The sequence below is a fragment of the Cydia strobilella genome, chromosome 19 (genome assembly GCF_947568885.1).
Source record: "Cydia strobilella chromosome 19, ilCydStro3.1, whole genome shotgun sequence".
Classification (NCBI taxonomy): Eukaryota; Metazoa; Arthropoda; class Insecta; order Lepidoptera; family Tortricidae; genus Cydia; species Cydia strobilella.
In genome coordinates, this window is record NC_086059.1 from 3968291 (window position 1) to 4081111 (window position 112821).

The 112821-nt window shown below is 38.2% G+C and overlaps 5 protein-coding genes across 6 annotated transcripts; 3 read left to right on the forward strand and 2 right to left on the reverse strand.

Moving 5' to 3' along the window:
• Positions 1 to 14417: 14417 nt before the first annotated feature.
• LOC134750288 (uncharacterized) lies at positions 14418 to 24241 on the forward strand. Its single transcript, XM_063685449.1, has 3 exons — positions 14418 to 14612; positions 18355 to 18599; positions 19207 to 24241. The coding sequence occupies exons 1-3, from the start codon at positions 14565 to 14567 to the stop codon at positions 24239 to 24241; spliced, it is 5328 nt and encodes a 1775-aa protein (XP_063541519.1). The 5' UTR covers positions 14418 to 14564.
• A 2161-nt stretch (positions 24242 to 26402) lies between these two features.
• LOC134749981 (lysosomal acid glucosylceramidase-like) lies at positions 26403 to 40778 on the forward strand. Its single transcript, XM_063685017.1, has 12 exons — positions 26403 to 26496; positions 30338 to 30465; positions 31848 to 31902; positions 32119 to 32260; positions 32605 to 32761; positions 33606 to 33766; positions 34662 to 34785; positions 35213 to 35329; positions 36232 to 36379; positions 38137 to 38216; positions 39313 to 39602; positions 40202 to 40778. Exons 1-12 carry the CDS (start codon positions 26433 to 26435, stop codon positions 40311 to 40313), a joined length of 1578 nt encoding a protein of 525 aa, XP_063541087.1. The 5' UTR covers positions 26403 to 26432; the 3' UTR covers positions 40314 to 40778.
• An 8293-nt stretch (positions 40779 to 49071) lies between these two features.
• On the forward strand, positions 49072 to 58445 carry LOC134750169 (apolipoprotein D-like). The gene is made up of 6 exons (XM_063685290.1): positions 49072 to 49340; positions 53095 to 53249; positions 53862 to 53929; positions 54544 to 54695; positions 55437 to 55614; positions 57221 to 58445. The coding sequence occupies exons 1-6, from the start codon at positions 49224 to 49226 to the stop codon at positions 57358 to 57360; spliced, it is 810 nt and encodes a 269-aa protein (XP_063541360.1). The 5' UTR covers positions 49072 to 49223; the 3' UTR covers positions 57361 to 58445.
• An 803-nt stretch (positions 58446 to 59248) lies between these two features.
• On the reverse strand, positions 59249 to 77051 carry LOC134750168 (asparagine--tRNA ligase, cytoplasmic). Its single transcript, XM_063685289.1, has 10 exons — positions 76871 to 77051; positions 76445 to 76792; positions 75560 to 75780; positions 73278 to 73396; positions 71610 to 71783; positions 70420 to 70548; positions 69406 to 69550; positions 65479 to 65583; positions 63364 to 63574; positions 59249 to 61612 (listed from the first exon to the last, which is right to left on the reverse strand). The coding sequence occupies exons 1-10, from the start codon at positions 76902 to 76904 to the stop codon at positions 61428 to 61430; spliced, it is 1671 nt and encodes a 556-aa protein (XP_063541359.1). The 5' UTR covers positions 76905 to 77051; the 3' UTR covers positions 59249 to 61427.
• A 5564-nt stretch (positions 77052 to 82615) lies between these two features.
• LOC134749887 (fatty acid synthase-like) lies at positions 82616 to 108341 on the reverse strand. Of its 2 annotated transcripts, none has more exons than XM_063684888.1 (40): positions 108308 to 108341; positions 106194 to 106342; positions 105799 to 105991; positions 105289 to 105409; positions 105007 to 105210; positions 104807 to 104923; positions 104536 to 104714; positions 104035 to 104177; positions 103733 to 103936; positions 103463 to 103649; positions 103115 to 103277; positions 102846 to 103015; positions 102614 to 102765; positions 102087 to 102270; positions 101782 to 101930; positions 101205 to 101389; positions 100998 to 101117; positions 100700 to 100809; positions 100228 to 100418; positions 98806 to 98963; positions 98281 to 98538; positions 98060 to 98180; positions 97700 to 97945; positions 97181 to 97606; positions 96895 to 97044; positions 96554 to 96672; positions 95894 to 96044; positions 94996 to 95167; positions 93947 to 94059; positions 92829 to 92993; positions 90583 to 90758; positions 89439 to 89582; positions 88998 to 89216; positions 87651 to 87750; positions 87289 to 87421; positions 86429 to 86591; positions 85798 to 85945; positions 84060 to 84242; positions 83748 to 83850; positions 82616 to 83291 (listed from the first exon to the last, which is right to left on the reverse strand). In XM_063684888.1, the coding sequence occupies exons 2-40, from the start codon at positions 106335 to 106337 to the stop codon at positions 82699 to 82701; spliced, it is 6957 nt and encodes a 2318-aa protein (XP_063540958.1). In that variant the 5' UTR covers positions 106338 to 106342; positions 108308 to 108341; the 3' UTR covers positions 82616 to 82698. The 2 variants fall into 2 exon arrangements, with proteins under 2 accessions (XP_063540958.1, XP_063540957.1); XM_063684887.1 differs by having other exon boundaries at positions 101782 to 101942.
• Between the last annotated feature and the right edge of the window lie 4480 nt (positions 108342 to 112821).

Here is a 112821-nt window from a genome sequence, read left to right on the forward strand (position 1 = left end):
TAATTTTCACATCTTATGGCTTCGGGCAAACTATTAGTCACATTTCGCAAGAAAGAACAGGAAGGACCATGCGCGCCAAGTGTAAATTTTGATCGAATTTTGTAGATTTTTTAGGGTTCCGTACCCAAAGGGTAAAAACGGAACCCTATTACTAAGACTTCGGTGTCTGTCTGTCTGTCTGTCCGTCTGTCACCAGGCTGTATCTTATGAACCGTGATAGCTGGACAGTTAAAAATTTCACAGATGATGTATTTGTGGTATTTTCTATAAAAAGGGACCTTATTGTCGATGGCGATTACGCCATTAATATAAACGATGCTCCGATATAAATACAATGCCGCGCGACGCTGTGCGGCGTAAGCGCCATCGTAAGGTCCCTTTTTATAGAAAATGCCCCATTTCTGTTGCCGCTATAACAATAAATACTAAAAACAGAATAAAATAAATATTAAATTTTTTTCTTCTTTCTTTTGTTTATAGTGTAGTGTCACATAATAAATAACCGAGTAAAGTTAGATTAAAAGTCCTAGTTAGAGGTTACAAATGGGAATTAATTGTATCGAGCGAAGTGTCATAATTCGTGTATCGGAAGCTTATAAATCAAGAACTACATACATTTTTTCCACGTCTACGAATATCAACGTCTCTTAGAAAAATATGATCATAATATAAGGAGATCTTTCGCCTTCTGGCGGCTCCGTGATGTTTTTTTTTTTTTTTTGGCAACTCGGTGGCAAACAAGCGTACAGCCCGCTTGATTATAAGCAGGCATCGTAAACTGCGAGCGAAATCCATTGAAGTACTAGGGTTGTTACTTGTCAAGTCAAGTCAAAGTACGTCATTTAAATGGATTTCGCTCGCAGTTTACGGTGCCTGATTATAAGCTATACTAGACCTGTACCAATAACTTCTGAGGTTATAAGAATATTAATGTTGCTTATTTTTTATATATAGTTTCCAGACCATATACTAAACCTAAAAATAATATTTTGTGTCATCCTAGGTATTTGCTTAGGTAGAAATTTAGGTATTTCTTTTTTCAATCAGCATTCTGTAAAAAAAATATTCGAGACGAAATTCTTTGTTTCCCTGTAAAGGCAAAGTGGCTTCCGACGTACACACGCATTTTGTGTCATTTTCATCCACGGCTATAATGGCATTTAATAAATACCTAATATTGATCCTAAAACGCCTAAAAAAATATTAGAGTCGATAAGTGAAGTGTTGTACTTTACAGAACATTGTTATATGTTATTCAAACAAATCTGTGTCAAATTCATCCACCGCTTTTATTTAAAAAAATTTTTTTTCTAATTAACACCCTGTATCTGCCACAAAAAAAAATTCATATTATTAAGTTTACGTCTACAATATTATAATACCACATTGAGACATCATTCATAATTTGGGTCATTTTGATCCACGGTTTTTTTACTATCTGGCAAAATAAAACTCAATTGAGCAAGAAGGGCGTGCGCGGGGAAGGGTACCTACGCGGGTGGGGTGCTCATTATACTTGCCGCAATATCAGCTGGCGACTGAGATCTTAAGAGCCAACAGGAGGTGAGCCCGTTTTCAATTTTGAGATTTCAAGTTGAATATCGTCGTCGCGCTGACGGGGGCGGTACCGCGTAGCTAGGGACTATCCCAGTGTGTGTGGTGCACGCACACAGACGCGCACGCATTTTGCGCTCCTCGCCGGCCTCCGTTCGCGCGGCGCGTCGCGACACTCGCGGCCCGCTACGCCATAGCTATGCATACCACATACCACGCTATACCCAGTTCTTTTCTTACAGATTTATTCTTCGATTATAGCTCGTTCGCTCGCTACCACCACTAAGCGTTTGCTTATTCCCTGTTGTTGTGATTAACTCCTTGATTTTAAGTAACTGAATTCAATATCCTTCTACGACCTGCAATCTAATTAACATTTCGAGGTACAGAAGAGTAAAAAAACATAACAGTTTTATTAATTGTCCGTGTTTTATTTATGAGTCAGATTTTTATAAAAATAGGTATGTTTGAAGAGCTAATTCTGGTCGGAATAAATATGAAACCCCAATTTGGGACAAAAGTCTAGTCTACAAAACTTTCAAGGTGGTGAAAAATATAGCGTAAGCTGTTCGCATAAAAAACCGCAAATCGATGTACAGGTTACCCGTTTGGTACACGTATACTAGAGGTCAAAACAAAATTTCCGACCCGCAGTTCCTAAAAAAATTCCCTTAGGAGGGGAGTGCTGAAACCTTTTTTTTTGTATATATATTTTTTAAACCTATCGGTTTCTTCTCTTATCTATCATACGAAAGGGCTTTTTGAAGCGATTCTGAAAATATACCACATCATTACATTTTAGCCATTTTTAGGGTTCCGTACCTCAAAAGGAAAAAACGGAACCCTTATAGGATCACTTGTGCGTCTGTCTGTCTGTCTGTCCGTCTGTCACAGCCTATTTTCTCCGAAACTACTGGACCAATTAAGTTGAAATTTGGTATACATATGTAAGTTTGTGACCCAAAGACGGACATGTAACGTAAATAAATGAATTTTAAACATGGGGGCCATTTTTGGGGGGTAAATGAGAAAATTAAAAATAAAGTATTTCAAACTATATCGTGTTATATATCAAATGACCGAGCTCATTGTGAGAATCTCTAATACATTTTTTTTATAATTTTAGGATAAACAATTTAGAAGTTATTCAAGAAAATAGGCAAAAAATTACCATTCCCCCCCCCGTTATCTCCGAAACTACTGGGACAAAAATTTTGAGAAAAATACACAAAATAGATCTTTACCTAAAGATTACAGGAAAATCTATTAGAAATTGCAGTCAAGCGTGAGTCGGACTTAATTACTCAGCTTTTAATCCGACCCCTACGGGTTTTTTAAAGACTCGCACTTGGCCGGTTTTTCTTAAATTGAAACAAAAAGAATTTTTAAAACATACCAAGTTTGGGCTCCTCCAGATACGATATGGCTGATTTTTTTTTGTACAATATACCACAAATGATACGTGATATCCTCATATCGAACCCCAAAAAAGCAATTTTGAAAATAATTTTATTTATGTAGTTTTTTTTTTTCAATACAAAGTGACACAGTTCTACTTCAATACCTATTTTACGAGACTACGAGACTTATGGAACTGTACTGCAGATACGGTACATATTAATCATACAATGATACGTAATATCCATATAACCAACGGTAAATACCTCTTTAACTTGACCCCAAACTTGGTATGTTTTGAAAATTCTATTTGTTTTAATTTACAAAAAAAAATGCTAAAATATAATGATGATACTTTTAGAATCGCCTCAAACAGCCCTTTAGTATGATACCACACACGATAGGTTTTAGAAAAAAAAAGTTTTTTTCCATACAAAAAAAAATGTTTCAGCACACCCCTCCTAAGGGATTTTTGTTAGGAACTGCGGGTCAAAAATTTTGTTTTGACCTCTTAGTATGCGTGTGCCAAACGGCTAACCTGTACATCGATTTGCGGTTTTTCATTGAAATTGGGCTTGCACGGCTGCCACTAATAGAGATACTAATTCCTAAAAATACGTATGATATGATACCTCATTGGATTCGGAATGATGTCTAAAAAAATGTATTCGAAGCGTTTATTCCCACATAAAAAAAGTTCAAAAGCTATTAACAAAAAACGGCCAAGTGCGAGTCGGACTCGCGCCTCGCGCACTAAGGGTTTCGTACCATTACGCAAAAAACGGCAAAAAAACGTTTGTTGTTTGGGAGCGCCATTTAAATATTTATTTTATTTTAATGTTTGGTTCATGTATTCAGATTTGTGTATGAAAATGTGAAACTATTATTTCTAAAATAAATTATTCGTCCCTAATTTACACAAAATGTATACCAAATTTGATCTCATAGCAACAGATAGGTAGAAAAAGAGGCAAACTGGACCGCAGAAGCCGACTTTTCCCCTCCCTTTTTGGGGGGTAGCCAGGACTTAATCTCGTAGCTAGTGCGTCAGCTCAGCTTTATATGAACCAAGGAATAATAAATAGTGTTAAACGATATCTTCTGAGGCCAAAGTGCATACTCACTTTACTTACTTCTCCTACTAAGAGGCAAATCGCGACTTTGTTATGATTTATCGATCTTATCACATCACTAGATTATCGACATTCAATGTCGACTATTGCCCATCAATTTTCTGTCTGTGTACGTATTTAGAAACGTGACCCCGCCCCTAAAATTAGTGCGATAAGGACAACTGCAGCTTAGGCGAAAAATCCTGCGTAAAAATCTCAAAAATCGAGGTTTTGTACTCGACTGTTTCCTCCTCCAAAACTCAACCAATCGTAACCAAATTTGGAAATCCAAATGATTATGAAATTGTCTGTGTCGGACTGTTTTGATTTTTTGGCTAATTGATATCAGTTTTGAATACCACGCCTCTCATTGCGGCATAGTCAGTGAGGCCATTTTTGGCCATGTTTGAAGGGCTCTAGCGCCTTAAAAAACAAAAATATCAAAAAAAGCAAAACACACCGACACAGATATTGACAATATTAATCTGTGTTGAAAAAATCATTGCTCTAGCTTCAAAAACCACGGAGGAAACAGTCGAGTACGTTTGTATGGAGAAATGACCACTCCTGTTGGCTCTTAATACTATCTCCTTTACCCTTGTTAAGACCAACCAAGAGTGAAAGAGATGGCATTATGAGCTGTCTCGCCACTTAGTTTTGCGATACAGTGTATTTATTTCATTCGGAGGCATAATTACATTGTCTTATCAATCTTACCGTAGTAGGTATATAAATATAATTAAAAATAAACTGTAGGCTGCACTCCTCATACTGACCAACATTTGTGACGTTCCTAATCAAAAGGTACCAATTTCTCTGACAGGTTATTTGTATAAAGATATAATCAAATTTCGTCTTTATGGTAAACGACAAAGTGGTACCTACCTTTTGATTGAGAATGTCAAATCAGCGACTTAAAAAATACTTTTGTTTCGATTTTTAGTAGACTTTTTAAGTTTATTTTAAGACGCAATTTATTGCGATTTTTGTTATGTTTAAGCGTGGCAAGCAACATTAATTACAATGATGATGATGTTCATTAAATACAATATTTTTTCATACTATACTGAACTGTCACCCTATACATGAGAATGAACAGCGCCCTCTTGACAATGATCATATATTACTGGTCAGGCTTTAATATGTGTCATAATTTAGTAGTCCCCTTTGTGGATTCTAAGTTTCCGAGTTACAGCAGTTTAGTGAAAGCGTTTTTTTTTTAAATATAAATTAAGGGTTGAATAAAGAGGAAAGAAAATTTGATTATTTTTGCGCTACGACGTACGGTTTAGTAGATACAGCCCTATAAAGTTTTTTTTTATTGTTTTTTTTTCTTTTTTTCTTTTTTACATTGTGTTTTTTGTATATTACTTTGGGGTTTTATAAAGGGGAACGAAAATTTAATTATTTTTGCCCTACGACGCATGGTTTAGGAGATCAAGCCCTATAAAAAAAAATCTCTTTTTTTTGCGTTTTTTGTGTATAAATTAATGGTTATATAAAGGGGACCGAAAAGTTGATTATTTTTGCGCTACGACGCACGGTTTAGGAGATACAGCCCTATATAGATTTTTTTCTTTTTCTTTTTTAGGTTTTTAAATCTTAATTAAGGGCTTCTTAAGGGGAACGAAAATTTGATTATTTTTGCGCTACGATGCACGGTTTAGGAGATACAGCCCTATAAAGTTTTTTTGTTATTATTTTTTTCTTTTTTTTCTTGTGTTTTTGTATATTATTTTGGGGCTTCATAAAGGGGAACGAAAATTTTATTATTTTTGCGCTACGACGCATGGTTTAGGAGATACAGCCCTATAAAGATTTTTTTTTAAAATTTTGCGTTTTTTTTAATATAAATTATGGGTTGCATAAAGGGGAACGAAAATTTTATTGTTTTTGCGGTACCACGCACGGTTTAGGAGATACAGCTCTATAAAGTTTTTTTTCCTGGTTTTTTTTTGTTTTTTTTTTAAGTATTAATTACGGGTTTCTTAAAAGGGTTTTTTTAATTATTTTTGCGCTACGACGCATGGTTTAAGAGATACAGCCCTATAATGTTTTTTTTTTTAAATTTTGCGTTTTTTTAAAATATAAATTATGGGTTGCATAAAGGGGAACGAAAATTTTATTTTTTTTGCGCTACAAGGCATGGTTTAGGAGATACAGCCCTATAGATTTTTTTTTAAATTTTGCGTGTTTTTAAATATAAATTATGGGTTGCATAAAGGGGAACGAAAATTTTATTGTTTTTGCGGTACCACGCACGGTTTAGGAGATACAGCTCTATAAAGTTTTTTTTCCTGGTTTTTTTTTTGTTTTTTTTTTAAAGTATTAATTACGGGTTTCTTAAAGGGTTTTTTTAAATTATTTTTGCGCTACGACGCATGGTTTAAGAGATACAGCCCTATAATGTTTTTTTTTTTTAAATTTTGCGTTTTTTTTTAATATAAATTATGGGTTGCATAGAGGGGAACAAAAATTTTATTATTTTTGCGCTACGACGCATGGTTTAGGAGATACAGCCCTATAAAGATTTTTTTTTTTAAATTTTGCGTTTTTTTTTAATATAAATTATGGGTTGCATAAAGGAGAACGAAAATTTTATTGTTTTTGCGGTACCACGCACGGTTTAGGAGATACAGCTCTATAAAGTTTTTTTCCTGGTTTTTTTTGTTTTTTTTTTAAGTATTAATTACGGGTTTCTTAAAGGGTTTTTTTTTTATTATTTTTGCGCTACGATGCACGGTTTAGGAGATGCAACCCTATAAAGATTTTTTTTGTTGTTTTTTTTTTCATTGTGTTTTTTGTATATTATTTTGGGGTTCCGTAAAGGGGAACGAAAATTTTGTTATTTTTGCGCTACCACGCACGGTTTAGGAGATATAGCTCTATAAAGATTTTTTCCTGTTTTTTTTTTGTTTTTTTTTTAAGTATTCATTAAGGGTTTCTTAAAGGGGAACGAAAAATTGATTATTTTTGCGCTACGATGCACGATTTAGGAGATGCAGCCCTATAAAGATTTTTTTTTTGTTTTTTTTTTTCATTGTGTTTTTTGTATATTAGTTTGGGGTTCCACAAAGGGGAACGAAAATGTGATTATTTTTGCGCTACGACTTTTAGGAGATACAGCCCTATAAAGTTTTTTTTGTTTTTTTTTTTTTTTTCATTGTGTTTTTTGTATATTACTTTGGGGTTCCGTAAAGGGGAACGAAAATTTTATTATTTTTGCGCTACGACGCACGGTTTAGGAGATACAGCCCTAAAATGATTTTTTCCCTCTTTTTCTTTTTTGCGTTTTTCAATCTTAATTAGGGGTTTCTTAAAGGGGTTTTTTTAATTATTTTTGCGCTACGACGCATGGTTTAAGAGATACAGCCCTATAATGTTTTTTTTTTAAATTTTGCGTTTTTTTTTAATATAAATTATGGGTTGCATAAAGGGGAACAAAAATTTTATTATTTTTGCGCTACGACGCATGGTTTAGGATACAGCCCTATAAAGATTTTTTTTTTAAATTTTGCGTTTTTTTTTAAATATAAATTATGGGTTGCATAAAGGAGAACGAAAATTTTATTGTTTTTGCGGTACCACGCACGGTTTAGGAGATACAGCTCTATAAAGTTTTTTTTCCTGGTTTTTTTTTGTTTTTTTTTTAAGTATTAATTACGGGTTTCTTAAAGGGTTTTTTTTTATTATTTTTGCGCTACGATGCACGGTTTAGGAGATGCAACCCTATAAAGATTTTTTTTGTTGTTTTTTTTTTTTTTTCATTGTGTTTTTTGTATATTATTTTGGGGTTCCGTAAAGGGGAACGAAAATTTTGTTATTTTTGCGCTACCACGCACGGCTTAGGAGATATAGCTCTATAAAGATTTTTTCCTGTTTTTTTTTTTATTTTTTTTTTTAAGTATTACTTAAGGGTTTCTTAAAGGGGAACGAAAAATTGATTATTTTTGCGCTACGATGCACGATTTAGGAGATGCAGCCCTATAAAGATTTTTTTTTTTTTTTCATTGTGTTTTTTGTAGTGATGTACCGACTATTGATTTGGCCGACTAGCCGACTAGCCGACTATTTGGCGCTCGGATGGCCGATTAGTCGGCCGACTAGTCGGCTAGTCGGCCAAATTCATAAATCATTATTTCTCTTTAAAGTTTACATTCAGATGGTCACTGCAGCAGCTTTGTCTAAGTTAGGATGCATTTGTAAAACAATTTTCTAGCTCCTTTCGTCGTTTTAGCTTTTTGCGCGTAATTTAATGCATTTTATTTCACATTTTAAGCAATTAAATTACAATTTAACCAAGGAAATGCATATGCTACAAGATATTACGGCATTTAATATTTTAATAAAAATGCATAAAGTTTGTATTTGAAGGAAAAATACAAAATTTATGCATGAATAAGCCAATTGCCATTTGAGCATTTTGAGCAAAATAGACTTTTCTTAAGAGACTCGCGTTTTGTGAGGTTGTTCTAGTAATTTAATTGAAGACGCCTCAAATAATAAAAATTACATAGGCACTGTAATAAAACGTTTGTAGTTGTCATTGAATGACAATATTCCATGCTATTGAATGACAATATTCGTATGCACCCTTAACAGGTATAAAGTATAATTAATTTAATTGAATAAAATGGAAATTTTATCAAATGTATTTGCTGTTTAATTAGTTTATGACCTGTTTTTCTGTAACTAATAAAAGGCCGACTAATCGGCCATTTTGGCCGACTAGTCGCCGACTAATCGCCGACTACAAATGTGGCCGGATAGTCGGCTTTCCCGACTAGTCGGCGACTAGTCGGTACATCCCTAGTTTTTTGTATATTAGTTTGGGGTTCCACAAAGGGGAACGAAAATGTGATTATTTTTGCGCTACGTCTTTTAGGAGATACAGCCCTATAAAGTTTTTTTTGTTTTTTTTTTTTTTTTCATTGTGTTTTTTGTATATTACTTTGGGGTTCCGTAAAGGGGAACGAAAATTTTATTATTTTTGCGCTACGACTAGTGATGGGTCGTTACCAGTAACTTACTCAAAAGTGGGAATATTCCCGGTAATGCTACCAGTAACATTGAGTAACTTTGAAAAAATTATTAGAATTGTATATGCTTTTTTCGTGTTAAATACTTAAGAAAATAATAATGCTATTATTTACAGTCATAAAACAGTCAAGGAATCTCTGAGAGAGTAAATTCCCAATGTTACCGGTAACATTCCCAATATTACCAGGTATTTTTCCAAAGTTACTGGGAACATTACTATCTGGAAATAATGATTAAAATAATGCCTAACTGTATAAAGTAAAAGAAAATATGTGTATAAATCAGTTTAATTATTAGAATAAACCAATCAACATCTAAATATATAAAAGAAGAAACTGACTGACTGATTGTCTGACTGCCTGACTGACATATCAACACACAACCCAAACCCCTGGTTCTAGAGATTCTAAATTTGGCACGTAGGTTTCTTATAAGGTCTAGGGGTGCACTAAGAAATGTTTTTTTCAAAATTCACCCCCCAAGGGGGTTAAATGGGGGTTCAAAGTTTGTATGGGGAAACAAGATTAGTTAGACTATTATATTCGAATCACAGAAGTATTCCTAACGATAAATGAATAAACACGTGTTACAGGTTTTTTTGCAAATTCCCCCCTAATAGGGGGAAATGTGGTGACAAAGTCTGAACTGCACCCTGTACATTAGACAAAACGACATAGATTCTTAAATCACGCGGGCGAAGCCGCGGGCAAAAGCTAGTTTTGTATAACGTTTCAAGTGGCAAACGTCATTTTTGAGTTGTTGGAATTTCGATTTTATATTAATTAATCAAATTTGAAATTAGAGTAGTTGTAGTAGACTAAGGGATAATAAATAATGATCACAGTTTCATATAAAATACTAGCTTTCGCCCGCGATTTCGTCTGCGTAGAATTAGTAATTTGGGTAGCTTATTTTTAAACAATCAGCTAGATTTATTGTTTCCCCATACAAACTTCCACCCCTTTTTACTACCTAAATTTTACCCGCTGAACATTCAGCTTGTGGTAGCCCCCTGGTGGGAGATCAGTGACCCATGGGAAGTCACCTCCAGGTGTTCTACGTCTTGGAAAATTCAACCTGATTACAGCAAACAGTATCTACTGCACGTTAAGCGTGTGGTAGCTCTGGTCAGATGCCTGCTTCATCTGGCAGACCTCCAGGTAATCCAGGTCTTGGAGAACTTAACCTGCCTACAGCATACTCTACCAACTTCAGATTAAAGGAGTTTTACCCTCATCAGGTACATCCAGCAGCACTCCAGGTGTTCCAAGTCTTGAGCTATCTCCATCATACACTACCAACGACACGTTGAGCGAGTGTTACCCCTGACCTTTTGTACCCAGCAGCACTCCAGGTGTTCCAGGTCTTGAGCTTTCCTCAATACACTACCAGCGGTACGTTGAGCGAGTGTTACCCCTGATCCGTTGCACCCAGCAGCACTCCAGGTGTTCCAGGTCTCGAGCTTTCCTCATCATATACAACCAGCGTCACGTTGAGCGAGTGTTACCCCTAACCCTTTGCTCCCAGTAGCACTCCACATTGTCTTGAGCTTTATCCATCGTATACTACCAGCAGCACGTTGAGCGATGGTTACCCCTGACCCGTTGCACCCAGGAGCACTGCAGGTGTTCCAGGTCTTGAGCTGCCTCCATCATACATTACCAGCGGCACTTTGAGTGAGTGTTAGAAGAGTGGAGAAGAGAACAGGATGACTTCGGGAATAAAAACTACTCTACACTACACCCTCCCCAAGAATTAAGACTTCTCCATATCAAATTTCATCTAAATCGGTTTTATTGGTTTCCATACAAATTTCCACTCCCCTTTTCACCCCCTTTAGGGTTGATTTCTAGGGTAAAACCTATCCTATGTCCCTCACGCAAAATAGGCGCAATAGTAAGACGTCCAGTTGCGGAAACCAAGCCCGCGAATATCTATCCTATGTCCTTCCCCAGGACTCAAATTATCTCCATACCAAACTTCATTTAAATCGGTTCAGCGGTTATTGATTCCCCATACAAATGTCAACTCCCCTTTCCATCCCCTTAAGGGGTGAGTTCTGGGATAAAAAAGTATCCTATGTCCTTCCCCGGTACTCACTATCTGTATACCAAATTTATAAAATTGATCCCATAGCTCTTATGTCAGCGAATTAAGAACTGTGGGACATATTTTTGAGTATGTTGTACTAAAAAAATAAGTTTTGAACCTTATTTTATCTCATATAAGTCATCACTGTCGTCAGTTTCGTATGTTACCGGCATTTGGGAATGTTACTGGTAACATTGGTAACTTACTAGTAACATTCCCAAATGGAAACTTACTGGTAGCGGGAATGTTACCGCTGCCCATCACTAGCTACGACGCACGGTTTAGGAGATACAGCCCTAAAATGATTTTTTCCCTCTTTTTCTTTTTTGCGTTTTTCAATCTTAATTAGGGGTTTCTTAAAGGGGTTTTTTTTATTTTTTTTTGCGCTACGATGCACGGTGTAGGAGATACAGCCCTATAAAGTTTTTTATTTTTTTTCTTTTTTTTCATTGTGTTTTTAGTATATTACTTTGGGGCTTCATAAAGGGGAACGAAAATTTTATTATTTTTGCGCTACGACGCATGGTTTAAGAGATACAGCCCTATAATGATTTTTTTTGCGTTTTTTTTTTAAATATAAATTATGGGTTGCATAAAGGGGAACGAAACTTGTATTATTTTTGCGCCACCACGCACGGTTTAGGAGATATTATATCTATATATATAGCTATAATAGCTCTATAAAGTTTTTTTCCTGGTTTTTTTTTTAAGTTTCAATTAAGGGTTTCTTAAGGGGAACGAAAATTTGATTATTTTTGTGCTACGATGCACGGTTTAGGAGATGCAGCCCTATAAAGATTTTTTTGTTGTTTTTTTTTCATTGTGTTTTTTGTATATTACTTTGGGGTTCCGTATAGGGGAACGAGTTTTGTTATTTTTGCGCTACCACGCACGGTTTAGGAGATATAGCTCTATAAAGATTTTTCCTGTTTTTTTTTTAGTATTAATTAAGGGTTTCTTAAAGGGGAACGAAAAATTGATTATTTTTGCGCTACGATGCACGTTTTAGGAGATGTAGCCCTATAAAGATTTTTTTTTGTTTTTTTTTTTCATTGTGTTTTTTGTATATTAGTTTGGGGTTCCATAAAGGGGAACGAAAATTTGATTATTTTTGCGCTACGATGGTTTAGGAGATACAGCCCTATAAAGTTTTTTTTTTGTTTTTTTTGTTGCATTGTTTTTAAATATAAATTAATGGTTACATAAACGGGACCGAAACGTTTATTTTTGCGCTACGACGCACGGTTTAGGAGATACAGCCCTATAAAGATTTTTTCCTCTTTTTTTCTTTTTTGCGTTTTTAAATCTTAATTAGGGGCTTCTTAAAGGGGAGCGAAAATTTTATTATTTTTGCGCTACGACGCATGGTTTAGGAGATACAGTCCTATATTTTTTTTTACAATGCATGTGCTCGAAAAGTGCGTTTCCTACGGAGCCATATCGTGCGGAAAGTACTGCTTTTCCGCACTAGTGCTTTTTGTTTTCAATTTTTTTTTACAGTACATATGGTGCTACTTTCTCGCACTAGTGCGGAAAAGAGCACTTACCGTGCATATGTCGAAAGTTTAAAGGGCCATATGTACTGTAAAACGTACGATACACGTGCGAATAGGTAATTCGCAACTCGTGTCGATTTAAAACACTCCTTATAATAATTAAACTTATTTGCCATGATATGTTTTTTTATTTACTCGCACAATGCATAGTAAAACATTGTATGATACACGTGCGTAAAGATGATTTCCGCACTTGTTGCATAAATAGCAATTTTTTTTATCAAAGAATGAAAGAAAGTCACGGTATTAATAACCAAATTTTACTTTAGTGGTACCTTTTCCCTATCACTGTCACAAATGTATGTGGCGTTCACGTAAACGCGATATTTTTAAGATTTCCCTGCGCAATGTTGCCAGCTCGCTCGCAAATCAAACATGTACTTACAGTTCTTTTGCATAATGGTGACATTGTACAATATCTATAAGTTTTAAATAGGTAAAAAGATAATTCGACGCATTCTTTGCTTGCTTGTTGCTTGTTGTTGTGTTGTTTGCGTAACTTCTTTGAATAAGTTGCGTTAATTTGGCGCACAGGCGAAGTAAACATGCGTTGCGTACGGCAAGGTCACGCCGCGGCCCCACCCTGCACGGCCTCCGTTGCCCATTCAGACCGCCCGCTAGCTTCGTTCGAACGCAAATAATATTTTTGTAATATTTGTTTAAGCAGTGGATGCAAGTGACACAAATTCATACATCTTATTTATCCCGCATTTCAAATTAATAAGATGTAAACTCTAATATCTTTAATATTCTTTTGTAACGGTGACAGCCTGTTACATAAAAAATCATCAAATATCTTATGAAGCTATGCCTTAATAAGACACAAAATCATTTAATGGACCTATTTAAACGATGAAGTTCGACCTAAGTATTTTTTTTTAACTCTAATTTTTTTTTGTGTCATTTAGAATATTATGACATAGTATCAGATTGCAGTGGACGTAATTGACACAAACTATGTTTTCACACTAAAAACACTATCCTAAATGCAACACAGTTACATGTTTTCTCTCGAATATTTTTTTCTCCAAAATAATTCAAAATAAAAAATAATTACCACAAAATAACAAATTACTAGAAAAGCAAATTATATATATGACACAAAACAAAATGTAAGATTTACATCTTAACAAAGTATTCATAAGCGAAAACAGAATTGACTTTAATATTTTTATAACCTAGGGGTCAAAATATAGCCAGCGGTACAGGTCTATACTATAACAGAAGCCAGAAGCGTAGCTTATTGGACTTTGTGCAACTGGACTCTTTAAGATTTAAGAAGCCATATTTTCCTTAAAAACTTACGTGTTATGACAAGCACATTTTATTTGTATAGCTGCTATATGAACTTAATAGCTCAATAACAAAGAAATAACTCGTCAAGTCGTCATATACCGTAAAGGAGCCCACTGACTAACAGTCCGCCGGACGATATCGGCCTGTCAGTTAGAACAAAAATTTGACAGTTCCGAACAACTGACAGGCCGATATCGTCCGGCGGACTGATAGTCAGTGGGCCCCTTAAAACTTAGTCATGATCATGACATAGGCTATATAATCTTTGACCCGGTCACAGTAAAAGACGAGTGGCAAGGCACTGGTAACCCAGATAAATAGACACACTAATCATCTTTGACGAATCAGCAATTTTGTCACGTCCACCCTATCGGTCACACATACCGTGCCCTGCGCTGCGTATCATTATCTCTATAGGCTATCTCTACAGATTACATGAGATAATTAACCGAATATTATAAAGCAAAGGTGAGATGACAAAGTTTCATTTGGGTCTCCATGTGACCGCGGTGGAAAAATGTGGTGGAGGGCAGTTTTGGTTTTTAGTTTGGCGATATTAGACAATGTGAGTATTCTTTTGTTATTATTTGGCCAGGGACGATCCATCAATCGTACTTACATATTAGTGCGAGCGAGATGTATAGAAAGTAAATTAATGGTCAGTGTCAGTGTTGACACTGTCAGTGACTCGTGGTATGGTAGCAAGGGCCTGACACTCTTTGATAGAGAAAGATAGTCTTATTGCGATTCCTATAAGAGGAAAGAGAAAATAGTGCCATGCTTTGTCCTTATCACCGACCCGGTGGCATCATAGATAGGTGGCGATGGCGAAATACCGATATTTAAAGGAGTGAAAGAGAAAACAGTCCTATGCTGCCCAAATTTTATATGAATATTCTTTCTCTTACCTCCGGTCGCTCGGTGGCGCGTTGTAACTACTTAAATGGTATATACTATGTCTATGTATGGTAGGTATCAGGTTAAGGCGTTTTTGAATTTTGGAAAAAGTCTATTTTGACGGACGGGAATCTACGGAACCCTCTTGACCGATTTTTTTTAGGATTTTGTATCGCACTAGCAACTATAAGTACTTTTATAAGTACCTACTTACTAGACATACCTAACATTTATGTAAACACAAACATTTTGCTTACGTCTCTTTATCGATTTTTTATCGAATGTATATATTACATATAACTTACATATAGATCTACAATTAATAAAATTTATTAGCATATTTCTATGTAAATAACACGTACCTACATGAATTGCGTATAAACGGCACCATTCATGGAACATTTAAAAAAAATTTGGAATATTATTTATTTTTCACCGACACCTGCAAATTTTTTTGAATTTCCTATTCGTCCTTTGGCATTAATGTTAAAAACAAAATTCGTCCTTTATGTTTTTCATGTATTTAATTATAGATAGGTACTGCAATTGTGACACTGAGATACGCAGACGATACGACGATAGTGGCATCAAGCGAAGAGGAGATGGCAACTCTTCTGAAGAAAATTCAGGTTGAGAGTGCTAGGCTTGGTCTTAAGATTAACCATTCCAAAACGAAAGTAATGGTGATAGACCGAGCCAATCTACTTACCATCACCGATGCACTCAGGAAATATGAGAAAGTGAGTGAGTTTGTGTATCTCGGGTCGCTGATAACCTGTGACGGTGGCTGCGCTGGCGAAATACGCCGTAGATCCTGGGGGGTGTCACTGCGCAGTTTAGGTATATTTGGCCGGCGCACCGCCCGGGCAGGTGGATGGCAGTGGGCTGCCGTTCGGCTCGAACGATAGTCGTGTCACGTGGCGCTCGCGCAAAATTGAAAATACGCAATGGCTTCGAAACCTAAATCGCGATCTAATCTGTATCAAAAATAATGTTCTGTTTACGGATGTCTGAATAAACGGAAGAACAAGGAAGCAGAATTTTTATTTTTTAAAAATTCCGGATTATATTGACCGACATATTTTCAAAGGAATAAGTACTTCTGTGGCATACCTACTTCCGTGAGAATCAGACATACTATCTCCGGCTAAAAATTTTATGTTTACGGAATCAACGTTTGTAATTTCTACATATTTATCTTAAAAATAATAAATCAGTAGGTATAGGTACAAAAACTTGTCAAGTGACAACCCCGTGCCGACACTCGCAGCTCGGTCATAAAACTGCGGCGCGCAAAGAAGATTCACGGTTCGTGCGCGGTTATAAGTTTCAATTTTGCTTGCAGGCGGCGAGTGTAGGTATAATTTTATACCTAAATCTGGCTTTTGTGAAGGAGTGAATTTTCTGTACGGTAGTACTATTAGTTATTCTGTGGTAGATCTGGTATGGCCAAAAGTGCTATGGCGAACCTCGACAAGATCTGGAGGAACAGAAGCAACCAAGGTGCGCTTGACTCGATCTCTGGTATTCTCGATTTTCGTATACGGTGCCGAGACATGGAGTTTGAAAAGTCGCGACAGGGAAAAAATCGATGCTTTTGAGATGTGGTGTTGGCGAAGACTCTTACGCATACCCTGGACGGCTATGAGAACCAATAAGTCCATCCTAGAGGAGCTGAAAATCACCACACGGCTCTCTACAATATGTCAAGAACTCAGCTTTTTTGGACATATCATGCGGTAAGCATGACCTAGAAAGGCAGATTATCTTGGGTCAAATGGATGGCAAGCGCGGGCGAAGAAAAGCACCCACGAGATGGACTGATGGTGTGAAGGGAGTGGTTGGCGGCAACATGCAGCGCGTGACCCATATGGCTTATGACCGCACACTATGGAGACGGAGCATACATGGTCGCGATCCTCAGCAATGAGGGACCGAGGAAGAAGAAGAAGATTAATTTACTAGACTTATATTGACCGGGATATAGACCGTGATTACCTTCACGGTAATCACGGTCACGGTGATTATCAAGGTAATCACGGTCTATATCCCGGTCAATATAAGTCTAGTGAAACTAACCGTGAATCATTCAAAACTCTAAGATTAATTTAGTCCGAAAATCAAAACTAAGCATGTAATAATCGAATAATAGGTAGTATTAAGCAAACGCGGATCGGACCGCGCGATCTCGCCAACTATTACATAAACCCTAGAGGTTTACAATAGTGGCATGCTGGCTAAAGTTGTATTAATATTTAAAGTGAATAAATAAATAAAAAAAAAAAGTAATTAATTAATTTGCTTGTTTTGCGCCGACTCCAAATAACTTAGGTATACTTAGGACATTAGTTTAAAAACGTAGTTATAAAAAAGGTTTATTATTTTTTGCTTTTCAGTTTTTTCGGCGGTTAATTTTTTTTGTTATTTTTTTTTATTTTACAATTGTTCGTGGCTATAATCTACGCACCCCTATTTTCCCACCCTTGGGGTAGGTTTTTTTTCCAAATTTATATGGGACCAACTTTGAGGTGTACCCTAGGTATACCCTATCCAATAAAAAAAATAATTATCAAAATCGGACTACTCTGTAAAAAGTTATGCGTGGTCATTCATACATTACAATCTGGGAGTGAATAATCAATAATTTCCTTTTTTTTTCATTTATTTATTAACACATATATTTTCTAAAAATTATGACAGCAAACAAAGCCCCCTAAGGCTTAACTGCCGCTGTAAAATTTTCTTAATACCCTTAGGGTGCGATTTTTTTTCCAATTTTTTTCCAACGTGCTGGTGTATTTGGGATATTTCCATAGCGTCATGTCTTACGGCATTTTATTATGGGGCAAAGCCGCTGACATTAATAACATTTTAGTTTTACAGAAACGTGGTGTTCGTTATACATGTATATAATTTAGGAACACGAGTGTCTCTTAAAGATAAATTTAAAGAAACAATATTCTCACTGTTACTTTCCAAAATATTTACGAAAATATAATGTATGTAAGAAAAAAATATCGACATGTATAAATTGAATATTGACATACCTACACAATTTTAACACTAGAAATAAATAAAAAATTGGCGATTCCGAAATTCCGTTTAAATAAATAATATGTCATTTGTCATCTAATTTAACGAAATTGTCAACGAATAAATTCAAGTCAATTGAGAAACGACACAGCTTTTACAAAAAGCTTATTATACTGTTAAGGAATTCGTAGAAGATAAGGATGCATTTATGTTAAAATAAAATACATATACATAAATTTTATAAGTTGACATGTAAAAGGGTTTTAAGCCTATTTACAGAATAAACATTTTGATTTAGGCCAATGAAAAGAAACCTTTGCTCAGCATTGTACACAGGCTCCAAAAAGCAATTAATAACACCACTTTTTCTCCACCAGATATCAGCACAAGATGACAACAACGCTACTGAAACACAGACTAAGATGTGTTGCCCGTGTCCTCCCGGCGTCATTGGCATCCCTATGGACGCCGCGGCGTCTACTCTTGCTCCCGGCGCCGTGGCCGTGGCGCGCGGCGTGGATGGCGTGGACGACTGTCCGTGCCGCGCTCGCGACGCCGACTCCGAGGGCGCCGCATCGCTCTTCTTTCCTCACGCGGTCCGTGCTTTTGGGAATGTCATGAGGTGAGTCACGAGCACGAGATAGGTACTCAGTTGCAATAGTTGTTTGTGCAACAAGAGAGGAAAGTCCCGAGAAAGCGAAAGATTCTATGTTAGAAACTTGAGCGTAGCGAGGGACTCAAAAACACGAAATGTAAAATAACTTTGCTCTCGTGTTGTACATATAATTTTTCACTAGTGCCTACGCCAATTCTTGGGATTAGTTGCCAAGCGGACCCCAGGCTCCCATGAGCCGTGGCAAAATGCCGGGACAACGCGAGAAAGATGATGAATACAGAGAAAAAAAAAACAATTTGTAATAGAAGTAAAAAAACAATTTGTCCAGGGAATTTTTGACTTTGCGCCTCAAGCGGTCCGTTCTTTTTTAAATGTCATAAGGTAATTAACCCATCCACATATATCGCAGCTTAGTTGCCTAAATATCTGTAATAATGACGCTGACGAATATTGAAAAAGTAAATTAATTTTTAACAAGCAGAAACGTCTGCGATCGATGCTATTAAGCTTAGAATAAATTTAAAAGTGGAACCCAAGGCAGTAATTTTTCCACTTTTAAAAATAAATTGAAAAAGTAGATTTTTGCTAGCGCTTAAACCATCCTTTTTTCCAGGTCAAACCCTAAAGAGGAATCAAAACCGCTTCTGCATCCGGAAGTCGGTCTCGCCTCATCAGTTCTGGAGACTCTTCGCGAGGCCACCGACGAAGAGTACAGAGACGCCCTCGAAAGAGATGCTGCCAGAGCAACCGTCGACGTGGCGTCGCTAACCGACCTCATCGATGGTGCACCAGAGGAAGCCAGAAACGTAGTCACAGTAATAGTAAGTCCCAGAGGCATGGATGACAGTGATGCCATACCTGAAGCATCTCACGTACAAGAAACTAGATGTATACATTCTCTCTTAGGTAATCCTGGGAATTCTCTCAGTTATAGGACTCCAAGTAAAGGTTTGGAGGACATACTTAATCTACCTTTGCCAAGTGGTATGCTTCACCGACAACGTGACAGTGGTTTAGCTGCGAGTAATGTGCATGAAAGTGTCGTTAAAGCAGACGATAATCTAAATACACTTTTGCCTGAGCTTAAGTTTAAAGCAAAACCTAATTTGCTCAGTTTAGACCCTAAAACAATAAATGAGAATATTAACAATATAATAAGTGGTGCGAACTTAGGCATTAAGCCAGGAAGTATTAGTTTAAATCGTAATGAGATGGATAATTCAAATGCCAGGACAGACTCGGTGAATGACCAAATCAGTAGTGAAGTTGTTGGAGAGAATAATGATATACTCACGGAGAATAACTTCAACCGTCAGTCGGATGGTCAAAATGATTTAGATTGCAACACATCTCCTTCCATTAACCAAGAAACGATAGCTGAGAAGAGCGCAAAAAATACAGGTCCGTTACAGTCTCTTTTATTTGGTCGGGATAATAATGAGAAACCTGGGTTATCGTTTCCACTAAAAAATCTGCTTAAACTGAGGGACGTGGAATTGGTTCCTTTGGATGTACTGAACAATAAACCAAAAACAAAAAATACTATACCTAGCTTAAAATTACATCCACTGCAAAAAACAGAGGCAAGAGAGCCTGTAAACCTACCAAAAAAACCGTCTAAAATCGCAAATGTCTTAAACAAATTAAATAAAGCCAAGACTGCCAATATACAAGTTATACCAAAAAGAAAACCGGTAACTACGGACATTTTAGACGCTGTTCCAAGTCCATCCGACGATAACTGCGTCAGATTGAAACCTGGAACTGATAACTCTGTAGGAGTAGATATGGAGCAGTTGGAGGATTCACTGCTAGATTCTAGTACTGAAACAGATGACACTGGCAATGAACAGGCCAATGACTTAATAGCTAAGAGTACAGATATTTTAAATAGTAATAGCGCTGAAGATGTACAGATAAAAAGCAGTGAAATCTTTCAAGATGAAGAAGTTGATGATTCGGAAGATTTTCAAATTATAGATGATACACAAACGCCAGTACAAGAAAGCGAGAGTTATATACAAATAATCTCTCAAGAAGATATTAGCGATATTCCTCCTGGTTCCGTTGACTTAAGCGAAATAAACGAAGCAGAAGATAGAAGTAATTCTGAGCCAGTAGCACTTCATCCACTTAAAACACTGGAGGGAATTAGAAGAAATGTGGTAGACAAATTGGAAGCCCTGCAAAAAAGTAACATAAATGCACTGGATAGCATAAAACACAACGTTGAAGAGATATCTCCTCAAGGAGACTCCATGGAAGCACGAAACCAAGATACAAGGTCTGAGGAAAACATTGACCAAATATCTAGCGTAGGATCAACATTAATATCTCCTACATCTTTTAATCCTATCGAAGAAGGATTACAGGATAAAAGTGCATCAGTAGAAGCAGTCAGTTTTCAAGATCTTCAAAATATATCTGATTCTATTTTAATGGCCAGTGAAAATCATGAACAGAGAGCACAAGAGCAAAACGAAGAATTCCTGGAATCTAAGGAAGTCGACACCATATCAGAAGAAGCGAATGAAAGTGACATTGATAACATCCTTGGTATGGATGGAAAAGAAACCGAGAATGACCTTAATCAGAATATTGATGACAGCAATAGAACAGACAAAACATTATGCCCAAGCGATCTACTTAAAACATCCAAACAAGCTAAAGTTGAAGATAGTAATTCTGTAAATAATGTAAATACTGAAAACGACTTAGAAACTTTGGCAAGTGACCCAATAATGGATATACTTCGACCAATTCCGTTAACAAGCGGACCAATTATCAATATACTACGGCCAAATTCTAAATCCCTAGTAGAACATCTTAACAACTTCAGGACGAAATTGCGTCAAAGTATTGTGCAACCAGCGCCTTTGATAAACGACCTCAACATATTTAGTACCCCCAGCTTCAATCTTCCAGATTTGTCTGGTTTAAATACTAATATTCCTACTTTAGATGACATTAGAACTCGGGTCTCCGAAATTCTAGACGGTTTGGCTAGAACGGCGAACGACGACGATGGTTCTTCTGAATTAGAAGATTTTGCTTCAGACGTGAATCCTGTACAATCTGCCAGTCCGAGTTCTTCTGATCCTGTTTCTATTTTCTCACCTTTGAAGCCATTGGAGGACATCAATTTAGATATCATCCAGTTAAAACCCCTTCCATCATTACTAGGATCTAGTCCACATACACCAGACCTGCCAGGGCTGAATTTGAATAGATATAAAGCTAAACTAGCAGTTCCCAAGTCATTAGATTTGAAACCATTAAATTTAGCTTCAACCTTAGGTAATAATGGTGGTCTTGTTGGCACTACACTGACTATAGGGCCACAGAAAAAAGCAAAGACGGGTACACCTAAAGTGAAATCTAACAAAAGCGCTCAATTTGTATCATCTCGTGGTGCATTAAATAGTAATCCGACCTTAGCTGACATAACTTCAACTATGCATAAGAATGCATTGAATTTATTGAATATTCCCAAAAGCCCAACTTTACAAGCAAGTAATACGGTGGGTAACTTAGCTGAGAGAATAAAATCTCACGCGGAAGACACTGTAAAAAGTATTCATGAAACACTCAACCCTTCTGCTTTAGCTGAAGTACACAATAATGTATTGAAGAATGCTAACAATTTGTTAACTGCGGGCGGAAACAACTTACAAAACACTCTACAGAGTCCTTCACAAATCGATTCTGTTGTAGACAACCTTAGATCACAAACGCAAAACACGATCCAACATCTACACAACACATTGAAGTCTCCCAGAGTCGCTAGTGATGTTCTAAAAAATTCAAATAGTATTTTAAAATCACCGAAGAGTTCCTTGGATGCTGCAGTCGATAATACTTGTACTACTTTAAATACTTTTAATAACATCAAGCAAACATTAGACACTTCTAGACTGGCTGACCTAAGTGATTCAATCCACAAAGGTACAAAAAATATTTTAAAGTATTCTGCTGCTATAACTCCCGCAGGAAATTTATTAGGGAGTACTATGCAAGCCGTTCCTACTATAGACGAAGTAGCAGGTAATCTTAGATCTCATACTCAAAGTACATTGAGAAACATTCAACAAACTTTAAATACACCGACTCTATCTGATATTAGCACATCTATTAAGAAAAGTGCGCAGAAAGTGTTGAATTCTCCAATAACGAACAGCAGCCCACAAATCCTTAAAAATACCTTACAGCCAAGTACTTCATTAGATACAGTCGTTGATAATCTACGATCTCAAACTCAAAATACTATGAAAAATATTCAAAATTCTTTAAACGCCCCAACTCTCTCTGATATAAGTGCAACAGTACAGAAGCATGCACAAAATATGTTAAATTCACCAGTAGCTTCTACCGGGCGAGACGCTTTCAAACAAGTATTACAAGCCAGCAGCCCAATTAACTTAATACCACATGCAGACCAGGTTGCAAAAGATTTCCAGAAAACATTATTAAAAGCGGCCCTTTTAAATAGTCCCATAAACGACTTACCCCCACTTCCCCACCCAAATGACGTAATTCAATCTTTAACCGATCGTCACGCTGATATCAATGACAAGTTATATGCTTTACATACGGATTTAAATGATCGGCTCGAATCAATTCACAACGAGATCAAAGATCCTGCGAGACTGCGATCAATTTTGTCCCCTCCTGGAAATAGGAATTTTGAATTATTTGCTATACCGTTACCTATGAGTTACAGGAGTATGAGCGTACCGAAGAAAGCAATACCAATATTACAAGCTAAGCAACCGGTACTTGCTTCACAAAGGAAACAACCTAAAATAGCTTCTACCGTAACAAAGCCTAGAACTAGAATAGAAATCGCAAAGCCAAATTCTATGCGAGGTTCAAAAGGCAGAGAAAACAGCCCCACTAAATCCTTTAGAATGTCTTCGGCAGCGAGCTCGCCGACCCCAACCCGTATCGAACGCCCGACTCTGTCACTAACCTCTAAGAAGCCAATCAAAGGCTTGCAAGATCTAAAAAAGCCGCTGTTGCCAAAATTAAAACCTCTAACAAAAAGTAAAGTTACGATCACTTTCGGTTCTACGACACAACGTCCAAGTCCTGTTGGTAAATCCAAGGGATTTCCGACGACTGCAAAACCTAAAGTGTCCGCCAATAATCGTTTCAAGCCGTCACTTGTACGCCAGCCTACACCATGGCATGGGAAGGGAGAAGCGAGAACTGCTCCGAAGCGATTAGGCGAACCCTTGACATCTCCGAGCAAAACCGCTCCAACCCTCCGACCTCTTTCAAAAGGAAAATCAGCAGAACCAATTAGTAAACCAATCAAAACAGGAACGTCGCGTTTGTCACCTGTATCAAAACTTAAATCCCAGACTACACCAAAACCAATTTTGAAAACAACTCCACGGACACTAGGTCGAGCAAGTGCTCCCAGTCGGCCTAAAAGTCCGTTGCTGACAAAATTAACGGATGCATTAAAGAGTAAAGGTAAACCTCTCGACAAGCTGAGCCAGACTCCACGAGCGAGAACTGAAGAAATGGCACCATCCGCCTCTAAACGTTTTGAAAAGGTTGTAGCTTTGGAAGAACCCATGAAAGAAAATGTTTCGTACAAATGTAAGATGATGTGCGTAAAAGTTGATTTAAACGAGGAGTAGGGAAAAGTGTTTTTGAAATGAGCAACAAATATTGTACCGTCCAATGTCATCGTTGTACGTCAATTGTACAAATACTGTCGTCAACGTCATTTATTCTATTTTAGGCTGATACGCTAAATAATGTTGTACCTACTTAAAGTCAGACCAAGCTAACTCTGCAGCGACTTTGATAGCACATATACTGTGCATGTGTTATTTTAAACGTCAAACCTAAGAAATTATGACGTATAAAATAACACTTGCACAGTCTGTGCTACCAAAATCGCTGCAGAGTTATTTTGGCCTGACTACATAATTTGGTATGTAAAACTTTTGTATTGAAATCTGTAAGTGTAAGAGATCGGAAATTGTGTAAGTTATATAAAAAAAGGAAATTAATTTATTAATTCATGTGAGAATGTGATGTGTAAATAGAAATTTAGATTATAGTGGCAATTATTTTTATACGTTATTGTAATAAAATATAATTTATTATTCAATGTGTATTATTTCCGAGTCCAGTCAACATTACGAGTACCTCTTATAATTTCATGCTGCTATCTGTTATTTAACTTTGATAGAGCTCTAGAGAGAGAGAAACTAGTATTTAGATAGAGCTCTGCTGTGAGCTGTAGACTTAGGGAATTCCCCCAAGACTTGGGCAATTACTTTGCCGTTTTCCAAAAACTGCATCGACAAAGAATTCCAATATTTATCGAGCCTACGAGAGCCGTTTGAGATAGAAAACGCCTGATACAGAATTGAATGACGTTTTCGTTGATAGAAAAAGTCAATAGTAACTTATATTTGGTCAAACCAAATTATCAGTAAATAAGAACAAAAAAAACTATACTCATCCTTTTCTTTTAGGTGCTAGTACTAGTGTATGATAAAGATAGTATGATTATCTCTGTCTATGTTTGAAATGAGACAATCCTTTGACAAACTAAAAATACTATTGTCACGCATGAATCTAGTATAACTGGATCAGGCATGAGGGGTTGGGGGAAATGACCGAACAGGATAGTCTTATGTATCTTTCAGTAGGAGTAGCAGAGAAAGCGCTGTTATTGTTTGTCCTTGCCTGTTGTAAATTAACTATGGTTTATGGTGGGCTACAAATGTACTCGACCAATCATATTGTACCGTTGCGTATGTTCTGTCCCTCACGGGCGCAAGCGTATAGCTCCTCTATGTAATGCTTAGATATTAGAAATTCCCGAGGAAAATACTCGTACAAATGTCGGCTAAGAGTCCCCGGCAAGCTCGGCCGAATTTCACCTTCCCATACAAACGGAGTTTCGTTTCGTTCGTTCATTTTAAAACTACGAGTTGGATTGTAATGAAACTTTGCACATAGCTACAATGACATGAGGTATATATCTAACTAACCTAGGTCTGTTATTAGTTTATATAGCTCTAGTATATAAAACAAACAAAATAGAGCAAAAACAAGTTCTGTATGAAAAAATTAAATTCGCTGTATTTTTTTAACTATTGTATCTGAACCTACGTGAACTAATTTCAGACCTAGATATACCTTATTCTATTGTAAGTACAAAGTTTCAGAGCAATCTAGCCAGTCGTTTTAAAATGAGAGCCTAACTACGCTTGTATGGAGAACCGAACTTGCCGGGGACTCTTAAGACGAAAGTGGAGGACCCACGCGAAATTGCCTTTTCATACAAACGTAGTCCTCATTTTCCTCTCTGGATATTAACATTGTTGAAAATAATTTGATACAATTTGTTGTATATCAACCACAGCTATGCCACTACGTTTGATTTTTTTAAATTTTTAATTATTATAAGTTAGAAGCATTTAAAAATTTGTATGAATACTTTTTCGCTCCTAATTTTTACAATAATCAAAGAATCGAAAAAAGTCAGACATACCGCATAACATACATCCGGTTAATATACATCAAATTATGTAAAACTATTTTCCAAATTTGCCGGTAATGCGATAGGGCCGATAGGTAGGTTCTCATATTTTACAATTATGTACGTACATACGTAAAACTAAACTAACTAAACATAGCAAACATTACAGTACTTACCGATAATTTATCGACAGTTTTCGCAAAACTACGACAGTCAATGGTTACACAGCTGTTCCAAGTAGATAAGTAATTTACGCCCTACGGACTACGGAACACCACGGAACCCACTACCCAGTTCGTTACCGGCAGTCGGGCTGGAGAGACGTTAAAATGGCGCCCGCTAAGATCGCCGTGACAATCTTCACACTGATTACTTTGGGAATCGTCGCTGCTGGTAAGAACCGTTTATGTTTAAAAAATTGAGTATTTTTAGGGTTCCGTGCGGAAAAGGTAGGAACCCTTATGGTGCGATTCTGTCAGTCCGTCTGTCTGCCACATAGCTGAATATCTCGAGAACCAAAGACCCGACTCCGTATAAGATGAATAGTCTAAGGAAAAACCGACCAAGTTCGAGTCGGACTCGTGTTCCAAGGGTTCATTACACAATTTAAACAATGTATTTTTTATGTGAAACTTGAGTAAAATGTCTTTAAAAAACCCGTAGGGGTCGGATCAAAAACTAAGTAATTAAGTCCGACTCACGCTTGACTGCACATTTCTTATAGGGTTTCCTGTGATCTAGGTGATAGGTATAGATCTATTTTGTGTATTTTTTCAAAATTTTAGATTCAGTAGTTTTGGAGATAACGGGGGGGGGGGGGATGGTAATTTTTTGCCAGTTTTCTTGTATAACTTCTAAACTGTTTATCCTAATAATGAGCATAATGAGCTCTTTCATTTGATATGTAACACGATATAGTTTATTATTATTTTATTTTTTTATTTTCTCATTTACCCCCCAAAAGTGGCCCCCGTGTTTAAAATTCATTTATTTACGTTACATGTCCGTCTTTGGGTCACAAACTTACATATGTATACCAAATTTAAACTTACAGGCAAACAGACAGACAGACAGACGCACGAGTGATCCTATAAGTTTCGTTTTTTCCTTTTGAGGTACGGAACCCTAAAAATCGTGCCTCGGAAATCAAGTGAATATAAACTTTGATTCTCGCACAGATGGCGCTACCACCAATACCAACCTTTGGCCTATACTCGATGGCGTTGACGGTTTTGTTTGTTATTTTTCCCCTCACTAGCTCGGAAAGCCGTCTTTTATCCTTTAAAACAAGCGGGGAAAAACGCATTTTATCCACTAGTGGGGAAAGTAATTTGACCTTGAATGGAGCGTGTTTAAGTAGCTTGACAGATAACAAAACGTAAAACGCTCATAAAAATGGTTCGTTCGATATTAATTATCATTAAATAAATGGTTTGAGAATCTAATAAAAAATACCAAATTTAGCTTTATTTAATAATTTTAAGTCATAAACCTTAAAATTCCATAAGAAACGTTAGATTTTTTATAATGATGTTAAATATAATTCTGAACGCACAAGTTGAGTCGATGCAATTTCAAAACGCATCGTTGACATTTCATACGTCAGGTCAGAACAGAAATGTCAACATTGTCATTTGTCAACAAATTTTTTACTTAAAAACAATTCTCACCGACTCACGCAAAAATCAGAATTTCCAGTGTTTTCTGTTATAATATCGTACAAAATAAGTGATTCCAGTGATGAAGATGATCTAACGCCTGTGGATGTTGCACTTTCCTCGCTATAGTGAGAGGAAAAGTTTTGTGTTACACACGGGTGCAAATGTATTTTACTTCTCGTGTGTTGAAACACTTGCTACGCTCAGGATTCTATTTTAGAACCACTCGCTTCGCTCGTGGTTCAACTATAGAATCCTTTCGCGTGCTCGTGTTTCAATTCCACACTCGCGGGTAAAATACAACTTTGCACCCTTGTATAACAAATAACTATAACAATTTTAAGACATACCTATCAGTGAAAGAACATGGGTCAAAATCATATAAAAATAATAAATACAAATAAAAAACAACAACAATACACTATACAATACACTACACAATACAATACAATACATTTTTGTATATTTTTAGTTATAATCGTGTGTCTATAGATGGCAGTTAATTTACTGTGACTACAAAATTTACTATGAGAGTACCCCTCTATCCTATATATTCTCTTTGCGCGAACTAATACTTACGCTCTCGAATTGAAATTTGGAAAAGTTATGAACAAGACTTTTAAAAACGCGAAAGGTACGGTGCCATTTGTTTTTTTTTTCATTTCATGCCATTGACGTTTCAGACCCATCCTTTTTTAACCAAAATAACTTGAATCCCAATAGGGCAAAAAAGCTTAGCTTAGTCTTCGAGGCTTAGAATATAATTACCAAAAAATCTATTGTATTTTCTTTGCAGATTTAATCGAGATTCGTAGAAAATTGTTTCTAATTTGTATTGTTACAACCCTTTAATTGCTTTTTGACATGTGTCGCCCTACCCTTCGAGTTTGAAAAATACTATAACCTAGACGCATTGAAAGTGTGTTTTTGTTAATGAGGCTTCAAAACTGAAGCGAAATAACTCAAAAAAACACATAAACTTCGTTAGATTTTTTCTCGATTTTTAAATTAGGTACTTAAGAGCAAGGAGCTTTTAAAAAATGGTATGGCATTTGCTTTTCTCTCCTAACTTTTATAATAAAATAAATAAATATTATAGGACATTCTTACACAAACTGACTAAGCTCAAGAAGGCTTGTGTTTTGAATAGGTACTTAGACAACGATATATATAATTATAATATACAAATACTTAAATACATAGAAAATACCCTTGACTCTGGAACAAATATCTGTGCTTATCACACAAATAAATGCCCTTACCGAGATTCGAACCCAGGACCATCGGCTTCACAGGCTGGGTGACTATCCACTAGGCCAGACCGGTCGTCAAAATCGAAAAAATCCAAAAATCGAAAAAGAAATCAAACTAATGGGCACAAACTAATATACTTACATAAAATTGTATAAACATATTTTCCATAATGTCAATATCCATAGAGTGAAATGGGGACGGTTTTTTGGAGAAGCATTCATCCTCCTTTCCTCATATGTCATAACATGGTTTCAACTTTTTGGTCCGGAATGTAGGAGTGAAAAAAGTTCAGATGATATTTAACTTAACTATACGAGCACATTATGGATGATAACAGTATCAGTCGTAGGTACATAATATTGTACCTACCTAAACCTAATTCATACATTGTATGTTATATAGTGAGTCACCGCCTTGTAATCAGTAACCAGTTGAGTATGGTTGATATACTTGATATTAGGTTTATTATTTGTTATTATACTTCTATATAATTCGGGGTGCTGAGGGTGTAGGGAGGGTTCCGTACCCAAAGGGTAAAAACGGGACCCTATTAATAAGACTCCGCTGTCCGTCTGTCTATCACCAGGCTGTCTCATGAACCGTGATAGCTCGATAGTTGAAATTTTCACAGATGTATAACAGAATAAAATAAATATTTAAGTGGGGCTCCCATACAACAAACGTGATTTTTTTACCGTTTTTTGCGTAATGGTACGGAATCCTTCGTGCGCGATTTTTTACTTATTAAGGCGGTTCCCTGAGCCAGAAAGCGAAAAATCTCCTTATATGATCATGTTTTTCTAAGAGGCATTGATATTCGTAGACGTGGAAAACATATATGTAGTTCTTGACTATATTATCTTTAATATAGCTTCCGATACACGAATTATGACACTTAGCTCGATACAATTAATTCCCAAAGTAACCTCTAACTCGGACTTTTAATCCAACTTTACTCAGTTATTTATTATGTGATACTATAAACAAAAAAAGAAGAAAAAACAATATTAACTTAAATAGTAATTTCATAGCTTTCGAATTTCGATATTGTAGGGTAATTGATTTTAAAATAAATAAAAATCGATAAAATTTTATCAAAATGGACACTTGGCGCGCGTGCTCTTTCCCGTTCTTTCTTGCGAAATGTGACAGAGACAGCGGCAAACCGATGGAACGGCCTTAATGTTTTAAAATATATTATTATTGATATTCTGTAATTATGTGCGTGCGATAGATATAGGAAATGACAGGTGAATGTAGAAAATTCTTCGTGGTTAGCGTCCTTACTTTAGCTAAGTACCTATGACGATATGTGTTCACAGACAAACCATGTGCACCGCGCCAGATAGAGAAAAGGTCCGTGGTGTGCGTGTGCAACACGACCTACTGCGACGAGATCACACGCGAAGAGCCCGCGACCGGCAAATATGTCGCCTACACTTCCTCCGAGGTACTTTCGGATGACTCACGCTAGACCGGGCCGGAGCTTACGGCGCTTCGTTTTCTATGGAAAGCACCACGTGATCACCGATCAGCCGGCATAGAAAATGACATGTCGGACGCCTCGGCCAGGGCCCGGCCCGGTCTAGCGTGAGTCATCGTTTATTGTATAACTATCTACCGCGGTCTAGACGCACGCGATCGGCGGCGATGACAGAGAGACAGACAGACGGACAGACAGACAGACGGACAGCGGAGTCTTAGTAATGGGGTCCCGTTTTTACCCTTTGGGTACAGAACCTACAGAATGTATAGTACGAAATTAGGTACTATAGTTTTCAATACACTGAAAACTCTTTACCACGTTGGGACCATCACAAACATTGCATTGTCATCCGATTTACATACCTATGTGTAAATTAGTTTTTGACAAAAATTTCATTTTTGGTACAAGCTTTTATCGCTGACTGTACTTTTCTTTCCATGGGCAACTAATACTCATCGAGACAATTCTAAAAACCCCAAACACAATTAGGTTGCGTTGTTTTATCACAGAATACCTATGGCCAACGCCTGTCTCCAGCATCAGACCAGCTCGATGGTACCATAATATTGCATTGTCACCCGATTTACATATGTAAGCAAATTTTCAGCTTCATCGGAAACCGGGAAGTGGGTCAAATTTAACTTGCATGATTTGACCCTTACAAACATGTTACATACATATTACATACATACTTACATAGGTACATTGCAAGTTAAATAAAAGCTTGTAAAAATTTCAGGCCGTTATCCAGTGGCGTAGAGTGAACTAATTAGCCGTGGGCGAAATCGCATGTGCGAGGTCCTATTCTTTTACTGTGCCCGAAGGCCTCGCGCGAGGCCGTGGACGACCACGAATTAATAAACTTGGACGACGGCCCACTTTAGACGACCGGTTTGGCCTAGTGGGGTGACCCTGCCTGTGAATCCGATAGTCCTGGGTTCGAATCCCGGTAAGGGCATTTATATTTGTTCTTGAGTCATGGGTGTTTTCTATGTATTTAAGTATTTATATATTATATATATATCGTTGTCTGAGTACCCATAACACAAGCCTCCTTGGGCTTTCCGTGGGACTTAGTCAATCTGTGTAAGAATGTCGTATAATATTTATTTATTTATTTAGTATTAATTAACTTCGCCCACACGCCTAACTACGCCACTGCCGTTTTCGAACTCCTTGTAACGTTGTTTTGGATAAAGCTGGGTCAACTTCATAGTTTTTTTTTCGAGTTGTTTATTATGTGACGCCATTTCAGCTAGTGTAAAAATATTGATATACAATGTATCTGTATATCAGGTCAAATATATTATTTATAATGTAATGTTGTATATGATGTTGCGTTTCAGGCTGGATCACGTTTCAAGAAACATGAAGGAGAGTTTAATTCATACTACAAATGGAGTAAGTGTATTGATTTGTCAAATGAATTAAAGGGGGGCGGATAGTCTATGTCACGGCGAGATACTCTCGCCGTTTCGCGCCAACCATGTTAGCACAGACTTTGCAGCAATAAAAGTGACACTGTAAATATAATTTTTTTTTTAAATTTCGCTTGCCAAGTCCGTGTAGAGCTAATGTGGAATGACTCAATTGAGTTAGTAAAAAGGTGCTTTTCAGATGTAGCAGCTTCGCATACTCTAGTGATAGATTCATCAAAGAAGAGTCAGACCATCGAGGGGTTCGGAGGCGCGGTTACGGACGCGGCCGGCTTACACTGGTCTAACTTCTCGTCTGCGCGTTTACAAAACTATTTGATCAAGTAAGTGTCATTTTTAACAAGGAGACTTTAACTCACAAATGTGCCCTCCGGCCGCGATGGCAACTGAGTTTGGTAACCAGTTGCCGCCCAAGTAAATGACTCGACGACCCAGAACCGACGTGTCTGGCGAACAAGGATGCGACATCAGCAATAATTATAATTTTCAACTGTATAGGTAACTCTCTTCACTATAAGAGTGCTCACGTCCTAGGTCCTTGCTGGGTAAATGCCCAGAGACATTTCCTCGTACAGTTTATCCTTATGGAAGTTATGGATAACCAATACACACAACCTCTTTTTAACTACTCTTATTAACTGATTCATTCAATGTATGTTGCACCCAGTTCATATTTCGGCAAGAATGGCCTCGAATACAACATGCTGCGCGTACCCATCGGCGGCAGCGACTTCTCGACGCACTTCTACGCGTACAACGAGCTGCCGTTGAACGACGGACAGCTCACCAACTACACGCTCGCGCCGGAGGACCTCAATTATAAGGTCAATTACCACTTAAATATATCCTTTACTCATCATCATGTTCCTCGAGTGGTCCCGCCTTTTTGCCACAGCTCATGGAAGCCTCGGTTCCTTAACTAATTATTAACCTTTTGGACGCCAATGACCGATATATACGCACCGTTGGTTCAACGCCAAAGACCGATTAATCGGTCATAGACCACAGAGCAACATAGACCTACATGCATATGCATAAAGTTCAATTTCAGTTTTGACGATTCGCTGACGTGGCGTCTGGTTGACTGCATTTGTGTTTGACACGGCGTCGAAAAGGTTTGATAACCTAAGTCGCCTGCGATCCCATAACCATTCGACTCAATTGTTCGGGCGCTAAGCGGGCCCTGGAGCTGAGCGCTCACAGCTGCTCCAAGAAATTACTAAAGGCAAAGTTTTGAGCAAGAAGGAGATAACTTCATCAGCGTTAAGGAGAGACAACGTAGTTCGTGATCTATCGTAACTTAGGCTTTGTAAATTGGTTACCTACTCAGCAAAATATCTATACGAAAACCAGTTCCATGTGGTTAAAAAGTGATTTACGAAAGGACTTTCAGATAGCACAATGTTTTTCATCTATGAATCATGTTATGACCCCCTGAGAGGTACCAGTACACCGGTCTATATGGGGATCGCGGAGCTCAAAGCCTTAATAACAAAAAACAGAACTGGTTACAGTGGTGACAAACAGCAGGGCAGAAGGGGACACAAATAAATTTATCAAACCTCCTTCATCGCGTCACGAAAAAGATTAAACAACACAGAATTTACATAACCAAATCTTATAAGTGCTCCAGAAATGTTTTATACCTAATTGTCAATTTCAATGCAGATCCCGATGATCCAGCACATCAAGGAAGTAGCAACAGCGGACATACACATCGTGGCCACCGTGTGGTCGCCGCCGAAATGGATGAAGACCAACAAGAAGCCCTCGGGCCCCGGTGTTATCAAGAAAGAATTTATGCAAACTTACGCCGATTACATCGCCAAGTAAGATCTAGGCCCATTATTATAGACTTAAGATGCCTGTAACCTGTTTTATAAAACGCAAGCGTCGACCAGTGTCGCTCAAAGAGCCTACTGGCCTTATACCTAACTTTAAGAGGCCGTAGTCGATTTTGGAGCAAACATTTTAAATTGATAGATTTAGTTGTTGAAATTATACACGTTTTGTTACGTAATATCTAAATAACAAGTATTGGTTTCTATTAGCACGTTTTCTCATAATGAGGTCGCGAGCGTGCGTCACCAGTAATATATGAAGAGAAGGGGCAGTTTTTAAAAATTCATCAAAAAATTATGGTGGTATATTATACAAATTGATGTATAAGAATAGTTTCAGCAAATGTTGTAGATTGTTTAAGTATCAAAATTACGCTGAAATTAAGTCGGTTTTGCAGAGAAATTGTCACTTGTTTTGAAGTGAATTTCTGGAGAAAATTGAATTCGTTTAACTTTCATTTCCTCGAACTCTAAGTCATATAACAAAAATGTTATCTGATAAAGGTCAAGTACAGAATATGCATAATACAAATTTACCATTTTTAGCAGTCCACTTTACGAAATTTATAAATAAGAGCGACAAAATCTGTGCTTTACGCGCGTTTGCCTAAACGTCCTTCAGAAAAAAAATCATTACTAATTTAGTGAGTCCGTTTTCAAAAAAAATATCTGATAAAAGGCAAGATAAGAAGACGTGCTAATAGAAACCAGTACTTGTTATTTCAATTTGGTAACAAAAGGTGTACAATTTCATCGACTAAATCTATCAATTTTACATTTTTTCGACTAAAATCGACACCGGCCTCTTAACCATTGTATGAACTAATTTCAGTAATAAGTACGAGTATACGAGTAGGTATAATATACAGGTATCTTATTTCAGATTCATACGTGAATATAAGAAGCACGATATCGACGTTTGGGCAGTCACCACTACCAATGAGCCTCAGAACGCGTTTTTACCATTCACGAGATTCCAAGATTTGGGTTGGACACCTGGAAAAATGGTAAATCCTTTCGGTTTGTTATTAAATCCGTACCTACTATAGTCATCTGCATTTACCTAATATTAGTTGTTCTAATGTTGAATATTTCTTATTCTTATTCTTATTCTTAATGTCAGTGTGTCGTAGAGTAAATCAATGCGGCCAAATCCATTTGCAGGAAATTCCGAACACGAGCGCCTTTTTTCAATCGATCTTACACTAATATTGTCTTCGGTTACCGCAATAGTAATTCAGAAAATAAAACTATTCAAACGGATTATGTTAAAGTAGGTGGTGGCTCTACAGTCGACGGTTAATAATACGCTGGTGTATAGGAACGGAATTTCCCTAGATGGAAATGGAAATGACCGGTTGGACTTTACCTAAATTGTGTCGGATAAGTACTGAACATTATTGGTTTTTGTTAAATATTGATTATATTGACTAGGGCCAGTGGATCATCAACAACCTGGGGCCTACGATAAAGAACTCCTCTGATATTAACCACGTGAAGATTATAACAGTAGATGATCAGAGGGTCACTATTCCAATATGGTTTAATGTGGTAAGTACAGGGCGACCAAATAACAGGTATACACTTTAGTATTGTAATTTTATTCTATGAAATACAATAAAAAAATTAAGTATTCCTTGTTAAATATAATATTTAGGGCCGGCAGTTAAACATGGAAAATAATGTCAGACAAATGTCCACCTCTAGCAGCATGGCAGATATGAACCCTTTTCATCGCTTTTTTCATCACATATTCACACATTTCCTGCGTTATCTCAGTGACTGTGTCTCGAATATTATGTTTTAATTGCTGAAGGTTCATTGGCCTGTTTGCATGTCCAGTCGCGACAATGTATTGTTTAGAAACTGGTAAGATGAGCTCCTGAAATGTCTTTCGATATATAGGAATAGGACAATATATTTTTAGGAAATATTAGTACACCGAAGTTTTTGAAAAATAAATCCATATTTAAACGAAATGCTGCTATCTCACTGGGCTTGTTCGTACTTCTAGATAATTAATGTAGAGGTAAAAATGGTTTACCGAGAGAGAGATGACGGTAATCTCCGCTTGGACCTTGAAGGATTTCCTCCATTTATTATTGTGTGTTTCCTTGTAAATTTATTTTGAGGTTGTGCAATAAAGAGGATTATTATTGTATTCTATTTTGTATATGTAATATGTATACTCAGTGCCGGCCCGAGTCCTTGATCAGGGTAGAGCAAAATCGGGTTTTGGCGCCCTTCGTTGAAGCTTTTTACCCAAAAGCAAAACAAACCGTATTTTGGGCCCGCGTCACACTCGCGTCTTTTAAAACTTATGTTTTTTCTCATTTGCCATTTCGGCGCCCCCCTTGCCATCCGGCGCCTAGAGCGGCCGCTCCACTCGCTCTACCCTAGATCCGGCCCTGTGTATACTATAGGTATATCCTTAAAATAAATATTGCCCACAGATGGTAGATAAGTATCCAGAAGTATTGAACTGGATCGACGGTATAGGTGTGCACTGGTATACCGACGAGTTCACACCTGCTTTTATACTCAAGGAAACCGTTAAGAATCACCCAGATAAGTTCATCATTGCCACTGAAGCTTGCGAAGGTAATGATTTATTATTAAAAAAAAAAAAGATTTAAAATGCACACAAGGAATGCTACAATATTAAATTACAAATAAAATTCATATTATTATATATTATATTCATTCATAACTAAATTCAAAAGTCACACGAATCGCTTACTCGAAATTAGCCCTCATTATGCTCTTGTGATTCTTAAATTTTGTCTTTTTGTCCCTAAATTTACATATGTGCTCCGCTGCTGTCCTTTTTGGAAACATCAAAATTTATTGTCGCCTTTAGATGATTTGATCAAAATTAGTTTAGAGACTATTCTAAACATTCAGCTAAGTGAGCCTTCCTGGTCTCAAGCGTCCCTCCCTATTCGGTTTGGAGGTTTAGGAATTCGCAAAATTTCCAGTGTGGCTTCCCCAGCCTTTTTGGCGTCCACTCATAGCACGTCTGGTCTCATAGGAAATATTTTAAGGGCTTTGCCCACAAACTGTGAGATTGCGGGCTTTGAGGACGCCAAAAATGCTTTTAAAATTGCTTGCCCGGGAAAACAATTTCCAGACAACCCAAATTCACAAAGGAGTTGGGATAATGTTTACTGTGATTTAACTTACAATATTCTCCTAAACAACTGTACAGGTCCAGACCGCGCGAGGCTTTTGGCGGTCGGAGCCCGGGAAGCGGGTTACTGGCTACATGCCCATCCTTCGCCTAATACTGGTACTTTCTTGGATCCGGCCTCCCTTAGACTGGCGACTGGTTTGCGACTCGGGGTTTCGGTGTGTACGCCACACATATGCTCTTGTGGCACGGACGTGGACCGACTGGGACACCATGGATTACCTTGTCAAAAAAGTGCCGGCCGTTTTTCAAGACATGCGTCGCTTAATGACATAATCCGTCGGTCTCTTGCCACCATCAATGTACCCGCTCTTCTTGAGCCGACTGGCATTATCAGAGATGATGGCAAGAGGCCCGATGGGATGTCCTTGGTTCCTTGGAGCTTGGGACGGATGTTGGTGTGGGATGCTACCTGCGTAGACACACTGGCACCGTCCCACCTCCAACGGACTAATGTAAAAGCGGGCGGAGCGGCGGAAAGCGCCGAAATTTTAAAACGTAATAAATATAAGAGCCTCGGTAGAGAGTATCATTTCGTTCCATTTGGAGTTGAAACTCTAGGTCCATGGGGTCCCAGCGCGCATAAGTTGTTTGCAGAAATCGCGAAGCGTCTGGTTGACGTAACTGGTGACCGAAGAGCTGGCGGCTTTCTCGCACAACGTATCAGCATTGCGATACAGCGGGGAAATGCCGCCAGCATCCTTGGTACAATGCCTCAAGGGCCTATTTTAGATTTAAGCTAGTTATTAATTTCGTTTACGTAGTACCACTGTATATATCTTGTATGTAAATAAATGTATTTTCCAAAAAAATTCATACAAATATATTTATCAGTACGGTTTTTACTCACTATTATTTTTAGTCGCTTTTGGCGACATGAATATTTTGAAATATGTCTCACGATAGTTTAAGTGCGATCATACAAATATTACAAATTATAGTTAGTAATAACAAATTATCGTCATTTTTAAATGAATATAATATAACATTCATAATTTTTAAACTAACACGGGACGGGACTTAAACAAGCAAGAAGCAAGAAGATGTTGATACAAGTACAATTCCTCGCGAGTCTGCCTGTGACCACGAACGTAACGTCACGATCGAAATTCATCAATGAATAATAAAAACCACACACAAACTATTTAATTTTACATATTGATTACAGGCTCTATGCCTTGGGAGTTGGAAAAAGTATCGCTCGGCGACTGGTCACGTGCCCAGGCCTACATCCATGACATCTTGGAAGTAAGTCACTTTACTACATTATGATTATGATGATATGGGAGTTCCTTTCTGAATTGAAAGTTCAAAAGTAACATGAGTAGGCTAATGTATACAAAGGTCCCCGTTTTCCTACCTGGATATTGACATTATAGAAAATATTTTTTGAGCTTACTGTGGGACTTAATCAGTCTGTGTAAGAAGGTCCTATAATTTTTATTTTTACACAATTTATTGTACATTAACCACAGCCAACCCTTCGTTTGACTTTTTTCGAAAAAATCTAACAGAGGGGCATAGCTATCGTTAATATACATTCCTCCTTCCTTCCTCCTCCTGCTTGATTCCTCCTTCTTGCTTCGTTAGCCTCCTGGCTTAAGGTGCAGTAGGTTCAGCCAGTAGAGTCGACAAAGAGTAGAGTCCGGAGTAGGACCTGGAGCGGTATTCGACATGCGTTAAGTGACGTTTCGTGTTGAACTTCAGTTGAATGGAAGAAATCGTGTGTTGTCGAATAGGTAAATTTGACATTAGCAATCCACAGTTAGGTGACAACGAAACCAAACCGAACCACGCAGAGTTCAGAGCCATTTTAAACCGTATAGTAGTAAGAAAACAAAGTTGATTTTTGTTGCATAATTTTTTCAATGAATGAGTTTTGGTGTACAACCAAATGATACTTTCCACAGTTGATGAACAAATGATTCATTCCACTGTTGAACTGATGTTGAAGCCGAAACTGACAGTTGTGCATCTCGAATAGGGCCCCTGAACTCACTACACCTTAAGAGCCCTGACGATGTATTGCCGTTTCTGCCGGTGTTTGGCTTTATGAAGAGTTATCGCCATAATGTGTAAAGCCCGACCAGAAATATATGATCATTGTCAAGAGGGCGCTGTTTATTCTCATGTATGTGGTGACAGTTCAGTTAAGTATGAAAAATTTGGTTCCTATGAAATTCCGCAACATGGCGCGTGATCATATATTCCTGGTCAGGCTTTACATATGTAGCTTGGTGTACAGGGTCCTGCGGATTCGGTCGACTATCTCGTTCTGGGACCACCGTGACTGTGACTGGATTAAAATACATTATGTTAGTATAAAGGAAACATTTTACTACAGGACCTCAACTACAACCTCGTCGGCTGGATCGACTGGAACCTGTGCCTAAACAGACAAGGGGGACCCAACTGGGTCAAGAACTTCGTGGACTCCCCCATCATCGTGTTCCCCGAGAACAACGAGTTCGTGAAGCAGCCCATGTTCTACGCCATGGGGCACTTCTCCAAGTGGATCCCGAGGGGTTCCGTCAGGCTGGACGTGGAGGAACACAAGGGTCTGTTGGAGAAGTCGGTTGATCACGTCGCGTTCTTGACTCCGAGGAATACTGTTGTTGTCGTTCTTTATAATACGTAAGTTTTTTGAAATACGATCTGGAGATAGACAATATCATCCGTCCTCGGCGGACTTTCTCTGATCATGAAAGGCCAGGTCAAGAGCACCTTAAACCGGCGAGCGTGTATGAAGAATGTTATGAAAGTGAAGGAAGCGAAAGAGGTATGTCAGGATCGTAACGAGTGGAAATCCGTGGTCTCTGCCTTCCCTCCGGGAAATAGGCGTGATTATATGTATGTATGTGTAATCTTGAGATACGCGTAACTGGTTATATTCGGTTCGAGCTATAGTTATTTTAAAGTTGTTAGAGACTTGGCCCGTTTTGAAATACATAATTTTAACCTGTGTCTTCTTTAGAGACGTTGTACTTGTACAGTCGAAGGCAAAAATATCGATTCAGACAAATGGCTCAAAAATATGTGAACACGACTTTATTGTCTAAGGTGTAAGAGCGTACACATATTTTTGAAAATAGGAATTATATTTATGCCCTTAGGAGAAACTCAATTAAAAATTCTACTCTTATTTTTGGATTTTTTATCACGAAAGAAATATATTTACCTAGTCAGACTGATATAAGTTTTCTTTTTACAATTCTGTTGTTTTTTATGCGCAGGGGCAAAGCACGCAACGTCAGCGTGCAGTTAGGAGAAGAACACACCGTTCTCGCTCTGGAGAAGGCTTCTGTCACCACACTAGAGTTCCCGGCTCCTTCTACCTCATCGTAGGACTCCGTAGCGGAAACGTGAAATTTTCACCACACCAATGGGAGAAAAATATTAATTATACAACATCACAGATAAAATCCAAGTGAACGTTATTTAATATTTATCACTCAAACACTTAAAAGCCAATTCCATTAGAAAACAACACAAAAATTGCATCTAATTACTTTGGCACTCTTGTGAACAAAATGAAATGTTAAATTTACTCTTTAATTTGGTTCAGTTTCGTTAGTAATTTTTAGTCGTATAAATAAGTACATAAAATATAGTAATAATATAATATGTTAGTACTTAGCAGTCGTCCTATGTCACCGCCTCAATTCGGGCAGGCTGAAAACCAGCGCTGAAACCGCGCAGTAAAGGCGGGGCTTCCAGCACATTAGCTGAGACTGTCCTATTGTCACGTAGATATGTAATTTGAACTTTATTATACATAAATTGTCTAGATTAAGTATAGCATAAGTGTGTAAAAATAATTTGAAAAAAAAAACCCTTGTTGTGGCAATAAATAATTTATCTATCTATCTATCTATGAAACTATCTCATCAGTTTTTGAAGAATAAAGAGAACCTTTACGTGTGTGGTGAAAATTTATTTTCCCCTCACTAGCTCGGAAGGCCGTCTTATATCCTTTAAAACAAGCGGGGAAAAACGCATTTTATCCACTAGTGGGGACAGTAATTTGACCTTGGATGGAGCTTGTTTGAGTAACTTGACAGATAACAAAACGTAAAACGCTCATAATAATGGTTCGTTCGATATTAAATGTCATTAAATAAATGGTTTGAGAATCTAATAAAAAAGACCAAATTTAGCTTTAATTAATAATTTTAAGTCATAAACCTTAAATTTCCATAAGAAACGTTAGATTTTTTATTTATATAAATATAATTCTGAACGCACAAGTTGAGTCGATGCAATTTCAAAACGCATCGTTGACATTTCATACGTCAGAACAGAAATGTCAACATTGTCAACAATTTTTTTATTTAAAAACATTTCTCACCGACTCACGTAAAAATCAGAATTTCCAGTGTTTTCTGTTATAATATCGTAAAAAAATAAGTAATTCCAGTGATGAAGATGATCTAACGCCTGTGAATGTTGCACTTTCCTCGCTATAGTGAGGGGAAAAGTTTTGTGTTACACACGGGTGCAAATGTATTTTACTTCTCGTGTGTTGAAACACTCGCTACGCTCAGGATTCTATTTTAGAATTTTCAAACTCCTTTCGCTAGCTCGTGTTTTAATTCCACACTCGCGGGTAAAATACAACTTTGCACCCTTGTATAAAAAATAACTATTTCACCTCACCAATTGGAAAAAGGGCTTTTTCTTCCCTGCTAGGAGGGATCAAAGTAACACTTTTCTGTTCTAGGACACTATTTTTACATTATTTTTTTAGCTTAAATAATATTTTTTTACATTATAACTACCTCAAAGGTGATGTGAAAAGCAGTATGTGTGACATAGTAGCAAAATTATTTCCATCCTGGGCGTAACACACTTGAATCCCTCACTGCGCTCAGGATACTACTTTGAAATCCCTCGTTACTCTCGGGATTCTATTATAGAATCCTTCGCTTCGTTTAGGATTCAAAGTACGCCCTCGCCGTAAATATGTCATTTTGCTCCATTGTGACACAATCTACTATTGTGATCGACTCGTGTTAACATAAATAGGTAATAGTAGATTGTGTCACAAGGGAGCAAAATGACATATTTACGGCGAGGGCGTACAATTGAATCCTAAACGAAGCGAAGGATTCTATAATAGAATCCTGAGCGTAGCGAGGGATTCTAACATAGAATCCTGAGCGTAGTGAGGGATTCAAGTGTTAACGCCCAAGGTGAAAATAATTTTGCTACCATGTGACACATACTGCTTTTCACATCACCTATGAGGAAATTACATACATATATTAGGTTTCAAAACATTATTATTTTAAGCAAAGATCGATACGGACAAAGTGCCAAAAATATGTATACACGACCTTAATATAGGTACATACTTCTGGCACTTTGTCCGTATCGATATTTTCAGACGTGACTGTACCAGGCGCGGATACAATTGCCCCTAGTGCCCCCCCCCCCTGAACCCCTGACACAAGATAACGAAACTGGGTCCTGTAATACAGGGTTTCCTAGCTCAGGACACAGGGTCGTGATTTACTGTATGTTTAAATTTACACAATAAACTTTATTTATTTTTTTCATTTTCAATTGGAAAAAAATGCCCACCCTAAGTACTTAAATATGAGTACAACAAATAGTTTCCATGAACCCGCGGCTCCGCTCGGATTTTGACAAAACAGTGCCCGCAAGCCGCGCGAAGAGAAATTACGTAAAAATTTCGACAGATATACGAGTATGAGTATACATATACAATAACACAACGCTTTTGATTTTATACACTCATAAGAATCGTCTCGTCTTGATAAATTAACTTTTATTTTGTTGTTAGTTTAATTTTTTTTACAAACCCCAATCCTTCTACCTACGATTTCTTTCTACCATTTTTGTAATTTGGCAAGAATTTGCCCCCCCCCCCCCCCCTGAATGAAATCCTGGATCCGCGCCTGGACTATACTGACAAATTAAAAGTACCTACAGCTCATAATTATGTACCTAATATCTTTTCAAAGACAGCAGCAAACACCTAAAATGATACAATGAAAATCAAGTACATTATTTTTGTAGATTTTTCTGGTAACAAATTAGCTCTTACCCCTTTGAACCAAATCTTCGGAAGAACACTATGAAGACTGATATCACTTATATTTATTATTATAAAGTTATTGATTTAAACTAAGTATTTACAAATTTATACACAATACAGAACCGCATAATTATGCTTTGGGAAATATTTGTACAAAACTTTTTAAATATTAACTTTTTAAATTGCATAGACAAGTATGGCTGCGTTAAAGGAGACCTAAAATTTCAAAATAAAAATTAAATTATTAAACGAATGTTTTTTACGTTTCTTTGTAAATATTACGCTAATTAATTAATTTACTTAATTTAAATATGCTATTAATTAATTTAAAATATGCTAATTACATTTATTGTTTACAATTACAACAAAATATTATTTAAGTTAGAAAATTGTATGCACGTAATCGATTATAAAGAAATTGTAATCGATTATATGCATACTAATTTCATATGTCTTTGTGTCAATATTTCATACTGGCAACAAAATGTCCTTGAACAGAAAAGTGCCACTTTGATCCCTCCTAGCAGGGAAGAAAAGTTCCCTTTTCGAATGGGTGATGTGAAAAAAGATTCCCAGTAACAGACATTAAATAATTTGTGGGATATGTTAGTTTTATTTTACCAACCAAATAAAACTCCACGACCTCACCTAAGCGATTCCCTGATTGCATCCTACTGCCCTGTTACGTGTTACGGCAAAACAGTGTATCTAGATAGGAAATATGTAATAAGATACGCAGTTTTTCCGTAACAGGGCACCCTAGAGGAGCTCGCAGACCGTTTAGATAGCATAGAGTCCTTGCCGTTTCTACTGAAGCCCGTCGTTGCTTGTAACTAGAGCCGAATTAACCTACAAGCAATAAAGGGGTCTCGATACGCAGTTTTTCCGTAACAGGGTGCCCTAGAGGAGTTCGCAGACCGTTTTGATAGCATAGAGTCCTTGACGTTTCTACTGAAGCCCGCCGTCCCTGATTGCATCCTACTGCCCTGTTACGTGTTACGGCAAAACAGTGTATCTAGATAGGAAATATGTAATAAGATACGCAGTTTTTCCGTAACAGGGCACCCTAAAGGAGTTCGCAGTCCGTTTAGATAGCATAGTCTCTTTGCCGTTTCTACTGAAGCCCGCCTTTGCTTGTAACTATTAGAGCCTAATTTACCTACAAGCAATAAAGGGGTCTCGATACGCAGTTTTTCCGTAACAGGGCACCCTAGAGGAGTTCGCAGTCCGTTAAGATAGCATAGAGTCCTTGACGTTTCTACTGAAGCCCGCCGTTGCTTGTAACTAGAGCCAAATTTACCTACATGCAATAGAGTCCTTGCCGTTTCTACTGAAGCCCGCCTTTGCTTGTAACTATTAGAGCCTAATTTTCCTACAGGCAATAAAGGGGTCTCGATACGCAGTTTTTCCGTAACAGGGCACCCTAGAGGAGTTCGCAGACCGTTTAGATAGCATAGAGTCCTTGAAGTTTCTACTGAAGCCCGCCGTTGCTTGTAACTAGAGCCAAATTTAACTACAAGCAATAAAGGGGTCTCTATCATTGACGGCAGGAAGAGCGCAGTTGCTCGTCGCAGGCGCATATCGTCGCGCAATTCGCAGCTAATGTTATAGATTGTGCACTCGGGTGACCATCTTGCATTTATAAAATGTAACCAATATTGACTTATACACGGTGGCTAAAAAATAAGTGCATTCCCGTTGCCACGGAAGTTTTGGGATTATACTGAGCAACTTTTACTATGGGACTATGCGACCAACCCCGAAATCGCGAAATAAAATTTGGCTGTTTCATACATTTTGTTTCATAAATTTTTTTTTTCGGGATTTCGTGGTTGGTCCCATAGTAAAAGTTGTTCAGTATAATCCCAAAATATTACTATTACCTCGTAAAGACGGCCTTACGAGCACTACGAAGATAGGCCACAAAATTGGTGCGAAAATGGCGTTTGTGAGAATATCGTTGGTTTGTTTGGGCACATGCACATGTTTGTTCGGTGTTATATGAACGGGCCTATCTTTACTTTTGGAATCTTTAAGTGTAAGTAATAAAACATCTGACACTGCAAGCCCGGTTAAAACTAGGAGTAGGTAACATTTATAATTTACTAGCGACCCGCCCCGGCTTCGCATGCGCTACACAAAACCTTTACAAATTATACACTAAAACCTTCCTCAAGAATTACTCTATTGATAGGTGAAAACCGCATCAAAATCCGTTGCGTAGTTTTAAAGATCTACGCATACATAGGGACAGACAGGCAGCGGCAAGCGACTTTGTTTTATACTGTTTTTTTTTTCTTTATACCACGTCGGTGGCAATCAAGCATACGGCCCGCCTGATGGTAAGCAGTTACCGTAGCCTATGGACGCCTGCAACAACGGAGGTATTACACGCGCGTTGCCGACCCTTTAAAAACCTGTACACTCCTTTTTTGAAGAACCCCATACTGTAGCCCCTCGGGAAAACCTCGGCCGGGAGCTCATTCCACAGCCGAAGCGTACGCGGGAGGAAATTCCTCTTAAACCGCACAGTACGCGACCATTTAGGTGCTAGGGTGGTGATGATGCTGTATGTGCGGTACCGGATTAACCTTTCGTATCTGTATGGTGGTTAAAAATTGTGGGTTCCCCGGTCGTGCCATAGAGCAAAAAAATCTCGACGTAATAAGTAGGTACACTTAATAATTTCATATGTTCGTGATTTATTTCTATCGAGCGAAAGTCAAAAACTCAGGATTCGAATCGCTGAAGTCCCTAAAGAAAGGCATCAAGATTACTAATTAAATTTTTGGCAACCGTATTGTGATCTAAAAATGCGCTACGACTTTTCTAAAACTCCGTTCTCGGAGCCTACTGCACCTTAAGTGTCACAAAAAAAAAACAAAAGAAGAACAGCCTTTGTTATCCACGAATATACCAACAGGATGCCACTCTATTGACCACAACTACGGCTTCACTGTGAGTCATAAGTAGTAAATCGACTTACTCCTTCCTTGCGCTCAAAACCGCGAATGTGCCAGTTTCTGCTGAACTCGCTATCAACAGCGAGAATGACCGCTGTGATGGCTTAGTCATTCATAAACTCAGTGTTTACCTTTGCACTGTCTGCGTGTGATTCATATTTAGGGTTCCGCAAAGAGAAATTAAATGTAGATAATCATATATCTAATATTTGCTTAATATCAAATTTTCTCATTAAGAATTTACTAAAAATATGTGTCGTTCACAAGTAAAAGGTCATTGTCGCTTATCATAAGGGTGAAATAACCTGTCAGAGCGTCCTTGTGGTAAGCGACAATGTGGTACGTTTTACTTGAGAACGACACATATCTCAATGAAAATTATAGCGTGTGCCATCCACGAAGACGCGCCCCACTCTTCTTCCTAATCGCTTATAGTACAAATGTGCAACCTTTTAGCGTAGTTACTACTGTAGTTCTGTCTATCTATACTGTATAGTTTTTAATTAGCGCGCATTTTAAAAGCGCTGATAAACATAAATGTATAAATGTGTAAAATATTTAATTAAAATTTAATAATGTAAGCAGGGGTTGCATCCCCATATCCCTTAGCCCATATAATCTTAAAAATATAAGATTGGAGCTAGGAATGTTGTAATTCTTGTTCTTTATAAAAAATAAACAGTTAAAATTAAAAAAAAAAAAAAAAATAGCTAAGTGTGCTAATTAATTAGATACAGATGTAACCAAACCGAGGAAATATAATGAATGTTCTCATAGTAAGAGCTCTTGCCCACTGACGTCCAGTTTTTTGCGGGATACGGTTTTCTCCAGGATTCCGTTTTAGTAGTATACGTGCTAATATAGTAACGTTCACACGAGCATTCTGTTTGCGGGATAACAGAAAATGGTATCCTGCAGAAAACCGTACCCGCAAAAAACTGGACATCAGTGGGAAAGCGGCCTTAGTAACTAGGAAGTAGGTATGATTCATTTTAAAGTCATAGAATAAATTACTTATATGTAATATATGTATGAACGGAACCCGTTTATGTACTAAATCAAACAGTGTACAAATAAGTATGAAAGTTGACCAATAATTTAATTTAGTAAGTAGGTCACCGAATGTGTGCGTCAGCCAAGCATCTCTGTAATAATTGTTTGCTCATAATAATGATGACTTACGAACTTAATGTTTCTTATAATGTGACAAAAGGAAAACAAACAATTAAATATTTAATTAACTCAATACTTAAAAGCTGATGTGGGGACAGGACTGTCTGTAAACGAGTATAAAATTTGACTCGAATGATAACTGTAGCCCCGATTACCATGTTAAAATTAGACCTTAGGGTTAATAATAATTTTAATAAAGGATAAATCGCCACCTTGAAACATAAACATATTGTTTTTAGAATGTTTCTTTAGAATCATAAACTATTGTAAAATGTTTATTGGTGCAATAGATATTTAGTTACTAACTTACTAGTTACTATTGACTTTCTTAAAGTAATGTATGGGCAGGGTAACGAAAGCTTGTCAAATTCCACAAATTTTCATTTAGGTAACGCCTTGCCTACTTAGGTATGTATACTTAGTGCATAGATTTCATATAAAAGAAAAGTCCCCAGAATAGATACGTGAAATGGTCTAGACACTCCAATTCTGGACATGAAAATGATGGGATCTGTAACAAAGTACAATTCACCTGAATATTGAAGTCGTTGTGGAGATCCCTGGGCGAGGCCATTGCCCAGCACGTCTTTCGGTTGATATGATCCTTTCGCCGGACACTTTCTGCTATATTGCTACCCAGCGAGACAGGGTAACAACATATCATATACCTTTCTCGACGCCTCTCAGCAGAAAGTGTCCTGAAAACGGACAGATGTAATAACCCCTTAAGGGGTGCACCGGACATTGTCTTGTTAATTAAACACAAAGTCAACAGTAGGAAGTCCATTGTATGGACGTAAACTGTGATGCTCGACATAATGTAGGTACACAAATGTGTCATACATGATACTATTCACATTTGTGCATGTGTCAGGAAATGAGGCAATAAGCTACAAATTTAATATATTGTTGTCATTCATTTACTTGTTTACCTTTAGGGATAGGGTCCGTCCACCAATCACATTGGCATCGAAGTTACAATAGACTCGATTATTGCACACATTAGGGCCAAATTTTCTGACATGGACATGACGAGGCTTGACACTTTGACATGTAATTTCACAGAGTTTAAAGGTATTAGGTTCATTAGTAAACTAATTTTGTACCATAAGCATAAGCAATCTCAATGATCGAAATAAAGTAAAAATGGAAAATTCTACTGCCCCGCGCGACATCCGAACTCGCGATTTCGGGACACCAGCCGGTCAATCTACCAACTAAGCTAACGAGACTTACCCGCCCGGGACACCATCACGGGGTCACAAGTTCGTCTATTAGCCCGTGGCAATGAATTTCGGTCAGCCTGCAGCATAATTTCGAAGCAAGATATTTTTTGTTTTTATCAATAGGTACCAACAATAGGCGTTCCAACTGTTATCTAACGGGTAAGTTAGATAGGAGAGCATTCAATATGAATACTTGAAAAATTACTTATGTCATTGACCTATCTTTTGGAAAGCATGAGGTTATTAGTACTAGGAATGTAAGTCAATTCAATATAATTCGCAGAGATCCTACAATCATTGTGGCCCAACAAAAATTGTCGAAAAATGTTGCATTTCTCTGTTAAGAATCAATGCAAGGCCAATTTCATATCAGGTTCGTTTACCCTTACTTAAATTTAAATTGCGACTGTGAATAATACAGTTTAGCAGTTGGTCACAGTTTACACTGGTTACGGGCGACAAATAAGCCAACTAATTAAGTTCTAAGAAACTCACATTCATGCTATTGACCGTTTAATTTAATTAGATCAACAACAAATACGTAGCTAGGAAACAACTAAAACAGAATCAATTTTCCAGAACTAGTTTAGCACATTCGTGGTTTTGCACGCGCTTTGAGGTCGGTTTAAATGACCGTAGAGCGAAGGATCCAGTCAGTCCGTAGCGCCGGCTCGCGATCGTCGTGTTTCGAACGTTCTGAATTCGAATTTTAAGACGTTACTCGACCATTTGACAGTCGTATGTTTTAGAACGTTTTTGATTTGAATTTCGAATACGTTTGACGGTTCTGTAGGGTTGTAAGATTCTTGGATTCGACGGTGTGATTGCAAGAATGAAGATGTATTGGGGATTGATGGTGGTGGCGCTGTGTGGTGGTGCGGCGGCTCATACGATGCACTTGGGAAAATGTCCCGTCGTCGAGCCTATGCCAGGATTTGAAATGAACAAGGTCAGTTGTAGGTAAATTAAAAACATAGTTTATGTAAATTGTGTGTGTGTGTGTGTGTTAAAACGTAATGTTAATGAAAAATGTATCTACATTAACTGTTGTGTTCCTGCTAAGTTCTAGTAAGTTTAACTAAGTTTTTAAGTTAAACTGCTCTGCACCATTAAAAATTTACTGGGTTCTTAGGTACTTATTACTAATACAATATTTATTTACCTATTTAGGTATTCTTAGAAATCGAGGACAACCTACCTACTCTATCAGAGTGAATGTCCCAATGACACGGCAGATATAGCAATCTACAAAAGTTAACCGGTATCTATTGTGTGATAAATGTAAAACACTTACAAAAGACTTAAACTATTGGGCCACAGTTCACAAAATTTCACAAGAATCGGTTGATCATGTAGAACATCCGGACAGGCGAAAGCATTTTCCAAGTTGAAAAAACGAACACCTTCGCTCCGTTCGGTCAATTAAAAATTAGGTCAGGATCGAGTCTGCAAACCAAGGCCCGCATGCGGCTTTTTAGAGGTACATATTAATAGATCGTTACGGCTCTTTAACTCACCTATATACCCAATTAATACTTAATTTAAGGATTTTAAGGTATAACGTAACGACCACTCAAAATAACATTCATAATTTCTAAAACAGTTGGCTCTTTTCAAAAATTAGTAAAGCATATGAAAAAGCATCAGCAGTGAGTATTTAAAAGACAGTCGTCATTATTTTTATCTTCGAGTAGGTACTCAAGTAGTTAGTACCTACTTTTATCTTCACTTAACAGTTTCCAAGAACGTCAAAGTTATATTTAAGACGAAGTTAACGGCACTTACGTGAGTCATTCTTATCTGGATCAAAGTGACACTGAGGTCAAGTTAGCTTTGTGTGTTATCAATAGATGTCTATATCTGTCGATTCATTTCAATGGATCTATTATTCAGAACAGTTTGTATTCAGACGTGTGTGGCGTAAAGCCAAGTCTATATTGGTTGTGTGCTATACAAACCCAAATGAAACCTAGCTTGTCGTACCGGTGGTTTCGGGTCTGCTGCTGGCAGAGGCCTATACTGGTGGTGGCTGCTTCCTGGTTCTTTCTTGATATTTATAATTAGGGAAAACTTAAAGAAGTTTGGTTTTTACTGAATATTATTGGTAATTGTGATACAATTACTCTCGCGATTCGAATATTATGACACTGATATATATGTCAGTTATTAACAGTTTTAAGGGTTTTGAATGATTCACGGCTAGTTTCACAGGACGTATATCGACCGGAATATGGACCGTGATTACTATGTCAGATATAGTTTTTCTAGACCTTTTTTGTGTCACCGGTCACCGGCCACAGTAGCCGCGCTACTTCAGATGAGTTAGCATAGCTATTAGGTTGAATACTAAATTGTAATTACTACAAGTGAAATTTTTTTGAAAAAAATTTCTGCACGCGTCTGGCAAGGTTAAAGACCTGATTAAATCGTCTGGCATATTTTTTTATGACTATTTAGATATTCAATTTTCACTTGTAGAAATTACAGATTGCTTCAAGAACATTTTTTGGGCACCAAAAAAAATCTTTAAAAATTTAAGGGTTGACTTAGACCCGCTACCCTGCAGCCAGACATGCAGTGCTGAGTTAGGGTAGGAGAAGTATCAGGCAAATTTTCAGCTTGCTTCAAGACCCTACTCCAAATTTCTACCAGCTCTCCGTCTAAAACAACGTGTCTTATTGATCGCGTGCATAAAGAATGCAATGTCTGAGCTAAAGAAATATATGTTTCTGAGCTCTTACACGAACTTAGATATAAGTAGGTTCACTTTATTAGGACACAAAATGTTATAACTTATTTTGAAAACCATTGACGGTTTTGTTTTAGGATAGGTACTTAATAGGTTTAGTTGAGTACTGAGTACCTATAGGTAAAGGTAGTTAACACTAAAATACTACACGTAGGAAGCGACGGACATATTTAGTTTGGTTTTAGTTATCAACACTCACATTAATATGTTGTGGTTATATGCTAATAGAGTAGCACAAACCTATTATGCCCTTGACTGTAAGTACCTAAAATTAGGCGATCGGGCGGTGCATAATCGAGAAGCGAAGTAATTTTTGTCTTCGAAATACTGAACATTTTCTCGTCACATTGGCATGATTCGCGTGTGTTGTAACTTGCTCGTAATGAATACCATTGTTTCATTCGCAAAGCGCGTTGTTTGTGTTTCATTTTGGATCAAATAGTGTTCAGACTCCAGACCGTGTCTCTTTATGTCCGTGTCTTTTTATTAATGTTTAGTTGTTCTTATCCGAACTCATCTGGATTAGATTTTTGATATAAGCAACTGTCAAGAGTTCAGTTTAAATATACTTTATTCATATAGGCCTAGCAACAAGCACTACTCAATGGTGAATAATATGTACATATGTGACGTTTTCAACCAAAAGGTACCACATTGTCGCTTGTTGATAAGGTTGATTTCTAATTGAAGCTTTATGGAAATAGCGCCTTACTGACAAGCGACAACAAGTACCCTTTTGGTTGAAAATGGCACAAATATATTATCTTAACCTAATTATCAGAGTAATTTATTCATGTAAATATTATTCCATAATAATATTAACATCAATAAATTGCTCAGAAAGATCGTCAAAAATAAAAAAAAATACTAGTATAGAATGTTTGTAGAATAAAAAAAAATGTTAAGCTTCGACTAGGGTCTCCACGGTTATAGGTACAGTACCTACACTACCTAATACCTCAGAGGAGATCCCCGACTAGCTGTTAACTGACTGACGCCTTTGACCTTCTTTGTTGGTAACCTTTTTTTACCCCCGATGCAAAATTGGGGCATTTTCCATGAAAAGGGACCTTATTGTCGATGGCGCTTACGCCGCACAGCGTCGCGCGCCATTGTATTTATATCGGAGCGTCTTTTATAATGGCGTAAGCGCCATCGACAATAAGGTCCCTTTTTATAGAAAATACCACAATTGAAGATGATTGTTATATGTTTGACGCCAATGTCTGTCTGTCTGTGGCATCGTAGCTCTTCAACGGATGTACCGATTACGATGCGTTTATTTTACGTGAATGCGAGTTTCCTTGCTTCCTTCTTCTCCTTCTTCTTCCTTATTGTTTGTTTTACATGTAAAAGTGCCCCTGTGGCCTATTTGCTGAATAAATGTTTGATATTTGATATTTGATGGTTCTTATCTGTTATGTTTGATAGAAATCAACCCCGCAGTTTAAAGAGTATTAGCTCTTTTCTATAATGCTGTAAGGCATTTTTGGCGTGAAATTGATTGTTTTGGCATATACCATAGGGGTTTTTTTTAATTTTTAATTGAATAGTTATTGAATAACTCGTTTCATGACACCACCATTTTTAGGGTTCCGTACCCAATGGGTAGAAACGGGACCCTATTACTAAGACTCCGCTGTCCGTCTGTCTGTCTGTCACCACGCTGTATCTCATGATGCGTGATAGCTAGACAGTTGAAATTTTCACAGATGATGTATTTCTGTTGCCGCTATAACAACAAATACTAAAAAGTACGGAACCCTCGGTGCGTGAGTCCGACTCGCACTTGGCCGGTTTTTTATTTTTACCGTAGAGCCGATTAAAAAAAAAAACATTCGTTTAAAGTGTAACGTTCTCTTTAATTATAGCCAATACTTATATGCCTTTATTTAACTGAGCAGCATTCGTCCAGTCCTGAAAAAGACAGAAAATGACTTACCGACTGTTCCAGCTCCTTGGCGTGTGGTACGTCATCCAGAAGACCTCAACCGGCTCCAGTTGCATCACATACAACTTCACCAGGACCTCGGAGCCCGGCACTTACGAGATCGAGCAGGTCTCGCAGCATCTGGTCTTAGGGCTCACGCCGTTAAAGCACGACTACAGGTTAGTTTTAGTCCTTCCATTTATACATCACTTTATATCACTATTAGCTGCTTGTGCCAAAAGAAGCTTCTTCTTTTAAAATATGGCCTCTATCAAATATGTATGATGATTTTGCCAGTGTCAATTAAGTGTGCTCGTAAAGTATGATGTTGTTGGGTAGTTGCTTTTAGTAAAGAGATAGCTGGACTTTACTAAAAGCCACGATGGATTGGCGGGTGTTGATTAAAACATGGTTAAAAGCGTTTTATGATTAGTTTTTCATTAGCTGCACACTTCCACGATAGTTCACGGCATAATAAGCTTATCATAGTACACTTTAAACAACATTAATGAGCAAAAAACACTAAAAGCCGCTTTCTTAAAAGAAGCTGACTTATAAATATTGACAATGAGATGACAGAACTGCCCAACACACAAATTAAGAGAATTAACCAACCTTGGCCTATAAGAAGTTAATACAAGGAAGGTTGTAGTGTATTTTAGTATAGATACGAATTGAATGAATACACTATGTTAACTTGTTCACGAATAATATTACAAGTACCTATTGTACAATGGATGTTGTATTGCTGCAAATACCCAGAAAAATTAACTACGAGATATTATTTTCAGATACACTGGCGTGCTCACAGTGCCCGACCCTGCGGTGCCAGCGCGGATGAAAGTGCGATTCCCTCTTAGTAAGTGTTGTTGCTATTTGTATTGTTTATATCGGGATCCCTTTGTTTGACATAATTTATAGAAAGTAATTATGTAATGATTGTCAGATTATCATTAGTCGTAATTCTGAAACCGTTATTTTTTCTGGATTTTTGTAAGGTTATTCTATAGAAATGTATTAATGGGGTTATTAGGTTTGTATTATTATGGCAATCCAGAAAAGACGCGTTTCCGAGAAAAACCAACCTCCGAAAATACAACCTCCAAATAAAGTAAACAATAGGCACAAGACGCAGACTACGCAGACAAACGATGATGTTACAGCAACATAGTTACGTCGGAGGTCGATCGTAAACTGTGATCGTGAAATTTCTGGACAGTTTGCCCTTCGGGCATCTGAAGCAACAGCAACCTAACGAACCTATCCTACCTATCCATTGGTTTAATGTAACTACCGTCAAAACATTACAGGCCACTCCCGTCTCCCGAGCGCCGGCGTCTAGTCAACTCTATGGCTGATGCTCGACGCAACGTTGGCGCAACTGCGCAGAGACGCCATTTTCCATAGCGCTGACTAAACGCCGACGCTAAAAAACGCTACTGTGGGGTGGCCCTAACTTAATATTGTTTGCAGGCGTGGCCGGGTCCGCGAGCTACGTGGTCCTCGCGACGGATTACGATACGTACGCCGCCATATTCACATGCCAGAGCATTCTGTTTGGCCACCGACGGTCAGCCACTATCCTCTCGCGTACCAAGGAGCTCGACAGGATTTACGTTGATAAGGTTAGTGCTTAGTACTGGTATGTTAGTTAATCTTAATAGACCTATGACCCATAAGTCACCTGCAACTGGACCAAAAAATCATCCGCCATACCCTCCAAAATGATCCATACAAGCTCCAGAACATAGTACCCTTTTTTTATTTTTTCGTTTTCGGAGTGGGAAATGCATTTACGCACCGTCCCCCCGGCCGCGGGACATTCACAGTACCCTACCATCATCCATCATTAATAAGTTAAAAATTCAACCCAATAACATTTTATCCATAAATCCATCAAACATTGTCACCTATTTGCCTTGTTTAAATGTCACGGTAGGTATCCTACTTAAAGGATCCAGCCGCCCGCACCTCTCCCGGGGACTGGACTACTCAACTGTAACTATACTGTACTGTAAGATATCTATCTCTGAGGACGTATGGACTACCTGCCACAAAACTAACTCACCGCGTTCTTGGTCATACGAGTTTGATAAAGTCAGGCTAAGCTTACTCTGCACCGCATTCGATAGCACAGTATGCAAGTGTTATTTTAAACGTCATAATTTTAAGTAAGTTTAACGTTTATGATAACACTTCTACACGATGCAGAGTTCGATTAGCCTGACTCTAACGGCTAAAATGAACCCTTCCCTTTACATTCCCGCCGTTGACCTAATTGCCTTACTTCGACAATTAAATATCCCAAATACAATCTTAAGGTACAGTCGATAAACCATTTCTCAAATAATGTTTCTTGTCCACAGTTACGGACCAAACTGTCCTCCTTCAACGTGAGCCCGTACGACCTGTCCATCATCTCGCAGTCCAACTGCCCGAAGCACGTCAACGGCGAGACTGAGGGCGTCAACATCAACATCGAACCCGACACGTTCTCGTCACACAACATCGGGGAAGCAGTGCGAAAGACTGGCGGCGTCATAGGTAAAATAAAGGGTTTTTCTCAAACATGCTATGTAATATTGATATTACGTTCTTTATATTAGGCTGGGAAGTATCACGACTCCGGCGCGGCTAGACGAGGGGCCTGTAATGAAATTTCATACAAAGTTGCAGGCCTAGGCCGGGAAGTGGCTCTTTTTTAATTTTGATTTCACATATATTTGTGACACAGCATCATGGCATTCAGCCAAAAAAAAAACTATAACCAATATTTGCTTATGGTTCGGAATGACATTCTGCCAATACCCCTTAAAAAAAACAATAAACGATAATTAATATATTTTGCAGTTTTATTTGTATCGAATTTACAAAAAATATATAAATAAAACATTATTAACAAATTCCAATAATATTGAATTGCAAATTTACCTACAAATACAGATTTAAAATATAGTTGGTCAAACCAGTTTGTCAGTAAATAAGAACAAAAAAACTATACTCATCCTTTTCTTTTGGGTGCTAGTACCAGTGTAAGACAAAGATAGTATGATTATCTCTGTCTATGTTTGAAATGAGACAGTCCTTTGACAAACTATATTTCATTTAAATATTAGCGGTAAAAATGTCTACTCAAACACGCGTTGGTGTTTTTTTAATCGTTTTGGAGGTAAAGTTGATCATTTTTCATTGTGTATCTGTAATTCTATTTTATTGGATTTATTGTGCGTTGTTTATTGTGTTATTTAATATGAGTTCCGACGAAAATATTAAATGAATACCTGTTAATTATACTCCATGTTTAAGGCAACGATGTATGTGAAGCATAACATCAACATAAAAAACGATGTAATCTTAGTTATGTGGCTAAAACTACAGTCAGAAGGATGCAAGGCGAAAAATCAAAGATACATAAATATACCTTTGAACATTTGTGTAATAAATTAATTAACTACATGTGTAAAATATACGACACGTGTGATAAAGATAGGTACAGGTGGTAGTTATATTTTGTGCATAGTTTACTTTTAGTTTCTTTAGAATTAAAACTTTGATTTCGTGGAGATTTCTTTATTTATTTCATTGCATGTTTGAGAAAAGCACTATACATACATCGGCGTGAAAAGGGGTTGTCGGCCTCATAACTATCCGGCCTCACTACGTTCGGCCGTATATATGCATTCGGCCGGCAACCCCTTACTTCCCGGCCTCTGTAGTAATGTACTATTATCTTAACATCATCTTGCGAAAGCACGGAAAATATTAACGGTGAGACTGAAGGCGTCATCAACGACATCAACATCAAACCTGACACGTTCTCGTCACACAGCATCGGCGAGTAAGACTGGTAGTGTTATAGGTAAATTTAAGATTGAAAATAATCATTAATTGAAGTAATGACCGCGTTGCGGATAACAATATACAATTGAAAATAAATTAAATATTAGACATATTTTCGTAATTTTCTCTATCGAGTCAATTTTATCCTTTTAGGTTTTGCTTAACCTTTGCCCTCGCATTATACCTAGTTTCCGAGTGAATTTTTTCATGGCGTTTGCCATGGAATAAAAGCTGTAAAAATTCGATATAAATACCCTATCTACTATAATTTTGCGTTAGCCCCCTCTTGTTATATTATTGATTGTTTCAGCCAACGGCGTAGAGTACGTAGTAGACGCCGGGAAGAAGGTGTACAACAAGGTGGCGAGCAGCAAGGAGGATTTAACCGCGGCACCCGCCGGCGCCGGCGGCGCGAGGAATTATGACGCCGACGCCGAGTGGATGCCTTGAAGACAGGCTTATACCTAATGTGCGGACGGAAACTTTCTAAAATAAAAAAAAAGCATGGAAAGTTCTTGGATAATTTCCATTTTCAAGTGTCTCAAATGGAAATTTCCTTCATATTTCATTCAATGCATAATTAGATGTTACAGTTAAGTTAGTCGATTCATGACCACCTATTAGGGTACACACTATTTAACTCGCTATCTTGTACCTATTAGAACATTTGATCTTAATATATCTACCGTAAGGGGTCAGGGGTCATTAATTACGTCACACGTTTAGGGGGGGGGGGGGGTCAAGAAAATGTGACATGTTGTGACAAGGGGGAGTCACAAACTTTGTTGTTTTCGCTGTACAGTTAAATAACAAGTTAATAAACTAGTAATCTAATGCAACCAACCGAGCATATGTCATACGTCTAGTTTTAACTAAATACTCAATATTTTAAGCCATTTAGTATATTACATCGTACATTGTATATTTGGTATATGTTTTAAGACTTATTTCAATTAACATAAGGTCAATGTGGGTAAGACCGGTATAGTCGCTCAGACGGGTCTCTATTGTTTCTCACAAAGTTTTAAGTCACAATGTATTGTTTGTCCGAATTTTCGTTAGTCATGATTTGGTTTTTCTCAGAAACGCGTAACGTTTCAGGATTGCCATAAAACAAACCTAACTTATCTACAGGATAACCTTACGAAAATCCTGACGTTAACGGTTTCAGAATTATGACTTATGATAATCTGACAATCATTTACGTTATGGCTTTCAATATTTAAGTCAAACAACGGGATCCCCGCTCAGACAGTCAGAAAGGAAGAGCTTCACTCCTGCTCTACCGACCTTCCGTAAGTGGAGTATGTGTACAAATGCAAGAGTTGGGTTGAAAGCGACTAAAGAGCTTGTAGCCGGTCTTTCCTAATAGACGGTCTTCTCCACATTGACTTTACTATTGTTTATCTTACGCACTGAGACCAAAGAACCAAGTGGGAAAAAGCAATGCCTATCAAGAATATCACAGAAGACATATTTAACTAGTGACATTATTTTTATACTATTTTTGTGAAGAATAAAGAGTGAAATGTAAATGGCGTTTTTTTATAGTGCGATATATAACTGTTTCAGTCGGATATAGAGTAATCGTCGCGTACAGTAGTTATTCATTCAGTCGCTATTAAGGTACTGGCAGTATACCAGCGATGTGGCTGGCCGCATCACAATGCTTAGCCAGCGCCTTTTCTGTGCCACGACACATGGCTTCATAAAGTAATAGTCAATAGTTTTTAGTAATTAAGTTGTTTTGCATGTTTTTATCATGTACTTTTTAATGCCATGTATGTTGTGGGTATGAATAAATAAATTATCTATCTAGATAGATATATCGGTGCGGCCGAGTGGCTCAAAAATATCTTTATTTGTACAGATTTTTGGAATGAAGTTCCTTATCGGAATAGATTGTTTGCGGAAAAAAGTGTAATATTTTGCCGTCACAAGCCATACTAGTGCGATAGATGCAACACACATAGCGATGTGCGATAGCACATGCTACGCGCTCAGACACAATGGCCGACCGCTCGCATAAAATAAACAATGGCTTTTGTTTAACAGATTACGATCTTAGGCATAAAAATCATTTGAGAAGATTCTTACTATAACTCAAGGAAAAATTAAATAGGTATTGTATATGTGTAGGTACATACATTTTTTGTTCTAAATTGTGATTTCGTTTTTATTCCGCTGAGGTCTTCAGACTTACCAATTATTTTCAAAATCGTGACAAAAAAACCGACTTCAAAATAAAATCTATCCTTTGTGACGTGCTTTATACTAATCCGACAAATAACCTTACATTAAAATAAATCCAGAATAAATAAAACACTGTAACTTAGTAAAACAAGCTGTATTTCCGTTATTATCAAACTCTTCATAAAACACTTCTAGATATTATTTCTAATACCTATCACAATCATAAAACAAAAATGCTTACTTAGTCTTAAATCAACACAAGAAATGCCATGAATTGCTTAACTTCATCAATGAAGTTGACTTTGAAATAAGAACTCTATAGTATTTACATTAGGGTTCATATTTCAAAAAATGTTTTGCGTCATATTATTAGATTTACCTACCTTTTGACTCTAGAACTAAATAGCAACGGTAGAAAAGTGGAAAATAAACATTTATTTATAAACAATATTTATGACCAAATGCAAAACCTGGAACAATTGAATTAACATAAGTAACATAACATAACACTGGCTATTGCAGGTTTAATGAGCACACTGAAGTAACCGTTTATAAACCTTATTTAGACGATTTAAGGTCTCATTTCGCATAACCAGCTCGAAGAAATGAGCGAAGCGATTATTAAAATGAACCACACGATTTTTTTTGGATCTGTTAGTCTATTGAGACTGAGTCCATTGCAAAGAAGTGTGTCCATCTTAATCGCATATTAAATGTATTTCAATGAAAAAAGGTTTATTTATATACGAGTATGATCACTTTAGTGGACTTTTTACAATTAATGCCGACGCCTGAGGCGCCCGCCTGACGCTTAGGTATAATATGAATTATCTCAGATGATTTTTTCGGGTTTGTTATACAATAGCCTATGTTTCTTTTAAGAGCGGTCTTCAGTACGTGCCAAAGCAACCATGTCGCTTACAAAACACCTATCGTGATAGTATTAAGGTTCAAATTAATGTGACAGCTCATAGAGAACAATCAGGTTATTTTCTTTGGAGATAACAAAACGTGTTATCTCCGAATGGGCTGTTTTATGAATTTGAACCATATAAATAGGACGGTAAATTTGCTTTGGCTTGTTCCCGTTACTTATGACGGGGCTATTAGCAGTAAGCAGTGTAACCACTGCATAAAGGAAACAATACCTTTTGTTTAACAGATTAGGGCCCGAGTCCGAAAAAATCATCTGAGATAATTTATCCTATATCAACGCCATCTATGTGCGCGTTGTAATGTATGAATCTTCATAACATAAGACACTTCACGCCGCATGCGTGGCAGTGTGACGTCCCTAATGAAGATTGATACTAGAACGCGTGTAGTCAGTCTAAGCTAACTCTGCACTGATTTACAGTATTTTCACACAGCTTGGGTACGGTGACAAATTTTGCGAGATTTTGTGTTTTAAGGTTATAAATAGATATAGTAATGTATGTGTCAGTGTGTATGTGTTACTATAAAATGTCCTATGAAAATATGACATATAGGTATCACTGTAAGATCGGCGCAGAGTTAGGTCGGTTGCACCAAACTGTTTGTCATAGTTAAAGAGTTCGCAAAATTTTATTGTAAAGTTTCATAGTAAACCGCGGCGCGCCGGGTGACGTTGATCAGTCTGTCAAGTGCGGATGGTGCAACTGGCACTTATACTATAGTTATTTTTTTAGCATTAGAAAAAAGATAAACTATCTTGACGTGTCTTTTTATTGAAAAACGCTTTAAAAAAATTAGTTTATATTACTTATGAGCAAAACAATGTAAAAGATCGTATATGATTTATAATGAGGGCTAACGCGTATGAATTCGCCGCTAGGGGCGCTAGTGTAGGTGGTGGTCTTTTCCATAGTTCGAAATGTCAAATGTCACTTGTCACTTCAATGACTGACAGCTGTTCTTTAGTCTTTTGGACCACCATCAACAGAGGCGCCAACTGGTGAGCAAAAAAACGATAGCCCTCATTGTAACATATTTGCTGTAACTTATTTTCAAGTGATTTTTAATAAAAAGAAATAGAAATAATTTATTCGTTAGACACGTCCACAAAAATAGAAAATTATACAAAAAAGAGAAAATGGTCTCACCTCAGCATGTTGCTGGCGACTTCCAGCGCTGACCTTCCGGTGAGACGCGTCAAGATTTACCTTCTTTCTAATGCAAAAAAAAACGAACTATAGGTGACCTGCTTAGAACGCCCCGCGGTTTTTTTAAAAGCGGTTCCGCAACCGCAAAAAACGTACGGCACGCACTTAAAAGACTGAAACCGCAAGAAAAAAACCGTAGTGCGTTCTAAGCCTTACTCATATAGCGGTAGGTAGTCGTACCTAGGGAGTGCAGCGCTCTAGGAAGCGCGGGTAGAGGCAGACCTCGCGGATGTGGTGGCGCGCCAGCAGCCAGCACAGGAAGCGCTCCAGGCCCAGCCCGTAGCCCCCGTGCGGGGTGGAGCCGAACTTGCGCTGGTCCGTGTACCAGTAGTACGGGGAGGGGTCGATGCCCTCGCGCGCGTAGCCTGCGAACAAGTGCCTTTATTAGCACACTCAGCATCAATGGCAACGGATGGAACGACGCGCCAAAACTGTCTACCACCCTAGAATTCTTCTCCAATTATAAAAGCCGATCTCCCCCCGGCATGAGCACGTCCACGTAGTGACAGCTAGAACGTCGACCCACCTTCCATGAGCTGGTCGTAGTCCCAGGACCTCATGGAGCCGCCGACGATCTCCCCCACCCCCGGCATGAGCACGTCCACGTAGTGACAGCTAGAACGTCGACCCACCTTCCATGAGCTGGTCGTAGTCCCAGGACCTCATGGAGCCGCCGACGATCTCCCCCACCCCCGGCATGAGCACGTCCACGTAGTGACAGCTAGAACGTCGACCCACCTTCCATGAGCTGGTCGTAGTCCCAGGACCTCATGGAGCCGCCGACGATCTCCCCCACCCCCGGCATGAGCACGTCCACGTAGTGACAGCTAGAACGTCGACCCACCTTCCATGAGCTGGTCGTAGTCCCAGGACCTCATGGAGCCGCCGACGATCTCCCCCACCCCCGGCATGAGCACGTCCACGTAGTGACAGCTAGAACGTCGACCCACCTTCCATGAGCTGGTCGTAGTCCCAGGACCTCATGGAGCCGCCGACGATCTCCCCCACCCCCGGCATGAGCACGTCCACGTAGTGACAGCTAGAACGTCGACCCACCTTCCATGAGCTGGTCGTAGTCCCAGGACCTCATGGAGCCGCCGACGATCTCCCCCACCCCCGGCATGAGCACGTCCACGTAGTGACAGCTAGAACGTCGACCCACCTTCCATGAGCTGGTCGTAGTCCCAGGACCTCATGGAGCCGCCGACGATCTCCCCCACCCCCGGCATGAGCACGTCCACGTAGTGACAGCTAGAACGTCGACCCACCTTCCATGAGCTGGTCGTAGTCCCAGGACCTCATGGAGCCGCCGACGATCTCCCCCACCCCCGGCATGAGCACGTCCACGTAGTGACAGCTAGAACGTCGACCCACCTTCCATGAGCTGGTCGTAGTCCCAGGACCTCATGGAGCCGCCGACGATCTCCCCCACCCCCGGCATGAGCACGTCCACGTAGTGACAGCTAGAACGTCGACCCACCTTCCATGAGCTGGTCGTAGTCCCAGGACCTCATGGAGCCGCCGACGATCTCCCCCACCCCCGGCATGAGCACGTCCACGTAGTGACAGCTAGAACGTCGACCCACCTTCCATGAGCTGGTCGTAGTCCCAGGACCTCATGGAGCCGCCGACGATCTCCCCCACCCCCGGCATGAGCACGTCCACGTAGTGACAGCTAGAACGTCGACCCACCTTCCATGAGCTGGTCGTAGTCCCAGGACCTCATGGAGCCGCCGACGATCTCCCCCACCCCCGGCATGAGCACGTCCACGTAGTGACAGCTAGAACGTCGACCCACCTTCCATGAGCTGGTCGTAGTCCCAGGACCTCATGGAGCCGCCGACGATCTCCCCCACCCCCGGCATGAGCACGTCCACGTAGTGACAGCTAGAACGTCGACCCACCTTCCATGAGCTGGTCGTAGTCCCAGGACCTCATGGAGCCGCCGACGATCTCCCCCACCCCCGGCATGAGCACGTCCACGTAGTGACAGCTAGAACGTCGACCCACCTTCCATGAGCTGGTCGTAGTCCCAGGACCTCATGGAGCCGCCGACGATCTCCCCCACCCCCGGCATGAGCACGTCCACGTAGTGACAGCTAGAACGTCGACCCACCTTCCATGAGCTGGTCGTAGTCCCAGGACCTCATGGAGCCGCCGACGATCTCCCCCACCCCCGGCATGAGCACGTCCACGGACTCGGTGAGGCGCGGGTCGTGGTGGCAGCGCTGCATGTAGAAGGACTTGATCTCGGCGGGGAAGCCGTGCAGCAGTATGGGGACGCCGATCGCGTCGGTCATCTTGCGCTCAGGCTGCTCGGGGATGTCCTGCGGATGATAAAGTTTTAGTTTATAGCTAATATTTATTTAAGAAACATCTTGCTATTGAGTTTGACAGCTGCAAATTACGGAGCTGTTGTACGTTCGCCTTATGAAGCACATACGTCATACTGTATTGTCCAACGTTAACTTTTGACAACCGGAGTGACTAGGGTGAAATTTTTACCACCGTTCATACTCTACTTTATAGGTCACACTGAACAACTTTTAATGACCTATAAAATCACTACGCAGAGTACGAACGGCGGTTAAAATGTCATCCTGCCTAATGCCTAATGTACAGAACAGATTATAAACGTTATTAACTTCAGCTATACTTTGCCGATTTCTACACTTCAAATACGCTGCCATGAAAATGAAAGCAGATTACATAACATATGTCGAACAGGATGATTTCGGGGTCGTGGAACAACAGAGCAAAACATCATACAGAATTCAAAGATGAGCCTAATGATGTTACTTATTGTTTATCACCAATAACGATGATTATTTTTCAGATGGCAAGTAGAAAAAAAAAAAAAACTTGCATACAATTTGGTCACCCTACTCAATGTGACGTCTTGTCCCTTTCCATACAGGCATGACCATGATTACTTAGTAATTATCTTTTCTCAAACATGCTATGTAATATTGATATTACGTTCTTTATATTAGGCTGGGAAGTATCACGACTCCGGCGCGGCTAGACGAGGGGCCTGTAATGAAATTTCATACAAAGTTGCAGGCCTAGGCCGGGAAGTGGCTCTTTTTTAATTTTGATTTCACATATATTTGTGACACAGCATCATGGCATTCAGCCAAAAAAAAAACTATAACCAATATTTGCTTATGGTTCGGAATGACATTCTGCCAATACCCCTTAAAAAAAAACAATAAACGATAATTAATATATTTTGCAGTTTTATTTGTATCGAATTTACAAAAAATATATAAATAAAACATTATTAACAAATTCCAATAATATTGAATTGCAAATTTACCTACAAATACAGATTTAAAATATAGTTGGTCAAACCAGTTTGTCAGTAAATAAGAACAAAAAAACTATACTCATCCTTTTCTTTTGGGTGCTAGTACCAGTGTAAGACAAAGATAGTATGATTATCTCTGTCTATGTTTGAAATGAGACAGTCCTTTGACAAACTATATTTCATTTAAATATTAGCGGTAAAAATGTCTACTCAAACACGCGTTGGTGTTTTTTTAATCGTTTTGGAGGTAAAGTTGATCATTTTTCATTGTGTATCTGTAATTCTATTTTATTGGATTTATTGTGCGTTGTTTATTGTGTTATTTAATATGAGTTCCGACGAAAATATTAAATGAATACCTGTTAATTATACTCCATGTTTAAGGCAACGATGTATGTGAAGCATAATATCAACATAAAAAACTATGTAATCTTAGTTATGTGGCTAAAACTACAGTCAGAAGGATGCAAGGCGAAAAATCAAAGATACATAAATATACCTTTGAACATTTGTGTAATAAATTAATTAACTACATGTGTAAAATATACGACACGTGTGATAAAGATAGGTACAGGTGGTAGTTATATTTTGTGCATAGTTTACTTTTAGTTTCTTTAGAATTAAAACTTTGATTTCGTGGAGATTTCTTTATTTATTTCATTGCATGTTTGAGAAAAGCACTATACATACATCGGCGTGAAAAGGGGTTGTCGGCCTCATAACTATCCGGCCTCACTACGTTCGGCCGTATATATGCATTCGGCCGGCAACCCCTTACTTCCCGGCCTCTGTAGTAATGTACTATTTAATCAAATACGATAATGTAGATCATTTACAGTCAGGAAAAGTGGTTCTGGATCACTACCCAGAAATTACCCTTATTTTATTACGGATAGTCTAGTCTAGCCATAAGAAACTTACGTCTCCGAACTCGTAGAAGGATCCATCGTCCTTAGTGATGTTGTGCTCCTTGAGGTACTCCAGCGCCTCGGTGTACGCCATCCTCTTGAACGGCCTCTGGGGCCTCTGTAATATAAAATATATATATATATAGATGATGTTACGTACGTCCACCCTTCAATGGACTGTCTGTCAAGACCCTTTTTCTCAGGAACGCGTGGAGGTATTAAGCTGGAATTTATATCAAATACTCAGGTCTACTGTCCCTTGGAGCTGTGAAAAAATCAAATTAAAAATCACACGGCGCACCCCATTTGTCGAAATCAGATGGAATGGCCCCGCTATGACAACAAATACTAAAAACAGAATAAAATAAATATTTAACTGGGGCTCCCATACAACAAACGTGATTTTTTTGCCTTTTTTTGCGTAATGGTACGAAACCCTTAGTGCACGAGTCCGACTCGCACATGGCCGGTTTTTTACTCGTAGGTATATACTGTACTAGAAGTTGGGGTTGAGCTGTGTGTGTGTGTGTGTGTGTGTGTGTGTGTGTGTGTACTGACCTTGAAGTTGGGATCAGGGACCGGACAACCCTTTCCGCGATAAAACCCTTTCAATGGGCGACACTTAAACACGGCTAACACATTGAAAGACTTTCCCTTTTGAGCTGCAAGCCCATTCATACCCTTACCTTTGACTAACCCTTACCGAAAAGCTAACCAAAAATAAGGCTAGCTCTTAATAAGGGTTACCCTTATCTTTAAGCGCTTTTTATAAAGGTTTCCCTTTGCGTGAAAGAGACAGGATTAGTATATATCTACGGTAGTGTATGAAAAGGAAAGAAAATACGTGCCTAGTCAAAGAACGCCGCCGTCGCCGCCGACGATCGCTCGGATTCGAAGTAATGTGTGCTTTATGAACAAGGTAGACGACTTAAATTAGCACGCTTATATGCTAAAAGGGAAGCCCTTTATAAGGCTAACCCTTATAAGCAATATGCAAGGTGTTGGTGAGCGGATGATAAGGGTTTTGTAAGGGTATTTGGGCTACCGATTACTCAAATGTGGTAGCTTTATATAAGGGTTTTTAAAACCAAAACAAAGGGTTTCGTCTGGCAAAGGGTATGGTGAGTTAAGCCTTATGCAATACCCTTATAAAACCCCGATAAGGGATAGCGCACGAATTAATAAACTAGTGGATGTGAAATGACTCCTATTTAGTATGAAAACCAGTGTCGCTAAACTCACACATTCATAGCCACGTTAAAATACGTCACACTCTTACAAAATTGCTCTGATTCGTAGCAACTTTCCATACCAAAAAGTAATTACCGGTGGACATTTCTCGAACGAATATCAACTGTAGGCTACATGAGTGACTGTTTAAATTATAATGTCAAAGCTATATGACATACGACTCTTTCATTATCTCATTCATCTCACAAAAGCTCGCTCAACGTTCACCTAATACAACTACTCAACACCAGATGGCGTTATTTTATATAATTTTAAAATCACTTACTTAACAGGCGAGAAAAGGGCTAAAAAACCAGTATAAGTAAGGTCTAATTACGCATGGTTTGTTACGGATCTCACGGTCACGTTACACTGGTGTTTTCGAGACCTCTACACGCCTGCGAGTAGCTAACCGTTGGAACTTCTTTCCATTCGACGATATAGGGAGGGGACAGTGTAATCGGAGTGTTTTATCGATATTTGTGTGTTCAGTTAGGTATTGATATTTCATTACCGTATGTTTTAACACATTTAGATGATACTTTATTTATGATTATAATATAGGTAGTGATAATCGTGATTGTATGAAAAATAATATGTAGTACAGTACAACAAATATCTAACTAGAAATTTGTTTCTTATTAATTGACCAACTAGGTTGTTAATGTGAACATTAAATATATCTTAAAGTCAAACAGATAAAATCATAGTTCTTTAAAGGTTTATTAACTCGGTATTGCTGTTATTTTGTGATCACAAATCTGCAATTACTTACATACAGGGACCGGCCCGCTATCCCTTATCGGGGTTTTATAAGGGTATTGCATAAGGCTTAACTCACCATACCCTTTGCCAGACGAAACCCTTTGTTTTGCTTTTAAAAACCCTTATATAAAACTACCACATTTGAGTAATCGGTAGCCCAATACCCTTACAAAACCCTTATCATCCGCTCACCAACACCTTGCATATTGCTTATAAGGGTTAGCCTTATAAAGGGCTTCCATTTTAGTATATAAGCGTACTAATTTAAGTCGTCTACCTTGTTCATAAAGCACACATTACTTCGAATCCGAGCGATCGTCGGCGGCGACGGCGGCGTTCTTTGACTAGGCACGTATTTTCTTTCCTTTTCATACACTACCGTAGATATATACTAATCCTGTCTCTTTCACGCAAAGGGAAACCTTTATAAAAAGCGCTTAAAGATAAGGGTAACCCTTATTAAGGGCTAGCCTTATTTTTGGTTAGCTTTTCGGTAAGGGTTAGTCAAAGGTAAGGGTATGAATGGGCTTGCAGTTCAAAAGGGACAGTCTTTCAATGTGTTAGCCGTGTTTAAGTGTCGCCCATTGAAAGGGTTTTATCGCGGAAAGGGTTGTCCGGTCCCTGCTTACATAGGTAAGTATTCGTCTTTAACAATATATTTACTTGTAGCAGCATTTAAGGCCAATCTAGACGGGACAACCTGATTAAATTGTCAAATTAATTGTATGGTGTGAAAGCATACATGAAACTGGCTCATCGATCCCACTTGATTTGATTGTAAGATTGTGACCTATCAAATCAGGAAGGGGGGCGGCAAAATTCCAATATTTCACGCTAGTTTGCGTGGTACGGAACACTTTTTATTAATTAAGTGAGCCCGAATGTCACTAATAATTATTAAATTAGTAACTAAGTTTTAGGCGTGTGGACGCTAGATGAGATGTATGGCAATTTTATCCCCAGAAATCTTTCTCTAAGAAATGCTCCTAGCAAATGGTGCTATATTTTTGCGGAAACTAATTTTCTTGCCCAGTAGCATTGACCCATTTATTTTTAATATCGGCATCTTGTGGTAACCTACAATAATTAATAATAAAGAAATAGAAAATATAAAACGTTTATTCATGGCACATTGCATGCATTGTACACATAAGTGCATTAAGTACCTAGTCTAATTATATTAACGATGAAAATATGATGGGTGTAAAAAACAAAAACGTATGTAAAGGAATACGAAGGTTTGAAAGGTTGCCATGAAATGACCCCGACTTAACTTAGTGCTTGATGACCAGAGCTGCCATATTTACTAAGACATTGATTATCCCAAATAATAATTAGAAACGTGTCTAAAATAATAATTTATTACCGAACTACCAAACATCAAACTTGAAATATCGTAACTTTAACTTTATCGATATAAATATCGACATTGCGCAGCATCTGAGTAGCGAAGTTATTTGACATTTAGGATAGCGAATATTCCAGATAAACGTAAAGAATAGTGACAAAGGATTGTGAACTCTAAGTTCTAACTGATAAAATATAGATTTACTTAACGAACATTCGTAAATAATGCAATAGAAACAGATTTTTCGTATTTATCGGATTATATTTAAATAAATAACCACCGGTGATAGGAAATACCTCCACGTGAAAGATTTTTTAAACCGCTGTGATTTCTGCAGCTTAATACTGCACAATACGGCATTTTAAATTTAATTATCAATTTTTGTTAGACGAGCGTACGTACGACGTGAATGTCATTCGAGCATGAAGTTTACACAACAACTGAGCATAGTCTGTGCATAAAGTGAGTCGGTCGCTACTAACTGTCGGATAGACGGGAACGCCCACTTGCCATCTCCATCCTACTCCGTGGGATAGCGGGCCGGTCCCTGGTTGGGATTGAGCTGTGTGTGTGTGTGTGTGTGTGTGTGTGACTGACCTTGAAGTTGGGGTTGAGGTCGTGGATGAGATGCGCGTCGGGCGAGGCAAGCACACGGTCGACTACATCGACCACCAAGTCCTCCAGACGATCCAACAAGTCTTCGAATGTGATGAACGGACATTCCGCTTCTACGTGGCTGTATCTGTGTCACGAAAACCATGCTATGATCTGACAGTTTCAAATATTCTTAGCAACAACTTCTAAAAGCTAGCAAATTTACAATAGGTCGATTCACAAGAGCTTGCACGAATGGAATGAATGAGTGAATGAAAATATGTGTGTTAGTTAGTTAGTTAGTTTTGCTGGGCATTTTCCGCAACTCGACATCCAATGTGCCTATTTTCCGTGAAACGAGGTAGCGCTACTCTAACCACCCCAGCTCCTCCACGAAGCCTAGCAAAGTCTTCAGGTTGCTAGTTGCCTCCTTTAGTATGCATGGACTCCCTAGGTATTTGCTCCTATATACTATCCTATAAAATATGTGTGTATGACATTAACCAATAAAATGGTACCGAATAATACCGATACAGCCGGGCTAGCACATGATTGGCGCGAGAGTATCTTGCCGCCACATAGACTACCCGTCCCCCTTTAATTCATACAGTTAGTAGAAGACGCTCGCGGCGAGATACTGTCGCGCCAATCATGTGCTCGGCCTACAGGTGTCACTCATACAATGAAAGTATCATTCCATTCGTGAATCGACCTGTAGTAAATCTAGTAAGTCGATTTATTTACTCATTTTCTCCTAGCCATATCATCATATCACGAGGAAACGCCCATGATATGCCCATAGCCGCATATGATATGCATATGATATAGCCGCGAACACGTAAGGTCGTTGTTCACCAAGGCTGGCCAATCCGCACGATTTGCCGCCTATATTATTTACATTATATGGACGTATTCGTCGGTCATTGGTGGACGTCCAATACCTTGTTCTCCATATAACTAACGCCGGCAGGCAAGTTTCCAGGTACAGTTGCGAACTTTGAAATTATTAATACTTACTCAGCAAGATGGCGTCTAGTGCGAGACTGCTCTGCGCGGTAAGACTGCGCGATGCAGTACACATCTCCTAACGCAGGCAGGCAAGTTTCTAGGTACAGTTGCGAGCTCTGAGTCAAGTAGGCTTCCTCGCTGCAACAAGAAACAAATATTATCTATGAGGTCAATAAACTATGGACCTTCTGATAAAAAATAAGATTAACAGTCTGTTTTTCTTATCTTTTGGAGTTCAAACCATTTAGAGTTACACCACAGGCGTGCTGCCTCCCTCACACTGGGTCACCAGCGTCGGCGGTGTGACCTCCGTGTAGTGGCGCCCGTAGTAATGGTCGATAAATCCCACACAACTCACCCGAAATAGCTGCATTTGAAAAGCGTGCTGCCTCCCTCTTACTGGGTCTGCACCAGCGTCGGCGGTGTGAGTGTGACCTCCGTGAAGTGGCTCCGTGGTGGTCGCGTAAAGGCGTAAATGACCTAACCTTCGATGCCATCCCCGTGAAATGATCACGGAAGGCGGCGAGACTCTTCCAGGGGGGTGTCACTGCGCAGTTTAGGTATATTTGGCCGGCGCACCGCCCGGGAAGGTGTATGGCAGTGGGCTGCCGCTCGGCTCGCACGATAGTCGTGTCACGTGGCGCTCGCGCAAAATTGTAAACACGCAATGGCTTCGAAACCTAAATCGCGATCTTATCTGTATAAAAGATAATGTTCTGTTTACGGATGTCTGAATAAACGGAAGAACAAGGAAGCAGAAAAAATATTTTTTTTTTAAATTCCGGACTATATTGACCGACATATTTTCAACGACATACTTCTGTGGCATACCTACTTCCGTGAGAATCAGACATATAGGTACTATCTCCGGCTAAAAATTTTATGTTTACAGAATCAACGTTTGTAATTCCTACATATTTATCTTAAAAATAATAAATCAGTAGGTATAGGTACAAAAACTTGTTAAGTGACAACCCCGTGCCGACACTCGCAGCTCGGTCATAAAACTGCGGCGCGCAAAGAAGATCCACGGTTCGTGCGCGGTTATAAGTTTCAATTTTGCTTGCAGGCGGCGAGTGTAGGTATAATTTTATACCTAAATCAGGCTTTTGTGAAGGAGTGAGTTTTCTGTACGGTAGTACTATTAGTTATTCTGTGACTCTTCGATGTGATTTATACTAGTTGATAATATAACTCACCCGAAATAGCTGAACTTGAACAGCGTGCTGCCTCCCTCACACTGGGTCTGCACCAGCGTCGGCGGTGTGACCTCCGTGTAGTGGCGCGCGTAGAAATGGTCGCGGAAGGCCCGTGTGACAGCTGCGCGGGCGTGGAGGATCTTCGATGTGTTTTCACCGCGGATCATTATGTGCCTAAAATATATTCATTAAATTAGTGTAACCTTGGGTGCAATGGGTTCAGCCAGCAGTTTTGGAAAAATCGTAGATAGCGCTCTTAGATCATAATACGGTTGCCAAGAAATATGATTGAAAACCTGATTAAACAACTCTTGAAAGAAAAAAAAATCACGAACATTGGTCTAAAACGCACCATTATAAATCTGTAACAATTTTTTCACAAAAGATAGCCTATAAAATGAAAATTGCTTCTAAAAATGGGTGATTTTATTTTAGATCGAACTAATCAATTATATTTTTTTGTTGAAATTTGTATTTGTAAAAACATCCGCGATAGCTGCATTCGGTGAAGGACCTGACACCTTAAGGACCTATACGGACTGTTCGCGTTCTAGAACGAATGGCAACTAGTGACCTGAAAAAGGAGAAGCTGCGGAGGCGAGCGTTGGTGCCAAACTTTCTTACGCCAGGGCGACGGGGCTGCGCTTCCCGCAGCGACGGAGCCACCACTGAATCGAAAACTAACACTTAACGCCTATGAATAGGTGCTCTACAGTTAATTCACGCTCCCTTGCGCGTTGCAGGGCTTGCCATCTAGTGGCCTAAGGCTGTGGTTCCACCAGAGGTGTGCTAGTTAGCTGAGCGGTGAGAGGACGCGTAGTGAGGGTGTATAACGATATTATAGACGTTGACTATGTATATTTTTTTGTTTTCTGAGACACATTCTCTGAAACACTTACAGACACCTTGTTTAAACAAGTGTGACTATACGAACACACGATTTCAAAATAGAATGAGACTGAAAAGAAAATGATTTCTTACAGAAAATTAATTTCTTAAAAAAGTCATTGAAATTTGGCTCATAGAAAGCCTTTGGGTTGTGTAAAAACATATTGGCTAAAACGTTTTTGTTTGCTTGAGATCATTTTAAATTGAAGCCCTAATACGTCTTAAGGCCGTTCCCTGAGCCAGAAGGCGAAAAATCTCCTTATATGATAATGTTTTTCTAAGAGGCGTTGATATTCATAGACGTGAAAAAAAAATATATGTAGTTCTTGACTATATTATCTTTAATAACATAGCTTCCGATACACGAATTATGACACTTCGCTCGATACAATTAATTCCCAAAGTAACCTCTAACTCGGACTTTTAATCAAAATTTACTTGGTTATTTATTATGTGATACTATTAACAAAAAAAGAAGAAAAAACAATATTAACTTAAATAGTCATTTCATAGCTTTCGAATTTCGATATTGTAACGTAACGTTTTTAAAATAAATAAAAATCGACTAAATTCGATCAAAATGGACACTTGGCGCGCATGATCTTTCCCGTTCTTTCTTGCAAAATGTGACAGTGACAGCGGCAAACCGATGGAACTGCCTTAAGAATAACAATATTGGTAGGTGTTAAAAATGACTAATAAAGACAATGGCATTATGATAATTAGGTGCAATGAAACCAAAGCAATTTGACAAGGCTAATAAGCAATAACCTGGGTTACCTGTTATCAAGCTGCACATCAACAAGGGCCTCTTCATTGAGGATGGCATCAGCTCCGCCTGGAGGCGCTAGGCCCACCAACTCCCAGTAGTCAGCTGTCAACTCATGTCCGCCCGGAGCCTATGGGTATGACAGTTTAAATTTATTGGATGCTGGCAATAGTCAAGCGCTCGTAGCCGCTAGGCAAGAGCGTGCGACTTTCAATCCAGAGGTTGTGGGTTTGAGCTTCGGCTCATACCAATGAATTTTTTGGAACTTAATTACAATATATCATTCATTTGATATTTACCAGTCGCTTTTTGGTGGAGAAAAACATTGTGTGGTAACCCGACTAATTTCAATATTTAAGGCCTAGTTTCTCCTTTGGGTTGGAAGGTCAGATGGCAGTCGCTTTCGTAAATACTAGTGCCTAAGCCTACGCGAATTCTTAGGATTAGTTGTAAGCAATTTTAATGTAAACATAAATAACATAAAGCCATTATCAGATCAGAATCTGTAAATTTATAGAATAGAATAGAATAGAAAACGTTTATTGTAAAAATCTACATACAGCACCATACAAGTTTAAAAAAGAAGATCTTATACACTAACACGTAAAATTACTTGTAGCTTAATTTACCTAGTCGGCTCATAAGTTCTGTCATATACATAGTATCAAATAAAATCAAAAGTTTAAGTTTATTCCGTATAATTTGTACAGCGTTTGAAAGCTTATAAACTAGAGAATCTAAATGTATAACATTTATTCAAAATGACCGCCATAATTATCTACACAGGCTGAAGTCTTCGTGGCCAGTCGTCAATGGATTCACGCACCACTTTCATGTCGATATTGGCCACTGCCGTAGCAAGAGATTTTTTCAGCGAGTCTAGATTTGCATGAGGTTTTGAGCACACCTTTTCCTCTAAATACTGCCATATTTTATAGTCTAAAGGATTAAGATCTGGGCTAGAGGAGGGCCAATCTTCATGCCGTATAAAGTCGATTTTATTGGAGGCGAGCCAGGCTTGTGTAGACTTTGCCTTATGGGCTGGAGCAGAGTCCTGCTGGAAAACCCAATGCTGGTTTAGAAACATCGTATGGGATAGTGGTTTCACAATATTAGTCAACACCGTGTCTTGGTACACTTTGGCACTAGTTTTTACTCCTTTCTCACAAAAATGCATACTAGTGACGCCCGCATAAGAAACTCCCAGCCAAACCATCACAGATGAAGGGTGATGACCTCTTTGAATACGGGGAATGCTATTAGACGCTTCTTTACTATTGCGAGCGTACACTCTATCATTTTGTTTATTACAGTTTTCTTCTATGTCAAAAATTTTCTCGTCCGAAAACAGTATACAACGGTGCTTATTTTTAGCGTACTTCTTCAATAAAGCTTTAGATCTTTTAAGCCTTAAAGCTTTAAGCCGACCATTGAGAAGACGGCCAGTTTTTCGTTTATAAGCACGAAGTCTCAGGTCTTGATTAAGCACTCTTTTCACCGTGTTTTTGCTCAAACCCATCTGGAGGGCCATAACTTTTTGTTTCCTAGCGGGATTTCTGGCAATGCGTGCCCTAATTGCTTGTACAACCGCTGGAGTCCTAGCTGTACGCGGACGACCGCTTCTTTTCTTGTCATTTAAACTAGAGACCTCACTGTATCTTTCTATGGTACGATACACAAATCTTAGAGAGAATTTTAAATTTTCAAGTAGCTTAAAATTTTAGTCGGCGAGTGACCACAACGATATAGTGCAATTATTGCGGTACGGCTATCTTTAAGCGTCCACTCCATGTTGAAGAAAACAGAAAAATGCAAAATTATACTACTCAAATATTTAATAAAGATTCGAAATTCAAATGCAGAACGGTTTTTGTTTTAGGAGTTCCAAATTTAAATTTTAAAGGCCAGTGACAGAACTTATGAGCCGACTAGGTAGCTGTGTAATTTATTGGGACTATTACAATAAGTCCCAAGCATGATTCCTCTGACATAAATTGATGAATCAGCAACACTTCACTAGCCATTGGTAATCTTATTTCAATAAGTAGGAAAGGTCAGTTTAACAATATAACCAAACCGCGCCATGTCTGTAATTTTCTGTACAAAAGTCTGCCGATTTTTGCGGGGGAGGGGAATGTCAAATGTATATGTCACGTAAAAATAGCCATGTCAGATAAACGGCAGTCCATACATTATGTATGACCATTGGCCGACTATTTTCGACAGAGGGGAACGCCTGTTAATGGTTACTCCGTTTGGTTATATCCTCCTAGGTTTCAACCATGGTACTCACCGATTTTCCCTCAGGCAGAACCTCCAATGAGCCATAGATAATGACTGAAGACTCAGTTGACAACACCAAAGCATTGTAGGTCTGGCAGAGTAGGCCATGTAGCACACACTGCAAGTAGCCTGTACCGTCACGGAGCGTGAGGAATGTCAGGGCTTTGCCTTGTCTTCGTAACCGGTGCACCCAGCCACGGACACAGATACGCTTCCCGCGATGCTCCGGAGCTGAAGCGAGAGATACAAATAAATAAATGACTTTCATATAGATGACCTCAGTTTTAAGCAATTTCACAAAGCAACATAACCCTTCAGGAGGAAATAATCATTTTTGATTTGTTGGAATGACAAATCTAAAATTCTATTGATTTATATGATATGTCCCGTTGCGAAGCTTGCCATAGAAAACGTTATCTCATTGATCATTAGGAACAGTGCTTTTTTTTAAATAAAATATGTGCATGTAAAATTTAATAATTGGAGTAAATATCTAATAATATTTATTCACTACATAAAACAATGTTATGCAAGTTGTTATAAACTAGAGGGTTCCCCACAGTTGAAACCGTACAATTGAACTTCCATTTTGTTTATAAGGAAAATGATGCAATATGACACCAATACACTATATTGCATCATGCAACTAAGTACATGTTGTTTACCTTATGCTATCATAACAACCATATCGCACCACATTTTCAAGTTCAAACAAATCAACAAATTGTCACTACTTTGTAAAAAAACTCCTCTTGGACTCAGGTCACATCTTGAACTGTCAGTCACATATGTTACTGTATTCAGCTTTGAATAGCAGTCTGCATGCAATATATATATATTTTTCGAAGGAGAGTGATAATTTAAAATAAAAAAAAACTCATAAAACTTGACTTACTCTCATAAATCTTTACAGTTGTCGCTTTCGGCAAGTTCGGGTCGTTCTTAATGACAATTTTTTTAGCTTCTTCCATATTCTGCACTCTCTTCTCATTGGTTTCCTCCTCAAACTTAGCCTTATCCGCTGCCTTGTGGGCTTCTCTTACCCAGATCTTCTGAATTTTCTTAAGCTGGGACTTGGCAGCTACATCGTAAATTTTTCCTTCCTCTTTTGAGTCTACGTAGATCGTTGGAAAAGGCTCCTTTCCCGCTTTACGCATAGCCTGAAGGATCGTTTTAAACGGCTTCTTCTCGGTACCATCTCCAGTTTCATCATTACCTCTCTTATCCGACGTGAAAATCTCCTCTGCAAAATAATTTTAATTACAAATTTTGCATACGTGTATCACCGTGCACTTAGGTTATATGCATTGAAATTACTCACTTAAGGATAACTTTTCAATACCCGCCTGAGCCATTGTTAAAAAATATTATATTGGATTATTTATCTTATCCACAGTGCCTTAAAATATAATCAATCGAGAAATAAATGGGGTGTGCCGCATTACACCGCACCGCGAATCGAATAACCACACCAAAGAAATGACAGAAAGTATGTGAAGGCTATGAGGGCTATGAGATGATGGGCATAGACTTTTTGACATTGACACTGACAGTAACACGAACACACGACACGAATGTTTACGTTGCAGACAAACAATAAATATAAAAATATTTTTGAAATTTTAAAAATCTATCTTTAAATAATATTAATATTATATTTAGTCAACTATATAAATATTTAAATTGTGTAGCTATCTCAATAAAAACTGAATATAACGGACCCGATTCCCAACAAGATTGCTTAAGGTCCCTCCAGACTATGTGCGTGAATCGCGGCGCGACTTCGCGGAGAGAACATGTCGCGACGTTGACGTATGACTCCACACTCGCAAACTTCACGGCGATTTCGCAGTTTGGTTCTCGCCAAGATGGCGGAAAAGCATCAGCTGATCGAGCTTAACTCCTGGTTATCTATGGCATCATACGTGATTTGGCTGTTTTTCCATTTTGTTTTGTTGTAAAACCGTAAAATATAGCCGCTTTATATAATATAATTATTATTTATCTTGCCTCATATGAGTCAAAATAGTGTGTAATGTGGTCTTGCCAGTTCGCGCTTCGCGCCTCCTTTGACGCGGGCTAATAAACCGACAAAAAACGGGGAACTAGGCGCGAAGGCGTGAACAATCTGCGAAATCGACGCCACACTTACGTTCGCGGCTTCGCGCCGTGATTCGCTCATGAGTGTGGAGGGGCCTTTTATAGTTTGTCAAAGGACTGTCTCATTTCAAACATAGACAGAAAATCATACTATCTTTGTCTTAGACTAGTACTAGCACCCAAAAGAAAACTATATGTGTAGTTTTTTTTTGTTCTTGTTTACTGCCAATTTGGTTTGACCAGCTATAGTTTGTCAAAGGACTGTCTCATTTCAAACATAGACAGAGAATCATACTTTCTTTGTCTTACACAAGTACTAGCACCCAAAAGAAAAGGATGAGTATAGTTATTTTTGTTCTTATTTACTGACAATTTGGTTTGACCAACTCCTGTATATCTTTTTTATGCTGGTCACATTTCTAGAGACATTTTCGGATTTTTCGGAAATGTAATGGATTTGAATGAAACAAACTGAACCGTTTTATAAATTGTAGTAGCGGCCCAAAGTGTCAATGAGTTTAAGAATAAATTAGATAAGCACAAAGCAAATTCTACTCAACACTGAGAACTCGGTTTATGACTCTGGATACAGGCATTATCAGTTGTTTAAACTGCCTGCCTGCATTACAAATAATAATAATAACAATAATTTATTGCATTTTTCACTTTTTTCCAAATAAATTATTAAAAAACAGTTTTCTTTGTGAAAAAGCGTAATGGTGTGCTATTTGTCCTTGTCTTTAATGCAAGAGTGTTTATTACTTATGTGATGTGTTGTATTAAATTAATATCGTGACTTATGCACATAAAATGCATATGAACTAAGAAGACAATAGTGATTGCAATGGTACAGTCTACATAGATAGTTTTATAGCGTAAGTATTAAATCTCTACAATTTGCTACTAGATGAACCAATTATTGTTGAGTTGAGCACATCAAATAAATCACATATTAAGAGGAAAGGGGACGGCCGGCCGCGTCTCCATACAAACGTAGTCCCTATTTTCCTCTGGATATTGAATATGAAAAACATTTATACATAATTTGAATGTTTGATGTATATTAACCATAGCTACGCCCCTACGTTTGACTTTTTTCGAAATTTTGATTTTTATAAAATTTAGGGTGAAAAACAGTTTTCATACATATTTTTTAATGCTTCTAAGTTCTAATTCTTATAATAATTAAAAATTCGAAACAGCTTTGGCTGATATACAACAAACTGTGTCAAAGTATTAGGACTACGTTTGTATGAAAAGGCGATTTCAAGCGAGTCCTCCACTTTCATCTTAATGTTTAATGCTATAGTTAAGAGTTAGACCAAGCTAACTCTGCAGCGAACGAAATAAAGTATTTGAAAATCAGAAGGTATGTGACAACACTACAGAAAAAAGTATTGATACTTGTAATTTATTCTACCATCAACCGATTACTGTATACCTACTTGTCACTTTATTGTTGTAGGCATAGACCATTATTATTATACCATGGCATAGACATTACTACTTCGTAAAGACTGGCCACGCGCACTACTTACAGCCGGGTACTCACTAGCGAGCCGTTACCGTAACATGCGTGACACAGTAACGAGGTTCTAGTGTATGTACGCGTGTTAAGGGGCCCACTGATTATCAGTCCGCCGGACGATATCGGCCTGTCAGTTAGAACGAAAATTTGACAGTTCCGAACAACTGACAGGCCGATATCGTCCGGCGGACTGATAGTCAGTGGGCCCCTTTACAGTTACGGCTCACGACGTCGCCGGAACGCTTTCACCGAGCGTACTTATTTTGCGAGCTGTAACTGTAACCAAACAGATACAATAACGAGGTTCTAGTGTGTACGGGGAGGCCTGCCGGATCTATCCTCAGTTGGTTTGTAACTCCACGATGTCGGACGAAGTGTCTCTCGCCTGTGCAGCATACTTACTAATATATGCCAATAAATATAATAATAAATAAATTAATAATTTTTTGTTTGCATGCTTCCCCACTCATTCATTATACCTCCGATTTTAGCCCAGGCATCTTCTTTCAAATGTTTTTTGTAATAATCTTTGTCCATAGGGTTCCATAGTACAGTATTTTCCCTGTAGGCGTCTATCAGCAAAAGTCATATCCTCTGACCATTCACTCATGACGAAGAAATAACTCGAAAATAAAGCTGGTTCGCAGCGGCTAGCAACAACATCTCTTTACGTCCACGAGCGCACTGCGAGCGCCCTTTGATCTTTGATTCGCGGCAAAAACCGACAATCGTCGGCTTGCTGCGAGTCGCTCGTGTAGCGTTCGTCGCAGGCTCGCAAACCACGTACACACTATGTTTTTGGTAACAGTAACGGGTACAGTTACGTGCAACGTTACGGGTTCAGAAATGAGTACGTTGTAAACGTCGGCTCGCTGCCGTACCGCTCGCAGCAGGTTTGCGAACCACGTACACACTATGTTTTTTGGTTAGTACATGCAACGGTTACAGTTACGGCTCGCTAGTGAGTACCCGGCTTACGAATGGGGCCGATACATCGGAGTCAAGATCGCGCGCTCAGTCGTGGTCGTGTGGCGAATTGCGCAGTGGAAAGGCGGTGTTCGGTAGGAATTGTATGCATACGCTTATACTTTGTTTACACCAATGGTGACGCCTTTCCACTGCGCAATTCGCCACACGACTGAACGCGCTGGTGTAACTAAATGCTATCTTGTCTCCAATGTATCGGCCCCATTCGTAGTGCTCGTAAAAGGCTGGTCTTATGGTAGGTGAGGCTTTTCCATGTTTTTGTGTTTTTTTTAGTCCAATGTGCATTGCGTCTCACTCTCTCACTAAAAAATTTTTTGATGCAAATACACATTAGACAAAGAAATTTGGACTTGTGGGATTACCACCCTGCTCTTACCAATTTCACGTTTTTAGGGTGCCGTACCCAAAGGGTAAAAACGGAACCCTATTACTAAGACTCCGCTGTCCGTCATCTCTGTCACCAGGTACATCTCATGAACCGCGATAGCTAGACAGTTGAAATTTTCACAGATGTATTTCTGTTGCCGCTACAACAACAAATTCTAAAAACCAGCCAAGTGCGACTCGGACTCGCGCACGCAGGGATCCGTACCATCTATCTATCAGCTATCATGATAGCTAGACAGTTGAAATAGCTGACAGACGGACAGACAGCGGAGTATTAGTAATAGGGTCCCGTTTTTACCCTTTGGGTACGGAACCCTCGGTGGGCGAGTCCGACTGGTTTTAGTAACTCCAGGTCATGTTCTTTATATATTCCAGGATTGCAGCAAACTGTACGGCCAACACGTCCAGGACGTTTATGAACATCGCATCATTGGCTGGGAGACGTGCGAGTACGATACTGTAAGTTCTTTTCATAATATTTTCTTTACTACCTAATCTATATCTACTTATTTATTTTTGAAAGAGTTTTAAACGACTTTTCGTTTTTCGTCGCGTTCTGTTTTGTTTCTATTGGCACCTAGGTCGTTTCAAAAGAACTGGCAAAGAATGCCTACGAAATAATTGCCAGTTTCATAGATGTTTCGTGCCAGCTCTTATGAAACTATTTGGACCTGGGTGTCACTGACACAGCCCAAAGTAAAATGATAATACTTATCAGATATCAAGACTAGTAGGTAGCAGCTTCAAAAGAACTGTCAAAGAATGCCTACGAAATAACTGCAAGTTTCATAGATATTTCGTGCCAGCTCTTGTGAAACTACTTATACCTATCGATTTTTTTTCAATTCAAATATTTAGGATAGTTAAAATAACCCCCATGGTGGGCCTTACGAGGATATGCAACAGTCATTCGTATTTGCGTTGTTATTTGCAGTAGCAAATTGAGAAAAGTTTCAAAAGAACTATCAATGACTGCCTAATACTGCCTATGAAATAATTACCAGTTCCATAGATGTTTTGTGCCAGCTCTTATAAAAATATTTGCCACGCCTTCACGTTTATTTCTGTACTATGTGCGACTTTGGGGAAATGAAGCCTTGATGATAGTTTTTAAGAAGAGAACTTAAAGTAAGTATATTTTTAGAGTTCTTCTTAGTCAACTAGGAAACTTATACTAAGTGTTTGCTATGTCCTGTCCGTTCTTTCATCCGCCGCTTAGCTTAGTGACAGTTAGTATAGTCATCATCAGATATATCGAAGCGGTCAAGGGGGTCAAAAATATCTGACCATGCACTTTAACGACTTGTAGAGGCTTTGATCAGAAATTTGTGAACAAATTGGCCACGCCAATATCAATATCTGCAGGTGGCGACTATACCTACCTACTAGAAAGCTGTAATTAGGCATAGGTATATTGTCAATCACGCTGACAATTAGATGTGTGTTCTCTGGTTTTCCCAATCTTTCTGTATGGTACGGAAACATGGACTAGGTATCCGAGCCAATTTGACCAAGCGAGCGTATCAACTCGTTTGAGACGTGGTGTTGGCGCCGGCTTTTACGAATACCGTGGACGGCAATGCGTACCAACTGGAGGAAATGCGCATAAAACGCCGGTTGTCAATGATATGCCAGGACCAAATGCTTACATACTTCGGACACCTCTCACGTCGTTCTCCGGATAGCCTGGAAAGAGTAATAATTACGGGCAAAGTTGAAGGCACGAGACCTCCCCCCCACTAGATGGTGTGCTCAAATTACGGCACCTATGCAATTAAAACTGCACGAGGTCATTCTCTTGGCGAGGAATAGAACCCTATGGAGGAACCTGGTCTTCAACAGAAGGACATGATGTCACGATCCTCAGTATTGAGGGAACGACTGAAGAAGAAGGTTTTGTATTTAGTGTTTTTCGTATGTCTGAAGCTACGGCCCTATAGCGCCGGGTGAGAATACGTTCGTGCCATACGGCACTTACATTGGTTTGAAAGAGAGCGCTAAGAAGCTATTTATAGTACCACAGACATTTTGAATATTTATTTCAAACACACATTTTTATTTCAAATTTGTCACTTTTAATACTTTATCCATAACCAAAACACATTGTAACTTGGTGTATTTTAGATTGAAAACTGCATTATACAAATTTAGGCAGTCATGAAGACATCAGCATTCAGTAGATATGATGTACAAAGATTTCTATTTTCAAACTCCTGAAGAACCTCGTCGTCTAGATATTGGTTGACGATGGCCGCTACGCGTAAATCATCAGTGGCGTGGGCCAGCGGTGCGCTTAAGTCGTGTATCGCGAGCGGGAGACGCGTGTAGCGCTGGAGTGGATGCGGGGAGGCGGAGACTGCAGTTGGCGACCGTAACAACACTACGCGGGATTGGAGCGCGCGTGGCGTTGCTTGTACGCGCGCTCTAGCGTTACGCGCCTGCGTCACTCGCGCGTACGCAGCCTCGATCAGCGCTTGCGCATACTGAGCTGAATACGTAACGCGTCCGCGCAGGACGCTGACGCTTACATCAACCTTCTCTCGCCAAGTGCTAGCATTGCGTAGCGCAGTCTCCAGTTGTGTAGAGGCGCTACCCATGAGCGCGCACATATGTCGCGCCACTGCATTCTGTAACACTTGCTCTGAGTCCTCGCCAGCACATGCCGTATTGATCTGCTCCTCTAACGCGGCTAAGAAGTCCTCCGGACCACCGCCCAAGCAGAATACCGTACCCGTCATACCTACAATCAAAATAATAAAACTAAATGATTCCGTTACTACTTTTAAATAAGGGTAAACGGATTATAAGCGGATACAGTAGCAGCGCCGCAGTTATTGGAATAATAAGGCTTATATTCTGGGTTGGAGATATCTTGAGATGAAGTACCCAAACGCGCGGGTCTCAAGCTAAGGACCATTGCTCCATTCCGGTAAATCTTACTCACCTGGTCATCTTTGACCTGACAAATATGTTTTATAAGGAATGCCAGAAGGTTAAGGAGTTAACAGAGGACCGGACGAGTTGGAGATTGCTCTACCGAAAAAAGCAAAGCTCTTAAATATAAAGAAAAAGAAGAAGAGAAGGAACGCATCCATATCTGCATATTATTTATCATTTAAGCATTACTACTTATTCAGGGATTCAAGTTATTAATTCATACGTATCTTATGTGTAATTAACCTGTTTCTTTCTTTACCTTGATCTTCCAGTATAGCTGCCATCTCTAGTGCCGTTAGTACTCCCATTTCGTAGCCCAGGAGGTAGAATCTCTTGTTTTTGTTAATCTTTTTCAACATAATCTGTAAAAAAATAAGTAGAATTTATATGTAGTTTCCCACATAATTACATTTTGTAAATTATACTACTAAAGTGACATTTTTGTAAAGTGACTGTGCGGGAAGAGAAGAGTCTTATAGAATGTATCGGTTCCCTTATCACGACTTCGCTTTCGTTCGGCATAGACTATTAGTGTCGCCACTTGAATATAAAACGTATTATTGTATGGTACCTTCACATATCTCGCTGCCAATTTTTCGTTAGACTCCCCAGGTTTATCGAGACCAGGCTGTAGCACGAACGCTTGCAGCTTCAGTCGCTCGCACATCAGCCGGTAGCGATGGTGGTGCCCCTCCAGTCCAGGAATCACGCACAAGACTGGCAAGGTTGATTGGTTATCCAGCTCGTCCTCCCTCTGAGAGTAAAAAAAAATTGTATTTAGAATCGCCTGATAATTAATGTACGATTCCCAAATCCCACCGGCGGGCTGGAGTCGGCCCGCGCCGGAGCGCATTTTCAATGTGCCTATTAATTACACCGCGGGCCAGGCGCAAATTTCCTCAGTCATCGCCTTCCGGGCGAAAACTCGTATAGCGGCAATATAACGGCTGTGTATGATGAACCCTCGTGAACGTCAGCTGCCGCTCCGTTGGTGGGTTGAGGAATGGCAGCCACCGAAACGAGTAACACGGTCTTTCCACTGCGATACAACCGGCTGACGATTTGTTTTATTAACAATAGCATCTAAACTATCATCTGACAAAGTATCAAGCGGGAGGCGATGACAAAAAAAAATTTACGTAATCGTAATCGTACGTTTTCGTAAAGTTGCCACTTTACGAAATTTACAAATAAGAGCGACAAAATCAGTGCTTTACGCGCGTTTACCTAAACTTCCATCAGAAAAGCAAACATTACTAATTTAGCGAGTCTGTTTTCAAAAAATTGATCAGATAAAAGGTAAGATAAGAAGACGTGCTAATAGATACCAGTACTTGTTATTTCAATTAGGTAACAAAAGGTGTAAGATAAGAAGACGTGCTAATAGATACCAGTACTTGTTATTTCAATTAGGTAACAAAAGGTGTAAGATAAGAAGACGTGCTAATAGATACCAGTACTTGTTATTTCAATTAGGTAACAAAAGGTGTAAGATAAGAAGACGTGCTAATAGATACCAGTACTTGTTATTTCAATTAGGTAACAAAAGGTGTAAGATAAGAAGACGTGCTAATAGATACCAGTACTTGTTATTTCAATTAGGTAACAAAAGGTGTAAGATAAGAAGACGTGCTAATAGATACCAGTACTTGTTATTTCAATTAGGTAACAAAAGGTGTAAAATTTCACGGACTAAATCTATCAATTTTACATATTTGCGACTAAAATCGACACCGGCCTCTTAAGTCGTCATTAAAATTTATGGGTAATAGTAATATCGTTGACAAACTATACGAGTGTATTATTTTTTAGACCCCACAATGTTGGGTTTGTTAGATGATCGCAAAAGAAGCACACCATAAGATCTATCGTAAGAAACTGTTATGTTGGTGTCGATTATTGAATTATTAATCAAACTTCTAGTGTCAATGTAACGGTTTCTTCATTGCATTACGTGGTCTAGTAATGTCAAATGAGATTACTATGGTTTATAGGCTGTAGTGACCTCTTATTAGTCGGGCTGTGTCGATTTTCATATAGAAGTAGAGAGAGAGACGAATTATGATGATGGTATCGGTTACGGTTTAACTCACTTAATTTTAGTCAGTCGCGCGACACGGAGTCCCTAGCTAGATCTCCATGTTCAAGCACTAACAGTGTATGAGAGTATACAGACACGATAGCCGCGCGCCCGGTACCTACTTCTATCGCTCGCGGCTAAATGGCGCAGATGAATTATAATATTTATAATTATGAATTTAAGTCAATTAAATCGTAAAATTAACTTAATATAGGTACCTATAACTTACCAGTTGACTCGAGTGTGAATGCGTGGGAGGTGACATCAACTCAACAGTTGCCAGTAGTTCATCCGGATCGACATACGTGAATAGAGCACCTAGACCTTCTTTGGGTGGATATTCGCATTCCTTTGACATTTCCTCGATGTCTCTTAATCTGCCGAATGTTAGATACTTAAAGCCATAATACATTTTACGACCTGGGGCCTATTTCACCACGATGACAATTGACAACTGACACTGACAATTTTCTGTCCATTCCCAGGTCGATAAGTAACGACGGTGCCTAGCTATAGCTATAGCTAGTTGTTACATCTGCAATGTTCGGCGAATTGTCACTGTGGTGAAAAAGGGGCCTGATAATATAGATATCAGTATCACATATGTACTAGGTACCATTAATTATTTGTGTTGATTTTAGACAACATATTTATTATGGTTCACCTTGATTATCTGGTTATATTCTACTTTGTCATAAATTAGAAGAAACGTAGTATTGGGCGGCGGGCTTCAAAAATCTTGTTTTATTATGTTCGTGTTATGTTATGGTAGAATGAAGAATCTGTACCTACCTAGATATATAAATAAATTCAAACTTAAACCTATTTTTTTAACATAAGTAACATAACCCTTGACTTACTTTTCTACAGTAATATAAGGTATTTTGTCGTCATCGATACAAACATAATAAGTGTCCCTTAAAAAGATAGATACTGCTCGTGCTTTTTCTGACGAAATTCCTAAATCTTGCAATGTTGCAACACTACCATCGCCACCGACTGTGTCTATCGAAATGGGAATACCTGTAAACCAATATTTATATAAAGTGAGATGGGTTAAGAGAAACACTGGGGCAAAAATGAATGACTGATTTATTTATTAATTAAAGGAAATCACCTGTAGGAAATCATCGTACTGTTTCTCTGTCTCCTAGCAAAATAAACTATGTTGCTTTTACCCCATATGACCTTAGGTAAATTTAAGATCGGATAAGGAAGGTTGCGAAAACTGTCCACGATAAGATAGGCCAGGGGTTAAAACTGAATAAAATGCTCAATGATTTTCATCGATCCGATCCGAACTTGATGCTTTTCAAAAACAAATATCTATACATAGAGTCGTTGTAGAAAACAAATCTTTGTGCAATTTTCTATTTTATTTATAGAGATAAGTATATTCCTTTTAAATGCAATCAACGGATTTCTGAATGAAATAAATAAATAATGATTATGGGACACTTTTACGAAAATCGATCTAGCCCCACAGTAACCTCAATAATTATGGGTACTAAACGACGATATAAATGATAGATAGATATAGATAAATACTTTAATAGAAAGCATCCATGACTCAGGAACAAATTAATATCTGTGATGAACCCACAAATAAATGCCCATACCAGGATTTGAACCCGGGATCTCTTTCGTCGTAGGCATGGTCCCTACCGACTCCGTTGAGTATTCAAATTCATTGTCCTTCTGTTTTTAAGTAAGTACTTACCAGATATCGCTGCAATTTGGTCTATGAGAGTTTTATTGCTTGTTGTAACTTGAGTGTGAGCGAATATATCACTTTGTTGTGAACATAGACCTTGTTCCACGGCATTTGTTATTTGCCGTGAATCTGACAATTCCTGCAGATAAAGTATAAGTTTTATCAAACTAGCAATACATTTCTAGAGGCATTACAATGTGTGGTCTATAACGACAGAAAGAACTGAAATTCTAAGAAGGCTTTAACATAGTTAGAAAAAGACGGTATCTCGCCGCGAGATACCGTCGCGCCAATCATGTGCTAGGCCTACTGATGTTGTTGTCACAGGCCACACCTTGTGTAACGCGATAGTTGCTGATGCACCTAACCTGTGGTATTTGAAGCATCATTGCCGGCAATCGTTGGCTCGCTCTTGAAAGACATACACGTTGGCCGACAATGTTGTTGATGCCAACAACAGCAAAATACCTGAAATTAATTAGTGGGCGCGATACACAATCACGAAATAATTAAGTGCAAGCACTTAACTACAACAGTCCGACAAAACTGCAGCTGTTGGATTTTTTTTTCAGTTCAGCAGCAACAAACATACTATGCTGCTAGAAAACAATGATCAAACCCGTATTTCGGTCACTTTGCGTGGTGAGAAAAATATTTTGAAATATGTATGCAGACATCATTTTACTCTAAGTAAATCTAAACAGTGCGTAATTGCCTACAGCTTGAGCACTACCTCGGGAATTCATATTCGTGCCTAATTATTAAGGAGCGGAATACTCATAGCAGAAATCAAACTTCAAGAGGGATTGACCATTGTGTTTCATCGATTATTCCAGTTATCGATGTTATCGAATCATTTCGCATATTACCGATCACCACCTTTTTACATTATTCTGTAACATTTGACCACATTGCATCTCCATATTAAAATAAATCACGTCAACGTTACATATGTCATTTATGTCGTTTGAATTTTCATAAGTCATTTCGGTGCCGTTTTACTAAAATAGTAAATGGACTTTCGAATGATCCAAGGAACATGGCGGATCGTGCTTCAGACATTTTGATTTATTTTTTGCATTCTTTTTATAGGATTTTCTCATAATTTTGATAGGATATTATGCAGTGAATGGCAAGCGCAATTGGTGCAGTTAATGAAGAATTATCTTCTGGAAATATGAATAACTAATTCCTTGGACATCATTCGGCGGTTCATGGTCTCGGCCGCCATTATTATTTGTACTGCTGCTCCAGCTACCCTCCAGTGCACCGTGAAGGCCTCGACAGATGACTGAATATCGACAACTTACTGTTATATATATCTAATACACTTGACGTTGGCAAAGTGCCCTGGTAGCAGAGAAGCCATTATTACGAATAAATAAAAAATGGTTAATCCTAAAAGAAAAACGATAAGCAAATGGATAAAGAAAAGAAATATTCTAATCATAATCTCAATGCCCAAAAAGATCAAGTGACACAGTTTATATAGACTTAATGATATTTTTAGTATCTTGCAATATAGCATGGTCCCCACAGTTTCGAATATTTTTCGAGAAATATATCACTTAATAAAATAAGTGTATTTTGTGTTTTATCCATTATTTTGCTAATCCAAAAGTCTAATTTCATTACTTAAACGCTGTCGTGTTAAGTGACAATTATTTATCGATAGTCGATAAAACACAACAGTCAATCCATTTCATAATACTTACTTCATTGTTGGACAAGTTTTTCTAGCCGCTATATCCAAATTATCTACCAAAGTTTCATACATTTTCTGTTGTTGTTTGTTGAGAGCCTTAGTTATCAGCACAAATATGCCTTCTACTGGGCCAATGCGCCAACTCTCACTCAACAAATTAATTATATCCTTACTGCTTGTAAGTTCTTCTGTTGATATTTGTATTTTGACGCCTAAAGTCTCCCAAGTCCTGTAAATGACGATGATTTACTCTAGTAAGATTTTATTATGTTACGAATATATGATCAAGTTATTTTTATCAAATATAGTGGCATAGGGGTTCATGGCGTTAGCCGCATTAGCTAAAGACTGAAGACCGCGGGTCGAAGTCGAATTCGTCCTTCACCAGTGGAGGGCTTCGTCGCTTTTTCTTTAATATATGACATCTATTTCATATTATACGGATTCTTACTTCAGTAAATGGCTTGATGGAGGGGCGGGTAAGTGCAAATGCAGAGTTCTGGCACCACTTTTTATCAGCCTGTCGCCTAGCTGAATCGCTAGTCCTTCTTCATCGCTAATCAACATTTGACAATGGTCAGATGAGCAGAAAAGTCTGTAAACAAATAAAATACTATAAATAATCAGGTTCCTCCACATATAATTCCTTGCTTTCTGAGCATTCACTGTTTAAGGGAACCTCGACACGAAAGGAGAAGAAGATTCCCTGTCATTTAAGATTGCTCTCCCCATCTGCTCAACAACAACAACATCAACATCATAATTGTACATAATTATTAATTAAATCATAATTATTTCTTACTTTGAATCATTTTAGAGCTTGTTATACTTATACGATACGGTATTCTGTAACCCATTATCTGGGTTCTATGTAGCGTCAAAGAAAAAACCGGTCAAGTGCGAGTCGGACTCGCGCACTAAGGGTTCGGTACCATTACGCGAAAAAACGCAAAAAATCATGTCTGTTGTATGGGAGCCCCACTTTTATATTTGAGTTGATTGAATGAAAGGTAAATTGCGGTTTACGATTTATGACGTATTAAAAAAAACTACGTACTAGATCTCGTTCAAACCAATTTTCGGTGGAAGTTTGCATGTGCATCATATATCTTTTTAGTTTTATCATTCTCTTATTTTAGAAATTACAGGGGGGGGAGGCACATTTCACCACTTTCGTGTGTCTCTCGCGCAAACTATTCAGTTTAGAAAAAGATGGTATTAAAAACCTCAATATCATTGTTGAAGACCTATCCATATAGGTATGGGTTTACTACACTTATGGGTTTAATGAAAAAAAATTTTTTGAGTTTCAGTTCTAAGTATGGGGAACCCCCAAAATTAATTGTTTTTTTTTTCTTGTCGTTTAGTTCTTGTCGTTTCGGAAAAAAGTGGCTGTGACATGCGGACGGACAGACAGACAGACATGACGAATCCATTAATCCATAAGGGTTCCGTTTTTTGCCATTTGGCGACGGAACCCTTAAAACAAACAAGGAAATTATTTGGAAGGAAAAAGAAAAAAAATTATACTGTAGCTACTCTGGCTCCTTACTATTACTTAAGATTTAACAATTTGGACTTAGTCTTGTCCCTACCTGGGACATTCCGGTTGAGGAAGTGCGGGCTGCAAGCGTAGGAGTATTCTTCCACGATGACCGCTAGCGGCTAGCAAACGGAATGCACGGGTCGCCTCTTCTGGCATAAAGGACACGCGTGATAGCGGGCGTACATACCCATCTTGGATACCTTTCGCTACCATGACTTGTAGCTTCTGTAAGTTAATTCGCACGTGTCACTATAATTCAGTTTCAGTCATTTTCTTTTGGTAATATGAGTGCATTAAATATTTTGATATCGAGTTTAAATTTAGTCAGTTATCATTTACCTGTATTTTTTTTAAGTTAACCATTGTTAACCATCAATTCATCATATATCGTCAGGTGACAAGCAAAACTCATTAGTAACATAAATATCACTAATAATACCTGTACTTATTTTTGCAATTAGTGAGTTTTGGGTTGCATCTGACGATATTAAACTTTTTTTGTGACAATTTTTTTTTTACATGTTTGAGCGAGTGGTTAAGAAAGAGATTCCAAATAAGTACCTACAATAAGGAAAGATTCACATTAAACCGTAAAAAACCGGCAGTGCGAATCGGACTCGCGCGCCGAGGGTTCCGTACTTTTTAGTATTTGTTGTTATAGCGGCAACAGAAATACATCATCTGAAAAATTCAACTGTCTAGCTATTACGGTTCATGAGATACAGCCTGGTGACAGACAGACAGACAGACGGACAGCGGAGTCTTAGTAATAGGGTCCCGGATTTACCCTTTGGGTACGGAACCCTAAAAAGTTAACAAAGTATAATTAAACTAAAATATAGTACATTTCGATGCTAGTGCGGAAAGTATGTCATTACTTCACGAGTACCGAGATATCTTGGTAAGACTCGGGACAAGTGAAGAATGACATTTCCGCACGTGTATCGAACGACGTTTTTTAATACAGTTGCGAAAAAATAAGAAAAGCAACAAGTAAGGCATGGAATTCGAAACTTTTATATTATTAATTATGTGATATCATTGACATTGACATTATGAAGAGGTGTTTTTCTAGCTTTTATTCGACTAGAATAGATTTTTATTAAACCCACTTCAATGAAAGTTTTTTTTTCAAATGCATGTTCTATAAGACAGAAACAATTGTAAATATTAAAACATTGTACTATTATTACCTAAATATCATTATTTACGATTATTTGTGTATCGTATATTTATAAACAGCCACGAAAAGTAGCACTTTTTGAGCAACTGTATTAAAAAATACTTTTCATTTCTCATGCTCTGAAAGAGGGTCATTGTTGTTCTAAAAGGTGTGCAGAAAATGATACGTGTCTGCACTAGAGCATTTTACGTTCGAAGTACGATTTTTTTAATTTTTTTACGATACGCAATTGAAATTTGAGTTTAAATGGATTTGTTATACAATTTCCATTCTAATATTTGACTCTCCATTCCATAAATAACGATACTTTTGCCTGAATTGTTAATTGAAAGTACCCTCAAAAAAATACTATAAAAATGTATACTTGTCATGTTTTAAAAAAAACACATGCATTTTACTTTCCTCGTATTCGAAATGAAAAGTAGAGTGTTTAACTCGGGTGAAAGGCATCATTTCTGCCTCGGACTATTGGCGCTCTCACTGCGTTCGAGCACCAAAATACCTCGGCAGAAATGAGTGCCTTTCATCCCTTGGTTAACAATCTACTATTACAATGCATGTGCTCGAAAAGTGCGTTTCCTACGGAGCCATATCATGCGGAAAATACTACTTTTCCGCACTAGTGCTTTCTGTTTTAATTTTTTTTACAGTACATATGGTGCTACTTTCTCGCACTAGTGCGGAAAAGAGCACTTTTCGTGCATATGTCGAAAATTTAAAGGGCCATATGTACTAATAGGTAATTCGCAACTCGTGTCGATTTAAAACACTCCTTTTAATAATAAAGATAAAGATAAAGATTCTTTATTTGCAAGAATACTTAATTCTAAAATACAGATGTTGTGTGTGTGTGTGTGTGTGTGTGTTAATTAAACTTATTTGCCATGATATATGATTTTTTATTTACTCGCACAATGCATAATAAAACATTGTATGATACACGTGCGTAAAGATGATTTCCCACTCGTATTCCTTTATAAACTCGCTCGCTTTGCTCGCTCGTGAATAAAATTCCACTCGTCGCAAATCATACACTTTCCGCACTTGTTGCATAAATAGCTATTGTTAACTTTTCAGCGAATTAGCGATTATGATTTTTCAAGAAAACTTACCTTCCATTCGTCTTTATTTGGAGATTCAAATATAGATGCGAAGTCGATGCTCATATACGATCGGTCTCCCGCTATGTAGCTCATTCTAAACATGTAGTTTTCTTGACTTTTAAGTGGGCTGGTGTCTAAAGTAATACCTTCGGGTGCGCAGCATTTTAGGAAAGCCTTGTGACGTAATAAAAAAAAATGTGAGTATACAGAGTTATCAATCCAAATGAGTCAGTAGGGAGAAGTCAGTAACTATGAGAGATAGCGATATCTGTTCTTAGGAACCATGGCTTAGATTTTAAATTTAATAATAATGGCATTAAAAAAAAAAACATCAAATTTCATAGCAAAATTTGGTCCTTATACTTTCAGGATCAATTATACAAACAAATACTACACGCGATGACCCTATTCGATTCCCGGTTATGTATGAGTTTAAAAAAAGTTTAAATGTCATTAATATTAGATCTAAAATCGACGCCATGATTCCTAAGAACAGATTTCGCTATCTCTCATAGTTTCTGACTTCTCCATACTGACCCATTTGGATTGATCGACCTGTATATAATATGTTGTTTATACTTGATCTTGACGAATATTTCTTCAATACCTGGTGATTTGAATTTATAATCTTAAACGAGGAAAATATTAGCTGTACATTTTTCTCGTATTGGTGAAAAATGTTGTTTTTCACTCGGTACTTACTGTAAAATGTGCCTAGTGCCTACTTTGCTCCCCACTGGGTAATTGTGCTCCAGTTGGGTATCACAACTCACAACCTCAAGTAATTGTTACAACATGATAATAGTGACGGTCTACTTTAAATTGGCACATATATGGCATATATATGAATATGTATAAAATGTGAACATGGTAGGTATGTTGATGCGTAGGTACGACAATATAATAATTTTAAAAATAATTTATAATTTCGACCTTTGAAGCAAATTTTGGAGCAAAGTAGCAATTTGTTCAACCCTCGTGCCTTACAACTCGTAACGCTCAAAATTCCTATTTTTGAACCACTTGCTACCCTCGTGGTGAATCGTGATTTTTTGGTTACTCGGGCATCAATATTAGTACGAGGGGTTAAACATAAACAACAACTTTGCCCTGTACATCAATATTACCGTTTTAATTTCACCCTGTCCACATGTAATTACGACACTGCATCCTCTTCCCTTAGTGTGGCTTAGCACTAAGTCCGAAAAATTTTTGTCCCGGGAACATCCAATATGATCCTCTGAAATTAGGTATCAAAGCTGAATCTTGTGTAAGGTACAGGGGGCAATTTCGACTGGTAAGTTATAAGTAAGTTATAAGTTATAAAGTGCAACTTTGACCACCGAAAACGGCAATTTACAGTACTTTTACTGGCAATTGATTGCCTTCATACTGTTGATTAGTTTGGATTAGATGGAAATTTCTATCATATTGAAAAATAGATATATTTTGTTTATCTTATCTTATATAATTTTATTAATATTTTTTCTTTAATCTAGAGGTCAACTAACATTATCCGGATTTATTTCACAAAAAAAAACATGCAAAGAAGGGTTAAGAAAATCGACGACCTCCTTTGATGCATAATATAATAAATAAAATAAAAATATAGGCCTTTACAGGGTCAGTATTTTTAAGTGAGGTATTTGCATCGATAACAATCTCAAATCGTGTACATCACAGTGTCATCACTAGTGTTTTTCAATTTCATATAAAATATGAAAGGGCAATTTCAACTACCAAATAGTTAAAATTAGCCGCCATCTCAATCTTAGCGGGGTTATTTAAACTATCGCCAAATTACTATTAAAACATAAACTACATCAGATTCAGTGACATACAAACATAGAATAGGCTATAAATATGGGACTCACCTTTGAAAAACTTGTACAGACCCATTAAAAACCACTACAACGAATTTCGTCGAAAACAAAATGGCTACGTAACTCAGAAAGCATTCGGTCTATTAACACCGTCTGTGGTAATATTATCAACAATCTTTTTCGCTATGTGGACATATATAGCACTCTAATTAATAAATAAAAATGTAAAACATGGAAGATATTTCGATTAGTCGAAATTTCCCGCAGTCGAAATTGTCCCCCTGCACCTTATCTTAAACGATGAAGCATCATTCTTCAAGTAAGTACTTAAAACGACCGAATCTATAGTGTACCTTTTAGTTGTGGATATAATTTCTGCAGATACTGTTTCTTTTTTATATCACTGACGGCGACAAAAACTTCGCATTTCATATGTAATGTGATACATATGATGGCTTGTCCCAAAGCACCAGAGCCACCATGGACGACGATACTTGATCCTTGTTTCAGCTTACTTTTAATGAACTGAAAAAAAGTGACATGCTAAATGATCTCGCATTTTTAACTTTTAATTTGTTTCGCCGGGTCCATAAAAACAACAAATTATGGTGCTGCGTCCAACTTTCAGCCCGGAGGGCTCAATGCGTTTTTTGGGACTTATATGTTGTACCGGTATATATTGGATATCTTTTGAATTTACCACTACGATTAAAGAAAACATCGTAAGGAAACTTGCAGAGATCCGCAATGAAATTCAAAGGTGCAAGTTGATCCTCAAGCCGCTCGGGTCAGCTTGGAGTATTTAGCCGATTCCAACTCGGGCATGAGAGCCATGCGAGGATGCTTGTGCCTAGCAGAGGGACGTGTAAAGGTATTATTTATTTGTCTTGCATCAATCGTTGCTATACGTTGTTGAGTGGATAAGAGACTTGCAGTTGATTATCTAAGTTATTAAGCTTAGAATAAATTTAAAAGTGGAAAAATACTGCCTTGGGTGAGACTTGAGCTCACGGCCTCTGGATCGATACTCCAGCGCTCTGCCAACTGACTGAGTGCTCTATGAATAAGGTCTTGGTGGCTTGGTTGGCAGAGCGCTGGAGTATAGATCCAGAGGCCGTGAGTTCAAGTCTCACAAAGGGCAGTAATTTTTCCACTTTTAAATTTATTCTTAGCTTAATAGCATCGTTCGCAGACGTTTATGCTTATTAAAAAAAACTAAGTTATTAATACGTTATGGCTAACTGAACTTACAAGGCAATAGAATGCGTGCGCATAAGGCAGTGGCACGGTGGCTGCGTCCTCCAGGCTCCAATGGTCTGGCACCGGCCACATAAGTTCAGGATACGCCAACACGCGGTCACTCACTGCGCCCCCTCGCACCACGCCCATTACACGCTGTCCGCTACAACGTATATATTTATGTCTCACTTTTAGAAAATATCCAATTAAAAGAAATATTTTGCTGTCCCAGCTGCGCCAACAATATAGCAAGAGTTGGACAACCAGTTATTAGACGATGCAGTTTTATGGAAATAAATGTCATATACAAAGGAAAAAATGGCCTAGGCCTCCAGTGCCCAGGGCTATATGTAGTAAAATTGTGGCTTTCCATCAGAAAAGGGTACTTATGCTCCATGTACATAAGGAACGTTTCCATCAGAGAAGGGTCTTTAGTAAGGAAGCACATGGAAATGGAGCTTTATGACCCTGCTCTGATGGAAAACCACAATTATTCGATAATGTTACAGTTAAAAGTCAAGCGGACCCTGCCGCTAGGCCGGGAAAACGCTAGGTCGAAGAAATAAATTGATTTAATTTTAGGCAAGCATCCATATAAAACATAGAATTATCTATAAAGTTAAGTCATTATCTATAAAATGAAAAGTTAGGTGTATAATTAAAAATATTTACGTTTCAGTCATCCCACTGAAATCCATTCCATAGTAGCTCTCGCTCGTATTGTTTACTTCAAATGGTATCTCACCGTAAGCTCGCTTGGCATCATTAATATTGAGTCCGGCAAAATGTACCTAAATAAATGCAGGATTTGAATTCACATATTCTTACGACATGATGACAATCGATAATAGACGCCGCCAAACGGTAGTTAAATAATGTATGGAAATAATCACGCGACTTTTCGTACCATCTTTTATCCCGATACATTTTTTCTTTTCGTTTAGAGTTTGTCGATGTACGATTGTCATCTTGGCTAGGCCCCCAGAGCAGACGCATTATTTAAAGTGATATACCTTGACCGGGACGCCGAAACCCTTGCATCCAGCCGTTTCAATCCAGCGAAGAGATTCTAAGTCACCAATTTTTGCACTCTTCAAGGCTATACCACAATTGCTGCCTACTTTTTGCTGAAGTGGCTCATAGTACTCTCCTCCCCACTCATCCTGATATAGCAATATCATTAGTTTCGTAAAAATAAGTAGTATTTATACCATCAATCATTAAAGGATTTTAAGCTGTCTTGTATAACTATAAAATAAGATATCTCGACTAGTTATTTAGTTATAAACTATTACTTACGTGATTAATTATATTAAAAGCTAAATCTAATTCCGGCAGTGTATCTATATGTAGATTCTCGGATGTATTTTTGAATGTAAGCAGGAATATTTGGTTGCGTTCTGATTCGCTCCTCCACTGTTTTACCAAATCTTTTAGTCCCGATATCATAGGATACGGTGTGAGCACAATCATTCTCTGGCGCAGCGGTAGGTTCGTTCTCGCAGTTTGTAATAGTGCAAGATCCGAGGTAGTCCTGACAGTGAATGTACTAGTTCCAGAAGTCAATGTTATTGGCCTCCACTTTACTAATTCTAGTCGAGTTTTCTTAGAACTGTGCTCCGAAACAACACTGTATAATGCCGAGGGTCGTGATGTTTCCTCTAAGTGTTCAGCATTGATAAGAAACCCATTGCGGTGAAACAGGCGATAAACAGTTTGGCATAACTAAAACAGAAAAGCACAATCGTGTGTAAGCGACTTATAAGTATAATTTTAAGTAGTTTATTCAAGGGTCATGCAAACGAGTCCGGCACTTACATTGTCATCCCTGGATAAATTACTGACTAAAACCAAATCAGCTTCTTTTACTACATTGTCTAAAACTTCACTCTTATGCATATGGCTCATGTTTACAGCAATCCCGGGAATATCTTTTAAAGTAGTATTTATTTCTTGAAATACATAATCGTCTCCTCTTTTATCGTAAATTTCGACAACATTAATAATATCCTTGCCAATATTTTCGCTAACAATCTGTATAAACACTTGGAAAATATGTTGTACCTGTAACATAACGTGTTTAAAAATTTTTTTATATCCAATTGCATTAAGTTTATCATCTTCTGTTTTAGACACGTTGACAGTCCATTCTAAGTAAAGTACCTATTTTAAACTTGCCTTTAAGTCACGCACTGATTGAAACCGTGGCACAAAGTTCAACGCTTTCAATGCCAGTTTTTTTTCATCGGCAGGCACAATTTCACGGAATCGTATACCTTCCAGCAATATGCCCTCGCAACTAAAACCAACAAAAACATACATTTGGCGCAGGTCCCTTAACTCTAGACGACTTATAATTTTTGCCTAAGAAACCAAAATAAATTATAATTTAATTTTACCTAGTGCTGTCTTGAACTGCGCAAATGTTCGTTTTCATAACGTTTAAATCGTTTATTTGTACGTTTTTCTTATTCAAGTGTCTTTTGATGTCAATGGTAATCTTCCTTATGTAGGCTGGTTGAGAGATGCCCTCATGAGGTTGCCTTAGAACATTGAGTTGCAGCATGCCATCTATGAGGGTGACCCAGTTGCCTTTCCACAGTAGGTATCCCTCGGCAAATGTAGAGTTCGTACTGCAGATGCTTCGAAACTCGCCCCTGTACAAAAAATTGCAATATATCAAAGTCATCGCACACTCTGATTCGTTCTGAAATTGTTGCCTTAGAGAGGAAACCCACTGGTGCGTTGCGTTGCGTCGTGTTGTTTCGTGGCAAGCGACGTCGCAGCGTACACGCTGCGTCGTTTTACATATCTTTTTTATGACATGCGATGCAACGCAACGCAACGCATCGCATCTGGGGCCTGGTCCTTATGCGATACCTAATTAAAAATAATACCACACTAAAATATTGAATAAAACTCACGCATATCTATAGTGTCTTTGGAACAATATCTTGTAAACATCGTCAGTGGTTAACTCTAAAACTTCTGTAGTTTTTTCGTGATGCTTGAAACCTGTAGAAATGTTACTTGATACTCTATTAACATAGCCAGTAGCTACTTTTGAACTGTCGTCAGTCACCTGAAAAAACACTTTATAATAATAATAACCCGCGGGGGCAGCTTGTGGCGAGCTGACGGTGAGTGGCGACACCGTGGACCCCTATTCCAGAGGGCCCTTTCATCTGGCCCTCGCCTCTGTGCTTGCCTTAACCGGCCGGTCAGAGTGGAGTCGCAAGAGCGGGACCTATGCTCCAGGTTGGAAGTGTGAAATGTCATAACGCCGGCCTTCTGAACGGATTACCGGGATCTGGTTACCGCAGACTCGTTTCTCGACAACCTCACAGCCGCTACGAAGTTGCCATACTGTTGCACTGATGTGCGTGCGGCCATTGTAGGCCTGTAGGGCCCACTAAATGAAATGGCGAGACAATTTTGAGACTGATTGTCACGGCAGGTGTCCACTAGTCTCCTCCTATAGCCCATTATCCGGTCCATCCAACATTCAAATCTATAGCCTATGACCTTATAGACCGCGAGCCATGCGCAAATTTCGTCAGTCATCGCCTCCCGGGCGAAAAATCGTATAGCGGTTAACGGCTATGTATGATGAACCCTCGTGAACGTGAACGCCCGGGAGGCGATTGGTCATGGAAATCTGTTCCTGGCCCGCGGTCTATTAGTTCCCATCGCAACACAAAAGTCTTTGCACCTGGCGGGGACCATCTCCGGATGTATCACAATGTGCGTTAGGGGATGGTATCCGCCACGTGTATCCCTTGCTTTTAGATTAATTTGTCTTAAAAAGGCCTCTGCGCTGTTGGCTTCGGCCCCACGCACGCCTCCCAAAGGTCCGGGACCCGGGAGCGGGCATACAACGCACTGTGCGTGCAATACATAACGTGTTTAGAGTGCTGTTTGGGATGCCGGGTTACTGCAGCTTGTCAACTATGTTTGCCGAGGCGCACACTGATAGTTTCGACGCAATAGTTAGAAAACGGTGTGCGTCATTTGTCAACCGTCTTCGCCACAGTCAAAACAGTATTCTAAACGTACTGGCGCAGCGCTGGGACTCGCCTTTGTACGCGCGCTGGGTGCGGCTGCACGCGCCGCCGGTCGCCACGCCACTCCGATTTTAATTAGCTTATATTTTTGCTTGTATTTATTTTATTTTTATCACTAACATAGATTAATTTGATTGAGCGGATCGGAGCGTGGACATCGTAAAGTTGAATCAGTAGTAATCACTTTACATACTGATCTGATATTTTAGATTATTTTAGTTATTTGTCCCCCCCTCCTTGTCACACTTGGTTACATCTGGCAACCCCCTGTTGAGTACTTGCCTCGAACAATCCTGTCCCTCTGTTCAGCGAGACGCTAAGGCGCAGTTGCCGTGAGTCGTGCATAAGCGGCTGGGCAAACAAGTGAACGTCGCGAAACTGCACTGATAACTGCTTCCGAGCCACGCCCAAGGACATCGCCAGTGTGTCCCATACCGCTACCAGAGCGCCCGCGAACGGATACACCGTTTTACCTTAAGAATAGCAAATTAGGATTGCTCAGTAACTTGTCAAATTTTGCTCTATTTAAGTACTGAAATATTTATAAAGGTTGATCTAAATAATCCAAGCTCTGGATCGAAAACAAAACTAAACACGTGCATTTGTACAGACTCTACATCTAGGTCGACAAAATATATAAAATAAATTACGAAGTTATTAGGTTTTGTGAGAAACCAAAACCAAATAAAATGGATGCTTAAATCGTAAGGACTGTTTTTTCTATTCGCGAAGTTTAATAATCAACACTTCGTACCTTGTATGACATGACCTTGCAAATAGTTATTTTCACTGTCATGGAGAGAAATAACAAAATTGCACGCTGCTGCTTCTCTTCTGCTGGCACTGACGTATAATGGCAAAAACCTATAAAAAAGTGACGTTTCGTTTTTTAAGATCAATAAGTAATAAAAAAATTGCGTAACATAACTTTTAAATTTACCTCCGACGTTTCGAATAATAATCCTTCCGTCCGTCGTTGTGAATAATAATGAGTATAAATATTGAAAGTTTAAATCAGTGTAATAAAAAACTATTTTTTAAAAGCTACTTACCATGTTTCATTATGGGCCCACTCTACCAAATGTGATAAATGTGGGGTGCCGGTCGACACAGGAAAGTCAATCTTGGGATATAGTACACGAATATTTGGGTAATACCCTTCCATGTACAGCCTGTAAAATAAAAAACGCAATAACAAATAAAATTTAAAAAGATTTAATAAACTTGTCGTAAACATTAATCTTTATTTTTTCTCTTACTGGCCAATGGCTTCCAGGAGAACTTGTGCATTGTCCGAGTGACCACGTCGTGTGAGAGGCACATTAACACAAGACGATGGCAGGGACCGCTTGAGAATAGCTTGCAGAAGCCCGTGAGGTGCCACCTCTACCAATACTGCGTTTTGCGGTATCAGTCGTGACGTCTCTTCAAATAGCACTGGATTCTGAAAGTATGGCAATAAAAAAATTGGATTATGGTCAGTTTGAGAAACACAACTTACGATTTAATTTATTGATCCTGTTACGGGCTACACCCGGTATATTTATAAATGACATCATATCGGTCATGATATATTATATACCTACATGTATATAATATATTTTTTTCATTTTCATGTATCTATACACCAGAGTTGGGCACTTGCGATTAAATATATAATATAATGATTTGTCCAAATATTCCCATTATTAAAAGATCCTTGATTGAACAAAAATGAAATTCAATCAACTAATTTCTTAAGGAATAAATCGTTATTCGTTACCGACGGGTACTGAATGAAACTAAAAAAATCGCGAATTAACTAAAACAAATCATGTTATTGTAATTAATATTTACCAGAAGGTTATTAGTGTGGTATTCGGCCGAAGAATACTTCGCAGCTTCTTCGTTCCACCTTTCTTGAGGCACTGAAGTGGAAACCCAACGCGGGCTGCGGAGTTTCGGAGTGCTGATGACTTCAGTTAAATATTTACGGAGGGCCGGTCCTGCAATGATAACTATTTGAGATGATTGACTATAATTATTATTAGTTAATTTATATTAGTCATCTAAGCCAGACCCGTAATTTATATTATCAATAAAGGTATGAGTATTAAAGCAATACCAATAGAGGCAGGCTCTAAATATATTGGGACAAATACCTGCTTCAGCAATATACCGGGAATGGTACGCAATATTGGAGCAAGGGACGTCCTTAGCGAATATACCCTTAGCAGTCAACTGAGCGACAAACTCGCTCATCGCCACGGCCGGGCCCGAAATTGTGCAAGAGTCCGGACCATTGTGACAAGCTACTTCAATCTCCGGTGGACACATCTTTGACACCTGTCCATATTAGCACAAGTCGCTATTTTATATAGGATAACATTGTTAGTTGTAACATCGAAGGCAATTTCGAATGTGGTTTTTGGAATAAAACGTAATGAAGTTTAAGGTCTATGTTGGCGTATTTATTTCTTTATTTATTTGATATAAGATGTCATCTTTCGTCGGTCAGCTAGAAATCCGCTTTTAGTAATTTGGTTTATCTTGGTAGTAAGTCTACTACTTTGTCTTAAATTGCGGAAAAACCAACACAAGTTATGGAATCTCAGATAAAAAAATACGAGGTTTCATCTATAAACTAGTTAACTTCGTAGATAAAAAGGGGTTCCGCAAGGATACATACTTTGTCGAATCCAATGCCAACGGCTGCCATAGAACCGTGAATGAATGGAGTCTGCACAGAAACCAAACCTCGAGAGTACGCCGACAAGATCATTTCTTCAGCCGTTAAACAACCGTCTGCATACGCGCATCCTAGCTCACCCACGCTGTGACCTGCAATTTGACAACATATTTACATTTTGGCTCACGAACGTATGTGCAGGAGAAATAACAATGAATTACATTGTACGTACCAATTATTTTATTTGGAATCAAACCCAATTCATGCAGGATATCAGTCAAGCCTATTTGGATGGCAGCTATTCCGACAAATGAGTTCAGTATGTTGTCGTAGATGGATTTGTCAGGTGAGGTAATGATATGGATAATGTCAACGCCTTTTGGTTCCAACACTTTACGGCAGCTGGGGATTAACATTAAATGTAAACATAAAAATGTTCCACATTGTAAATAAGTGGTTTTCTTTATTTACAAGGCTATATTTAAATGATAAAATTTTTACCGTTCTATGGCATCGCTAAATATCGGTATGCGCATGAGTGCCTTGCCCATCCCAGTCCACTGTGAGCCCATTCCGCTGTACACAAACCACAGCGGTCGGTCGCTAGCATCACAGTAGCTAGCTTTTTCACACAAGCACACCGTTTTATTGTCTTTATCTGTACCTGCAGAATGACTCGTCAACATCAGTCATTGGAGAAAGAAAGTGGCAAAATAATATTGAAATTTAATACAGAACAAGAAATGTAAAATGAAATAAATAACCTGCCGGAGTAAAAAATGCCACTGCCATGACAAATTTTACGACTGCTCAAAGATAATTTGTCGATTAACAACGAGAACAAATTACCTAGAATAACAAATCCTCTGCCCACATGACCGCTTATCCTAGAAGAATGAATGTTATGTAACAATGCTAGTTCTTCAGGGTCAATTGACCGGGATTTCAAATCATCGATAATGCTTTTTACAGCTACATCCTGTCTTGCAGAAATTGTAACTAAACGAGGAAAGCTACATTGATAACGTGTTGGATCCTGAAACCACGGTTTAATGACAGAAATTATTCTTTAACTTGGAAGCTTCAATGTTTAAAGTTATAATAAAGTGAATAATATACCTTTGGCTTAAAATGACCATGTAAAAGAACATGGGAATTAATACCAGTCACCGACATCCCATTAACGCCAACATAAGTGCGTTTGAAATGTTGGTGATCAGTTAAGATTCGCATACGTCCTTTTTGTATTGCTTCTACATCATTCCGAGGGGTTGTGCAGTGAAGATTGCCAGCTATTTCACCCTTATGATATCCAAGTAGGACCTATTTAAAATTGAAAATGATAACTAGATAAATTCGAATAGAACCCGAAGCCGAATGTTGGTGATTAACTTGATTACTAATATCTTTTGCGTATTTACCTTTGTAATTGCAGTTATGCCAGAAGCTGCTTCACAGTAACCCAAGTTAGACATAACGCTACCAACTACTAGTGGTTCGGATCTATTCCTACAGAAAACTTCATCAAAAGCCTCCAATTCTACCTTATCAGCTTCTGCATCACCTGCAAGTAATGTATGCATGCTTGCTATGAAAAAGTATCAATTACCTACTACTTATTGAATTAAATCTAAATACAACTTTTTAAAATTTTATCGACACTACTTTCAAAGTAAACTACAGAGATTGAAATTAAACTATCGTGAGACATATTTCAGAATATTTAGATCAGTACGGTTCGGAACATGTCGCCAAAAGCGATTAAAAACAATAGTGAGTGAAACCGTACTGACCTAAATATTTTAAACTACAGAGACTTCATACAGAACAAAATAAGAGAGATTTCCTAACAAATACATAGTTTCAAAGCTATGTAAATTAAAAAACGTATCACATGAAGAAGAACGAAAACAATTACTTACCTGATCCAAATCCTTCAATGTATTCAACTTCATTAGGCAATATTTTTGCTTCTTCATAGAATTCTTTAAGGAATCCTGACATGCTGACGGGGTCTCGATAAAAGCCATACTTAGGACCTGTATCAGTTTCTACGATCTCGAGAAATTTGTTCTTAACATGTACCACATCGGCGTATATTCTAAAATATAAATTGTGAATAAATAATACCATCAATCTTTAGAACGGGTATATTTTACTGTTACATATGTATAAATCACCTAGTCAATTTACCTTAAGGCATCTTTAGCTTTTTGTAAAAACAATACGTTAACAGCTTCAGATCTAGCGCAGCCATCCGCGTTCTGATCATATGATTTCGTTTTACCATCTTTGCAGAGGCTTATTATCCTGAAATTTAAACGAAGCGATTAACATTTTTAATAATAATGAAAGCAATATATTGAAAACTCAAAAGAGAATAATTATTATACCTTCCATGATGCATAGAGCTTTGTGGGTGTAGGCATAAATTGGATCCCCCGACAATGGCTGCTTCACAGTCCCCTCGAGTCATAGCCAAGTACGCCTGCTCGAGAGCTACAGTTGAACTGCAGCAAGCAGCGTCTATTGATTGGGATGGTCCTTTTGCATTTAGCCAGTACGACACTCGATTGGCAAACATGGATTTGTTACACCTATTTAAACCATTAAAAACCTATTAAGATCTAGCTTTTTAAATTAAGTTATCGGTATCGGAATTTATAATCAATTACCCAGCTATTCCAAAACCAGTTCTTGAGGAAGCAACATAGAAAGCAGCTTTTTCAGTTTCCGAAAAACAAGATCCGATGAACACGCCGATTTTTTTCCCAGAAAGATGCTCTGGACTTACTCCTGTCGATAAAAAAGAAAACTATGAACACTAAACTTATGACCTCACAACCATTAATAATAACCTTTTTACAAGCTTTTATTTAGTTTCACCCGTCCGTCTGCAATCAAATCTTGCAAGTTAAATTTGACCCACTTCCCGATATTCAATGAAGCTGAAAATTTGCATATACAGCCCCAGCCCTATACGGGCCCTGGAGGGAGTGAGAGAGAGTTGGGTGACATTGCAATATTGTGGTACCATTGAGCTGATCTGTCGATGGAGACAGGAGGTGGCCATTTGAACTCTGTAATAAAACAATGCAACCTACCTAATTGTGTTTGGGGTTGTTAAAATTTATTTAACAACGACAAAAAACTTATTTAACAACTAAATATAAATAATCTCTGACCTGAATCGTAAATAGCTTGATAAGCTTGTTCCAGAATCTTCCGTCCCATTGGATCCATACTTGAACTGAGCCTATAATGGACTTTGAAAAATTGGGCATCGAAACAATCAATCTTAGGAACAGTCCCGACAAACGGTGGCACTTCAGGGTGATCGAATTTCCAGCGGGGCTCTCCTGCCGTAACAGGATTCTCCTACGGAATGGATTTTTTTTTAAATATGACACCTACTCTTATCTTGGAAATTATTGGATACAACAAAAGATGAACAAAAGGAATTCGTTGTAAAACTTAAATTATCGTTGTTACTAAGTTCCTTAGTTATGTCTTTGTTTAGTTTAGTTTTAATTTAGTTTATAGTTTATTTATTTAGATATAGTATAAATTAAGTGTTTACCTTTTTATATAATATGTCTGTTAGGTCTTTGATATGATGCGATTGTGGATAGAGGCCAGAAATACCAGATATTACGACCCTGTTCTTATCCATTGTTGTTCCCACAGCGGTCTCTGGCTGCTGTTCTTGAGGAGAGGGCACCATAATATCTGTGTAGATGTTTTAAGTTTTAAAAGCAATTTACTCTTATATATTAAGTACTATAATATAGAGCATAGCAGTATAAGTTTAGTATACATATAGCCGAGCGACGTAGTCACTGGAAAAAATATGAAACAGCAGTATATTTTCAGGGTAATTGATACCTCACAATTAAGCAACCAAATAAGCAATGTCATTATTTTCTTGATTGGGAATCACAACACTTTGCAAAATGGGGTCACTATCAAATTTACATTATCGCTAAAGGACAATATAGCTGAAATGTCTGGATTGTGTTATGTCTTTGTAACTACATAGACATAAATGCTAAATGCCTCTTTGGCAAAACGTCTGGATCTTAGAACGTAACAATTTAAAATGATCTAGGAGCAAAACATCTTTATCTTCGAATGTCTTTATTTCTTAATATACACGAATGCTAAATGGTCCGGTAGCAACACATTTGTATCTTAGAACGTCTTAATTACTAAACAGACATGAACGCTAAACAGTCAAGAATCAAAAAGTCTGGATTGTGTAATGTTTTTATTGCTAATATTCCTTACAATCTTTCCGTATTTTTACACTGTCTAAACCTTATGTGGTCCAATACAAACATTTCAATGCCAAAATTAGCTAAATCGGTCCAGCGGTTCTCGAGTTTATGCGCGACTAACAAACGCATTTTATTTATGTTTTTAATTTATGACGTTTTGCTATTAACTCGTTCTGTGTTTATGTCAATTAACTAATTTCATTTTCGGCTCATTAGATATTCTAATCATATGGACTATTTATATTTTCAGACGTTTGGCTACTTATTCATTCTAATTCTTAGCCATCCAGCTAAACTGTCTTTTTGCTGACTGAGTATTCTACTTTCATGTCGTCGCAGCTGAATTGACTATATGCTGACTGTGTATTTAAATTTTATGTCATCTAGCTTAAATGGTCGTTTTACGATAAGGTCAATTTGATGGTGACCCATTAAATGCTATAGGTACCTACCAAACTAAACTAACCAACTAATTTACTGGCGAAAATTTGATAGAGCAGTATATTTTTAGAGTAATTGATACTTTAATTACTCTGAAAAACGGTAAACCCCGCACGATATAAAACCATCATCCGTCGCAAGTCTTGTTCTCTTCTAATTTCTTGGCTTTCCGCCCCCTCTTAACTGGCTCACGTCCATAGTAACTGATTTTCAACTAAATAATGTATATTAATAATGTGTATTATTTAGTTGAAAATCAGTTACTTTACTTTGTAATTGCAAGTAAAACACAACATTTTTAGGGTTCCGTAGCCAAATGGCAAACAACGGAACCCTTATACATTCGTCATGTCTGTCTGTCTGTCCGTCCGTATGTCACAGCCACTTTTCTCTGAAACTATAAGAACTATACTGTTGAAACTTGGTAAGTAGATTCTGTGAACCGCATTAAGATTTTCACACAAAAAAGAAAACAATAAATTTTGGGGGCTCCCCATACTTGGAACTGAAACTCAAATTTTTTTTTTTCATCAAACCCATACGTGTGGGGTATCTAGGGATAGGTCTTCAAAAATGATATTGAGGTTTCTATTTTTTTTTTCTAAACTGAATAGTTTGCGCGAGAGACTCTTCTAAAGTGGTAAAATGTGTCCCCCCTGTAACTTCTAAAATAAGAGAATGATAAAACTGAAAAAAGTATATGATTTACATGCAAACTTCCACCGAAAATTGGTTTGAACGAGATCTGGTAAGTAGTTTTTTTTAATAAGTCATAAATCGTAAACCGCAATTTACTATTTACTCACGTTTCGCATGAAAAATACATTGTTAAAATTATGTAATGTACGGAACCCTCGGTGCGCGAGTCCGACTCGCACTTGGCCGCTTTTTTCTACATTTGAATTAAAGAAATATACCTATTGGTCGCCGAACATGTAAAAATAAAATAATTTTCAGCTTTAAATTACGTACTTACCACCACTCACTTCAGTATCCTATTGACACAAGATTCAAAGTGAACGATTTACACGTTCCTTACTCTTTTTATATCCCCGCATAATGTCTGCAGATACTCATATTATGATAATTTTATGCACTATTGGTTTGTTTCAATCAGGAATGTATAAATTGCAGGAATAGGAATAATATTTTTAATACTATGTAATAGCTCTGTAGTGTAAAAACTTGAATTGTGAATATTTTGGTAGTGATTCGTAAATCGAGAAAAGTGAGTTATTGTTAATTTCCCTACAAAAAATCATTGTAACTAATCAAAATACCTAAAATCCAATCGCTTGACATTTCCGCTGCCGCATTTTGTTCAAATAAATAAAAATATTCCGGGATATCATTATTTATGTACCATATCAATTATCATTTTTCTCTTTATTTTTCAGCATACGCATTTTTTTGAGTAATTGCAAAGTGTAAATATTTTTAAATCAAATTTCCCATCGAATCCGATTTTTTGTAACCAAATAAGCAATGTCATTAATTTATTATTTTCTTGATTGGGAATCACAACACTGCAAAATGCTATAGGTAGGTACCTACTAAACTAGCCAACTGATTAAAAATTATACTTTGATTGTTTACAAAATCTAAACTTTCAATAATTTAATACCGAAGTCAAGTAAATTCGCTGTATGGAAACGACGAACCAACGTGCAACAACTTTCTTTTGTTACGGTGAAGTCTAATTTATGAACACTATTTTATTGCTATTTAATAAAACAATATGTGCTTTCTACACTGTATTAATACTATCCGTTTTATATGTGACGTATATAGAATTATTGTGTCTGGCAAACACAACTTGTCATTCAGTAAGAATCAAGAAATGTATACTCATTACTTTCTTTTTGGTGCTAGTACTAGCGTAAGACAAAGACAGTATGATTCTCTCTGTCTATGTTTGAAATGAGACAGTCCTGTGCTAATATAGTGATTCAACGTCATCGGCCTGTCATAAGGATACCAAATTTGAGACCAACCGAACGAAAGTGTTCCTAACTTCCAAGATTTGACCCATAGAAACATACTATTACCTATAAATTATAAATTAATAACATAATATCATTCCCCCTTTTTCCCCCTTTTTATATTTGTTTTCAGAACTTAATTACTTTGTAGTAGTTACTAGCTCAGAAGCTAAGCCACGAACAGACAGACCGACGGGCATTTGTATTGAGTATGAATTTAAAAACTTACATTTTATATAATACATTAGCAGTGACGGGTTACATTTAGGTCAGCGAATTAATTAGAATGCATTAATAGGGATGTTGACATGAATCGCGAATATATAAAATGTTATGTTTTTACCATAGCTGCCGGGCTAGCAGTAGCCCATGATTGGCGCGAGAGTATCTCGCCGCGACATAGACTACCCGTCCCCCTTTAATTCATACAGTTAGTAAAAGACGGGTGGTTAATCTCGCGTCGAGATACTGTCGCGTCAATCATGTGCTCGGCCTACTGGGAATATTAGAATGCTGAAAATCATATTTTGTAAGTGTGAATATGCGAAGTAAATTAATTAAATTGAAAATAATGCCCGGCATCACGTACGTGACTGCAAACGAAAATCGGAGCGCGTGACGTCACTTTGTGAGAAACACGCACAGACAAGTTGTCAAACCTGATGGTGAGGACCACCAGGTCAATGCCAGTCAGAGGTGGCACTGACAGCAGTTTGTTTATTACATCGTTACGTCATCAAGATCACGTGACAGTTTGGAGCGTTTTTGCGCGAAATTTAAACACTAAACTAATTAGTCGATTTTTTATGCAATAATTACGTGTCCATCTATAAAATTAAAACAGTTCTAAAAAATTGTCTACATCCCTATTGTTGTAGTAATTATGTCTCATGGCATTCTTTTACATGAACGCTTCACGTGTACTATTTATTTATTTATCGTATGGCAAATGGCAATACACACACTTCTTAAATTAAACATAACATAAAAATGTACACTTCCGCAGATACAAAGTCGCGTTTTCTGTCAGGTTTTTAAAATCCTCAACTGGGCCATTATATCTGGTAACAGGGCACTGAAATACCATATGATGTATGGTCTGTTTCGGTTCTCCACACTCGCACGCCGCCGACTCGCTCCACCCCCACTTGTGCCAGAGGTACGCACAGTTGCCAAAACCATACCAGTCCTTATCCTTAGACGGTTTAATGCACACCATATTTGTCGGCTTTCGTTAAATCCTTTGGGCCGTTCCTGTGTGGTAAACTCAAAGAATTATTTTCCTTTTGTTTGTAATATTTATATTGCCAAGCGAAAGGATTGTTAGCGGAATTTATGTAAATTAATAATAGTTCTTCATAACGAACTTATAATAAAATATATTTTAGTATTTGGTAATTTTGGCTAGTTCTGTAGACATTGCAATATGTATATAGTCATGTTAATCCATACTAATATTATAAATGCGAAAGTCTGTCTGTCTGTCTGTCTGTCTGTCTGTCTGTGTGTTCCCTCTTCACGCTTAAACCGCTGAATCGATTTAGATGAAATTTGGCATAGAGCTAGGTTGAGTCCCTGAGAAGGACATAGGATAGTTTTTATCCCGAAAATCATCCCTTAAGAAAGTAAAAAGCGGGGTGGAATTGAGATAATTAATGAAGTGTCTGCTAATTTGTGTGCATAATATGCTCAAATTGAATAATTGCTATAAGACTTTCTCCAGGCGGTATTCTTACTCTTGCTGGGGTTACTAAGTCCACGCAGACGAAGTCGCGGGCATAAGCTAGTTATAAATAAAACAAACACGACAAGGATAATATCAAAATTTATTTAACCTGTAACATCAGTAGGTACCTTCGAGCAACACTGGCTTCTCACACGTTACTAATGATTTAATGAAATATTTCATTACATTACAGTATACTTCACATAAAAACCATATTAAGAATATTTTGTCTAACTCGAATCATTGTACAAGTAAGTATTATACGACCTACTCGTATATTCAAATTTATCCACAAATGTTATTTTGTAGAGGTAACATCACTATCGCGATAAGAAGTCGGATTTGTCGCTCGACCGATCCCAAATTGACATATTGCTGCCATCACTTTAATATTCATTGACATTCATTAAATAAATTATTATTATAATAATTTGACAAGTTAATTCAATCAGCTATTATTATAATGGTGCATTATTGAGGTTGCTATTGTTAAAGTAACTAAATTAATTTTAGAGACTAACTAATAGGTTAATAAACTACTGATACGCTAATATGTTAATGGCTTAGCGAAGCTAGGGCCTGAGCCTATTTTTTATCCGGGTCACATTTCTAGACATTTTCGGAAATGGATTTGAATGAAAATAAAAAAAGAACAAATTTATTTATTGCATTTTTTTAGTTTTTTCCAAAAAAAATATTAAATTACAGTTTTCTTAGTGTATAAGTGTAATAGTGGTGTACTATTTATGTCCTTTTCTTGAATGCAAGTACAGTGTTTAATTATGTGACTGATGTGTTGTATTGGATTAATATCGTGACTTATGCATATGAACCACTTATGAAGACAATGATTACTATAGGTAGGTACCTACATAGAACATAGATAATTTTATAGTGTATCTTTACAATTTGCTACTAGATGAACCGATAATTAATATGTTGAGCAGATCAAATAGGTCACATATTAATGTTTAATGGAATAGTTTAGAGTTAGACCAAGCTAACTCTGCAGCGAACAAAAAAAAAGTAGTTTTTGAAAATCAATATACGAGTATGACAACACCACAGAAAAAAGTATTGATGCTTGTAATTTATTCTACCACTTTATTACCGTACTTACCACTTTATTGTTGTAGGTGACGTTTTTTCCATGTTTTTGTAAACTTAACTTAGGTTGGTATGCCCAATATCTAGGTCCAATGTGCATTGCGTCTCAATCTCTCACTAAGCAAAATGTGAGATGCAAATACAAATTGGACAGGTGTTATTACCACCCTTACTGCTATAATTGTTACCTTGAAACGTAATATTTGACTGTTTTAGCAACTTCACGTGTTTTTAGTAACTCCAGGTCTGGTTCTTTCTATATTCCAGGATTGCAGCAAACTGTACGGCCAACACGTCCAGGACGTTTATGAACAGACGTGCGAGTGCTACTTTCTTTACTACCTATAACTGCTTACGGTGTCTCTCCGGTGTTACAACATAAATCGTTTATAATAAACGCAAAGGCCAATGATGATGATGAAACCTGCTTATCTAGTTTCTTTTTGAAAGAGTTTTAAACGACTTTTCGTTTTTCGTCGCTGTCGTTTTGTTTCTATTGGCACCTAGTTCGTTTTAAAAGAACTGGCAAAGAACGCCTACGAAATAATTGCCAGTTTCATAGATGTTTCGTGCCAGCTCTTATGAAACTACTTGGACCTGGGTATCACTGCCAAACTTAATTCATAAAAAGTTAATCCTTATTAGTAAAACTAGTAGGAGTAGTAGGTAGCAAGC

Excerpts from the sequence above, each read along its gene's own strand:
- LOC134750288 (XM_063685449.1), top strand. The coding sequence starts at position 14,565 with ATGTGGTGGAGGGCAGTTTTGGTTTTTAGTTTGGCGATATTAGACAAT. Across the intron at positions 14,613-18,354 it reads GTTTGGCGATATTAGACAAT|ATATCAGCACAAGATGACAA; the intron begins GTGAGTATTCTT and ends TTTCTCCACCAG. Across the intron at positions 18,600-19,206 it reads GCTTTTGGGAATGTCATGAG|GTCAAACCCTAAAGAGGAAT; the intron begins GTGAGTCACGAG and ends CCTTTTTTCCAG.
- LOC134749981 (XM_063685017.1), top strand. The coding sequence starts at position 26,433 with ATGGCGCCCGCTAAGATCGCCGTGACAATCTTCACACTGATTACTTTG. Across the intron at positions 32,261-32,604 it reads TTACAAAACTATTTGATCAA|TTCATATTTCGGCAAGAATG; the intron begins GTAAGTGTCATT and ends TGTTGCACCCAG. Across the intron at positions 33,767-34,661 it reads TACGCCGATTACATCGCCAA|ATTCATACGTGAATATAAGA; the intron begins GTAAGATCTAGG and ends ATCTTATTTCAG.
- LOC134750169 (XM_063685290.1), top strand. The coding sequence starts at position 49,224 with ATGAAGATGTATTGGGGATTGATGGTGGTGGCGCTGTGTGGTGGTGCG. Across the intron at positions 53,250-53,861 it reads CCGTTAAAGCACGACTACAG|ATACACTGGCGTGCTCACAG; the intron begins GTTAGTTTTAGT and ends TATTATTTTCAG. Across the intron at positions 55,615-57,220 it reads AAAGACTGGCGGCGTCATAG|CCAACGGCGTAGAGTACGTA; the intron begins GTAAAATAAAGG and ends TGATTGTTTCAG.
- LOC134750168 (XM_063685289.1), bottom strand. The coding sequence starts at position 76,904 with ATGGCTCAGGCGGGTATTGAAAAGTTATCCTTAA. Across the intron at positions 70,549-71,609 it reads TTCAAGTTCAGCTATTTCGG|CGAGGAAGCCTACTTGACTC; the intron begins GTGAGTTATATT and ends TTCTTGTTGCAG. Across the intron at positions 63,575-65,478 it reads CCTTCTACGAGTTCGGAGAC|GACATCCCCGAGCAGCCTGA; the intron begins GTAAGTTTCTTA and ends TATCATCCGCAG.
- LOC134749887 (XM_063684887.1), bottom strand. The coding sequence starts at position 106,337 with ATGGTGCCCTCTCCTCAAGAACAGCAGCCAGAGACCGCTGTGGGAACA. Across the intron at positions 101,118-101,204 it reads CTCCTGGAAGCCATTGGCCA|GCTGTACATGGAAGGGTATT; the intron begins GTAAGAGAAAAA and ends TTTATTTTACAG. Across the intron at positions 83,292-83,747 it reads AGCTATACTGGAAGATCAAG|GTATGACGGGTACGGTATTC; the intron begins GTAAAGAAAGAA and ends TTTTGATTGTAG.